Source organism: Salvia miltiorrhiza, chromosome 5 (genome assembly GCF_028751815.1).
Source record: "Salvia miltiorrhiza cultivar Shanhuang (shh) chromosome 5, IMPLAD_Smil_shh, whole genome shotgun sequence".
Lineage (NCBI taxonomy): Eukaryota > Viridiplantae > Streptophyta > Magnoliopsida > Lamiales > Lamiaceae > Salvia > Salvia miltiorrhiza.
Window position 1 is genome coordinate 54,414,289 of NC_080391.1, and position 121,896 is coordinate 54,536,184.

The 121,896-nt window shown below is 35.6% G+C and overlaps 13 protein-coding genes and 1 pseudogene across 21 annotated transcripts; 6 read left to right on the plus strand and 8 right to left on the minus strand.

The window, feature by feature from the left end:
- Positions 1 to 9,455: 9,455 nt before the first annotated feature.
- Positions 9,456 to 10,889, minus strand: LOC131025106 (E3 ubiquitin-protein ligase RHA2A-like). The gene has a single exon (XM_057954715.1). The coding sequence runs from the start codon at positions 10,278 to 10,280 to the stop codon at positions 9,768 to 9,770; it is 513 nt and encodes a 170-aa protein (XP_057810698.1). The 5' UTR covers positions 10,281 to 10,889; the 3' UTR covers positions 9,456 to 9,767.
- Positions 10,890 to 19,295: 8,406 nt separating this feature from the next.
- Positions 19,296 to 25,887, minus strand: LOC131025107 (nuclear poly(A) polymerase 1). 3 transcript variants are annotated; one of them, XM_057954718.1, is made up of 13 exons: positions 25,631 to 25,756; positions 24,901 to 25,509; positions 24,475 to 24,552; positions 24,285 to 24,392; positions 23,703 to 23,765; positions 23,470 to 23,631; positions 22,761 to 22,874; positions 22,611 to 22,673; positions 22,158 to 22,487; positions 21,073 to 21,237; positions 20,101 to 20,964; positions 19,686 to 19,759; positions 19,296 to 19,582 (listed from the first exon to the last, which is right to left on the minus strand). In XM_057954718.1, the coding sequence occupies exons 2-13, from the start codon at positions 25,015 to 25,017 to the stop codon at positions 19,537 to 19,539; spliced, it is 2,184 nt and encodes a 727-aa protein (XP_057810701.1). In that variant the 5' UTR covers positions 25,018 to 25,509; positions 25,631 to 25,756; the 3' UTR covers positions 19,296 to 19,536. The 3 variants fall into 3 exon arrangements, with proteins under 3 accessions (XP_057810701.1, XP_057810700.1, XP_057810699.1); XM_057954717.1 differs by having other exon boundaries at positions 24,901 to 25,887; XM_057954716.1 differs by lacking the exons at positions 19,296 to 19,582; positions 19,686 to 19,759 and having other exon boundaries at positions 19,869 to 20,964.
- Positions 25,888 to 28,122: 2,235 nt separating this feature from the next.
- On the minus strand, positions 28,123 to 32,095 carry LOC131025108 (fructose-bisphosphate aldolase 3, chloroplastic-like). The gene is made up of 6 exons (XM_057954719.1): positions 30,899 to 32,095; positions 29,623 to 29,892; positions 29,349 to 29,458; positions 29,174 to 29,264; positions 28,730 to 28,999; positions 28,123 to 28,621 (listed from the first exon to the last, which is right to left on the minus strand). The coding sequence occupies exons 1-6, from the start codon at positions 31,058 to 31,060 to the stop codon at positions 28,343 to 28,345; spliced, it is 1,182 nt and encodes a 393-aa protein (XP_057810702.1). The 5' UTR covers positions 31,061 to 32,095; the 3' UTR covers positions 28,123 to 28,342.
- Positions 32,096 to 32,811: 716 nt separating this feature from the next.
- Positions 32,812 to 35,442, minus strand: LOC131025110 (uncharacterized). The gene is made up of 7 exons (XM_057954720.1): positions 35,148 to 35,442; positions 34,946 to 35,054; positions 34,800 to 34,871; positions 34,567 to 34,667; positions 34,230 to 34,328; positions 33,458 to 33,597; positions 32,812 to 33,319 (listed from the first exon to the last, which is right to left on the minus strand). The coding sequence occupies exons 2-7, from the start codon at positions 34,988 to 34,990 to the stop codon at positions 33,213 to 33,215; spliced, it is 564 nt and encodes a 187-aa protein (XP_057810703.1). The 5' UTR covers positions 34,991 to 35,054; positions 35,148 to 35,442; the 3' UTR covers positions 32,812 to 33,212.
- A 958-nt stretch (positions 35,443 to 36,400) lies between these two features.
- LOC131026131 (fructose-bisphosphate aldolase 3, chloroplastic-like) lies at positions 36,401 to 42,689 on the plus strand (annotated as a pseudogene).
- Positions 42,690 to 67,192: 24,503 nt separating this feature from the next.
- Positions 67,193 to 72,132, plus strand: LOC131025112 (CDP-diacylglycerol--serine O-phosphatidyltransferase 1). The gene is given in 14 exon segments (XM_057954722.1): positions 67,193 to 67,212; positions 67,777 to 67,965; positions 68,231 to 68,285; positions 68,287 to 68,297; positions 68,410 to 68,469; positions 68,825 to 68,915; positions 69,436 to 69,490; positions 69,623 to 69,702; positions 69,802 to 69,918; positions 70,026 to 70,110; positions 70,563 to 70,654; positions 71,197 to 71,450; positions 71,535 to 71,623; positions 71,787 to 72,132. Coding segments are annotated over 13 exon segments (1,281 nt in total). The 5' UTR covers positions 67,193 to 67,212; positions 67,777 to 67,801; the 3' UTR covers positions 71,915 to 72,132.
- A 268-nt stretch (positions 72,133 to 72,400) lies between these two features.
- On the minus strand, positions 72,401 to 74,830 carry LOC131025111 (pentatricopeptide repeat-containing protein At1g22960, mitochondrial-like). The gene is made up of 2 exons (XM_057954721.1): positions 74,722 to 74,830; positions 72,401 to 74,581 (listed from the first exon to the last, which is right to left on the minus strand). The coding sequence occupies exons 1-2, from the start codon at positions 74,789 to 74,791 to the stop codon at positions 72,924 to 72,926; spliced, it is 1,728 nt and encodes a 575-aa protein (XP_057810704.1). The 5' UTR covers positions 74,792 to 74,830; the 3' UTR covers positions 72,401 to 72,923.
- On the minus strand, positions 72,401 to 80,083 carry LOC131025113 (origin of replication complex subunit 4). 5 transcript variants are annotated; one of them, XM_057954726.1, is made up of 18 exons: positions 79,836 to 80,083; positions 79,420 to 79,510; positions 79,269 to 79,325; positions 79,103 to 79,150; positions 78,485 to 78,535; positions 78,359 to 78,402; positions 78,186 to 78,249; positions 78,002 to 78,088; positions 77,709 to 77,800; positions 77,542 to 77,623; positions 77,128 to 77,213; positions 76,941 to 77,050; positions 76,072 to 76,164; positions 75,936 to 76,000; positions 75,679 to 75,822; positions 74,472 to 75,400; positions 72,786 to 73,725; positions 72,401 to 72,709 (listed from the first exon to the last, which is right to left on the minus strand). In XM_057954726.1, the coding sequence occupies exons 1-16, from the start codon at positions 79,943 to 79,945 to the stop codon at positions 75,365 to 75,367; spliced, it is 1,260 nt and encodes a 419-aa protein (XP_057810709.1). In that variant the 5' UTR covers positions 79,946 to 80,083; the 3' UTR covers positions 72,401 to 72,709; positions 72,786 to 73,725; positions 74,472 to 75,364. The 5 variants fall into 5 exon arrangements, with proteins under 5 accessions (XP_057810709.1, XP_057810710.1, XP_057810707.1 ...); XM_057954727.1 differs by having other exon boundaries at positions 73,817 to 75,400; XM_057954724.1 differs by having other exon boundaries at positions 72,401 to 73,725.
- Positions 80,084 to 80,629: 546 nt separating this feature from the next.
- Positions 80,630 to 84,168, plus strand: LOC131025115 (sec-independent protein translocase protein TATC, chloroplastic). Its single transcript, XM_057954730.1, has 4 exons — positions 80,630 to 81,084; positions 82,289 to 82,572; positions 83,127 to 83,417; positions 83,642 to 84,168. Exons 1-4 carry the CDS (start codon positions 80,829 to 80,831, stop codon positions 83,849 to 83,851), a joined length of 1,041 nt encoding a protein of 346 aa, XP_057810713.1. The 5' UTR covers positions 80,630 to 80,828; the 3' UTR covers positions 83,852 to 84,168.
- Positions 84,169 to 84,472: 304 nt separating this feature from the next.
- Positions 84,473 to 87,274, plus strand: LOC131025114 (protein DETOXIFICATION 16-like). Of its 3 annotated transcripts, none has more exons than XR_009102086.1 (8): positions 84,473 to 84,861; positions 84,946 to 85,493; positions 85,588 to 85,674; positions 85,749 to 85,805; positions 85,883 to 86,240; positions 86,331 to 86,417; positions 86,532 to 86,653; positions 86,805 to 87,274. XR_009102086.1 is itself a non-coding variant. In XM_057954729.1 (7 exons), the coding sequence occupies exons 1-7, from the start codon at positions 84,586 to 84,588 to the stop codon at positions 86,583 to 86,585; spliced, it is 1,467 nt and encodes a 488-aa protein (XP_057810712.1). In that variant the 5' UTR covers positions 84,473 to 84,585; the 3' UTR covers positions 86,586 to 86,666. The 3 variants fall into 3 exon arrangements, 1 of the variants encoding a protein (XP_057810712.1); XR_009102087.1 differs by having other exon boundaries at positions 86,931 to 87,274; XM_057954729.1 differs by lacking the exon at positions 86,805 to 87,274 and having other exon boundaries at positions 86,532 to 86,666.
- Positions 86,637 to 88,686, minus strand: LOC131025116 (probable histone chaperone ASF1A). Its single transcript, XM_057954731.1, has 3 exons — positions 88,292 to 88,686; positions 87,344 to 87,459; positions 86,637 to 87,268 (listed from the first exon to the last, which is right to left on the minus strand). The coding sequence occupies exons 1-3, from the start codon at positions 88,398 to 88,400 to the stop codon at positions 86,927 to 86,929; spliced, it is 567 nt and encodes a 188-aa protein (XP_057810714.1). The 5' UTR covers positions 88,401 to 88,686; the 3' UTR covers positions 86,637 to 86,926.
- A 4,274-nt stretch (positions 88,687 to 92,960) lies between these two features.
- LOC131025118 (fruit protein pKIWI502) lies at positions 92,961 to 95,903 on the plus strand. Its single transcript, XM_057954732.1, has 5 exons — positions 92,961 to 93,689; positions 94,683 to 94,782; positions 94,882 to 94,977; positions 95,054 to 95,134; positions 95,678 to 95,903. The coding sequence occupies exons 1-5, from the start codon at positions 93,160 to 93,162 to the stop codon at positions 95,738 to 95,740; spliced, it is 870 nt and encodes a 289-aa protein (XP_057810715.1). The 5' UTR covers positions 92,961 to 93,159; the 3' UTR covers positions 95,741 to 95,903.
- Positions 95,904 to 105,238: 9,335 nt separating this feature from the next.
- On the plus strand, positions 105,239 to 113,629 carry LOC131025119 (vacuolar-sorting protein BRO1). Its single transcript, XM_057954733.1, has 9 exons — positions 105,239 to 105,839; positions 106,307 to 106,614; positions 107,720 to 108,673; positions 109,107 to 109,196; positions 109,602 to 109,670; positions 110,442 to 110,582; positions 111,033 to 111,081; positions 112,005 to 112,108; positions 112,736 to 113,629. Exons 1-9 carry the CDS (start codon positions 105,470 to 105,472, stop codon positions 113,264 to 113,266), a joined length of 2,616 nt encoding a protein of 871 aa, XP_057810716.1. The 5' UTR covers positions 105,239 to 105,469; the 3' UTR covers positions 113,267 to 113,629.
- A 335-nt stretch (positions 113,630 to 113,964) lies between these two features.
- LOC131025120 (loganic acid O-methyltransferase) lies at positions 113,965 to 116,015 on the minus strand. Its single transcript, XM_057954734.1, has 3 exons — positions 115,603 to 116,015; positions 114,791 to 115,459; positions 113,965 to 114,460 (listed from the first exon to the last, which is right to left on the minus strand). The coding sequence occupies exons 1-3, from the start codon at positions 115,801 to 115,803 to the stop codon at positions 114,119 to 114,121; spliced, it is 1,212 nt and encodes a 403-aa protein (XP_057810717.1). The 5' UTR covers positions 115,804 to 116,015; the 3' UTR covers positions 113,965 to 114,118.
- Between the last annotated feature and the right edge of the window lie 5,881 nt (positions 116,016 to 121,896).

Here is a 121,896-nt window from a genome sequence, read left to right on the forward strand (position 1 = left end):
GTTGTTGCCAATGTCAATCTTTGTGCAGGTGTGGACGACGGATGGAAATGGACTGCAGATAAAGAGGGAGTTTTTACCACGAGGACAGCTTATAAAATAATTAAGGAAATGAGATTGGAGGAGACAACAACATCAAGCCTCAAGGAGAGATATGCGAAAGCATGGAAGATTCGTGCTCCCCAAAAGGTGAAAGTCACAATGTGGAGAATCATGAGAAACCGACTGCCTACCTGTGATAACTTGGTGAAACGGAGGATCCCACTTGGAGAAGAGGAAGCTTTTTGTAATGCATGTTGCCAGAAGGAAGAATCAGCTCAACATATTTTCCTACGATGCCCGAAGACAGAAATGGTGTGGAACGAAATACAAAAATGGGTGGGAGTTGACTCAGTTCGAATCGACAATGTCGAAGCACACTTTGAAGCCTTCTCAAACCTTGGGACAAGGAAGATCAGTTCGAAGTTTCTCTCGGTACTTTGGGCGTGCACTACCTGGCTTATATGGAAAGGGAGGAATGAAAGCAGATTCGAGAGCAAGAATTGGGAGATGGATAAGATGTTAGGTGGTATTAAAGCTAGAATGTGGAGTTGGAGTAAAATCTTCGACCTGTTGGAGGGCGAAGCGAGTTTTCAGGATTGGATGACAAACTGTATTTCTCATCTCATTTTGTAACTTCTGGTACCTCTGGTACCTTCACTTTTACTAATAATATTATCTTTTTCTGACCAAAAAAAAAATAACTTCATCATTACTAGATATGTGAAAGAAAGTTGTTAAAAAAAATTAAATGTGAATGTTATTATATGCTGTAAAAAAGTTTTAATTATACGTATTATATACTCTTTTAGGTAAAGATCATGAGAATCTGATCGCTGACTTGTGGAATGATTTCAACTTTTCAAATTGCTTTTTTCATGTAATGGACAAATCTAACATAAAGTGATTTAAAACATCACATTTTAGTGTCAATTATTTTCTTTCTTTTCGCCCAACATATGGGCCATATTTATCAACTCTTTCTACATGCACACCAACTTAGGGATGGGATGGCAACGGGCCGGATCTGGATCGGGTCTGGCCAATATCAGATTCAGATCCATTTTCATATACTAGATCCAGATTCAGATCCGTGGATTTGAAAATTTTGGATCCAGATCCAAATCCGTCAGATCCGCGGGTCCACGGGTCCAAATCCATAGATCTACTATTTTAAAATTAAATTAAAAAAAATTCACAAAATCAACAACATCTAATTTCCATCATGAAAAATATAACACAAAGTACTTTTATCTAATTACTTTTAGTTTTTATTCTTTTGAATATAATTTATTTATTATTTTTAATTTAGTTAATATTATTAGTAAACTAAATATAAAATATAAAAAATATATATAAAATAAAGCGGATCCACGGGTTGGATCTGGGCCGGATCCTGATCTAAAATTTCAAGATCCAGATCCAGATCCGTTTTCAAAACTGAGATCCAGATCCAGATCAGTCGGATCCAAAAAATTGAGATCCAAATCCGTAAAAACGGATCTGGACCGGGTCCAAGATCCACTGCCATCCCTACACCAACTATTATTCTCCTTTGACAAATCCTAATTCTGTGTCACTTTAACTTTTTTTTTTAATATTAAATTAATTTGGTCGTTACAATATAAAACTTTTGCATGTATACGTACTATCCACTCTTTCAAAATCAGGTAGACCAATTTCATTTCATATTTCATTCTATTTGGGGACTTTGTCAAAAAATTAAGCATAAATTTGATGATATTTAAAGTTTTCCACAAACATAAAATACTCGAAATAAACATTATAGCTATCGTTAATTATCAACAAAACTCTACGGCTTTTATCTATATATAGCGTCGAATATATATTTTTATTTTATATTGCATATATATGAGGAATGGATTATAACCCAATAATGTATTCCTTGATGTAAAATTATTTTGTATATATTATTTGATAAGTAAGATAGAAAGATAAGCCCAAAATCACAAAAGATAGTAAAGAATATATACAATAATAATGCATGTGCACGGAAGGGGGAAATTAAAATTTATAAAAAGATTAATTTCAATAACATAAGATGCAAGACATACATTTGAAGATAGAGGCTCTATATATGTTAATTATTTCGCTCCACCTTACAAGTTGAATAATTTAGCTCGATTTATTTTAATATATATAGCTTTAATTATCGAAAATCAAAATGAAGAAAGAAGAAGAAGAAGGCGTCCTACCAATGATTCCTACGTCATTGTTACTAATCATGACCTATAAAATTATATGATATATAAAATAATAATATTATATGAGAGATTATTAGCAATAAAAAATTTCCTCTAACTCTCTCTCTCTCTCGATCAAAATAAAAGTCCTCGCTAGCTAACCTTTTCACTTTCATTGCCTTATAATTCTGCGTGTGTGTGTGTGTGAGAGAGAGAGAGAGAGGCAAGAAACGTGCAGGAAAGTAAGTGTTCACATTGATTGAGAAACCATGAAACTCCCACTTTTGTTACCTTCCATTACAGAATATTACTAGAATCAAATTATTTATTAAACTGAAATCACAACTCATGTGCACACTTATACGAAAACTATCATTTCAATACATGAATCGGAAGCTCTATATTCGAATAATTATCATTTCAACATGAATCGGAAGCTCTATACACTATGTACTCATACATATATATCTATAATAATATAGTAAGATCAAGTCACGAGAAAAATTAAATCTCACACATCAATTTAGACGTATATACATGTATGTATTTGTACATAATAGTCTAGCTAGTAGCTAGTATCCTAAGTCCCACGTTGAGCCAAAACAAAAAAGCTCACATAACATTTCTTGCCTTTATATATGACTAATATATATCCCCTCTCCTCACATATATACTTTCTTAACATATCCCACATTTCTTATCACATTATTTATTTTTGCTTCCTTCATATCTTCGTACCCTTTCTAGCTAACAAGATGGGTGGCACTTCACCCGGCGGAGGCGCCTTACGGCGGCGGCAGACGTCAACCGCCGTGTAGGCTTATTACGGCGGCGGCCACGGCAACGCGGGGAATTTGAGGGTAGCGGTCCGATTTCTGCCTCTTTTTTTTCTTTTTTTTTGTATTTTAATTTGATGAGATGAAATATGTGATGTAAGAGATGCATACAGGGCAAGCTATTTTGATGGGTGTTTTGGGTCTAGGGGTGTTTTGGTAATTCCGGTGAAAGTTGGGGTGTTGTTTGTAAAATGGTTTGATATATATGCTGCTGGGCATGCATCTCTTACACCTATCTTATTGTATTGGATTTCGAAACTATATTACTTCTTTTTCTTAAGAGGATCAATAATTACATTACTTCTTCTTGTTATTTGCTTTAATTGTTTGATTTGCGATTTTTAAATTATGTGAAATGATTTTAATATTTTAAGCCGGGTGTCGGGAGTGAGATTGAAGTTCTTTGGAAATATATGGGTTTATTTGAAGATAGTTCATACAAAAAGATTATTCACGTAAAAAAGAAATTTTGGATTTAATATAAAATAATATATACACATATATTATTGTTTCACCAGCTCTCTTATTGATTATTTTATCCAACTAATGCATAATATACTGTCACCATTATATATATGCAGGGAGTAATGACTAGTGACAAAATAAATATAATACTGTAAAATAGAATCTTGATAATGAAATTTTTATATTTATACTACTTTCCACTTATTCGCTGTAATAACATGAAACTTAATTATCGACAATCATATATATACAAATAGAGAGAAGAGTTTATTCTCTTGACTAGTGTATGAGTTATGTCCGACTATTGCAAAATCTGTAAAAATTAGTTTCCTCATTACGTAGATCATAAAAAATATATTAAGATCAATGAATCGAACATTTATTTAACACTGCATATATATACCATAATGTAATTAAGGTTCACCGATATTATAGTGAACATTATTTATTAACTAGTAGTATTATCTAGAGGTTCTTGATTTCAAGTTTTCAACCACACTTTTATTCGGCATACAATCAAATTATGAATGTGGAAAATTGATGTTAATAATAATAATAGTACTAAAATTATTACTACTTGCTAAGAATTATTACAGCTGATATATAGTAATTTTAATAAAAAAAAGAGAATATATTGGTTCGAATTAAGAACATCCAAAACTAGTATCAAGACGTTTAACTTTGTAAAATAAAATAATTTTCGTTTGCAATGTACATATAGCATGATAGCATAAAACGAAGCCCTATTATTAGATTTCATATATATATTATCTAACAATATATATATCAGCAGCCCAAGACCCAAGTCATTCATTCCTTAAAAATATTGTTTTATTGCCATAGATCTAGCATAAAACAAGCTGTATTAACACTTACTATTAGTTTTATATTGCCGCGTATCGAAATTAAATTAAAATTCACGATTTCGGAAGTCTAAATGTTCAGATAGGTAGGAGATATACAAAAGTAATTTTCTTGATGTGCGTGAATAAATTAATAATTGTGGAATTATTGTCCCTTTATTGTATGGTCTAATCACAAATGGTATAATTGGGACATAAGTCAAAAAGGTCACTAAATTTGAAAATCAGACAGTGGAAGACAACTTAGACTTTGTCAACCATGCCTTCACACGTTAAATCGTCAATTTCAAAAAAAAAAAAAAAAAAAAAAAAAAAACATCTGAAAGACTAAAATAATTCCAATTCCTAATCGTCTAACCTAATTAATTAGAGAGGTTAATTAGAATGAAAACGTGTTTACCAATTGTTGCGCTTCATCGCATAACTTCTTCTTCTTTCTATTTTCTCCTTTTCTTTTTTATACAAAAAAAGAAAATGATAGATTTAATTGCGTTAGTCATAATTTATGATAAGAACGTCAGTATTTTTTTTTTTTAATAATTTTAACTTTTGATCATGCGTATTATATATAGTGAAAAGAATGAATGAAAAATGTTGAACTTCTCTTTTGTGAAAAATAGGAGAAAAAAAGAGGTATTTAAAGCGATAAATTTTTTATTATCTCTTTTCTTTTATAATAAATTTATCCATCAAAGAGAACACACTTCAAGTAGTTATTAAGTTAATAAAATTTTGGGTGTATTCTCACTAAGTCTTTGGGTGACAATTTTGCTTGCCATTGTCTACGCACAATTGCAAAGCCAATTTAATTTCCACGTCACTATTTATTTAAATTCCACAAAAAATCAGTGAGCTGATAAATTTCCCTCATCAAATTCTTTGTTCCTAGTCAAAATTGAAACTTTTTACAAAGTTCGAAGTAAAATAAATGAATTAATAAAAGAAAAACCATAACATTTTTGAAAAAAATAGTTCAAACACAGACCATAAACTATGCTAAACCCTAAATCAATATACTTTTTTTTGTTTTTGAGGTAATTAAATCAATATACTTAGAAATTATATTTAACAGACAATTTCCTATCATATGCTCTTATTCATGAAAATTGAAACAGAAGACTCACATATGCTCTTGTTTGGGCTTTTATAATAATCCGTTCCGGCCCACCAAGACCCACGATGGGCCGTTCAAGCCCACTGCTGTACGTCTACACATTTTACTTATATGTGTATGCAATATTTCAACAAAATGAACTGAGAGAAATTATAATTCGTTAATTTGAATTCCGGTTTACAAAATTGAAGTAGTTAAGATTTAAGTCGGCTATTAATTAACATCAGCTAATTCAAAATTTGTTTAAGCATGAACCACATGTTTGAGTCCATGAAATCTTGGTAAAATTGACCTAGGCCAAGCTGACTATTTAGGTATAGTTTGGTATTAAATGAGGAATATTAATTGCATGAATCCAATTAAATTAATTTTGAATAACCACGTAACTGGTTGTGCATAGATTTACGTCTCAAGAAAGGAATATTTAGTGGATCAAATTTATACCCTAAGATATGAAGCAAGTAACGCCAACCACAGATTTTTAGTTTCATTTTGAATTTTCTGATTAAAAAAAAAATGTAATTTGTCAAGTTTCGATAGAAATTCACTTTATGTTAGTAATTTATAAATAGAAAATTAAAAATAAGTTTATAATTTGAGTAGTGTTCACCCATTTGGAATCATTGGGCTCCATTGGGCGTGATGGAGGATGACCACCAAAATGATGAGGCCAATACGATTTAGCCACTTAAGCAAAAGTAATTTTATTACTTATTTTAATCTTAAACGCGTATATCAATACTCGCTAATCATTCGAATTCATTTTAATTTATAAATATAATTTGCTACAATAGTTTCACATTCGACGCAATAATAACACGAACATCATAAAGTAAATATTAATAATTATCAGTAGAATAAATATTAACACAAGATTATAAATCAAAGAAAAGTTCACGTGGGCATGTCGATTGATTTGCAGGCATGTTTTAAGAAATTATTTTAGTACCCATTCTCATCTGAAATTCGTATATGAATACCTGAATATCTAAAAAAATGATACACGGCATCTATTATTTTACGAGATTTCACCAATTTAATAAATAAAATGATAAAATTTGCACCGACTGCCAACTTACTTCAATTTGGAAAAAAATTAAAATTATGTATAAAATAAAATAAATAAATAAATTAGATGTCATATATTTTTGTCCAGAAAAAAAGGTATTGTGCAAGTTAAAAAAATATTTGAAATTCGTGTATTTACATGCAAATATTCCTACTTCCTTCAACCACGGAAATATTTTTCTCTGTGGAGTATGTGTATTTGGTGGGTGAAAAATGAGTCTTATAAAAAAAATTAAGACAATATTGCATGAGCCGACGCGAATGAAAAATTAAAAAATATTTCGTTGAGTTAGGAAGAATAATATAAAGTGTGATAAAGCGAAGCACTCCTATTTCCTTCCACCAATCAATGGTGGCTGAATACTGAAAATGACACAACACAACAATGTCACAATCAAAAAAAAGTTGTGACAACTTGCATGTACCAAAATATGAAGAAAAATATCTAAACAGAAAAAACAGACAGGTTTATAAGAAAAAAAATGAAAACTTGTAATTTTTCCTCTTAATTTGTTTTATCTTTCATGACAAACTGAATCACCAAACCTCTGTTCGAGAATATATGTTTTGGACAATTCAATATTTACTAATGTACGTACTTGCCCTCAATCGAGAAAAAATCTTGTATAAACTATTGGACCTAAAAATAAGAATTGCTCTCATTTATAATCTATTTATCTTAATTTCGGATTAATCTCTTCAAGCATTGATGCATCTTGCGCGACTCATGTCATTCATTGACCAATCAATTAGTCAATGGATACATGTATAAGACGTGACGAGATTCAGTGTCCCATAATTTTATGTGTGTCATTATATCTCACTTTTATAATTATTATTTGAAAAAAAATCAAAATTTTAAAAAATTATACTATGCCATAACCCGTTAAATAATAAAAAAATAATTATATATGAAATAAACCCTAGTTAATAATCATAAAATTAAACTAAAGAATACAAAGTTAAAATTAAAGAAAAAATATATGTATAAAAAATAAACATAATTAAAAATGAAACACAAAGTGAGACATCAAATGTGATATGATACACTGAATCTCGATCCATGTAAGGCTCATGCTAAGATTCATATAGCACATGTTTATATTGAACAATCTAACATCTCGAATCTATATATATTGGACAAAGAATTGGGAGGTGTCCAATCTTGTTAATGAGGTCAAAGGGAGGCTTTGGAGCTGGAACAAAATCTTCCATGTGGTCGATTCCAATGTTCCTTTTACCTTGTGGTGCTCTAACGAGTACGCACCACTTGTATGATGTTTTTGGTACTCCTGGTACCGCCCCAGTTTTTTAATAGATTTTTAATTGATAAAAAAAATATATATATATTGGACAATAGTTTAAATTTCGAATGTAGTTTTTATTTATACTAAATTGAAAAAATAATTTGGCACAAATCTCTTGTAAGTAAGAGTAGCTTGATTGATGCCCTAGCAAAGAGGGTCAAATAATTCACCACACACAGCTTACAAAGTGGTCCACCAATAGCACCTTTCACAATCACCAAAAACACTAACTATCTATTGGCTTTCACTTGCAACTTGCCATCTCCTTTTTCCTATTCGTCTATTACAATTTAGAGTGTTTCATTAATTACATTATTGAGGTCAACTAGGCGTTGAGAAAGAATTAATTTTTTTTAACATTTCAATAAAATTTCATTTTAGAATTCAACAATTTCAGCTCAAGAACAAGTAGCGAGCATAGCATAATTTATATATCAAATAATAGTATAATGTTTGGATGGTAAAATATACTATAAAAAATCATTAATTTTGGAATTCAATGTTGCTAAAGTTGTAATATACTATGAAGGAGGACCCTTGGAATTGGATAAAGTTTTTTCATGTTTTCAGCCTTCAACTATTAGTCCAATTTACCTGAAATACGTCCCCACCAATATTTGTCATTCACCAACAATCGAATTGGAATCCAGTGCATAAATTAAGCCCTATAAATGATAGTGGCTTCCAAGAGAAATTACGAAATATTGTAAAATATCAATAAACTAATATTGGATGAATTAATAAATTGTACTATAAATTAATAAATTTCTTCAGTCTCAATTTTGATCAGTTTAAAAATTCATCAATTTCAATAAATAATTGTTTTTAAATCCTTTATATATAACCCGTTAATATTATATACAATATATTTTTTAAATATAGTAAAAATTATGAATACTATGATAGCTTGTTAAAAATATTTAAGTAATTACATGAAATTATTTAATTAAGCATGCAATAATTTTTTAAATTTAAATAGATTAAGACATTATCTCTCATTTATTCTTACATATTAGTATAACATGGTCTAAAATTAAGATAATAATCTATAAGTTAATAAATTATTAATTTATTGATAAAATAATAAATTACTAATTTATCAATATATAATTTGAAATTTGAATATAGGACTTGATCTAGCAGATATTATTTTAAAATTTTAAATAATACCGAAATTTACAGTGAATTTATTACTTAATTTACAATGAACTAATTACTTAATTAAATGAATTTATAATTTGAAATTTACAGTGAATTCCTTATTTAAATGAATGAATTTATAGTTCGAGATTCAAATTTTATAAATAGCAAAAATATTATTTAGTTGAATGAATTTATAATTCGAGATTCAAATTTTTCATAATTAGCAAAAAGTTGAATTCGTAATTTTTTTACGGCGAATCCAAAACGTTTGATGAATTATCTGAACGACTCCCTTAAGAAAGTTACCAAATAAAAATTCCTTAAAAAGTTTAACAATTAAAAAGCAGCAATAAAACACCATATATATTACATTCGAGCTATGTAATTTCTCAAATATTGTAATCACGTAACACTTTAAATTAATTCAAACAACCATGATTTAATTATTTTATGTCGTGAACTGGCGTTAACAACTAACAGCAGTTATTCATTACAATATAAGTAGTAAAAAAGGGTAAAACATACTCCAAAGTCGAAAAAAAAAAAAAAAACAGTTGCAAAACCCAATTCGAAGTGGAAAAAAAAGGAAGAGGAAAGAAATGCAACTAAAAAAAGAGGTAAGAAGTCAAAATTGCCCCCACCTTATAACAGAGAAAAAGAATAAAGAAAGAAGAGCTCCAAAAAGTTAGGGTTAAAAAAAAAAGAAAAAAAAGGGGGGCGAAATTCGCGATTCACGCGCCGTGAGGCGGGAACCAGTCGTGCAGATAGCCGGCGACGCGCCGCCGCGTGGACTCGACGAAGTCGTCGGAGACGACCCGCGCGCGGCAGAGGGGGCAGTTGAAGTTGAGGTGCTCGAGCCAGCCGTCGAAGCAGTCCTTGTGGAACACGTGGCGGCAGTCGAGCCTGCGCACGTGGTCGCCGCGTGCGAGCCGGTTCAGGCACACGACGCAGTCGGCGTCGTCCTGATCCTCGGGCCGGTTCGGGTAGGATCGGCCCCGGTTTATGCTGAGCTGGTCGCAGAGGACGAGGAGGCTGGCCAGGCCGGAGCCGACGACGTCGTTGATCGCGGAGACGAAGTCGCGGCCCTCGGCGTCGAACGGCGACGGCGGCGAGAGGAGGCCGAGGTTGTAGAGGAAGGTGAGGATTAGGGAGTGGAGGTAGCTCACCCCCTTGGCGACGAGCATCACCATGAGGATGAGGAATGATTCCGACGAGAAGTCGGAGAGCTGGGTCTGGAGCCCCATTGATGGATTTGATTTGGTGAATTGGATTGGAGATGGGTGGTTATGTGATTTCTGCGGGTATATATATGTGTGTGTGAGGCTACGTGGGGGAGGGAGGGAAAGCCAGGCAATCGAGGGGCGTTGCCTTCTTTGAGAGATGAGTCGACCAAGACTGCCAGAGGTGAGAGAGAAGACTGTTCTACAGTGCCCAAAGTGTTGGAGATTTGCACCTGGTCATATCACTTTACAAAAATTTATTTCATCCTTCTCCCGAAATTTGATCAATTTCCTTTCAGCACGAATATTGAAAATTTAGTACTTTCGTCCAAAAAAGAATTTCTTATCTTTCCTTTTTGGAACGTCCATAAAAGAACTTTCTACCTATTTTTGGACTATACCCCACCACTTATAATCCTCTTACTTTTCACTTTTCACAACTCTCAATATTAATTACTATAACACATTTTCACCACTCTCAATACACTCAACTACCTTTTATCCACTCTCAATACACTCAACAATATTTTTTCTTAAAACTCATGCCACTCCCTCCTAGAAAGTTCTTTCATGGACGGAGGAAGTATTTTATTTGTAAGTGTGGCAGGTGAAAAAATGAAAAGGTGAATAAAGAAAAAACTTTTATCATACAAGAAAAAGTGCTCAAGCTTCGCGAAACAATCCGAGAAGAACTATTGTTCAAACTTCGCGTGACGGAGAGAATATTTCACTAATCTGTATTTCAATTTGTTGAAATTGAAGTATGGGTGCAAAATGAGAAAGTGGGTAAAGTTTAAGAATTTACGGACCATTACCCCTAAATTAAAGCATGAAGATAACTAACTCTATGTTTGGGGTAATAATTACTAATATATTTATAATGAGTATATATTCGGGCTAAAATGTTTCAATGGGATCAAAGTTGGATTAAGCCAAAATAAAGCATAAAATTCGACGTGACGATGGCACAAAGACAGAATGGATCTCATTAGTAAATAGTGTAAAATATTAATACTGATATCAACTAGTAGCTTTTATTTCACTACATGCATGTATGTCTAACTTGTATTAAAGAAATCATGCATACTATAAAATATAAAATGAATGTAGCTACTAGTAGAATTTCTCTAATTTCATCATTTTCATAATCAAAATCAAGTAAAACTAGCTAAAATGATCAAAATAATCAAGACCTTAAAATATCTCAAATTTTCAATTTATTAAATAAACAAGAAATTAATTTTACTATTTTTATCTATTAAAATTAATCTTCTAAATAAATGCTCCTATTTGAACAAAAAGTTCGAACCAAATTAAGTAGATGCCGACCTTAATTTACAAAAATTGCTCGAAATTCTATTCAAAATTCTCGAAATCAATATAGGTCACTCAATTAAAAGATTATAGTTCTACTATAATTAATTAATTATGGCTAGATAATTTGAGGACTTAGAAATTAAAATTGAAACCTACATCATTGTCACACACACACGCACATATATATATTAATTTGTATATGTTTTTTTTAGGCGTATATTTGTATGTTGAACAATATATTTACACGTATAACAAAAATGTATGCCATTCGTAACTCTAATAAAGATCCACCACATCTATATATGGAAGGCCTAAAACAGAATCGTCTATATATAGAATCACAAGAAAGTATGATGTAAACCACCGACCTACGAAATTTAGTAATAATATAAGCGTTTATTGTGACATGTAATTTAATTCAATTAAATATTTAATTTACATGATTTGATTCATGATGAATAATTAGATGTACACTCTAATTATATATATATAATTAATTGATCACTTTAAAATTAAATTAATTATTTAATCATCTACTAATTCTATCAATTTTATTTATTTCCTCCATCGAACCAAACTTCCTCTAAATGAATTGGGTTAAGCAATTAAATTAATTAAATTCTACAATTTAAACAATCACACAATAACGACGACTCCATCAACACCAATATTAATTAAATCATATTGGGAAGTGTTATATAATGAATTTAGGTTGAAAATATCTGATTCTATAATTAATACCACGCACTGTTAGATATTTTATAAACTGGTGATATTTATATATGTCATGTTCATCTTTTGTCGTCGTTAATTAGTTCATGGATATAATAATATACTACAAAAGTAATTGATTATATGTTGAAATGATGACGACGTTTACTTTAATTCATAACGTTTATACGATTTTTAAAATATTGTAATGATAATATATCACTTATTAGTTTAAAATTAGGGTTATCTATGATTTAATATCCAATCTTAGGAGTTATATATTTGTAATTTAAAACTTCTGAAACGTAGCAATAAAGATTCAATTTAAACATTTGTTGCAACTTGGATATATTCATTTTCTTTGTGCGAGATTGAATTAAGTTGTGATTTAGACATTTGTGTGATGTTGAACTCAAAATTAATTGTGGCTTTTAAAAGGCTCATTATCCGGACGCTCTTCTCGTGTCTTCAATTTTATTGACAGATGTTCGATGATTGAGTAATTGAGTAACAGAGTAATCTTGTGTCTTTAATTTCATTGACAGGTGTTCGATGATTGAGTAATTGACTCATCTTGTGTCTTCCATTTAATTGACAGATGTCCGATGATTGAGTAATTGAGTCAGTACGTAGTTTTTTTTGTTTTTTTTAAGAGGACCAATAATTGAGTCTGTAGTTGGCGTGACGAAGTTAAAATTTTATGATCGTATTCGTATTATATATTCGATGATAAAATTGGTAATACAATATTAATCCAACAATGGAGTTGAAAACCTCTCAATCAATTTTGAGTTTTGACACCAGATGAAGTCTATATATTGCACAAAAAATTGTCATAAAATTAATTGCATTAAAAAAAATGAATTTTTTCTTTCTTTCTTATTTTCCCCCTTCATGGATTCGAGCTCATGATGCTACAATTCACCATTAAATCTTAGCGATTGAAGGATTCAAAATAGTTCACACGTTCATACTTTAAGTAAGGTTCTCATTTGACCTCCTCATATACATATATACTATTATATATATATATATATATATATATATATATATATATATATGTGTGTGTGTGTGTGAAAAACTAATTATTTTGAGTAAATAGATAAAAATGAAACAATAGAAATTAATGAAGCCAACAAAACTATTACTTTTAAGAATAATTTAGACCTTAATTATATCTCAACCTGCAACTTTTTATGTTACCTGATGGGAATGAGATTAATGTACCACACTTTATGTCCCACTTTGTGTTCTATTTTCAATTTTATTTATTTTTTTTATACATTTTTTTCTTCAATTTCAACTTTATATGCTTTATTTTAATTTTGTGATTATAAACTAGGCTTTATTCCATCAATCTAGGGTATATAATTATTTTTTATCATTTATTTTCACTTTTATTAGCTAATAATAGGTTGATAAATTCAAAGTCATGGTATATACTTTTAAAAAAATCTAATTTTTTAAAATAAAAATTAAATATAATTCATAGTATCATAATAAATTTTATTTTTATAAAAAATATTTTAAAAATAATAGATATAAGCATGAGACACAGTGGCACACATAAAATTGTAGGACACTGGATCTCATCCCTACCTACCTGATGACCCTTGCAGTTACGTGATGTAAGAAATCAGTTTTTATTAGTCTAATTTTAACATGCTTACTCTATAAGCTCAAATAGTACTTTTATTTAAAGTGTCAATTTTTTACTAAAAATCTTGTTTTTATCTCTTTTATTACACAATTACTGAAGTGGCCAGTGGCGATGCAACGAACTTTGACATCAATACTAAAAAAATTAAACAAGAGGTTATTAAAAAAATAAATTAAACAAGAGAAATGGAAGCATTTTTCGAAAATCTTGTGTCTTTAATTTCATTGACAAATGTTCGATGATTGAGTAACTGAGTCATCTTGTGTCGTTCATTTAATTGATAGATGTCCGATGATTGAGTAATTGAGTTAGTACGTAGTTTTTTTTATTTCTTTTTAAGAGGACCAATAATTGAGTCTGTAGTTGGCGTGACAAAGCTAAAATTTTATGGTCGTATTATATATTCAATGATAAAATTGGTAATACAATATTAATCCAACAATGGACTTGAAAACCTCTCAATCAATTTTGAGTTTTGACACCAGGCGAAGTCTATATATTGCACAAAAAATTGTCATAAAATTAATTGCATTCAGAAAAAATGGATTTTTTTTCTTATTTTCCCCCTTCATGGATTCGAGCGAGCTCATGAAGCTACAATTCACCATTAAATCTTAGCGATTGAAGGATTCAAAATAGTTCACACATTCATACTTTAAGTAAGGTTCTCATTTGACCTCCTCATATACATATTATATATATATATATATATATATATATATATATGTATAGGGAGAGGTTCAAGAAAGAACCATAAATAAAAGAAGACCGGAGAACCATTTTCAGCCATTCGATCATCAAGATCTACGGTGGATGCATCTTCTTGTTGGATGAATGCAGATCCTGGGTTCGAATCCTGAAGGGAGCATTTTTTTTTAATTTTTTTAGTGCATTAATTTTAACAGCGAATGCATTAATTTTTACAGTGGATGCATTAAATTTGATGGTTCTCCCGTTCTCACAAATAATGTAGTTCTCTCTAGAACCACACCCTATATGTATATATATATATATGTATGAAAAACTAATTATTTTGAGTAAATAGATCAAATGAAACAATAGAAATTAATGAAGCCAATAAAACTATTACTTTTAAGAATAATTTAGACCTTAATTATATCTCAACCTGCAATTTCTTATGTTACGTGATGTAAGAAATCAGTTTTTATTAGTCTAATTGTAAAATGCTTACTCTATAAGCTCAAATAGCACTTTTATTTAAAGTATCAATTTTTTGTTTACTAAAAATCTTGTTTTTATCTCTTTTACATAATTACTGAAGTGGCCAGTGGCGATGCAACGAACTTTGACATCAATACCAAAAAAAATTAAACAAGAGGTTATTAAAAAAAATAAATTAAACAAGAGAAATGGGAAAATTATTCGAAAATCTTGTGTCTTTAATTTCATTGACAGATGTTCGATGATTGAGTAACTGAGTCATCTTGTGTCTTCCATTTAATTGACAGATGTCTGATGATTGAGTAATTGAGTCAGTACGTAGTTTTTTTTATTTCTTTTTAAGAGAACCAATAATTGAGTCTGTTGTTGGCGTGACGAAATTAAAATTTTATAGTCGTATTATATATTCAATGATAAAATTGGTAATACGATATTAATCCAACAATGGACTTGAAAACCTCTCAATCAATTTTGAGTTTTGACACTAGGTGAAGTCTATATATTGCACAAAAAATTGTCATAAAATTAATTGCATTAAAAAAATGGATTTTTCTTTCTTATTTTGCCCCTTCATTGATTCGAGCTCATGATGCTACAATTCACCATTAAATCTTAGCGATTGAAGGATTCAAAATAGTTCACACATTCATACTTTAAGTAAGGTTCTCATTTGACCTTCTCATATACATATTATATATATATATATATATATATATATATATATATATATATGAAAAACTAATTATTTTGAGTAAATAGATAAAATGAAACAATTGAAATTAATGAAGCCAATAAAACTTACTTTTAAGAATAATTTAGACCTTAATTATATCTCAACCTGCAATTTTTTATGTTACGTGATGTAATAAATAAGTTTTTATTAGTCTAATTTTAACATGCTTACTCTATAAGCTCAAATAGTACTTTTATTTAAAGTATCAATTTTTTTTTTACTAAAAATCTTGTTTTTATCTCTTTTACATAATTACTGAAGTGGCAAGTGGCGATGCAACGCACTTTGACATCAATACCAAAAAAATTAAACAAGAGGTTATTATAAAAAATAAATTAAACAAGAGAAATGGGAACATTATTCGAAAATCTTGTGTCTTTAATTTCATTGACAAATGTTCGATGATTGAGTAACTGAGTCATCTTGTGTCTTCCATTTAATTGACAGATGTCCGATGATTGAGTAATTGAGTCAGTACGTAGTTTTTTTTATTTCTTTTTAAGAAAACCAATAATTGAGTTTGTAGTTGGCGTGACGAAGTTAATATTTTATGGTCGTATTATATATTCGATGATAAAATTGGTAATATATACAATATTAATCCAACAATGGACTTGAAAACCTCTCAATCAATTTTGAGTTTTGACACCAAATGAAGTCTATATATTGCCCAAAAAATTGTCATAAAATTAATTGCATTAAAAAAATGGATTTTTTTTTTCTTATTTTCCCCATTCATGGATTCGAGCTCATGATGCTACAATTCACCATTAAATCTTAGCGATTAAAGGATTCACAATAGTTCACACGTTCATACTTTAAGTAAGGTTCTCATTTGACCTCCTCATATACATATATATATATATATATATATATATATATATATATATGTATATATATATATATGAAAAATTAATTATTTTGAGTAAATAGATAAAATGAAACAATAGAAATTAATGAAGCCAATAAAACTATTACTTTTAAGAATAATTTAGACCTTAATTATATCTCAACCTGCAACTTTTTATGTTACCTGATTTTTTTTTTTTGATCGAACAAAGTCATGTTAGATGTTAGTAATTCGTTCCTCATCCACTCCAAAAACCACCTTATCTCCACCTGATGACCATTGCAGTTACGTGATGTAAGAAATCAGTTTTTATTAGTCTAATTTTAACATGCTTACTCTATAAGCTCAAATAGTGCTTTTATTTAAAGTATCAATTTTTTTTACTAAAAATCTTGTTTTTATCTCTTTTACATAATTACTGAAGTGGCCAGTGGCGATGCAACGAACTTTGACATCAATACCAAAAAAATTAAACAAGAGGTTATTAAAAAAAAATTAAACAAGAGAAATGGGAACATTATTCGAAAATCTTGTGTCTTCCATTTAATTGACAAATGTCCGATGTCGATGATTGAGTAGCTGAGTCATCTTGTGTCTTCCATTTAATTGACAGATGTCCGATGTCGATGATTGAGTAACTGAGTCATCTTGTGTCTTCCATTTAATTGACAGATGTCTGATGTCGATGATTGAGTAACTGAGTCATCTTGTGTCTTTCATTTAATTGACAGATGTCGATGATTGAGTAACTGAGTCATCTTGTGTCTTTCATTTAATTGACAGATGTCCGATGATTGAGTAATTGAGTCAGTACATAGTTTTTTTTTTATTTCTTTTTAAGAGAACCAATAATTGAGTCTGTAGTTGACGTGACGAAGTTAAAATTTTATGGTCGTATTATATATTCGATGAAATTGGTAGTACAATATTAATCCAACAATGGACTTGAAAACCTCTCAATCAATTTTGAGTTTTGACACTATGTGAAGTCTATATATTGCACAAAAAATTGTCATAAAATTAATTGCATTAAAAAAAATATTTGCAATATTTCAAAAGTTAGAAATTTGGGTCAACATTATATATATGTTATATTCCCAACAATTAACTCATTAAATAGATGCATGGAGGTGTTGCTTCTAATCAAGATCGATGATTGCTTATTAGATTAGTAGTGAATCATATAAAATTGTGATTATATATCATTGGAAAGTAGTAGAATAGTAGTGAATCATATAATTGAGACAAGAAAGCAATTATTATATAGTGTAAAGTGCTGCAAAAGTGGGAAGCAAAAGGATAGGATATCACACGTATTCACTATTCATGATAACTGATCTCTTGAAATATATTAATATGCACCTAAATTTTTACCAACTTTTTCGAGTTAATCAAACACCGCATATATTAATCATTTAATCTGCACCTAATTTTCTACTAAAGTTTAAAAAATATATTAAAAAAAATGAGATGTCGTATTAATTTTCAAAATTTCGCTAGTAACGAAGAGAATGCTGTTGGCGCAGTACATACATTTAAGCCTATAAATATTAATATTAACACTCATTTACATTTAATGCTTGACGAAAGCCTGTGTCTGTTTGTTTGGTTTCAAACTTTCCAACATTTTTCATTAAACTAATTTGATTGGAGTTTTTGCATATTAATTACTCCCTTCGTCCCATTTGTATTGGGCTCCTTGCCATTTTAGACTATCCCAATTATATTGGCCCATTTTTTTAAAATAGTAAAAAGAAGAACTCCTAAGTGGACAAAAGTAAAATACTCCACCTACTTAACTCATAAATAAAGGCTTTCTTAATCTCCGTACCAAAAAATAAGAGGCCAATACAAATAGAACGAAGGGAGTATTTGTTATGCTTATTCTTCACTTGGAATTTTTAAAATACAGTCATCGTATTCATATTAGTCAAGTAAACAATTAAAATCACTAAAATATCCTTTTGATTATTCTAAATTTGTAATCTATAATATATAAGGAGTTTTTTGTTTTTTTAACTCTTTTTTCCTACTAATTTTCTCAATCTTCTCTTTTTTATTTTATTTTAATTATTTTCTAAACATTGTCAAATTTGATTCACAAAGAAATATTCAATGTGTATCTTAAATTTAAATTCGTGACAAGATCTTTAATATGATGTTAAAAATCGTAATAATAACAATAGTATAATGCTAATTTTCGTTATTAAATAATTTAAATTTATTTAATAATTATAATTATCATTACACTTTATACAAAGTTGAAAATTTACATTTTTTTCAAAATCAAAATTTTATTTAATTTTTAAAATATATTTTACATTTACTTATATTTTAATATCTGTATTTATTTATTCAAATAAAGTATTACTTAATTTCGATGTTCGCCGTGCATCGTACGAATGAAGGTATTAGTGCTACACTAAAAATGAGTTGCACTTCCAAGTTCCATGCATGACCAAAAATCCTAACTTGGAACTCAAAAATAGAAAACACAATTTTGAAAATTTATATTCCCTAAACCTTAATTCCGTCGAGAAATGAGCGGTACAGTGAATTAAAGACAGTAATCAATTACACAGAAAATAAAGAATAGTCAATTTTGAAAATTATTCGATTTCATCTTAGCATTTATAAGGTAGCATATTCCGCAACACAGTTGAAACTGTATAATTTACAACATCATACCGCCATCACCAAGCTCAAAAAAAAAAGGAAGAAGTTGTCGATATTTTATTATATAAGACGAAGACCTCCGTCGTAGCACTCTCCCTCTCTCTCGTCGTCCCAAAATCCCTTCCTCGCGCTCAATCATGATTGCACGGACTCATGCGCTGTTGCCGGTTGCCTTAGGCAAAGAGGTGAAACTGAACCTGCAACATAAGCGGTGATATTGGCTTTGCTAACCAGTAAAGTGCATAATAGATCATGATTTGAGGTAGAAATACGACATAATCGAGTTCCATAGATGGATACCTGATGAGCGGCTTCTGAGCTGGCACTTTTGCGGATGCAGACGCGATTGCAGTTGCAACGGGCAGTTCCAGAGGCTACATAAAAGCAAAAAGCGAGACGAAAATGTCAGAGACCAAAACCTACAGTTCCCTAATTCATGAAGAATACATGACCTTAATGCAAATGATGCAAAAAACAGAGCAATAATTCTTAATTGTTATACAATTTTTCTGGAATATAATCCATGATGACTAAGAAGCGTGCTTCAATGAAAGAATCAAGAAAAGTTCTTGCCAAATGCCAGCTTAAAAGCCAAAACATGAATGTTTTGGAAAATGTGAGTTAAAGAAGCAACCAGAGCTCGACATTGTAGAATACAAGATAGAACGAAGAAACATGAAATGCGTAAGAGCATAAAAAGGTGAGTTGGCAAGACCTCTAGCTCCTCTAAGTCAGCCTTGGGTTGAATAATGGAGGTGGCGCCATTCCCTGCACTTGCTACTTCTACAACTTGCTCGTCAGGGAAGAACTCTGATTGTTTTACTCCTTCTGGCTCAGCAATGTTCTGGGTCTCGCTCTTCAACAAACCTTCGAGCCCATCGAATACTTCAGAAGAATCCTGGTGAGTGAGAGGAATCTGTGCAGAAGGCTGCTCAGTGACGTGTTTCTCTATTGCCAATGGAGCAGGGAAAGCACCAGCAGAAGCTGAAGGTCCAGCAGCACGTTCGCTTTGATCAAGTCCTGGAATTCCCTGGGCATGTAGAGATAGGTTCTCAGCAACTCCCTCTTCACTTTTGGGAGCACTATAATCGGGTTCGATCTGTGTCTCTAAAATTCTTTGATCAAACGAAGTTGCATCACTGATGCATGCACCAGTGCTTGAAGTCTCTGTCAAGCTAGTTCCTCTGTTGGCTTCATCTAGTCTCCTCCTCTTCCTGCTCACAGCAGCATCAGGTTGAACAGGGTAGGATGCAAGTGATTTCAGAATTGTACGACTCTCAGAGCTTCTTGTGGGGGGAGATGGCCGGATTCCACCGGGAAAGACAAAGATGGGCAGGTCCTTCCGTTTAACATGGCACACATGAATACACATTGCCGGCTTCCAGAATGAGTATGCATATACATCGCGCTTAAAGTCCTCGACCGTCATCCTTATATCAAACTGTTGAGCTTCTTGAGGGTTAGCACCTTGCTTCCTCCGCAACCCCATGAAATAACTATGGTGAAATGGCTTAGATTTATCTGAAAATTCCCCAGGGTGAGGATGGCACTGAAGTACCCCATTCGTGTCCCTTTCAATCTGAATTAATTGACAGCAAAATTAGTCAACAGATGGAAAACACTGATTAATCGAAATTACTGATTTAACATCAAACAACTATAAGAATAGAATGGTAGACAACGGTACCTTCAAGGTAAGCAAACGTTTCCTGGACTCAACCCAACCTTTCCAATTCATCAAGTCATCATCGGTCTCTGCTGCTATGTCTATCTGCAGATAATTTTTGTACGCTTCAAAGAAAGCAAAAGGCTCAAAGAGATTCTCCCAGCTGAGCTTGTTTGCTTCTATTTCCTGCCATACATATTACAAAAAATTTAAGTGACCTTATAAAACAGAAGAATACATCCTGAAATCACAAAGCAGAGGCCACAGAGATGAGGGAAATGTTCAGACGCAGAGCATAATCATCTGCCTAATATTCCATCGAGACAGGAATCTACATAGCTGGTTTTAACAAAAGCCAAAATGACTCTTAACAAATGGAACTAAATTTATTTCCAAAAACATGTACAATAGTCAAGAGTGTATTCGCCAAAACAAAACTTTGTTAGGTGGAAACCACCATTAAATATCTCGAGTAAAACATATGTAATCAAGAAAAGATAGCAATCAACATATCCTGAAACCAAACACCAGGTGGCAGGCACCCAGCATATAACCAGAAGCATGAATTAAAACTAAGGCATCCAATTATCATGAATGATTTAGTAGACTAGATTGGACAACTATCTTCTTACTCCTTATATACTTCGAACTAAACTAGGTAGGGTTAATTTTCCAAACTCTTAACTATATAGGCTATAACAATGTATTTGCTAATTCCAGACAAAGTACTATATTACAGATATGTGTGCCCTTTTCGCTAAACTGAGAACTACCATGTGCAAGAATGTGATTTCAGATTTGTACTTTCTGTAAGATCAGTATTCAGCTTTTATCAAATCGGACAAATGTGGCATTCCGAGTAATCTAATCAGCCTAGAGGAATGAATAGCAGATAAAAGATGAAGTAGGCCAACTATTTATTAAATAGAATTTAACAACAATCCTGAAAGCCATGATACATAAGTCATATCTGCAGGCCTACATTTGTAGTTACTAATTGCTGAGTCAAGAAAAGCAACTATAAGCATTAGGAAAACAAAGCCAAGCTACAAAGCTAATAGCAAACATCCAAATATAACTGGAGGGAAAAAAACAAATTATAATACCTCGCATATTTCATTTCCCCTATGAAATTCTTCCATCATGACTCGCAATGTGCTTGTTGAGACATTGTAGCTAGAGTTCATGCAGGGATATGCAGGAGTTATTATGGGCATCAGGTGTGATCTGTCCTTATAATTTCTTCTAGGATCCCAGAAGGAAAGTCCTAAAGATCCTTCTTGAATTGGACACAGCATCACAGGATTTGGCCACCGCCACAAATTGTATACTCTAAAAAAGCGGGATACCAACATGCTTGGCAGAGCATTTGGGTACAGCTGGCAGATGCGGGCAACAAGCAATGCCCAATTGATACCACCAAGGAAACCAGTAACCTGGCTAACGGAAAAGCAGTTTAAGAGTAAGAGAAAGATTCTACACATTAACCCAAATGCTTGCATAAACTATATAAACACAAGAGAATAAGCAAAAAGGCAAGAATAATTTAATTTCCTCACATTTGAATAAACCCCACGCCGCTTCGCCCACAGCCTCATACATCGCAGCGTAGTACGAAAACTCTATGGATGAAATAACAATCAAAATTAAAAAACTATTTTCAAGGAAATTATTTCAACAAAAAATTCAAAACTGTACTATTCACACACCTGAATATTTGGGACCAGGCGCAATATTTGATCCGTCACTCTACAACCATTGAGACTACGAACAGTCTGGTCATCCACATTTTGTAGAATAGATTCTTGTGAAATATCCAAATCCTGACAGCATTAGCATGAGATAGAAAATGATCAGACTAATTGAGAAAGGAACTTCAATAGTCTTTCATGAACGAAACTTCAATAGTCTTTCATGAACGATAGCAATATCAAATTTTTTAGGTATCAACCAAATGCTGTTCACAACAGGCATCACATCAGCAGAACAAACACAAGGCATAGAAAAACTTGATTGCAAGCACAGATGGCATGGGCAAAGAATAAAACAAAAGACAAAGGGTCTTATGGGAAATAAAAAAAAATTAGTTCATACTGTTAAAACCAGAGTTGCTTCAAAATGCATCAGGCCAACAAATATACCAATTACAAGGCACCGTATGACTACATGCCTTGGCCAATTTACAAAGGTTAGGTTCAAGAAAATCTCCACACAGGATTCCAACTATTAGCCATCATGGAAGATATCAACTGACAATACCACATTCTGGATCCAAATCCAACTATGTAATCACCTCAATGGACACTAAAAAGAAAAGGATAAGGAAATAAACATAAGATAAACACAGAGTCAAGCATATTGATATAACAAAATATTTATGCATACTACAAACTAGTTATGCAAAGAGAAGAATCATACCTCAGGAATAATCCACAGGGACACATTTGCATAAAGTAGATCTATAGAGACACCATTGAACTTGAACCTCATCACCGGTACGTGAGCATCTGGTACAGGATGCAGCTCTTGTACTTCATGCATCTCTGACAGCATTCTGTAAAGTTCACCAAAGAAGTCTTCCTGTATATGACAAAGGTATCATCTTCCTTTCAGACAGCATATGTTAACAAGATATCAACCAAGAAGCTTACGTTTCGAGTGGCATATTTTGGCCCAACGCACAAGGTATCAATATCAGCACCAGGGCCATGTACCTATAAGTAGAAGAAAGATGATAAATTCAATCCTCAAAGGCCTGTCTGGTAACCTCTTGAAAATTGCAACAACAATCTCAACGATAAGACTAGATAAAAAATTCATATAACTATATCCTTCTGAAAGTCAGTAATATAATTTGGCTTCTCCACGCTCATGCTTAAAAGCTTACCAACTTATCAAAGTCATGAAAAATGCAATTAAATCGACTTAGCCACAGAAAGATCAAATATAAACTCTGTTAACACTTTAATGAAAATATAGCTTCTATATAGAACTTAAGATAGTCTTGGTAACTAAACAACATCCGGACAGAAGATTACATTTTCTTTCACTTAACTACGAAAGTTTTCGGCGTGCCCAAACACTTAAAAGGCATTTTGGAAAGTCATCTCAGAGTAATCAGGTGTACTGTTTTCCACTTAGAATTATGCATGATGCAAAGGTAATTATTTAAGGAATTTTTTTAAAAAGAGAACAAGAATTAAAAAGGCATGTAAGAGTGATGGAATTCATACACCAAGCCGGTATGAACCAAATGTGAAAATCTTTGCATTCGCCTCTTGGATCACCGACCCATTATAACCTCTAACACGGCTAATATTCTTCACCCATGTCTTGACAATCTGTAAAAAAATCTGAATCAATACTCATACTTAACAGCTGGAAGTAAAACTAGTAAACCACTTTGAGTTTATAACAGGTGACCTGGTCTAATCTACCAAGAACTTCCTCTCTTTTGATAGCTTCTTCATGACTTTCATACAATCCCGCATCTACAAGAAACTGGCAACCCATACACAAGTGACAGCAGTTAGGTTACTTCTCCAAGTAAAATTATAGGCAAGAGGAGAGAATTCATTAGCAAATATCCTTTCATTGCTGTTTTTCCCTTCTTTGTCAGACACTTTGCAGTAAAACCAGGTTTCTGAGTTCCATATAATCTCCCCTCCCTCAGTTATCTTTTCTCCAGTTCATTCAGCAAAACAACCAAAATACTCTTATATAGCATTATTCTTTTCAATTTTCCCCTTATGTCCATCCTAGAACTCATGGCGTGTAAGGGAAAGAGCCTTTCAAACAAAGCACAGCTGAATAATGCATAACTAATGCAGAAGAATGTAAAGAACCAACCTTTTCTAACTCGCGAGTCTTAGAAACATCAGATTCTGAAGGGCCGCCAGTCGAGATGGGCTCGGATAATCCAACACGAGTTGCAGTAGCCAAAGCACTTGATCCAGGGCTACCCATTAACTATACCCTTCTCAACAATTCAACACAGTTCCTTCACTTTGCTTTTATGTTTGTTTCTCTTTTCTTTTTCTTTTTTCTCACTCTCAAAACATCAAAAGGAAAATAATAAAGAAAAATAACAACAGAAATCTCTCTTTCTTATTTCCAATAACAGTTAACATTCAACTCTCATCAAAACATAAACAACGATTAGTTTATCGAACAATCAATCAACTGAAAAAATAAAAATAAAAAACAGTATTCCTCAATCTTTTTATTGAATTCCAGATATGCTACAAGGGATTAGAAAGATACAAGCAAGTAATAGATAAACCTCTCCCTCTATTTTTCTCGCTCTACAATACAACTATGCTGTAACTAAAATTGAAAACCCAAAAGTACATCGAGCGATACCCCGGTATTCGATTTTTTTTTTCTTTTTTCTTTTTCTTTTTTTCTGGATTTCGTTCTCGATGAGGCCTTTGGGTCCTCTGGAAACAGTATAAATCCCTAAAATCAATCAAAACCCTGGAGTTATCCACAACTGGGAAACAATTGCACCAATATTTTAACTGCGCATGCTCATGTGTGTGTGCGGAGAGAGAGAAGGGATGAGAGAGAGAGCGCTTACAGGAGGAGAGTCGGCGAGTGCGGGAAGGCGGAGATAATAATCGGAGAAATATGCACAAATAATTGGTGACGAGCAAATAATAATAAATAAATAAATAATAAGTATAAATAAGTCAGAAAAGAAGGGACAAAACCGGGGTAATATTATAGGAAACGTCGGTAAAGACTTTTTAGGTGAAAATATTACGAAACTAGGTTAAAATTAAATTTATTAAACCACGCCTCTTATTATTATGCAGTTATATTCTAATTAAAATAAGTACTAATTAATAATATGCAAACTAGACTATATCTTATTCCACATTAATTGAAATTACAATTCACATGTAAGTAGGAATCAAAACAATAACCTCTTCGTTAAGAAAAGTTTTTTATATCTCGATTTTGCCACTTTAAATATAAGTTATCGGAGTATAATTTTATTTATTTAAACTAGTAACCAATTGTAAACGCTAGCTAATTGGTATAATTTTATTTATTTAAACTAGTATCCAATTTTAAACGCCCATAGATATACTATTGTTTGTTATCGGTATGATACTTTTTTTTGTTTTTCTTCCTTGGATGATGATATACTTTTTGTAAAAGATAATTGCCTATAAATATACTCAATATATTTAAATTTCGATTGTTAATTAATATTATTATAGTAAATAAAAATAACATATAAAATTTTAATTATTTGAAATTAAACCCAAATTATAATTATGGCCACACTTCATTCTTACGTGGGAGCAGTAAATTAATTAAGTGACAATTCAAAAGTCATAACTCTATGTGAGTATGCAATACATAATCTGTTTGTTTGATATAACTGGTTAATTTTCAACTTTAATATATGATTAAGAGGATGTTAGAGTCCAACAATTGGACTAAACTTATTTTAAAGAGCTTGAAAGAGCTCCGTGAACTATAAGATGTCTAAAAAATTTATAAGTTCTTAAAACATCCACAATGGGATGACTTGATAGGTGACTTAATAGAAGGGGAGACCATAATGGGTTAGGAGGCCACAGTGAGGTGACTTGAACTTGATTTTTTTAGTTTTGATTTTTGTATTTTTTATTTAAATTTAATTGCACAAATTTAAATAACACAATTTATTTCAAAATTGAATTGCATTAAATCTAAAATCCTAAAAATTACATTAAAGAAAACCTAAAAATATAATTTAAAATTACTTAATTTAAACCTAAAAACATAATTAAAACCTAAAGATCTCCTTGTTCTTTCAACCTAGCTACGATCTTCGCCATCGAGCCTTGTGGATTTGAAGAGTATATGGAGAAAAAAAAAAGGAAAAGGAAAAGATAACGGTGAAATGACCGTTTTTCATATTTTTTTTTAAATCTCTGCAACGACCGATTTTTTAAAAATTTGATATTTTTATATTATTATTATTATTTTAATATAATAGACGTGTGCTCAGCACGCGCCTTCCCCAAACACTGGCACACCCGATTAATCGTGACACCCTCGAGTCACTCAAACCTGCAGTGGGGGACCCGATACCAGTGGGTGACTCGAGTCAGCCGATCAAGTCACCCGATCGAGTCATTCACTGTAGGTGCTCTTAGAATGTTTTGGTAATTGAGTTTATAAATTGGAGTGAATTGTGAAGTAGAGAGAAAAAAAATCCTAATTAGAGAGAAAATTTTGTAGATAGAGAAATTTGGAGGTATATATAAAAATTTGTAGAGTATATTACCCCTAAATACAGTAAGTTTCATTATTTTTTGAAATTGCACATCATTTTTAAAATCCGCCTCACTGTTTTGTGTGTGCGTGTGTATAAGAAATAATTATAGAATGCTTTCAACAGTCATCACCAATGCTTAAAGTGCTCGTTTGATTTATATAAAACTCGAACTTGAAGGTTGAAATTACAGAGATTTGAAGTGGGCTTTTGATGTGTTCCTTACTGGGCTATTTCAATTTTTAATTCACAGCCCATTTGTTGTCCCTAAAGTATAATCTATATCCCCATATGAAACTAAACTAAATTTACTAATTTAGGCTTTGAAATATACGTTTGATATGATGATATCTATTCAGATTTCAAAGATTAAAATTATCAATTGAGCGTGTCATTATCAACAGTAGAGTCAGAAATATAGCTCGCATAAAGCTAACGTTGAAATTATGCGAAAAAAATAAATATAAAATACGAAGTTAAAAATGATAAAAGCAAAATTGTCTTGAGCAAGTTAATTATTTTTCAACGAACTTGTATGGAGAAGGAGGAATGTATTTTCTTGTTAAGGAGGCGTTTGATTTGAGACGAGTATTCAATTTGCATGATTCGACCCGTGAAAGATAATTCGACCGACACTTTAATTGTCACCAATCATATCAATTGTATCAATCACAACCACCAAACCAAACGCTTCTTAAAAACATTGGACAAAGAAATAAAGAACAATTTGCCCTTTTCGTCCATAATTTTGTGTGTGTGTATTTTCTAATTTCAGAGAGCGAGAGAGAGGCAAAAAATAAAGTCACGAAAGTATCCAGATGTTTATATATGATGCATGCATCACTTAAAAATACAGTATTCCCTCATTTTCAGTAACTCAACCTCCTAAAGAGCCAAGATTTGGGCACCATTCCCACTTATTACCACTGATTGATATTTAAAAAAAAAAACTCCATAATTTTGAGGAAATGAGGGGGAAAAAACAAAATTGAGAAAAGTCACGCACAGCGCTTGGACTTAGTAGGTGTAGCCCTTAACAAACATACCTTTCTTAGCATCCTCGCTCTCGCCCTGAGCCGAGTACTTTCCTAACTGGGCCAACGAGTTGGCCTTTGCACGTACGAGAAGCGCCTTCTGTGCGGCTTCAAAGTTCTCGGGGCGACCCTGCCATGTCTTGAGCACCGTGTTCTGCAACGCTCTTGCGTAGGAGAAGGAGACGTGCCACGGGTTTGGACTCTGATTCATCGCGTTCAGGTTCAGAGTCGCCTCCACCTCAGACTGTCCTCCTGACAAGAACTAAAACCGCGACAAAAAGGAAAAACATAAGGTTTCTTTTTCACCAAATAAAAGCAGTGGAGAAACAACGTGCAACGTAATGGAGAATAGATCCATATGTATTATTACCATGATTCCTGGAACTGCAGGAGGCACTCTCCTCTTAAGCATGGTGAGGGTGTACTTGGCAACGGTTTCTGGGTTGGCCTTCTCTTTGTGCTCCGCTCCCGGGGTCACCATGCTAGGTTTGAGCAGAATTCCTTCAAAGACAACATTGTTCTCCGCCAAGTAGTAGAAAACCTCAGCCCAGACTCGCTCTGCTACTTCGAGTGTCCTGTCGATGGAGTGGTCCCCATCAAGAAGAATCTCGGGTTCCACAATGGGCACGAGACCGTTGTCCTGCACACGTGCCAGATATTTATCCTCTCTTTTCACCACATATTTCATGAAAAACAAGAACTAGTCACTTGTTTCCCTAGAATCTCAGCATGGATTTGAAGATAATTAAACAACTAGAACAAAATGAGCATATCCGGAAACAAGGGACTCATGGAGAAGAAAAATTGTTCGAACCTGGGATATAGCAGCGTAGCGTGCAAGCCCCCAAGCGGCTTCTTTAACAGCCAAAGCAGAAGGACCACAGGGTATGCTAACGACAGTTCTCCTAATTAATTGAATATGAAGATAAGTCAACTGTGTAAGGCTAAAATACATGAAGTTGATAAGTGCACTTTATATTACAAAATACCATTTTGCAAAACGAGCCCCTTGTTTATAGTATTCAGCAGATCGAGAGGCTAATCCATCTAGTCCCTGGCACCAGGATTCATTGTTTGATCCAGGAAGAGGCACCAAACCCTGACAAAGGGGGGGGGGAAATAAAAATGGTTAAGAATTGGAAGTTATAAGTGAAGACATAAAAGCCCAATATATCCAGGCCATGAGGTAACTATAAACGAAGTAAGAAAAAGTTATCTGCCATACTGCGAAAAATTGGCACTACTGAAAAACCTAAACTTCACCTTGTCAACTTTGATACCGGGTACAATATTCTCAGCATGCAAACAGTCAACAAACTTCTTTCCATCTGTAGTTGACTGGTAAAGTGTCTCCTCAAACATAATAGCACCAGAAATATAATCACCCAGGCCAGGAGTGGTCAGCAGAAGTTGTCTATAAGCCTGTCGGTTTGTTTCTGTGTTGTCAAGTCCAATGGAGGCCAACCTCTTTCCGCACGTTGCATTGGATTCATCAATTGCAAGGATTCCCCGACCAGGAGATGCAATCGATTTCTAATGCAAGAAAACCAACAATACAACATTAGATAGAACCCTCAAGAGGACGTCACAGAAGGCAAGTACATTTTGGCCATTCGAATGCATCTAAAATCTGTTTGCAGGATGCATTTCACTATATCTCCATTAAGAAAATATGGGAAGTTAAGGAACGAGAGGATGATCAACTAATCACAACCATCACGTCATTGCAGTTAGATGTGTTATCAAACAACCAAATAGAGGGCAGAAGACCAAAAGTATGGTTCCTTCCCAGTTCCCACATGTAGGTAAACAAGTGAATAGACTCACTAAGTCATTGTGATAGTGATAGAGTACTTATTACATATTTCTCGTGCCAAGAATCACCAACCAAAAGAAGAGATATGAAACTAAACACTAATCAACCCATTTCACAAATTAAAAGACCAAGATGGAATTTTAGTGAAACATTATATAATATTCATCAACATCTGTAGCACAACAAAGTGAAAACCAGAACACACAGGACAACATGAAATATTTACAAAATCACCTTACAAGTATACATAAAATAATTACAACACATGAAAACCTGCTAATCAATAACTCATTCAGCTTTCCGAAATTCAGAAAAATTCACATAATCATCAGAAAACGTTGACTGCCAACATCTAAATCCAAACTAAAAAGAAATGCAAACTACCGCAAGTGATCATCGCACGATATATTCAGCTTCGGAAGGAAACACGTGTGAAACACAACAACAATTACAAATCTGACAGCAAAGCAAAAAAAATAAAAACTTACTTATCAAAAGAACTTACACACCATCACATAGCATATACACAATTATACAATAAGAAAGCACTACTTATCAAAAGAACTTACACACAATTACAGACCTAATGAAGAACATATCATACAAGTCTACTCATCCAAAAATAACATTCTATCACCAGCAACTTAATTTAAGATTCAAAACACGCATATTCAGATCATTTACACACAGAGAGAAGCCGATGAAGAATCGTGGAATACTTACAGCGGTCTTGAGGAGCTCGTCGGTGTAAGATCCGGCGCGGATGACGGAAACGCGGCGGTTGGGGAATCCCGCCGACGATCCGGTCGGCTTATTGAACGAATTCTGGCCTGCGATCCACGAGGAGGAGGCGGCGTTGAGTTTGACCACACTTGAGCAAGCCATCTCTTTGCTCAGCAAGTAGCTCCTGCAGCGAAAAGTAGAGCTGGAGAGAGAGACCTTTGGTGGAATGTAGTGAGAAAGTATAGTATTGGTTTTGGTTGGTTGTATCGGAGAAATTGATTTATATACGAAAAGGACAATGGCCGCGCGGATCTACCAAGCAACGACACTTACAACAACCCCTTGACCAAACTTGAGCAATTTTTTATCGATTTTAAAAAAATAATATTTTGTGGCCTGTCGATCCGTTCCGGTTTGGGTATCCGAACCAAAATTTTCGGTTACCCGAACCCGAAAATCGCCCATTTTCAATACCCATTACCGAACCGAAATAGGTGTTACCGACTCGGTTTTGGATAACCAAATACCCGAAAGAAAAAAAGAAATTAAATTTCAGAAAATTTTGGAAAATAAAGAAATCGAACTATTTGGTCTTTCTTACTGTCGAGTTTTCCAATTCAATTAGTTTGGAATGAAATTATGCAAAAGTGCAGTGTGAAATTAAATATTGCCTCTCGACAAAATCCTCAATTCCTAATAATAATCGAGAGTTCCGCTTTAACAAATGAGAGATATGCATTAAACAAAAATGAATGGCACCCATGAAAAAGGAAAAAAAGTCGATTCAGCTACTTCTACATTTGCTTCAGAAGCAAATGAGAGAATGAATTTGGGGAAAATAGTAACCTTTCGATCTTAATTTGCTTTTCCTGGAAATCTAAAATGTGCAGAGGTGCTGCGGCGATGGCTGCTACTTGCTGGAAGGCGGTGATGCGGCTGGAGGGCGGTGGCGCCGGCGGACGGGAACGGCTGTTGGGTGATGGGCGGCGGCGCTGGACAGGGTTTTGTGGTAAAAGAATTGAGAGTGTGCTTGTGCGTGCGTAGCTTTTGCAGCTAGATTAGGAATTTAGAATTAGAATTGGGTGCATGTGCATCTGTTTTCATTGGTTAAATTATGTTCGTGTAATTTTATTTTGTGTCTTAGAATTAGAATTAGTGTCATTGAAGATATAGCAAAAATAAAGAGCCAATTTTAACATAAATGAATATACAATGCAAAAAACAAAGGACTAGTGTAGGGGATTAATGGATAAAGAAAATAATACAATTAACAGTCTATTTCATGAGTTGAGTGTTTCGTTGTGAGTTGTTGTCAGTCAAGCCGAAAATAAACTTTTATAACCTTAAATATAAAAAAAAAAAAAAAACTATTAATTGTAAAAATATATCGTGTGTGGGAGAAAAAAGTGCTTCTATATATTTATAATCACTTTGACAAAACTTTATTTATTTATTTTATTTTTTTGAGTAATTTTTTTTTTCTAACAAGTATATTGTACTCCTATGTATGGATATGTGAGTTATAGGAATTGAATATAAACCTTTTTAGGGTACATCATCACGTATAATCCTTATTACTCCCAAAGATTTATATACACCATACCTCTAATCACTTTTGCAATACTTTATGTTGTGTTCAAATATATAAAAACTATTTAAAAATAATACTCCATATACATATATCTTATAATTATAAACACTAGATGTTTATAGATATATAAAACTAAATTTTCAGGTTGGCCTATCATATCGATGCTCGGATTTGGGCTGGATGGATTGGATCAAATATAATAAGCCACGGTACTGACCAAAAACGTGATCGAACCATTTTTGATAGCTGTAAAATCTTGTGTAACACTATGTAATAACAGAGGTGGAAATAAAAGAATCCCAATATAGGAGAACTCGAGAAGTATAGCTCACATAGAAAAGAATATATAGCGAAACTGCAGTAATTTCACATATTCGTGCAAGGTGCAATCTTAGAATTCAAAGCAGAATCTGAATTGTTCTATAAGTTGCTGCAAATTGATGTTTGCTCGAGGGGAAAAAAGAAAAGAAAAAATCATCACAATCAATTGACAGAAGTAAGAAATTTAGTAAGCAGACAGAGCATATCTGAGTCAACTGATCCACTCAGCATTATCTGGCTTCTTGGTTGCCTTTACAACAATTCTCTGCAGACATAACATGGTACCATTTGTAAGGGCGATGACAGTAGGCTCTCGATGCACACTGAAAACCCCGCATGGCTGGTTTTGATGGAGACCGTGGATGCATGAGAAAGAGGGTGAATTCCATCTACAACCAGCATCTAAGTCGGCTTCCTCTTCCTCCCAAGTACAGGAGCTACTTGAAATCTAGGTCCACCCATCCGCCACTTCTTGAATGCAGCTATTGAGGATTGACCGGCTTCATACACTTCAAAAATAAGTGGACAGCATGATTCATTAGGAACAGATATTTTAAGTAGAGAACGGAAATGAGAAAATGAGAAAAGGAACTTTCAATTGTGGCGTAGATTTGTGTACAAACTGTTCACAAATTTTGCAGACTCACATTTGGTTTCTTCATTAGTTAGAAGTGTCAAGTATTTCGGGGTCATTGTCAGTGTCAGAGTATGAGCCTTAACTAACACGTCCCTGTATCTGGTCCGGAATGCCACAAGAAGAAATGGGCCAATGGTTCTGTCACTGATTCTGTCATTTTAAATGACAAGAAAGTGAGCCACGCAATAACTTTATTACCTATTATAATGCATGGTATGAAACCGGACTTCTGTAGCTAACATGCATATACAACTCAAATCAAGAACTTACACAACAGTCAACAGCTACAACGAAAGAGAACGCATCTCTATGGTGTACAAGTGACATAATTAACATTGCAATGACAGTAGCCTGAAACTAGACACGAGCATCTATCATTCTATTCTTCAACACTATATTTGAAGACCCCAGTTGTAGGAAATGTAAAGCATTCTTACATAGAAACTGTATCTTAAGGTGAAGGGAGAGCAAACTTGATTCAGGTAAAACTGATGCTAGGAATTAACACAATGGCCATTCAGGAAAATGTAACAAGCTAACTGTCTTCGCTTACTTTGAACATAGCACATCCATGGACTTTATTTTATCTATGAAAAGACACGAAGTAAACATTTTTTAGTAAGTTACAAAATTCAATTGCAATATGAGGTTTTGACAGAATTGACAACTTGTCCAGACATTACATGCCAAATGCACACAACAATATTTGAAAGTAGTTTTATTTCTCATTTCCAGCAAAATGAGAATTTTCAGACACTACATAAACCTTTGGAAGGACTTACAGCAGCGCGATCTTACACCCCAACTCATAAAAGTATGGAGACCGGCTTCTTAAATCCACATGGGCAGCATCAGCTGCTATTTCTTCTCTTGTTTTAGATCTGGCAAGGAACAAATCATGAAAATAAGAAATAAACTAGATGTTTACAATCACTTCAAATTGGCACCAGGTTCATTTTTCATCATCTAGGCATGAAAAGTGCATAAGAACTAGAGCAATATATTGATTCATTTTTTCTGGAGAGCATTAACAAACAATCTTTCAAAAGCTCTTATTTCAACATTTCATGGAAAGGTAAACTTATAACAGCCGAAATTAGGATTAGTATGAGATATTACTCTCTATCAAAACACGGAGGAACCCTTATAGATATAAGCTGTCTCAAATACAATTCACGAACCAGCCAGAATGGCAGCTCGGCTCTCGAACCAGCTTCCACCTGAAATCAAGGAAATAGTCAGCTACAGAGTTATACAGTTAGCACAATTTGAAGAACAAATCAACAGGATTTCTGCAAATCGAGGCTAACTTAAACTGCTATACATGCTACCAGCATCACCAGCCACAATACCTTATCTGCATCGTCGCTTGAATCAAAGAGCCCAACCCCATTGGCAGCATGTTGGAACACGGTTGGGACAAGCTAAGCAAAATAACATACAATTAAATCATCAAGTTTCCACTCAAAATATGCAGGACAATAATTCAAGCACACACCTCTTCCTCAGCTAATATATCATCGATGTCATAATAATTAGCCATGAAATCTGTGCTAATGTGCACGCGAAATCCACCTTCAGAAGATGATTATAACGCGAATCTGTATCTGCAAGAATATAGAAATGCAAACATAAGGATTTAGACTAAGTTTCTTTAACAATCTAGTAAACAAACAACGTTTAAATTCACAAATTTCAACCTGTCAGCGAATTAATGAGGAAGGCAGATCTAGAAAGACGAAATAAATTGAAATTGCCCTATAAAGAGACCTAAACGACTGAGGATTTAAGTGACTCGAATCCTTATACAAATTGATAAGTGAACGAGGCGAACACATTCACAAATTGCGTGTGTTGAGAGAGTGAGAGAGAGATAGTAACAGTAGCAGCCAGCAAAAGTGTTGAATCTGGTAGTCTGAATTTTCCCTTTTGCCGCCAAGGACTTCAGATTTGGAAGAAACATGATACAAATTCTATTTTTTTTTATTATTATTAATCTATATATGGAGTACGAAATTACGGTTTTTTTGTTTTGTTTTGTTCTGTTTTGTTTTTGTTTTTGTTTTTTTTTTTTTTTGGCTTTTTTTCTGATAAAACGAAATTACAGCTTCCAAACGTTAAAAGAGAGAGAATGGATTGGGTTTCATTTGATGGGCCTATTTTAAAAAGGGTTAATGGTCGAAAAAATCATATACTTTTTTGATTTTTGGTTTTTTCCCATGACAAAAAAAATCTGAACAGAAATCCATGAATTGGAAAATTAATTGCAATTTTTCCCCGCGTCCATTTTTTCCACAAATTGAATTCGAGGTGGCAATCGGATTTCCAGCATGTCATCGCCGGAATTGAACGAGACGACGCCGTTTTAATTTTAATTAAACAACGCCGTTTTATGGTTTTTTGACAATTGAATTACAAAATCTGAAGCTTAGGGTTCGTCGATTTAGGGTTCGTCTAAGCATAGGGTTTGTCGATTAGGGTTCGTCGAGCAAAATGTCCCAAAACCTAACTGGATGCTTGAATTCGTCGAGCAAAATGTCCCAAAATGTTGGTTTATAGATTTTAACGGCTCAAAATCTGGAAATGGAATGCCCTAAAAAATCTGCTCGAAATGTAGTTCTTAATGCAGAGCAAAAATGTAACACCCCGATTTTTTCATAGAAAAATATTAAATTATTTTCTAGAATATTTGATAGAATTTATTTAGGATTTATTTGGGCCTAGAATAAATTAAATCTTAACATAATGTGTCGATTACTAATTTCTCATAAAAAATTTGGAAATGGAATGCTCAAAAAATGGTAGCCAGAGCTTACCAAAGCAGCCCTCTTCTCCTTTGAGTCCTCTTGTTTCAGGATATGCTCATTTTGTTCTAGTTGTTTAATTATCTTCAAATCCATGCAGAGATTCTAGGGAAACAAGTGGCTAGTTCTTGTTTTTCATGAAATATGAGATGAAAATAGAGGATAAATATCTGGCACGTGTGCAGGACAACGGTCTCGTGCCCATTGTGGAACACGAGATTCTTCTTGATGGGGACCACTCCATTGACAGGACACTCGAAGTAGCGGAGCGAGTCTGGGCTGAGGTTTTCTTCTACTTAGCGGAGAACAATGTTGTCTTTGAAGGAATTCTGCTCAAACCTAGCATGGTGACCCCGGGAGCCGAGCACAAAGAGTAGGCCAACCCTGAAACCGTTGCCAAGTACACCCTCACCATGCTTAAGAGGAGAGTGCCTCCTGCAGTTTCAGGAATCATGGTAATAATACATATGGATCTATTCTCCATTACGTTGCACGTTGTTTCTCCACTGCTTTTATTTGGTGAAAAAGAAACCTTATGTTTTTCCTTTTTGTCGCGGTTTTAGTTCTTGTCAGGAGGACAGTCTGAGGTGGAGGCGACTCTGAACCTGAACGCGATGAATCAGAGTCCCAACCCGTGGCACGTCTCCTTCTCCTACGCAAGAGCATTGCAGAACACGGTGCTCAAGACATGGCAGGGTCGTGTTCGCTATTATTTTCACCACGCCGCAAGTATACGGTGTAGTTGCAATAAGTGGAAGCAAGGTCGTATCCCACAAGGATTGGTGAATTCAAACTTCTAAATACTATTAATGAGTTGTTTTCAATCTATTTAGACAACCAAAGATGAAGAGGTGTTGATAACTAAAACAAAGCTAAATTAAAGCAAGCAAAGTAAAATAACAACAAGATAAACTTAGTTAATAAATTGGGGAATGACTTGAAGGAAAGTTATCCTAGGGACTAGATTTCGATGGATCGTAATGAACTTCAATCTAAAGCAATATTAATCTTGATATGGCCTACTTATCTAGGGCGATCTCCCCACTAGTTTTAGCCCCCTCCCGGACGACATAAAACAGTAGATTACGGGTCATAATTGCCGTCCCCGGTCAATTTCTAACCTATAACTCCCAAGAGCACAAAAGATCAACAAGCCCTCACCCAACTCTCAACCTCCCGGTTTATTGAGATGATATGTATCAAACTCCTAATCTATTGTAATTATCCTCTCCCGATTCAAATCACAAATTAGAAATGCACAAAAGGTGGCCAACCAATCATACAAGAGATAAATCTAGGACTTGAAAAGATAACAATAAGCACAATCAAGATATATATAGAACAAAGAAATCAATCCATTACAAATCCATCTAATCTAATCCCTAAGATAAGAGATTTTAGCCAAGCATATTCATAATAAAAGCAAATCTCAAGTCATAAGAAAACATAAATAAAGATATAGAGAGATAGAGATTCATAGACAAATCCTATAATCTTGATCTTCAATCATGTAGTCTTGATGAGCTCCTTTCCAAGTCTTCCCCTTCTTTATTTGATTTTGGTGTTGTTTTTGTGTGTGGAAGAGAGAAAAAATGGTAGAGAATGGAGGCTAGGGTTTGGGATTGGAGAGTTGGGGAAGATGAAGTGGGTGTGTGTGGTGAATGATTAGGGAAAAGAAGAGAAAAATGGAGTTTTGAGGCTAAAATCGCGTTTGGGGGAGCCCCGCCCTTTTCCCGCGGTCACGGCCCGCGTCCGCGGCCTTCAAACGTGGGGGATGCTCAGGGGACCCGCGGTCCCGCCCCGCGGCCGCGGGTGGTGACCGCGGGTGTCTCCTGAGTCGGGAACAGCTGACCCGCGGTCTTACCCCGCGGCCGCGGGTGGTGACCGCGGGCTACTGGGCGTTATGCGCAGTCCGCTCGTTTTGCTCCGTTCTCCCTCGTCCGGACTCGGATTTGATCGCCGTTTGCGCTCACGGATTCCTCTCGAGACGTACTTCAATATAATATCTTCAAAATCCTCCAATTAATCCTTGATTTTTCCTGAAATTACTCCAAAACTACACCAAGACATCAAATCTTCATAAAACTCAATATTATGGTACAAACACGCATTGGCAAGCAAAATATGAAGGGAAATGACAACAAATCATGTGGAATTGAGGTACGAAAACCATGTTTGTCAACCCCCCCAAACTTAAAGCGTTGTTTGTCCCTAAACAACAAAGAGAAGAGAAATAAAAGATAACAAACATGTGAGAATGAATTGGTGTCATTTCAAGGGCTTCAATTTTTTCAAAATATTTCACTAGTGTATCACAAGTAGATATGCATTTCAAGAAGTCACAAGTGATAGTAAGTTCAACATTATAGCCTCCAAGCTTGAATCCTCACAAGGTGAATGTTTCAATGATGCACTCGACTCTCAAGTGTTTAGAATGGACGTGTTTACACTCAATTCGAAACAATGCATGCAATCTACCATAGGCTTGCCATTTGTCCTAACTCTCTATGCTTCAATGTGTTATAAATAGAGATCAAAAAGGGCTTTCATTGGGTTGTAATGAGGGCTCTTTGGTAAGGTGAGTAGTTTTTTTAGGCAAAGTGACTCATCCCACAATCCATCAATCACAATGAACAAATCAACTTCACCATTTCTCTTATCAATCAAAAACCAAAATCCCTACATTTCATCTTTTCATCCTTAGTGATATCTATCATGGCTATGATTCGAAAGGCAAATCACTCCCCTTTATGCTCTTTTATTCACATTCATTTTCATTTCTTTTTCTTTTTGAGCTCATAGGGGATTAGTGATTTTCACACAATCAAAGCTTGATAAGCAATTTCAATCATTTCCCAAACTTTTTTCTTCATCAAAGCAACCACTAACACTCTAAGTTCTACCCCTTTATCATTGGTTCATTCAAAGAAAGGCTACAAGGCACAAAAGGGGTAAACTAGGATCATATGAGAATTTGGCACAATTGGGGTCAAGTGGCTAACAAAGATGGCCTTAAATCACTTCAATATTAACAACACATCTACTTTTATTTTCAAGAGAGGACTCATGGCAAGTTCTAGAGACCAACATACATGCTCAATCGATTTACACTCAAGAACAAAATGAGATTGTGATAATATGACAATCAATGGCTCAAATCTTACAAGCTCATTATCAAGTTCTTGGAGGCAAAACATTTAACTCACTTGTCACAAGTTCAAACTTTTCATGCATAATCCACAAGTGATACACACAATTTCTTTTCAAAAGCAACATTCATATCATAAGCCCAACACACATTTCATCCAACTCATGTTTTTCAACAATCAAGCTAAAAAACAAAAGACAAGGAAAAGCTAAAAAAACATAGACAAAACTAATTATTGTAACATAACTAAACTAACTAAATAAATAAACAACGGATAAATGAGATAAGTAACCCATCTTCACCCTCCCCCCAAACTTATTTCACACAAAGGAGAAATAAGTTTGGATGAAGGAGAAAATGGTTACTTGTCTCGTACTCACAAACGAGGTGGAGGCTTAGGCGGTGGCCATTTCTCATCAAATTTGCATGCTCCATCCACCGCGACCCAAAAATATGGTGGCTTTGCAATTCTTGAGACATCACGGGCGTCATGATAATCTCGTTCACCATCTAGAGTACCACCACACTCAAACAATTCCTTATTAGACAAATCAAAGTGAAAATCAAAAGATGAAGATAAATAAAAGTGAAAGAAGCAAGCCTTCATAGAATCGCCCATGTCGAGGTAAGGATCGACAAAATTTTTGACTTTGCATTCTTTAAAGCTTGTGACATCTTCATCTTTTTGGAATTGTAGAGGTTGCGTTGGAAAAGTTGGGCTCTCGACTTCAAGGGGTTTGGAGAATTGATCCTTATCTTCTTCATACTCTTCTTGAGGCTCTTCACTTAGCATCGGCATTGGTTCCTCATACAAGGTTCCATTTTGTAGGCTAATGGCTATGCACAAATCATCAATTCGCTTTTGATTTTCCATAGTGGTAGCCAAAGACCTCCTTTGCTCATCTAGCATAACCTCCGATTTTGCTAGACTTTTTTCTATCCAAGCTTGTGTAGCTATGAAGCATTGAAGGAGATCGTCTTTTGAATTTGATTTCTCCTCTTGATAGTATCGATTTCCCCCTTGGAAGCCTTCTTGAGTGGAATAAGAAATTTCATAATTCCAACTATTGAAATGGTCCTCATACTCCAATGGTGATTGCCACTCCATGGCATTGCACCCCATGTCATAAAAGTCACCATAGGAAGGTGTTGGTTGGAAGGCTTTTTGGATCATTAGTTGCCTACAATTTCTTTTGGCTTCCAAAACATGCAACTTAAGTTGCATCAACGCCAATTGTAGTTGGAGTTGCTCAACCAACTCATTCCTTCCATCATCCATTTTTGGTGCCGCTTTTACGGTTGTGGAGCAATTTTCTCTAACAAAAACAAATAAACATATAAATAAACAAACATAAAAACAATATCTAAATTAGATAAAAACAACTTTTCACAATATCAAAAGTAAAAACTCAACCAATCCCCGGCAACGGCGCCAAAAACTTGTTCGCTATTATTTTCACCACGCCGCAAGTATACGGTGTAGTTGCAATAAGTGGAAGCAAGGTCGTATCCCACAAGGATTGGTGAATTCAAACTTCTAAATACTATTAATGAGTTGTTTTCAATCTATTTAGACAACCAAAGATGAAGAGGTGTTGATAACTAAAACAAAGCTAAATTAAAGCAAGCAAAGTAAAATAACAACAAGATAAACTTAGTTAATAAATTGGGGAATGACTTGAAGGAAAGTTATCCTAGGGACTAGATTTCGATGGATCGTAATGAACTTCAATCTAAAGCAATATTAATCTTGATATGGCCTACTTATCTAGGGCGATCTCCCCACTAGTTTTAGCCCCCTCCCGGACGACATAAAACAGTAGATTACGGGTCATAATTGCCGTCCCCGGTCAATTTCTAACCTATAACTCCCAAGAGCACAAAAGATCAACAAGCCCTCACCCAACTCTCAACCTCCCGGTTTATTGAGATGATATGTATCAAACTCCTAATCTATTGTAATTATCCTCTCCCGATTCAAATCACAAATTAGAAATGCACAAAAGGTGGCCAACCAATCATACAAGAGATAAATCTAGGACTTGAAAAGATAACAATAAGCACAATCAAGATATATATAGAACAAAGAAATCAATCCATTACAAATCCATCTAATCTAATCCCTAAGATAAGAGATTTTAGCCAAGCATATTCATAATAAAAGCAAATCTCAAGTCATAAGAAAACATAAATAAAGATATAGAGAGATAGAGATTCATAGACAAATCCTATAATCTTGATCTTCAATCATGTAGTCTTGATGAGCTCCTTTCCAAGTCTTCCCCTTCTTTATTTGATTTTGGTGTTGTTTTTGTGTGTGGAAGAGAGAAAAAATGGTAGAGAATGGAGGCTAGGGTTTGGGATTGGAGAGTTGGGGAAGATGAAGTGGGTGTGTGTGGTGAATGATTAGGGAAAAGAAGAGAAAAATGGAGTTTTGAGGCTAAAATCGCGTTTGGGGGAGCCCCGCCCTTTTCCCGCGGTCACGGCCCGCGTCCGCGGCCTTCAAACGTGGGGGATGCTCAGGGGACCCGCGGTCCCGCCCCGCGGCCGCGGGTGGTGACCGCGGGTGTCTCCTGAGTCGGGAACAGCTGACCCGCGGTCTTACCCCGCGGCCGCGGGTGGTGACCGCGGGCTACTGGGCGTTATGCGCAGTCCGCTCGTTTTGCTCCGTTCTCCCTCGTCCGGACTCGGATTTGATCGCCGTTTGCGCTCACGGATTCCTCTCGAGACGTACTTCAATATAATATCTTCAAAATCCTCCAATTAATCCTTGATTTTTCCTGAAATTACTCCAAAACTACACCAAGACATCAAATCTTCATAAAACTCAATATTATGGTACAAACACGCATTGGCAAGCAAAATATGAAGGGAAATGACAACAAATCATGTGGAATTGAGGTACGAAAACCATGTTTGTCAGGTCGCCCCGAGAACTTTGAAGCTGCACAGAAGGCGCTTCTCGTACGTGCAAAGGCCAACTCGTTGGCCCAGTTAGGAAAGTACTCGGCTCAGGGCGAGAGCGAGGATGCTAAGAAAGGTATGTTTGTTAAGGGCTACACCTACTAAGTCCAAGTGTTGTGCGTGACTTTTCTCAATTTTGTTTTTTCCCCCTCATTTCCTCAAAATTATGGAGTTTTTTTTTTTTTTTTTTAATATCAATCAATGGTAATAAGTGGGAATGGTGCCCAAATCTTGGCTCTTTAGGGGGTTGAGTTACTGAAAATGAGGGAATACTGTATTATTAAGTGATGCATGCATCTTATATAAACATTTGGTTACTTTCGTGACTTTATTTTAATTTGCATCTCTCTCTCTCTCTCGGAAAATTAGAAAATACATACTCGCACACAATATTTTTAGGGAGTGTTTGGTTTGATGAATGAGATTGATAAGATTGATATGATTAAAGTGTTGGGCTGAATTATCTATCACAGGTCGAATCATGCAAATCGAATATTTGACTCAAATCAAACGCGTCTTTAACTAGGAAATTCATTCTTCCTTCTCCATACAAGTATGCAATATATGAATTGTTGAGCTTTTCCACTTTCATGTGGATGGTCCCCACAAGCCCACACCTTTTGACATTGAGGATCAACTTTTGACAGTGGAGGGGGAGAAAAAATAGCTGCAGCCCACGTTTTCTCCCATCAACAATTGCGGCAGTTATCTTCAACAATTGCTGCTCATTTTTCAACAAACATCAGCTCAGATCTCCTATAAATTGAGCTCATTCTGCAGAAGGAAAGGTGTGCAGAGTGAAGAGAAAAGTGAGGCAACAAGAGAGAGTTTGGTGAGTGCTTTTTGAGAGAAGAAAATTGTGAGGAAAAATCATAGGATTTTTCATCTCTCTTAAAATAGTAGCTCAGTCCTCTTGTGTTTTCCAAGTTATTAAACTTGAGATTTGTGTTTCCCCTATTTTGTGTAGGGAGAATTTTGTAAGCCTACTATATACATAGTGGAAGATTTCTAGACTACGGTCTCGTGGTTTTTCCCAATTTGGGTTTTCCACGTAAAAATTCTTGTCTCATATTTTCTTATATTTTGCACCAAATATTTTTCTTGGTTTGGATCCCATTTTGTAATCCAGCAAGAGGGAAAAGAATTATCCTGGTTCCGCTGTGCAAGTGTCATTTATTTGGACACTCGTGAATATTTATTCACCACTTTTCCCAACAAGTGGTATCAGAGCCACCTTGGTTCTGAGGCGGATTAAAAATGGAGGAATCGTCGTCGCTTGGTGGTATGTTCAAATTGAACGGATCAAATTACTCAATTTGGAAGCCAAGCATGTTGGATCTTCTCTATTGTAAGGATCTCTATTTGCCCTTACATGGAGATGATGCCAAACCAAAGGATATGAGTGATGATGAATGGGTCATCATGCACAGAAAAACAGTTGGTTACGTCCGGCGCTTCATTGAACACAGTATTTTTCATCATTTTGCTAATAAGGAAAAAGCTGACGTTCTTTGGAAGAAAATAGAAGCTATGTTTGAAAGGAAAAATGCTTTAAACAAAGCTTCCATCATCAGAAAAATCGTTCGCTTGCGATATGCGGAGGGTGCCAACATGACGGAGCACCTCAATGCATACCAGGGTCTTATCAACCAATCCACCAACATGAAGATTTCTCTTGATGATGAAGTCGTAGCTTTATTGCTACTCAGTTCGTTGCCGGACAGTTGGGACACTCTTGTAGTGTCAATCAGCAACTCGGCTCCAGGTGGAGCACTGACCTTGCAGATGGTCAAAGATTGTCTTCTTAATGAAGAATCCAGAAGAAAAGATCAAGAACGTTCTTCTGAGACAAAGGCGATGATTGCTGAAAACGGAGATCGAGGGAGAAGTAAAAGTAAAGGCTCTCAATACTCGAGAGATAAATCCAGGGGGAAGTCTAAACCCATAAAAGACTTCAAATGCCATTATTGCGGTGGTCCAAACCACTATGAGAGAGACTGCAGAAAGAAGAAAAGAGATCAAGCGCGTGGAAATAATGAAAATGCTGAGAAAGACACAACAGCAGTTGCAACTGATGGCGATGTTGTCGTAGTTTGCGATGATGCTTTTGTGAGTTCGTCATGCCAACAAACAGACTGGATCGTTGATTCGGGTGCATCATATCACATTTCACCACATCGTGATATGTTTGCATCCTACACCGGTGGCAGCTTTGGCAAAGTCAAAATGGCCAATCATGGTGTGACAGAAGTTGCTGGTATAGGAGACATTGTCCTGCTTACTAACACTGGATGTAAGCTTATCTTAAAAGATGTCCGACATGTTCCTGATATCAGACTCAATATTATTTCCACTGGCAAGCTCGACGATGATGGTTACATCAACCATTTCGGCGGAGGAAAGTGGAAGCTAATCAAAGGCTCTCTAATTGCAGCAAAGGGTAGAAAGCAAAATTCTCTCTACATGATGCATGCAACGTTGTCCAATGGAGAGGTGAATGCAGTCGTCAAAAATTCCTCCATTGAGATATGGCATAAGAGGCTTGGGCATCTGAGCCAGAAAGGTCTGGAGATCTTGGCTAGAAGAAGCCTCATCCCTGAGGTTAAAGGAATGCACTTGGAAACCTGTGTTGATTGTTTGGCCGGAAAACAACACAGAGTTGCATTCAAGAGCTTCTCTCCCTCAAGAAGAGCTCAACCTCTTGATTTGGTGCACACAGATTTGTGCTACATGAAAGACAGAACTCTTGGTGGCGCACTATATTTCATCACTTTCATTGACGATTTTTCGAGAAAAGTCTGGTGTTTTGCTTTGAAAACCAAAGACCAAACGTTGGAGGTCTTTAAGAATTTTCAAGCAAAAGTCGAGAGACAAACGGGAAGGAAACTGAAGTGTGTTCGTGCAGACAACGGCGGTGAGTACCAAGGCCCGTTTGAGCAACACTGCAGGAACCATGGTATCAAGCTTGAGAAAAGCGTCCCAAAGACCCCTCAACACAATGGCGTGGCAGAAAGGATGAACAGAACAATTTGTGAAAGAATCAAATGCATGCTGTCGCACTCCAAACTGCCAAAATCCTTTTGGGGTGAAGCTATGAGGACCGCAGTTGACTTGATCAACCTTTCTCCATCAACTCCTCTGGGTGGTGACATTCCAGATAGAGTTTGGTCCGGGAAAGACGTGTCTTACAAACACTTGAGAGTGTTTGGCTGCAGGGCTTTTGTTCACATTCCAAAAGATGAGAGATCCAAGCTTGATGATAAAACCAAACCATGTATCTTCTTGGGATACGCTCATGAAGAGTTTGGTTATAGATTATGGGACCCAGTTAACAGGAAAGTCATCAGAAGCAGGGATGTTGTATTCCTTGAAGATCAAGTTCCTGATGATGCGAAGGAAAAGCCTGAATCTAATTCATAAGTTCCTGTCAACTTAGATCCAGTTCCTTCACCGACACTCCAGAATTACGGGGGAGATACCCAATCGGAGCATGGTGATCCGGTTGATGACGAAGCAGGTGACGATCAGACTCCACCTGTACAAGATGATGTCCCTCCAGTCAGAAGGTCTACCAGAGAAAGACAACCTTCTACCAGATATAGCCCACATGAGTATGTAATGCTCACTGATGGAGGAGAACTACAGAGTTTTGTAGAAGCCATGGCGCATGACCAAAAGGAGAAGTGGTTAGAAGCCATGAAGGAGGAGATGAACTCCTTAGTTGAAAATCACACCTATGACTTAGTGAAGTTGCCAGCCGGCAAGAGATCGCTGAAAAACAAGTGGGTCTACCGATTAAAGGCTGAGGAGAATAGCTCACAACCAAGGTACAAGGCGAGACTGGTTGTGAAGGGTTTCAGTCAGAAAAAGGGTGTTGATTTTGAAGAGATTTTCTCACCAGTGGTGAAGATGTCTTCAATCAGAGTGGTGCTCGCGATTGCTGCCAGTTTGGACCTGGAGATCGAGCAACTTGATGTGAAGACTGCATTTCTACATGGAGATTTAGACAAAGAAATCTACATGGACCAACCTGAAGGTTTCAAAGTCAAAGGAAAAGAGAACCTTGTATGCAGGTTGAAGAAGAGCTTGTACGGCCTGAAACAAGCTCCCAGACTATGGTACATGAAGTTTGAGTCCTTCATGTCAACCCATGGCTACAACAAGACCACCTCAGATCACTGTGTTTTCTTCAAGAAGTTCACAGGAGGTGATTTTATCATATTGTCAGTCTACGTTGACGATATGTTAATTGTAGGCCATGATGCCAGCAAGATTGATAAGCTGAAGAAAGAGCTAAGCAAGTCTTTTGCGATGAAAGACTTAGGCGCAGCTAAGCAGATCCTTGGAATGAAGATCTTCAGGGACAGGAAGAGCAAAAAGCTCTGGTTATCTCAAGAACAATATATTGAGAAAGTTCTTGAAAGATTTAGAATGAGCAAGTCGAAGTCAGTCGCCACTCCACTTGCGGGTCATATGAAGCTAAGCTCAGCACAACGCCCGACAAGTGAGACAGAAAAGAAAGAACTGCAAAAGATTCCATATGCTTCTGCGGTGGGGAGTCTAATGTATGCTATGATATGCACTAGACCTGACGTCGCTCACGCAGTTGGTGTGGTAAGTCGATTTCTCTCAAACCCAGGAAAAGAGCATTGGACAGCAGTGAAATGGATATTTCGGTATCTGAGAGGTACTTCTAAACTTTGTCTGAAGTTTGGTGATAACCATATTCTACTTGAAGGATATGTGGATGCAGACATGGCTGGTGACATAGATTCCAGGAAATCCACATCGGGATACCTGATGAGACTTGCAGGGGGAGCTATCTCGTGGCAATCGAAACTTCAAAAATGCGTGGCATTATCCACAACGGAAGCTGAGTACATTGCTGTGACGGAAGCTTGCAAAGAGGTGTTGTGGTTGAAGAAGTTTCTACAAGAGTTGGGCTTGAAGCAAGAGAAGTATGTGCTTTACTGCGACAGTCAAAGCGCAATTCACTTGAGTAAGAATTCGAGTTTTCACTCAAGATCGAAACATATTGATGTGAGATATCACTGGATTCGAGATGCACTTGAAAGAAAACTAATGCAGCTCGAGAAGATCCACACCGATGAGAATGGTGCATATATGTTTACCAAGTCCTTACCCCGAGATAAGTTTGAGATCTGCAAACGTGAAGCAGGTCTAGTTGAATCTCCACATGACGTGGAGGGGGAGAATTGTTGAGCTTTTCCACTTTCATGTGGATGGTCCCCACAAGCCCACACCTTTTGACATTGAGGATCAACTTTTGACAGTGGAGGGGGAGAAAAAATAGCTGCAGCCCACGTTTTCTCCCATCAACAATTGCGGCAGTTATCTTCAACAATTGCTGCTCATTTTTCAACAAACATCAGCTCAGATCTCCTATAAATTGTGCTCATTCTGCAGAAGGAAAGGTGTGCAGAGTGAAGAGAAAAGTGAGGCAACAAGAGAGAGTTTGGTGAGTGCTTTTTGAGAGAAGAAAATTGTGAGGAAAAATCATAGGATTTTTCATCTCTCTTAAAATAGTAGCTCAGTCCTCTTGTGTTTTCCAAGTTATTAAACTTGAGATTTGTGTTTCCCCTATTTTGTGTAGGGAGAATTTTGTAAGCCTACTATATACATAGTGGAAGATTTCTAGACTACGGTCTCGTGGTTTTTCCCAATTTGGGTTTTCCACGTAAAAATTATTGTCTCATATTTTCTTATATTTTGCACCAAATATTTTTCTTGGTTTGGATCCCATTTTGTAATCCAGCAAGAGGGAAAAGAATTATCCTGGTTCCGCTGTGCAAGTGTCATTTATTTGGACACTCGTGAATATTTATTCACCACTTTTCCCAACACAATTATTTCCCAATTTGTAGTATTATCGAAAAAACATTAGGGACTTCGCAGTTAGTATAGGTTAGTTATTAATCTGGGACTTAAATAGTTAAAATATGTCAATCTATTGTTTTTTGACCCATTTTATTTCTAATTACTTTTGACAATTCTCCATGCATTTAATAGATAATAAACAAAGAAAAGTTCGTTGAAAAATAATTAACATGCGCAAGGGCAGAGCTGGGGTGAGCTCAAACACCGTCAAGACAATTTTATTTTTATTCTTTTTTACTAGTACTCCCTCCGTCCACAAAATACTAATTTTTTAGTATTTTTTTCTTTTCGAGATATTCATAAAAAAACTTTCTACCACTTATAAATTTACTAATTATTATTACTTTTTATCTTTTCACTACTCTCATACTAATTAATACACATTTTCATCATTTTTAATACACTCAACAATTTTTGTTACTCTTAATACACTCAACAACATTTTTCTTAAAACCCGTATCACTTCCTTCTAGAAAATTCTTCCAAGGATAGAGAGCATTTTTTCCGCATAATTTCGACGTTAGTTTTCTTCAAGCTATATTTCCGACTCTACCACTATTGACACGCTCAATTGATCAATTTTAATTTTATTTTTTTAAATAAATTTATAATTTAAATAAATAAATTAAAAGGGCGCACAAGAAATCCGAGCAGATATCATCATATCAAACGCATATTTCAGAGCCTAAATTAATAAAATTAGATTAGTTTCTTATGGGGGTGATATAGATTATATTTTAGGGACAATAAATGGGATGTCAATTATAAATTGACCAAAGGCCCAAGATTTAACTTTCTAAAATTGAAATAGCCCAGTAAGGAACACATCAGAAGCCCACTTAAAATCTCTGTAATTTCAACCTTCAAGTTCGAGTTTTATTTAAATCAAACTGGCACTTTAAGCATCGGCGCTGACTGCTACAATTATTTCAAACACAAAAAAGAAAAGGAAAAAAAAAAGGAAGATAATTGTTGTTAAGAAGTCATTCAGATTTGATGCACCAACTTTTAGTGGTAGTGAAACACTTTATTTTCTTACAGAATATGAGAAAACAAAGGCAATAAAAAAAGAATAAACAGACCTCGTAGTGCGTGATTGATCTGGCTGTCGGAATCATGCAAATTGATTAGGTAAATAATGCTGAGAGAAACCGAATCTGACCATATGACTTCCAGACAGCTCGGGGACCTTTGCTTCATCCTGTCCTCAATCCTCATTTCAAAACAAACATAAAAAAATCATGATCTCCGTCCCATAAAAACATGCATACTATGGAACGATACGAATTTTAACAAATTTTGTAGAGTATATAAGGTGTGAGATTGTGAGTGGAGAAAGGATCACACATTGATAGTAATGTTTAGCGGAAGAATTATTACTATAAAATGAACTATGCATATTTTATGAGACGAACGAAAAATGAAAACTATGCATAGTTTTATGGAACGAATGGAGTATGTCAATTGTCAAACGCTCTCACGAAACAATCCATGAAACCAAACTTATATTTGAATCCAAATTCATACTTCCTTCGTTCCATTTATGACACAATAAAAATATACATAAAAATTAAAGATAAAGTATTAAAAGTGTGAAATGGGTAAGGACCATTTATTTGATGCATGTAGAATGAGTAGAGATCACATACTACTTTTAGAAAGTATCATTATAAACGAGACGGTACTTTTATAAATGGGACGAAGCAAGTATATGGTTACGTCTTTATAATTTTATTTACTGTATTATATTAATGATATTTCACTACAAGAAAAGTTGCCGTATTCCGACGGATTTAACGACAGACAACTTTCCGTCACAAATCAATAACGGAATTACCGACGCCGTGATGGAATTACCGACGAACAAATTCTGAGATTAATACGATACAAAGTCTTCCACGAACAAGTATTTTTTTTATTTATTTATTTTTTTGAAAAAAAGACAACGATTGTATAAATGATAGTGACAATTTTCATCTAACATGTGCAAAAAATCATTTAAGGGTAGTGATGATAAAGACTGAGAGATTATCTAAAGAAACACAAACTCTTAGATGGTTTAGGACTAATTTTGAGAAGTTGAGCAATTTGATTTAAGGTTGGTTTAATTTGCACATAGAGGCTAGCGATTCCACGAGATATTAATCCTTTAAATCACAATTTCCCTTTGAATAAAATATAATAATAAAAAATAGATAAATATAATTTGATGATTGAAATAATTGAACATTAGACCTCACTCCTTTATGCATGCGAGTCTTACTATTTAGATGTTATTACTTATTACTCCTTTTGTCATCATTTGAAAGAAAAAAACAATCACAATGGATCTTGGAGAAAAGAAACAACATAAATTAACCTATTAGGAGAAATAATTTTATATTACCACTGAAATCATTCTTTAAATAATCACTTAGCAATTGAAATCCCATTTGCAAAGATGATCACACACACAAACACACACACATGGCTTACGTTATCATCAGCGATAGAACAACTAGGGCACACCATTTGACCTAACCCAACACAAATTTGTCATTTCACTATGTGTTTTGCTCTGGTCTTGCCCACCATAATCTCAACACACACACAAAAACAAATAAAAGCTAGAAGTTAGTGTTCACATTCTTCAATTAAATTGACACTAAAGTTTAGGGGACATTTGTCTAGATGAAATCTTTTGGTCTATAATTAGTGTACTTAATTTGAGGATAAATTATACTCCATCTGTCACACTAATAACACAGCTCATTACTGTTCGACACAACACAGTTATTAAGAAAAAGAGAGTGATTAAAGGATAAAACTTATAGAAAGTGATGAAGCTCTCAAATTTTAGTGATAAAAAGTGATCTCCTTTTCTGGACTGAACCATTATTAATGGGATAAATGAAAAAAGACAAGTTAATCATTATTAATGGGATGAATGGACGTAATTAATTAGAAGCTTATAGACAAAATTTTGTGGTGTGTAAAAATTAAAAGTTGGTTAAATGTCAATAATTTACATACTATTATTTCTATTCAAGATAAAGATATTATTTTTATTGTATTTTAAAAGAATTTTACCATTGTGGACCAGAATATTCCATCTCCTTTACAACATCCTCTCTCTCTTTCTTTCTTTCTTTTTTTTTTCTTTTGTTTTTTCCCCTTTTGTCAATAATTAAAGTAAGTTGAAAAAAAATGTAGATCAATGGATGGGAGCATAAGAAGGCCTACTTGATGACGCCTCAATACTATTTAGTGCATAGTAAAAGTTGGTGTTGGATCTTACGATTGTGATTTGAATATATATTAATATGATTAGACAAGTAGTTTGGTCAAAATCTCAAGAACCATGTGCGGTTGGTCTTAATTGCATCAAATAATATAATTCTTAATATTCGAATTTCGTTTTATTAGTTATAAAATAATATGAGTACACTTTTTGTATTTCACCAATATATTGATCAAATAAATATGAAATTATAGTACAATAAATAATACTCCATTCGTTCTTAACAAGACTTCCCATTTTTCCTTTTTAAAACGTTCATACAAAAAATTAAAAAATTCTATTTATTTTTTGACTACACCCACTACTTATAAATTTGGGGTATAATTATACTCCCTCAATACTCCTTCCATGGTGGCTGAAGTAATGACAGTCGTACGTGGTATAGTGATGAGTATGGAATTTGGGCCGGCTCTGATTGTAATTTTTACCGACTCTATATTAGTTGCTCGTGCTATGGCTAGGCCGGAGAAGGATCTAGTGTTCTTGCCAAATGACGGAGAATTTGGTCATTGGTGTTTTTTGTATGTATCGTATGACGAATAAAGTCGCACATTATTCAGCTCAATTTGTGCATCACATTGAACAACCTATATAGTGGTCTCGAGATTTTTCTAATTGATTTAGGGATGTTGTACGAATCAATCTTGAATAATATATTTCACATTCCGCCTCCAAAAAAAATGCGCATAAATCATTTCTTCCATATCTAATTATCTGCAAACCACGATTCGACCCTCTATGCTAAATTAGGCTAAACACACCGTATTCTTATATGTCCATTAATTGCTGTTACAAATAAATAGTAATAGTAAAAGAGCATAACATATTATATGAAATTGAAGTTTGTCAAAACTAAAAATATTAATTTTGTTTGGTCTTTTCGTATGGGGGTGACGTAATACCCACCTTCTGTTTGTTACACATTTATGAATTTTAGTACAATAAATTGGTACTTTTGTTATGAGAGATTAGAGCCACCTAATTATAGTCAATCACTCATTGCAAAATACATATATGTAGTCAATCACATCATCATACTTAAAGAGTCACTTCTAACATTATCTAATCGTAAAATCGTAATCCCTCATACACTAAAAGAATACATTTTTTATATGTACTTTTAGAATTCGAATCCAAAATCTCTCGATCGTGAATATTAACCACACTACCGCAAGATCGACACACGTGTTTTTGGCCCTAACTCTAATTTAGACACTCAATAACACCATTTGTGGGATCAAGTTTTTACTTTTTAACTTATTAACCCAAATTTTTACACTTTGAAATGTAGTTCACACAATATTTTGACATATCGCAATCGAGTACAACACTTATCATTGAATTAGTAAACACTATTTGTAGTTATCACCGATGACATGTAGTTTACATTAGTAGTATTTTCTTTTTCATTTCTTATTTCATTTTTGTTTTGTATATCTCTTGAATTATATTGGGATCATCAAATTTACAAATTACTTTAAAAAATTTAAACCTAATTTTTTTTATTTGATTCTTCTATTCAATCACATGAGGCATTGATTTTATGTAATTTGTAAATCTTGTGAAATTAAATGCAATTTATGAGACATACAAGTAATAACAAAGGAAAGAGTGGTCAATAAGGTCTAACTAAAGTGACAAAGCTAAGGCACCCAAAAATTCTCATTTGTCAAAGGCTTTGGGTTCAATCTCGTCTGCGTGCGATGAAGTTTTTCCACCTTCGTATGGGTTACGGTCCCGCTTGCGTGTGATTATTTTTCCACCTTTGTGTAGTGTAAAGGTCTCATCTGCATATGGATGATTTATTTAATTATATAATAGATAATGTGAGCTACATATAGTGCTCACAAATGATGTGAAACCACATCATAAATTAGGCTTTAATTTTTTATCGATAATTTGTAAAGTTAATGATCTTGATATAACTTATGATATATACAAAGAAAACCTAATTTATTGATTTTATTATTATTATTATTATTATTATTATTATTATTATTATTATTATTATTATTATTATTATTATTATTATTCGTTGTACCATCTGGGATATCAGAGTTTTAGTACCTTAAAAGAGTTGAGATTAATCAACTGACCCAAAATAGTGATTTTTTTTTTGTCCATTTAATTTAACATGAGTTCTAGCTTAGTAGCAAAACTGTCGCCTACTGCAGTTTAGATACTATCTATTTAGCTAACCTAATTTTATTTTGGCATTATCCCATTTTACACTAATCAATGGGCAACACTATTATTTTACTGACTTATGCTTAGTACCTTTATTTAGTCAACTAATATCACATGGGATTTAAATCATTTTCAAGATTATAATCATAATGGCACTTCCAATTATTTGGTCAAAAATCCTTATCTTGAACGCAGGGATCTCATAATGAAAAAGTTTACAAGATTAGTACAAGATATTAGCAATCATAATTTTTGCAATTAAATTATCAAAATGCAGAGAGCTGTCAGCATCTTGTTAACGGATAATGGTTTTATTCTTTTAAATTATTAGGAAAAGTTTTTTAATGTCTTAATCAATTTTACGCATGCAAGCACTCTGCCAACCCACAAAAATTTCTTTTAAATAAATAATTAGATTGTGTGGTTTCAGTCAAAACCAAGATAGTTTTAATTATTAACCCTCATCTAGAAAATCATACATTTAGTCGATTTGCCACGTAAAATGTTTTTTTATAGGGGTTTTTTGTCATTTTTTTGCAAAAGAGTAATGCTAAACAGTCACATTGTGGCCACCCACAATTTACCTAAATAAAAAATAATTTAATTTATTTAATTTATTTTTTAAAATAAAAATAAGATTTAGTTATTTTATCATATTCTCTATTTTTTAATTATTTTTTTGAAATTTTTTGGTAACTTTTTTATTTTTATTAAAAAATAAATTAAAATAAAAAATGCAAAAAAATTAAAAAAAAACTAAGTACAATGTAGAGAATATAGTAAAATAATTAAATCCTATTTTTTTAAAAAAAATAAATTAAATAAATCAAGATTTTTCTTATTATACTAGTGTGGGTGACCACAATGTGGCTGCATAGATTTATTGTTTGCAAAAAATAGGAAGAAAGAATCCTTGTAAGAGTAAATTAGTGTCTAATCCGTCGAATTTGTTACATCTTTGTCTAACAATATATCATACTTGCAACTACTATTATTTCTTTTATGAACTTTAAAACAATTTAAATTTATTTTAAATGTTGATTGTGTGATTATTAACCTCAATTCTATTTATATCCCGATATGTGACTAAGCAAGCTCAAAGGCAAAAGGTGATATTAATGACAAATATGAATTGACACAACAATAAGGTGGTAATATTTCAATTTATAATATCTATAGATGTTAGATTTTAGAATATGTTTTTATTGTGGAAGAATTTTTTTTTTTTTGATCAGTAAAGTAAAACTTTTATTGAAAGAAAATGTATCAAGGCATCAGGAATGCCAATCAAAACAACAAAACAAGTTTGAAGTCTTTGGAACACCAAGAAGTAAAAGGAATTCCTAACTCCACGATTTTGTAGGCCTCGTTCCAACTCCAAAGTCTCCCCTTAATCTGTAATACAAGTCTATCAATATCCTAAGCCTTGTCCTGAAAACGACTACCATTCCTGCTTTCCCAGAGCAACCACACTGTTCCAGCCCACAAAGCTTTAAGCAATCTTCTTTCTCTCTTCTTTTTTCCAGCCGCAATGAAAGAAATGAAGTGTTGAAATATACCTCTCGGATTTGCCGTTTTGATGTCAAGCCATTGAAAGATCTGTTCCCACACCGCCGCTGCTTTCGGGCAATGGAGGAACAGGTGTTCTTTATTGTGGAAGAATTAAAACGAAAAAAAAATGTTATCAAGCCATTATATATATGCTCGCCCACGATTTGGTGTCCCACAATTATGTGTGTGTGTGTCATCGTGTCCCACTATTATATCTATTATTTTAATAACTTATAAAAATAAAATTTATTATAATATTATGAATTATATTTAGCAATTACTTTTAAAAAATGAAATTTGAAAAATTGTACACCCTAACTTTAAATGTATCAACTCTAATAATGAATTATTACTGAATAAAAACAAAATAAAATAATAATAAATAATTATGTATTCAAATCGAAAGGAATAAACTCTAATTAATAATTATAAAATTAAAATTGAAGAAAAATATTAAAACAAAATAAAATTGAATTCGAAATGAAACACCTAGATTTCAACTGCACCAAAACACATTTCCAGATTTAGCAAGATTGGGGACTCTAGCTAGCTCTCTTTTTCTCTACCCACACGTATAGACTATATATGTATATATAGATATTTTATAACTCCTCGTTTTAAAGAATAAAGAAGCATTAAAGGAAATGTTTCGAGACCAATGCGATCTAATTCAAGTGGCAAAGTTGAAGTACCCAAAGAACTCTTTTGTAAGATGTCTTGAATTTAATCTCGTTTGCATGCAGTGTAGTTTTTCCACTTTTATGTGGATAGTGATTCCGGCTACGCGCGATTATTTTCCCACCTTTGTGTAGTTTAGAGGTCCTGCCTGCGTACGAATTACTTATTTGATTATATTTAGACACCTTTTGTAATTCTAATTCAAAAAAAAAAATCACAATAAATATTCACGCATTTGTATTAAATGAGTAGAATAATACTCTCTACGTCCCACTATAAGTGAGACTCTTTCTATTTTGAGTGTCCCACCATAAGTGAGACTCTTTCCTTTTTGGGTAAAAGTTTTATCCTTTAAACATCTTTTCATTTTTTATCTACATACAAAATACACCATTCTTAATTTCTGTGCCCAAAAAAAGGGTCTCACTTATAATGGGACGGATGGAGTATTATTATATCTTTTTTTTTTCCTTTTTTAATTACACAATCTATATATACATCATCTAATAAGTTATTACATTGCACACATGTGATATTTCTACACTATTTGAGCTAGGTCTTATTAACACCATGTTTTTTTTTCTTTTGATGAAATAATATTACTATATATGATTAAGCAGCATGAGTTGTGAAAGTTTGGTAAATAAATAGTCCATTGAAATAGGTTAGAGAGTAATGAGGAGAATATTTAGAAATATAATTGGAAAAAGGGTAGCTAGCGCTATAATAGCTAGCAAAATTAATTGTACGAGGCAGGCATATATCCTTGTCATTAAAGTGATATATACTTATAAATAAAAGTTGTCTTATGCTGTGTAGAATCTCTATGATGAATTTGGGTCCTTCGCTTTAATTCTATTACCATTTCACATGGCTTTTCTATACTTTCTTAAATACTTTTTGGGCCCATTTTGCATTCAATATTTCAAACTACATCTATTTTCCATTATCTCTCTTCTTTTTTCTTCTTTTTCCCCTTTTTCTGTGGGGATATACCCTTTTCATTTCATCGTATATTCCCACATATACAATACTCATTCGATTCGTGTGATGGATGTTTATTTTAGTTCTTAAAATAAATTAGAAAGTGGACTTTAGAAGGAAAATACAAAATATGTATGTATAACTAGCGGTTAGAAATAACTACATATACTAATTAATCAACTTATTATTTTATACTCCATCCGTCCACAAAAAATAGTTTACTTTTATCATTTTGGGATGTCCATAAAAATTATTCTCTTTCTATTTTTTGAATGCTTATCTCACATGGTGAGCCCATTTTCCCCACTCACATTACAATTAATTATTGTTATTAATATTCATTTTCAAGTGGGACCCTTCCTCCACTTACAATATCTTAACAATTTTTATTAAAACTCGTGTCGTCCTCTTTTAGGACTATTTTTAGTGGACGGAGAGAGTATTATTTTGTACGACTTTCATGGAGAATTGCTTGAGAACTTCAATTTCTTTTATTCTAAGTCCTACTTCATGCTTGTTTGAGAATTTAGAGTCTTAAAAATATTTAGGCAAGCAAAGAGACAAGATATACATGATTTTGAGTTTACAATCCAATTTTTCCCATTTTTTTACAACAAAAAGTAATTTTATTCGTAAAGATATATTTCAATAAATTAGTGATAAATTAACATAAGTGTTAATGATGAGAAATATTCATTGAGAATAGTGAAAATTAATACTTTCTACCTAAATTAATAGTGTTAATAGTGCGAAATATTCAAATTTTGGAACAAATAGTACGAAGTGAGAAATAGCCTACTTGTATCAACACTAGCACAAATATTTGACACGAATGATGCAAATAATAAATTCATACCAAAAACACTTGGCGCAAAAAGAGAAAGAGAAATAACAGTAGTGGAGGCGCGATGATGAACTAGGGTTTTAGAAGAGAGGGAATACGAAAGTAATTGAAAGAAAGAGTTGATTTTTTTTGTATGTACAATAAATAAAATGTGATGGTAATATCATTGAAAATACTTAATTATAATTATAATTTGTTGGAACTATATTTAAAGTACAAGTATTAATTAATTTCTATTATTCTATTATATATGACCACTCTACAATTAATTTAGACTCGTGGAAGATGGCATGTTCGGAATTTTTTATTCAAAATATTTCTGAGCTCAGGCCGATGTAAAATTTTAATTTGTCTCGAATAGTTTTTTCAGACCCATTTCAATTCGATTTTTTTTGTAAAATTATTATTTTTGATTAAAGTCGGGCTCGCATAATTAGGGCTCAGAATCAAATATTCCATGTTTTTTTTTTTGGACTGACTTTACCCCTTTGGCAACTCTATTTTTTTTTAACGTGGATACTTGTGCGTAATCCGTCGAAATTCGATGGGTACTTATTCTAATTATATTTATAATTATAATAAATAAAATAATATTTATACTAAAATAATGAATTTGCTATGTAAATAACGATTTTACTATTTGTTCTCATCACAAAAATGCATAGTAATTTGTGTTAAATATCCACACATATTTACATTTACAAATATAACTTATCACAATAATTGGTTATCCGTCTCATCAGAGACTCGAATATTGAAGAATAAACATCCATATACAAAATTAAGAGATAATTAGAAGAAAAAAAAAACATGTAAACATGTTGATAAAATATTTGTACCCGTAAAAAATGCTTGTTACTCATACCCATATAATTTGAATAACAAAACAATTAAAATTGGAGAAAATTCCACGAAGGCATGTTGATAAATGTTCTTACCCGTCTAAAATGTATATACTTGTACTCGTTCCAATTTTGATTAGTTACACGAACTCATTAAATTTTATAAATATAAACTGTTACAAATTTAATTATATATTTATTCCTGTTTATAATTTATATACTCATATTAATCTCAAGTTCAATTATATATATTTTTGTACCCATTCATGTTTCAATCTCATATAGTAATATCCGCCACTTAAATAATATAATCCATTCGTCTCCCAAATAACTTTCTATCTTTCTTTTTTGGATAGTCCCTCAAGTAACTTCCTATCCATTTTGGGACACTACTACAACACTAATAATACCCCAATTATTCTTATTTTTCATATTTTCACCACTTTCAATACTAATTATAAGACTATCTTTATCAACAACCCATCTTAACCTGACCTTTTAATAAAAAATTATTTTCTATTATCTTTGATCAATAACCTAATTAAACCTAAAATATATTTTATTATAGTATTATTTATTATTATATATACTTTATAATTAACATGTCATGATAATAAGCGAGAGAATTGATAAGGTTGGTCTGTGCACTATGCACATGACAGATTATTCATTATTATTATTTTTTTTGTCTGTTTATTTTTACAAACTTTTTGGCTTTTTGTTTCAACTTTTGACAACCGATTGTGAATAATTGTAGTATAACAAATTTGCACCACTTTCAATACACTCAACAATTTTGCCTTAAAACCCGTTCCTCTCCCTTTTAGGAAGTTATTTGGGGGACAAATGGAGTATTAATAATCTCAACATTTACTACCACAATATTGAAAATGTACTATAATATTATACGAAGTATTAAAACAATATCGACTTAACAGTATTATTATATTAATACACCGCATATAATATGTATTAATAACATTCAATTATCTAAAATATTTTTATATCCATGTTCAAGCTCAACAGTAATATCTGGTATTTAAATAATATCTTAATAATCTAAACATTTACAACCACCAAAATCGGAAAGGTATTACAGTGTTATATTAATACGAAATAGTTCATTTAATTTTATGTTTATATTAAGTAATATTTTAACAATTCTAAACATTTACTATCACCAAAATTGAAAAGAGGTACCACCAAAAATTATTTATTTTGAAAACCTTATTTATCAAAATACATGTGATATTCAAAATTATTTATGATTTACAATTAGAATTAAAAGGCTATAGTTCAACTACTCAAAACCCGTCTAGATTATATATATAAATACATGTACTCGTCATAAACCACTTAAAAGTGATTTTACTTTTAATTCTAATCTCAAACATGTGTATTATACTCACTATTTACTTGAGCCTATTTGAGTTTATAAAAATATATTGTTACACTAATTGATTATCTGTCACAGTAACAAATGACATTACAAAGTAAATATTAATATAAATAAATAAAATAACAAAATTAAGATTAAAATTTTTTTAAAAAAAATTATGTAGTCATATTGATTAATGTTTGAACCAATTTATAATTATAAACTCACCCCAATCTCAAATATAATTTTAAAAAAATGATTTTACAATATAATAATACCCACTTATTAACCAAGCTCATTTATAACCGTTTTTCTAATTTAGATTCAAAGTTAAGATTGTGAATATTATTGAAACATAAAAATTGTAACATATGTTTAAAGAAAATTATAATATTAAAAGCCATATACTTTTTGAATAGTTATATTGATTTTATGATCACCAAGTCTTAGAATTCCATGAATCAAATAATACATGTATATATAATAGTTTCAAATAAAATAAAAATTATATTGTGTAAAAAATGAGAGAGATAAGAGAAAAATATTTTATTTTAAAACTTCTAGCTTGTATGAATTTCATAGTTTAAATCTAATATTTACATATTATATATCAAATTTAAAGCTCTTGCCACAATATTTAATTTGATATGTATATTGAATATTTTTTTATTAATTAAAAAATATTTTTTTAGGAAAAAAGCAAGATAAAAATGAGAATAAAAAGAAAAAAAGTAAAAAGAAATAATGAAATTTCTATGTTTAATTTGAGATTTTCATACTGAAGAGATTTCCATGTTTAAATTTATGCTAAGAGCATCACCAACGCTGGGTGCGAAGGCCGGATCGAACCCGGCCTATCGCACCCAGCGCCGTTGCTGCACCCGGGTGTGAAGGGGGGGGGGGCGATGGAACGCACTCGGCGGCTGTGGGAGCGAAGGAGGGGGCGTGTTTACACGCGCCCCTTTTCAAACCAAAAAAAAAAAGGAAAATTGAAAAAAAAAATTAAATCGGCAGTAGCCGTTTTCTATCCGTTTTTTTTTTTCCGTTGGCTTTTTTTCCTTTTTTTTTTTTTAATTCTTAACCTCTATATATATATCAACAAATACCTCAAACATTCATCATTCTCCTCATTTTCTTCTTCATCTTCTACTTATATTACTTCAACAAATAGTAATGGAAGGCGATTGGAGCAACTATTGGCATGAACACCCTCAAAATCCATCCCCCGACGAATCAAATGCTTTCAGGCAAGGATTCTCACCATTCACGCAAGAATCGAATGTCTTTCAAGCGGCGGTCACCAATTTGAACCCCCGCTTTGCCGCCGTTGCCGACCCCGAGCCCGACGTGAAGGAGATTGCTTCTATGCCGGCGGCCAAACGTAGCAACTATTATCCGCCAGAAATGGTGCTAACTTGCCGTTTGTATTGCGAGCACACCCACGACTCTGTGGTGGGTGTCGACCAAAAAGGGGCAAAGTTTTGGGGCTCCCTCTGCACCCAATACAACGCTGAAAAGCCCCGATGATCTATTTCACGCGACGTCACGCAAATTAAATCTTACTTTCAACGGGTGGCGAAGGATTCGAAGAGGTTTGAGGCCATGCACAAAAAATGTCACGATCAATGGAAATCAGGCATGAGTGATGGTCAAATCCTGGAGCAAGCAGAGGCAATGTGGCTAGCCGAGTACCGTGTTCCGTTCCGGTATCCGCATGCATGGAAGATCTTGCGCGAGTCCAAGAAATTTGCAAGTCTCGGCGAGGATGTTCACTCCGATGTCCATTCGAACAAACGATCAAAGGGGTCCGACGGTCTTCCCACAACGACTTCTAGCGACGCGAGTATCTCCACCCGGCCCTAAGGGCAAAAGGCGGCCAAGAGAGACAAACGGAAAGGCAAGAAAAAGGCCGAAGAGACGTCAGAGGATAACCAAAAAGCTCTCGGGTACATGGCGAATACGGTGACTGCAATGGAAACGTTCTCCCAAGTTCAACGTGACCTCGCCGATAGCATGTTGATGAGCCGGGACACCTCTCAAATGAATCCCGACGAATTGGCGTTTCACATGTGCAAGGTGGCAGAGATCAAGCAACGAAACAACATCCCCTAGATTTTTAGGATTTTTAATTTTATGTTTGTTTTAATTTAAGTAATTTAGGATTTTAATTTCTTGTATTGCAACTTTATTTCAATCAATGTAGGATTTGAATTTTAATTCAATGAAATTTTAATTTATCAATCATTGTAAATTTAAAATGGAAACTAGAATAAAACTAATTCAAAAATAAAATAAAATCTATTGCACTCAAGTGAGTGCAATACCATTGTTGGAGTGGGTGCAATAGAAGTGGGACCACTTCTATTGCACCCACTATGGGTGCAAGTGTTGGTGATGCGAAAGGCTCTAGAATTGCAGGGATTTGAAATAAAGCTCTCTCATAATTCCACGTAAGACCTAGGATAAAGGAGAAGCCAAGAATCCCAAACCGTATTATATAATAAATAATAGTAATAATAATAATAATAATAATAATAATAATGATCTACGATATTGAAATTTAACAACTCAAAATTTTTAACAAATACCTCAAACATTCATCATTCTCCTCATTTTCTTCTTCATCTTCTACTTATATTACTTCAACAAATAGTAATGGAAGGCGATTGGAGCAACTATTGGCGTGAACACCCTCAAAATCCATCCCCCGGCGAATCAAATGCTTTCAGGCAAGGATTCTCACCATTCACGCAAGAATCGAATGTCTTTCAAGCGGCGGTCACCAATTTGAACCCCCGTTTTGCCGCCGTTGCCGACCCCGAGCCCGACGTGAAGGAGATTGCTTCTATGCCGGCGGCCAAACGTAGCAACTATTATCCGCCAGAAATGGTGCTAACTTGCCGTTTGTATTGCGAGCACACCCACGACTCTGTGGTGGGTGTCGACCAAAAAGGGGCGAAGTTTTGGGGCTCCCTCTGCACCCAATACAACGCTGAAAAGCCCCGATGATCTATTTCACGCGACGTCACGCAAATTAAATCTTACTTTCAACGGGTGGCGAAGGATTCGAAGAGGTTTGAGGCCATGCACAAAAAATGTCACGATCAATGGAAATCAGGCATGAGTGATGGTCAAATCCTGGAGCAAGCAGAGGCAATGTGGCTAGCCGAGTACCGTGTTCCGTTCCGGTATCCGCATGCGGCATGCATGGAAGATCTTGCGCGAGTCCAAGAAATTTGCAAGTCTCGGCGAGGATGTTCACTCCGATGTCCATTCGAACAAACGATCAAAGGGGTCCGACGGTCTTCCCACAACGACTTCTAGCGACGCGAGTATCTCCACCCGGCCCTAAGGGCAAAAGGCGGCCAAGAGAGACAAACGGAAAGGCAAGAAAAAGGCCGAAGAGACGTCGGAGGATAACCAAAAAGCTCTCGGGTACATGGCGAATATGGTGACTGCAATGGAAACGTTCTCCCAAGTTCAACGTGACCTCGCCGATAGCATGTTGATGAGCCGGGACACCTCTCAAATGAATCCCGACGAATTGGCGTTTCACATGTGCAAGGTGGCAGAGATCAAGCAACGAAACAACATCCCCTAGATTTTTAGGATTTTTAATTTTATGTTTGTTTTAATTTAAGTAATTTAGGATTTTAATTTCTTGTATTGCAACTTTATTTCAATCAATGTAGGATTTGAATTTTAATTCAATGAAATTTTAATTTATCAATCATTGTAAATTTAAAATGGAAACTAGAATAAAACTAATTCAAAAATAAAATAAAATCTATTGCACTCAAGTGAGTGCAATACCATTGTTGGAGTGGGTGCAATAGAAGTGGGACCACTTCTATTGCACCCACTATGGGTGCAAGTGTTGGTGATGCGAAAGGCTCTAGAATTGCAGGGATTTGAAATAAAGCTCTCTCATAATTCCACGTAAGACCTAGGATAAAGGAGAAGCCAAGAATCCCAAACCGTATTATATAATAAATAATAGTAATAATAATAATAATAATAATAATAATAATAATAATGATCTACGATATTGAAATTTAACAACTCAAAATTTTTAATGCATGATTATAGGTGTCCTACCGTTTCTTTTAATTATTAGTATATATCTACGTGGACGATTAGTAATCGAAAAAATTCAAAGTAAACAGCTCAAAGCTTGCTAATATATGATTGAATTGCTCGTACAATATGAATGATTTATCCTTATGAAAACTCTTTAATGATCACAATTATGCTTTGATTTTATAAGCTTACAATCATGTCTTCATAAGCTATAGTATTAATTAGGTACGACATGAAACCATATTAAAATAGCAAATAAAGGTTTGATTTCTCCTAATTCGTTAACCACCTAATAATTAATATGGCCATGCCGCCAAATCAAATTGTTGTAACCCAATAACCTTACCAAACACGTGGTATCTTCCTTTGATTAGATCATATGCCTACCATCATATAATTATTTTAATCTCATAGTTTAAACTAATTCTTTCCCTATTTTCCATCAAATATTATTGTAACACCAAACACGACTTAACTCAACATGGAAAATGAGTACTTCATCTATTTTTATTTTTCATAGTTCACAGTCACATATAATATTTCCATATTTTGGAAAAATTCGCCTTAGCAACTTTCTTTGTGACAGCGTTGCCTTATGCCAAGATTGGATATTTCATGTGGGTGTGTTGGTCGAACGGTAGGTTGTTAATGCCCAAAACTTAAGATACTTGGTTCGAATTCAACCGTTGTTTATTTTTTCTATTTTTTATTTTTATTTTATAAATTTCATATATAAATAAAAAAAATTTAAAAATCGCAAGGCAGTGGACTCGAACCCAGGACCTCAAACATTGAGTATTAACCACCCATCGTTAGACCAAGTCTAGCACACACATTTGTTTATTCTTTAACGCTCTTCGTATTGATTTTATACTTGCATCTATCAGCAGCGCCAATGGCAATGATCCCTCAAAATAACTATTTTGTGTATTTCCTCAAAAAAATGATTTTGGTTAAAAATTTGAATTTGAATATATTTCTTTGTATTGTAGGCAATTAAATCAAATTAATGAATCCCTAAGGAGATATCGAAATGAAACATACTTTGATTTATAAATATCACTAAGATTTAGATTTCAAATCTCATTATTCCTCCACCCTAGATAAAAAAAACGTTATCCATTTTCGACATGACATACACTAGCAATTTCAATAATCAGATCCTTAGAGCATTCGTAATGGACTTACTTGATAGTGGGTTGTGTTATTGAGTAAGTAGTGCTGTATTGGGGTTACTTGATAGCCTACTTGATTTTTTTAGTTTTTAAAGAGGAGAAGAGAATTTTTTTTTAAAAAAAAAGAAAATTACTCGTGCATACTCGAAGACTCGAGTAGCCACTGCCTGCAACGCCTTACTGGAGTGCACCTCTCTACTGTAAGGGGGTTGCCAATGCTCTTAGTGCTCGTTTGGTTCAAGTAGAGAAATTGAAAGGGAATGGAATCAAATAAAGGAGTGGAATTGTAACAATAACCATTACTTTTATTGAGTGTTTGGTTTAACAATGGAAAGGAATCATTAGTAAGGGATTCCCTTTCTTTTGTTTCCCCTCTATTTTAAGGGGTAATAAATTGGGTGATTGGAATACCCTCAAGTAAGGGTAATGATTATCCCATTACTCAAACCAAACAACAAGTAATGGATTCAATTACTTGATTCCCTTTCCAACCTCTAAAAACACCCAACCAAACGTGGCGTTAGTAGTAATCTCTATTTCAAACATTAGAAAGAAAACACGTAAAAGGAAAAAATCCTAAGATTAGCAAAAAGGGCAAATTAGTCAAATCAAGCGCACATGCATCACAAGATTGTACCTTTGGGTGTGACAATTAAGACGAATATATATAAGAACATTAATGTGTTCCTCTGAAAAATTATCGAATATCCCCACACTAGTCCATTTCAAACGGTGACACCCAAGCACCCTGTGCTACTTGTACTACCCACCCACCCCCCCCTAACACCACCCACCCAACCACCCCAGGGGGATTTAATTGAATGCCCCTGCACAGAAACCCTTTTATTATTAGAGATTTAAACACACCCAGATTTTGAAAATCTCTCTCTCCCTTTCTCTCTCTAAAATTGTTTGCCCCTTTGACCGCCGTACCATTTTAAAAACGTCACCGCCTTTTCGCCGCCTGTTGCCAAAGATCTTTCTCTTTTCTCTCTCTCTATCTCCACCTTCCTTTTCATCTGCAGAGAGATTTTATCGGTATTCAGGCGCACATTTGTACGTGTATGTGTATGTGTGTGTGTGTGTGTGTGTTAGTTTCGCGCTCGCACGCAGAGTTATTGGTTGGGGAGTGTGAGTTCTCTTTTAGTGCTACTCATTGTATCCTCTTTTTCCCCCCTTTCTTCCTCTCAAATCTCGATGAGCTAATTTGATCTGAAGGCTGAGATCGCTTCCTCGCCCCAATCTCGCGGCTGGGGTTCGCCTATCGCTTTGCTCTATCTAATTGAGTAAGGAAATTATTTGATTCACTTTGCTTCCTGCTGTTTTCCTCTCATTGCGCTAGCTAGCTGTCAACCCTTTCTTCTTCTGCTTTTTTTTTTTTTATTCAATTTTTTGTTTTGTGTGGGGAATGAAATCGACATTACTTGAATGTGTGTATTGATTGGGTTTTGTGTGTCTGGAGTTTGCTCTCACGTGCAAGCTTTGTGTGTTGACTGTTCGCACATATGTTAATCTTGCGGGGAAATGCCGTATCGGATTCTTAACATGCACTGAACGTAGTCTTAGGTATGCTGGAATTGATGGGTCCTACTTTTTGGTGACGAATTAATCGACTTTGTTAGTTGAAAACGACACTCAAAGTCTAAAATTTTGATTCTGCTGCCTCTTCCATTGCATGCGATGATTGACTCTTTGGAATCTTTTTCTAGCTTTTATCTGGTTCCGAGTCTTAGTGCTCTCCAGATTGTATTTTCTTCGACTTCTTCTTTTTTGTTTAATCGTATTTGACCCAAGTCTACGCAGGATAGGTACTGTTTAATAAGAATGTTTTTACTGTTTATGAATTAGAGAGGCGTGTGATTAGGGTTTATAAAGCCGCCAGGTTTTTGTGAAGGAATCCGAGTGTAATCTTCTTTTATTGTATTTTTTAGTAAAAGTTTGAATAAAATTTGGTAGGTGTGTTGAAACTTATCTTGTTTTAGGCTTGTAGCTACCTTTGTTTTGGTTGACTATTTCTTTTTGGCTCAAAGGTTCTGTAGCTTGGTATATCCATCTTTTACCCGGAGAACTTTGGAGGGTGTTTTTTTCGAAAAAAATTACTAGTACTATATCTATATAAGCTTTAGGTCTGCCATTAACTTCAGCTTTCTAGAGGTCTACTTTGTCTCTCTACTTGTATCGAAGTCCAAGGTTAAGTGTTAATTAACTGTATGAAAATCTGAGCTTAAAAAGTCTTAGGTCTTATAGTGTATTGTTTTAATTACATGGTAGTATGTTTGGAAAAGGCTTGCACATATATAGGACAATAGTATTATCTTTGCTATATGTTTTTCACTTGTTGAAGCACCTTGGAATTTATCTGTTGGATCACATTTTATGATGTTAAATTAGTTAGTTTATTTTATGGGGTGGTTGGCAATTTTTTCTTTTTAACAATTGATAAGTTTAATATCCTCTATCTAGAAATGGTACCTCTTGGAAGTCATGAAGCTCATTGTTTAAAGTTGTTCTTGCAGTGAAAAGTATTTTATATCATAGAATATGGAACTTAATGGCCATCGGAGAGCTAGACGGAAGGTTCACGTGGCTTATCAAAATGGTGATTTGAGCACATCAAGTAGTGAAGACGAGCATGATCCATGGACTGCCTGGGCTTACAAGCCTCGCACAATTACATTATTACTAATTGGTGCATGCTTTCTTGTGTAAGTTGGTTTATTTTTTGATATTGCATTTATTTGTTGCTTTCATGAGTTTTTGGATTGCAAAAAGACTAATGGATGTATTAATAATTTTTCTATCTAAGATTTTATTTCTTTACATTTTTCTAATTATAAGTTTATTATCCTCAAGTTTCACTTGGAGATGCTAGGTAGCGTAATAGTGAAACAGAAGAGAAGCATGTTTCATGATATGTGCAATTATTTTTCAATAGTCCTAAAATTCCTTCGATTTGAAATTTTTCCTCAGATGGGCAAGTGGAGCACTTGATCCAGAACGTGGTTCAGAAACTGAGCTTGTTACCCTCTGTGAAAAGGTGACTGCTAAAGCCTTTAAATACCATATATCAAAATTGTATTGTCTTTTCAAATATCCTTTATGGGATTTTTGAAGGCTTCAATAAAGAGTTGCATTATGCCTTCTGATAGGGGTGTATGGGCGATGATCGCGGTGTTCCTTGCTTACTGCTTATTGCAGGCTCCTTCAACGTAAGTTGTTCCTTTTCTTTCTCTTCCTTTCCCTACATAACTAGTGAAGTCTGCTTGTTTTTTCATGAGCCAATTGATTTTGTAAAGGTTCTTCTCTTATTGTGTAATGACCAATTTTCTTAAATTTTCAGTTTGTCTTCGCTAGTATTCAGAATTGTTATGATTGATTCCCTACCCAGTTTCAATTAGATGTTTCTAGTATTTCAGAAAGGCACTAACAAATATAGTATTGCTTCATGATGTTCTTGGAATAACTCATGAATATGGCAACACATGAAGCTCTTCTTTGACATGGCTGTGTGTGCACATAAATTATCATTGCTTATTTTTTATGTGGTCCGACGTTCTTTTTCAGGATACTTATCCGGCCGCATCCTGCAATATGGCGACTTGTTCATGGAATGGCTGTAATATACCTCGTTGCGTTAACATTTTTGCTGTTCCAGGTAGCTCTTTATGCTTTTGGGAACAGCTGTATTTTTCTTGGCCTATTTTGGATTGGATTTATAGTTTATCTAGATGGCAAGTGTCTCCATGGTAATTTAGTACTTGATGAAATCAGATAATTATTACATTAATTTTTAGTCTTCATCAATTCAGCATAATGAGTTTTGATGAGTGACAGGCTAGAGATCATATGCATAAGAGTTCCTTGTCTTCCGTGACTTGACATTATTTTCCATGTTGGAGGCATTTTCGTAAGTGGCCGAATATGCATTGCAAAAACAGAGACTGCAACAGTATTATTCTTTATATTTGGTGTATTATTTGCTAGGTTAAATCTCATCTAACACAATTTTAAAAATTGAATATCTTTAAAGCCCTACTTATTTTGATATACTACATTGTAGTAGCTCTTTTGTGAGTTCTTGTTGACTGCATCATAGCTTGGATTTATCAGTTATGCTTTATGAATTTGTTCAATAATATTTTCTGATGTCACTTCCCTAATTTTTGTTTTTGAAGAAACGTGATGATGCACGACAATTTATGCGATTCCTGCATCCAGATCTTGGTGTTGGTAAGGTGTTTGAATTTTTATTCCACCATTGAACACAGTCTATATGTTTCACTGTGGCAGTGCATGTACTATAAATTATACTCGTTAGTCGACATGACTGATTACCAGTATATTCTGTTGTGGTAAATGCAGAACTTCCAGAGAGATCATATGGTGCTGATTGCCGAATTTATGTACCTGAAAATCCTACAAGCAGGTTTAAGAATGTTTATGTATGTTATCTTTATTTTTCTTGGCGTTTATTTTATGTACTCGTTAAATAAACACTCCTATGCAGCTAGCACTGAAACCTCGATTGTTTCTGTTTACAGGAGACACTTTTTGATGAGTTTGTTTTGGCACATATCCTGGGGTGGTGGGGTAAAGCTATAATGATTCGTAATCAGCCACTTTTGTGGGTACTTTCTATCGGATTTGAGTTAATGGAGGTCAGTTATTATTCTTTGCCTGCTAATTTTACCTGTTCAATTTCAAGCAAGGACTGAGGATAGATTTCTTTGTTCATTAAAGGTGGTTTTGTATCTGGTGTTTTCAGCTGACTTTTCGCCACATGTTGCCGAATTTCAATGAATGTTGGTGGGACAGTATCATTCTTGATATATTCATCTGCAATTGGTTCGGTAGGGCTTTTGTTGAATTTAACTCTACTCATCATTCTTGGATTATTCATTTCATCAATAAATTATTTCTTCCTATATTGTCACTGGCTGATTGTCCATATGAATGCATTAATTTTGTAATAGATCCTATATTCGCACCTTTCTTTTTGTCTTTTATATATATGGGCTGATTTTGTACTTGCAAATATTTTTCAAGCACTTTTTCTTCTAGACAAGGTAGCAACACACCCTTTAGCTTAAATATGATTTTCTACTATGCCTATCCTACAACTCTCGTCTACCATGACAAATAGTTTGTTTAATACCTCCGGATCTTGAAAAAAGCTTTAACCCTCGAATACCTGATTTTCTTCTGTCCTTGTATTTTCCTGATGGCTTATTTTGATTTCCTTAGATTTTCATTTTACTTATGGAAGGAAGGTTGTCACTATGTTAAATTTTTTGTTTCACAGGTATCTGGGCTGGTATGCGCACAGTTCGGTACTTTGATGGAAGAACTTATGAGTGGGTTGGCATAAGCCAGCAGCCTAACATCATGGGGAAAGTATGTTGGTTTGCAAGACTTTCAAATGATTTCTAGTAATTTCTTTAAATTTGTTATAGTTACTGCAAATTCGCATGTGTTCTGGTTGATTATCTAAAGTGGGTCGAACGTGTTGGATGGAGTAATTATATACATATTTTTGTGTCCTGGTATTTAGCTGGCCGATTGTTCTATCACGTTGCTCATGATATGCTTTCATAGAATTCTCTGGGATACAGAACTTCAGTTTATTTAGTGAAGATATGTAAAACATGCACTGATTGAGATGACCCACGTATGAGATTCCAGCAGGGCATAGTTCTCTTCCTCCATTTCTAGAGCGTTTTGTTTTCCTAATATAAAGTCAAAGGTGTTTCGTTCATTTTGATGGAATGTGTTGTATTTGGCAACTTCACATATAAGTTGCGTATGCCATAGCTACACCGAGGTTTGGTTAGGATATCGTTTCTGTATAGAGTCCATTATGTTGTTGCACCATCACTGGGTTACCTGTTGAGTTTCATCTGAAAACAGAAACTTATGGCCTCCTTTTTGGTATTCAGGTAAAACGAACTCTGGGTCAGTTTACACCTGCCAGATGGGATAAAGACGAATGGCACCCATTTCTTGGCCCGTTCCGATTTATTCAAGTTCTGAGCCTTTGCATTGTTTTCTTGACTGTGGAACTCAACACTTTCTTTCTGAAGTTTTGCCTTTGGGTTCCTCCTCGAAATCCTATAATTGTATATAGGTTGGTTTTGTGGTGGCTTATCGCGATACCAACAATTCGTGAATACAATTCTTACTTGCAAGACAGGTAATTCACTTTTTTCCCGGTTTCTAGGATCCAAAGTAGGAAGGTTCGATGTTTCCAAGGGACTGATCTTTGCTTTGTTAACAGAAAACTAGTGAAAAAAGTAGGAACGTTTTGCTGGCTCTCACTTGCCATCTGCATCGTGGAGCTCCTCATTTGTATCAAGTTTGGACATGGTGAGTATCCGATTCTGTTGGCATCCATGCTTTCTTTCTAGGATTTTTCGCTCCTTAAATCATCTCGTTTCTACTTCATGATTTGGCTTGATGTTTGTTTTAGTTTGAACCTCATGTTTCCTTTTGCTATAGATTTATTAAATGATATATTATGGTCAATCAGGACTGTTCCCTAATATCATGCCGAGGTGGGTGGTTATATTTTGGACGAATGTCGGAATTGGACTCGTCGTATTCTTGGCTGCATGGTCGTATCAGCTACACAGATCAATGAAGAGAAAATGGCAATAGGTTCATTTTTTGGGGGGATTCTACATTTTTCTTTGAGATCTCCATGTTTTCTTTGGGTAATTTGACGTGATGTAAATACCCACTGCATTTTTAATTGTAAATGTTTTTCTTTTAGCTTAGATCTTACTCTTATTGAATTTATAAATCTCAATTCTTTGGTATTGTTTGTGGGCAAATCTTGCCAATGCAGTTGGAAGAAGCTTTTGTTTTTGTGGCAAGTTTCGCACCTTTTCTCCTTACATATTTTAATATTTAAAGAGTTTTGCCATGTGTTATTAGTTGCAACAAATTTCTTGTCCTATTATTAGTTGCAATAATTTTTATCTGTGCAGCTCGAAATTTTGTCAGCTGATAACTAACTATTTTTAGGCATAAGTGGCGCAGCATGTTATATTAATTTTAGGGTTGGAATTTGCTTATAATCCCAATTTATTTAAAGATTCTAGAATCATAAAATTTCCGACCAAAATATCATGAACAATCATGTGGAGAAATCAAACAAAAATGGTTTTATCATAATTCAAGAGGAATATCATTTCAATTTATACATTCAACTTCTTGCATCTCAAATGCTTCAGTAAGATTAGCACTTCTTTTTCTGCACAACTAAAATAAAACCTCCCAAACACCAAAGATTACACCCTCATTCATCATTATAGGTGAGGTTTCTGGCAATATCCCTTCAATTTGCATATCATAGAACAACCCGAAAGCCCCATCCGCGTCTCAGAATTCGCAGAGGAGGCCGTTCATCACAGCATTAGACGCGACCAAATCAGGCGAAAACACCAGCATCTGCATGAATACAACAATGTCACAACAGTTGGTGACAAGCAATTCATGAAACAAGTTTTGGGCTTCCCTAAGTTACCCCCTCTTCCAACGGAGCATGCACGAACGATGCATCTGCACGTATCATGATCAGGCTCGACTAACAGATACTCTTCTGCAACATTTCACAATCTTCTTCTACACCATCCAACTTGGACAAAGCTCATCTCAAGCTAAATCATGCCCAGGGCCCTTTCGCTAGCATCTCCTCCTGCAGTCTCACCACAACATCCACCTGCCCGAGCTTCACCTCGCCTGCCATGAACGTAGCATATGCAACATGATCAGGCTGCAAACCTTCCTGCACCATCTCATCATAAAACTTCTTTGCCATTGCTACATTCCCAATCTTGTTACAACCGTTTACAAGAATCGTGTACGTGAAGATATCAGGAGATACTCCATGCCTCATCATTTCATCTTTCATCTTCCTAGCACCCTCCAAATCCCCAAGCTTAGAAAGGCCATCTATCACTATATTAAATGTGACTGCAGTCGCGTTGAGACCCCTTTCCCTAACCTCAGATAACAACAAGAGAGCCTCACTCACATCCCCTACTAGACAATAGCCATACATCAAAGTATTGTATGATATCACATCCAACTTGATACTCTTCTTAAGCATGACGGCAATCCACTGCAGGGCACAGCCAATTCTCCCTTGCTTGCAGTAGCCGTACATCAGAGCATTATACGTAGACACATTAGGCAACGCCCCTCGCGTCTTCATCTCTTCCTCGAGGCCTACAGCCTCACCTATCATCCCCTTGTGACTATACCCACTTATCAAAGAGTTGTACGAGTAGACAGAAAGCTTCAGCCCTCTACTCACCATCTCAGAAGCTAACTCCTTCGCCTTCTCCACCTCGCCTTTCTTTGACAACCCGGCAACCAACACATTGTAGGTAGCATCACTCGGGCTACACCCCACGCTCTGCATCTCCTGCAAAAGGCTGAGCGCCTGCTGCACATCCTCGCGTCTGCAAAACACATCCAACATTGTATTGTAAGTAACTACAGTTGGCTCAATCTTAAACTCAACCATTGAATCATACACTTCTCTAACTTTACCATCTAAACCTCTATCTCTTAAAACCCTAAGAATCCTATTGCAGTTCTTGACATCTGGTGAAAACCCATTCTTCACCATCTTTTCAAACAACCACAAACACCTCTCAACATCTGATTTCTTAGTGAGAACCCACAATATGAAATCAAGAACCCTAACAGAAACTGCGTGATTCGAGTAACCATCAATCAAAGCATCAACAACAGCACCCTCCATGTTGGCATCAATAACTCTCTCAACCACCCAATACGCAGGGCTCATCAAATCATTCTCCAGCAAAACCTCAAGAACACTGCAAAACACAAATTCAGAATGCTTAAACCCCTTCCGCCGCTCGGCCCACCGGAATATCTTCAAAACCGTCGTCGGCCGGCGGCGAATCGAATTAATCACACTCAATAGCAAATCGGAATCGACTACCAAAGCACTGCAGTAATCAGGAACAACCCAGTCGTCATCTCTGAACGCCTTCGGATTCTCTCTCATAGTTTTCAAAATCAGATTTTGATAGAGCCCTCGTGACGATTTAACGTTGACGTTGCCGCCAGAGCTCCCTCTCACTTCACCATTAAAACTCTCTTTTCCCACTTCACCATTAAAGCTATCTTTTCCCAAATCCGAATTGCGATGAAACTGTGAAACGAAGTGAAACCGTACCTTGAAACCGAAGTCGTAATTGAAAGAAGACAGACAGCATAAGGAATCGAGAATTTTTCTGGGAGCTAACGATTTTGAAGCTGGCGACCAAAGGGTCATCCTATGATGCTCTGCAGTTTATCATCAAACAAAGTAAAAAAATGGTGAGTGGAAAAAAAGATGGAAAAAAGTGGATTTATAGGAGGGAAAGGGTTGCTGAAGAGAGGTTTAAAAATGGAGGCGGGAGGTTTAGGGTGGCTTGGCCCATTACCGTGGCGGCGAAAGAATGAAGGGAAGAAACAGAACATCGAAACTTTTGGTGCTTCTTTTTTCTTCTTCATTTTGTTTTCCTTTTTCACTATTTTTTACCTTTTTCTATTTAAAAATTAAATAAGAGTGAGCCAAATAGATTTGACAGTAGTTGTTTATACTTTGGAACGTTTTCGATTTTGCACATAAATTGTAAAATCTATTTCAAATTTTCAATTTTCAACATATGCAAAATTTATCGTTTTGGAGTTTGTATTTGAAGACAAATTTTAAAGTAGGTTTGCGAATTAAAAATGGTCCAAATTAATGTATTTTAAAATAATTAATCAATATCAAAAGTAATGCTTTTCTACATTAAAAATAATACTACTATATTTCTTTTTATCGATATAATCACAGAATTATCACCACTTTTTTGGTGCCGAATCAGTGTATTAAAATTTATCTGACGGATCTTAACTCTTCAAGTGGTTTAATACAAATTTTTATATAAATTTTTCAAGGACAAATTACAAAAGGATTCACGATGAAAAAAGGGAAGAAAAAGAAAATGGAAAGCCCCATTAAAAAAAGAAAAAAAGAAAAAAAAAAGAAGCATGACTAAAAGTCTAAGATTTCATAGAAAATTGTCCTCGTTGAACTGCTTAGCCTTCACGATCCATCAGTTTATTTAAGATTGCCTGTCAACACAAAATTGAAAGTTAAATAATATTTCAAATTCTATGACATGCTGCATGAATCAAGAAATGAGCTAACTTGCATAGTTTGTGTACTTGATGCCAATTTTTCTTTTCTTTTTGAGACAGAATTAGATGCCAATGTTAATGCTACAAGAGCAATGGATTGCATTTGGAGTTTCAGATTTGGCACCATCAAGATATATACGCACACATGAATAGGCGAAGAGAAGATATTAGCATTTTAGATTTTTTTCAATGAGATGCTAAGAGAGACACACCGGGCAAGAGCGATGGGATTTCAACCCCTGCTGTAGTTCATGCCACGATATCAAAAGCTTCACTGGACGGAACTCAGCAGATTGGCCCTGCCCTCTGTTATCCTGGAACGAGATCAGTCCACGCTGCAGAAGATGCTCAAATGCCTAAAGAAGTGAATCAATGTCACGGGTGTGCATAGATGATGGCTATAGATAACAAACAAATATTCTGTTTGAGATGCATGCGCAGTTTAAACAGGAAGTGTTGTCATACACACCCGTAAGCAGACATTCCTTGCATAATAGTCCGATGTTTTGAAGCTGTCGTGTATGCTTTTGTACTCTGCAATGAGAATGAGCGATCAGGGAGGAATTGTTAGAAGGAGGTGAGAGAGGAAAAGAAAATCTACGTACCTTTCATTATAGAATTGAAGTTGCATGATTCCAGCTCTTTGACTTCCAACCTCTTCATGCAAACTAGAAGATAAAGTTCTAAAACAGAGCAATCTGCACACACGAGTCGGATTTTCAATTAACATAGAGAGCAAGAAAGAGTTTAGGTTGGAAACATATTTTTCCTTTTTTTCTTCTGAAGAATAATTTTAGTTGGAGTAAGTTTTCACTGTAACATTACAGAGGAAAGATACTAGAATTGCTTCAGAAGTCATGTCTGCTCATATGACAGTTTTATAAGATACGTCAAATTTATATGCAACTACGATAAAATTTAAGGTTTCATTACAACTATATCTCAAACAGGAAAAAGTAAGGTCCAATCACTAGTCATCTGAGAGAGCACTGCTTACAAGGCAGTAATAAGTTTCTTTTTTAAGATCGTTAGTGGTTCCTTTTCACTTCTTGTCAGTTAGAAAGTTCAGCAAGTCATTTTATCGCATTTCATTTTCCTTCTCTCAATACATTTTATATTCCCTTATAAGTTGTGTTTTATCTGTGTTAAATCTTGAGGTCCATATTAAAGAGTCTCGAGAATCCAGATGATTGAAGATCTCGTATAACAAAATCATAAGTTGACAAAATAAGATGGATAGTAAAGAGTAAGGCATAAGTAGCTTTAATCCAACTGGAAAATTCTGCTAAAGCTGCGTTTCTATTGGCACAAGACATGATGGACAAAATGATGGAACATGTATTAAGTAATAAAATTCAGGTAGCCGTAGCTATAAAAACAGAAGTTCCTTCAGAAACAAGAAACATCTCAATTTTATGACAGTAAGTGCCTCAGAAAAAGATAAAACCTAGACAATGGCCAAGTATGCACATACCTTTTAGAGCCTCCAGCTTTGGTTGTCTTTGTATGCTTGGAAGTGCTGATTTAAAATTTTCAATCGACAGGGAGCCAGAACTCAAGTCCATATGACAAACAGCACAGAACCTAGTAACAATGGGGGTACAAAGTTATTGAAGAGTAACTAAAAATACTACTAAAAAACATGTTGATTTTACACTTACAAAAATCTCAATAGCTGGCTGACAGTTGAATCAGAATAACATAATTGATCAATGACCCCTTTGAACTCTTCATCTGCCAAAATGTTCTGACATGTCAAGGAACTCTAACCATATTTACTTAAGATTCATGAATCAATCAAGGAGACATTGTTTCATGCGCTGAGATTTTTGTATCAGAACGGACTTATTCTCATATTCTCTTGAGAGGGAAACTTTAAAATGTAGTAGTAAAAGATATAAAAGAACAAGAGGGAAAATAGAGAAATAGAGGAAGAAAAAGCAGGCTAATTAACATTGCGTCATCGCTGTTAGGCCATTCAGCATATTTCGCAGTTAATTAAATGAAACTTCCATTTCCTTTTTAAGAAAATAACTTAAGAGAAACTCATGAGAATTACTCCAGGGAGAGGATACAAGTAGTTTTTCATTAAAAGCAGCTCTGAAATCGTTTGGAAGCCTTGAATCCATTGGTAATAGTAGAATGTGCTCTACAAGTCTGCATGTTAACACTGAAGTCATCATAATAGAATATTGTAAGAAAGTTGGCATAGTGTAATTGAAACAAAAAATAAATAATTCACCTTTGAAAATCTTCAGAGGAGGAGGGAAGAAACAACAGCTTCCTATGTGAAAAACGAGATCTAACTCTTTTCTCCAACAACTGGTCAGCATCCTACAAACCACAAAGCAGGTTTAAGTTTTTTCAAAAAGACTGGAGTGAGCTTCAAATGAATAATGTTTCTTATCTGGTCATAATATCAATGGCTGCATCAATAGATAACAAGACAGAAAGCACAAGTAAGAGAAGGGAAGATGTAAAAGGAAAATAATCTATGTATATATGTATATAGAGAGAGAGAGAGGAGCAGCTTACCAGTCGGCAACTCACTCCTACTACAACAGCTTGTGATGAGACAGATTGCAGTGCATCAAGTAAACTATAAAGTAGTCGTTGTTTTCCCTGCATATGTAATTAAGTGACATTAGTGATTGGTACAGAAATGAAGCTGCAACTCAACATACATTGGGATATTTTCTTCGTCACTTGATGGTATTACCTCTGTAAAAAGGTCAAACTCTTCTAGAACAAAAACAATTGTTTTATGTGCTAACCCACATTCCCTGGTTGAAATAAATGAATGAATCAATACCCTCTTACAAGAATCGAAAATCAAGAACAAGCTGTTCGTTATATTCCAGAAAACAATGACAGAAACCATAATTTACTTACCGCAATATGGACAGCAAGAATTGAGTGTTTTCATCAAATGAGGCCTGCCAAGTTATTATAAGAAGAGGCAGCAAACTGGTGAGACCAGATGGTATATCGAAACTTAGACTAGTATACTAATTTTACCATTTTAGAGAACTGCAACTGATGCTCCAGACACACTTGCCTAGCTATCTCCTGCATGAAAAGTTTAGTAGGAAATAAGGTAAGGGGAAAGCACAGATTATAAACACACAACAAAATGACATAATGACTTAATCACCAGATAATCTAATTCCATCAAATGATACAAACCATAATGTACCAGTTAATAGCATTTTTTATACTTACGAAAAAAACTGAGGCAGTAAAACATTTATAACCCCTTACATTTTGATATTACACATACGTATCTTTTTTATTTGTATTCCCTTCACCAGAATTTCAAGTTAAGTATCTTGAGTAGAGATTTGGCTCGCATGATTGAATAAATTCCACTTGGATGCATCTGCAAGGCTTGATAATTATAAGCTAATTTGGTTTTCTAAAATATCTTTGCATACTAAAGAAGTCAAAGAAGCTAAATCTAGCATATCTTGAGATTATGCTCTCAGAAATTTTATACAGTGTAATTTCTTAATTGACCATTGCAGTCGATCAAATTGCAACATCTCTATTTCATAGGCCTTCATCTTTAAACTTATGTACTAAAAAGATATGCACATAAACACTATAATAGCAAGTATGAAATAATGGTAATTTGACCTTCAATGCGCAATTGTTGTCGCTGTGCAGTAGCCCATTGAGCTTAACCTGAAACATTAGAACAATGCTAATCATGACAAAATCCAGATAGACGTAGAAGAGTCTTTACTGGTCTTCTTCAATGATAACAAACAGCCATTTAACATTTATGACTACAAATTCATACCACAGAAATCATGTCTGGATGCTCTTTAAGTAGGTCTTCAAGAACTAGCTCCAACACCTAACCAAAAAAAAAGGCACAAAAAAGCATATGAACCCCGACCATCGGCTTCCAAATACTCCAATTAATCAAGATAAATGGAGATATTACGCACCGCTGTTTTTCCACAGCCTCGAGGACCCAAAAGTAGAACTGAATTGTTACATGCCTCAGTTACTGAACTTGATATTATATACTTCAACTTACTGAAAAATAATCGTGAAAAGAAATTAACTTTATGCATCCTATCTTCTCCACCAGTATAAAAACGTCAACATATTTTTCAATTAACCCCAACTGTATCAAAATCGAAGCAATTTAGTAACTCAAATAACGTAAACAACTGATTCGACAAAAAAGCTCCGCACCGACTCTGGGAAACGATAGTTCTCGCTAAATAAACTTCATCATTCGCACAAATTGAATGCGAATTTTCTACCTCCGCTCAGAACAAATTAATTACGCACTAGATTTCCCGCTTTCTTCATACATGATAGAAAATTGCCAGAGAGAGATAGAGAGGGAGCGAACCTGTAGTTGGAGTCGGGTAATTGGGAAAAAAAGGAGAAGACAAAAGAAGGATCGGCGATTCTGCTTCTGATGATAAGTTTGGCTAACTCTGCTAGATTTTCCACACCCATTGCTTCTGATGCGGCTTCCTCCTCTTCTTCGTCGTTGTCTCAGAATGTGCAGAAACGCAGAGATTTGAGAATGGCGGGAAAGTTGAGTCGGCGTGATGCTACGGTACGCCACGGTGCACTGCTCTATATCTCATCGTCGAATAATTATGAGGCATTTACATTTTTTTCGTTAAAAAAATAGACTTTTATATGGAGACTCCTAAGTCTTACCTTGGTTCAAATATACATTAGTCCTATAACTTTAATTTTAACATAAATTATATTATGAAATTTTTGATGGGCACAGATTCTAATAAAATGAATGGTGATTTTTATATAGTAAAAAAAGAGACTCACTATTATATATTTATATGAAATGAATGGTTAAAATTAAATTAAAAATAAACTTTTTTATAATTAAAAAATATTTGTAAGTATATATGGGATCATATTCTAAAAAAATGTCATATTTTAAACACCAAATAGCAAAATATCAGTATTTTTTATAGAATAAGGGAGTAACATTTTTCATATACTTAGAAAAATAAGTATATATACCCATTAACACTTGCTAATATTATGACTTTAGTTTATCGACTATAGTGACTTGCACCTCCTTATCAATACATCAAAAATTATTTCTAAAATATTTCATTTACACTAACACTCAATTTAATCACACCAATATACGTAATTAATTAATTAATATTATTCATTTAATTCCCCACGCTACCGGCGGCGCACGATAGAACATCCCGTAGCCATTCTCCACTACAATGCGCCGGGCTTCGCTCCCAAAATATCGCCCATCACGCTCAATTCCTCAACAAAAACCATCAATAAATTGAGTTGCTAAGCACAGCAAAGTCGGCGAGATCTTCACACACTAACAGCAAAACCAGCAATGGGAGCTACAGGAGCTGCCGTCTACGGCGCGCACCTCAAGAGTAACACCCTATGTTTCAATTGCTCGAGTTCAAATCCCCCACCGAGAGCGCTCCATCGCATTGATCAGAGGAAGCCCATGTTGCTAGCCTTCTCGAATAGGAAAAGTTTGAAGAAATTTAGCAGAATCGCTTGCTCAGCTATCGAAGATGTCACGAAGAAGCAGCTGGAAGTCGGCGGCGGCAGCTTGAATGTCGCTGCTGAAGATAGACCCGGTAAAGTTGACTGCTTTTGTTGATATTGTTAGGGTCAAATTGTTGACAAGCAATATCTACGAATTTAGGTTTCGATTGCTTGTGTGTGTTTTTGTAGAGTTCTTGATTTGGCGATTTTTATTTTTGGTTATGTGAAATGAGTTAGGTTCAAATTGGTAATAGTGATTAGCGAAATGAGCTCTATTTGATCATGGCGCTTTATAGTATTTTGAAGGTATTTTGTCTTGGCTTATGTAGGCATAGTTGACATGTAAAATTATCTGAAAAAAAATTGAAGTACAAGCATTGCTTGGGGTGCTGATTTTGAAGCATGGTAATGTTTCTAGTTGCAATTAGAGCTACGAAAACTAGATACTCAATGTAAATATTGGAAGGATGTCGTATTTTGGGAAACCGGGAAACCATTCACCGTGACTTGGTTGCGTAGCTCTAATCTATTCCACATCTAGCATTTAGATTATCCCAAATTCATGAATTTGGTGTATGCAAACACCATGGCATGTATTAGCGATTTGGAAAAGCTGGATGCAATTGAAAGAAAAGAAAATACTTCAAGTTATGGCACTTAATTTTCCTAAGTTGCCTTATGTGAATGACTAGAAAGAGGGGTAAAAGATTCAAACTTCGTTTTGAAACCAACTCAGTCGGTTCAATGGGAGGATCACCCTCCCAATTCGAAGTTTTTGGAAGATATGGGCTGATGTCGGACTATGGGTCAATTGCTTGTATCAATTATCTAAATATCTAAATATTTCTGTTTCCATTGGTTAATTATATCTGTCTATGCACATTGTCGTTTGCATATGCTGTTCTACATCTCAACTTGGTCTGAATGTCTTTTTTAAGATGGCAAACAGGGTTGTGTTAGATGAGAGATAAAATTGTGTTATTTGATTATGACATCAACATTACAAGTATTGGAGCTTATAAGCTCAACATCTTAAAAGAGATTCAAGCTTATAAGCTCCTGTAAATAGGCTTAGCCAAACACCTCTTTGATAAAAAATTGACCTCAAACTTCTCGTATTCACTCAATAATCTTTGATCCTTTAGATGTCTACCCATATCACTTATAATCTTCATAAGTGTGTTCTTGTAGGATATTTCCAATTTTAAATGCTTTTTTTTTTCAACTGCCCTAGTTCAATTTCTGTACTTTTCCTAGGTGTACTTCAGATTCTAAAATATGTTTCTTGTGCTACAGAGTCTAGTGTGAACAATGAGTCGGAAGATGGAGGAAATTTTATTTACAATTTCCTTTACCCTAGTAAAGAGCTTCTCCCAGATGATAAGGAGATGAGTATATATGACCATCTAGAGGAGTTGAGAACGAGACTCTTTGTGTCAGTTGTGGCTGTTGGAGCCGCTATGGTTGGTTGTTTTGCATTTTCTAAGGAACTCATTATGTTTCTTGAAAAGCCGGTGAGCGAGCAAGGAGTTCGCTTTCTACAATTAGCTCCTGGAGAATTTTTCTTTACATCCCTGAAGGTTTGAGATCATTCTACGCTTTTTCTTCAGTTAATTGAATCACTATGTCTTTTTCTTCATTTAATTGAGCCACTATGTCATAATTTTACTTTCCTAAGCACTAAAACTAGAAAATACTACTCTTCAAATCTTTCATTCACTTGGTGAATTTACAGGATTCTGATTTGCTGAAAGTGCAACTTTTATTACACAAGTCACACCTCATTTATTGTATGATTCTTTTAACCTTAATAGAAGTTGTTATTTTTCTTTTATCATTCCTTTGTAATGTTTAATCATCTTCAGTTTTGAAGTTCAAACTATTTATTCCCTTGAAATGTTTTGTTTTGGTGTTATGGTTGATCAAAGTGGAAAAAAGATTATACGGAAATATTTTTGGTGATCTCCATTGTGGTGGTCTTGAGTAAACTTAGAAGTTAGAACCAAAGTCTCCAATTTGCGATTGTTTGAGCCGTTGTGACCTACTGCCAGTCCAAGAAAAGTTACTCGTGTTAAAAAGATTTTGCAGCCCTCAACAGCTTTTGTGCACTAAGACAATATCACCTTCCATGCAGGTATCGGGATACTGCAGCCTTCTGGTGGGCAGTCCCATAATCCTCTATGAGATCATAGCCTTTATTCTCCCAGGGTTGACAAAGGATGAGAGAAGATTTCTGGGGCCCATCGTCCTAGGGTCCTCGATTCTTTTCTACATAGGCATCGCCTTCTCTTACTACGTCCTCACCCCAGCAGCCTTGACGTTCTTTGTTAGCTATGCGGAAGGGGTTGTCGAGTCATTATGGTCTATTGACCAATACTTCGAGTTTATCCTCGTGCTCATGTTTAGTACCGGATTGTCTTTCCAGGTAACACCTTTTATTTAACGTGCATCACTTCTCCTTGGCAGTAGGGACTACATAGAGATTATAAGCTTTACGTTGTTTCTTTATCATGTTTGTGTTAATAATGTGCTTGCCATGTTCTGACATCCACCCCGTCTACTTTGTTCTCGTCGGCCCGAGTCCTCAAATCGAGCATAGTTCACAGTTTTACTCGTAAAAAAGGTGACACTTGAGTTCCCATGTTTCAGGTTCCAGTCATACAGTTGCTTCTTGGGCAAGTTGGGTTGGTTTCATCGGAGCAAATGTTTTCGATATGGAGATACGTCGTGGTGGGCTCAGTAATCGCAGCAGCTATACTCACGCCATCGACGGATCCTCTTACTCAAATGCTCTTGGCCTTCCCCCTTATGGGCCTTTATTTAGGCGGCGCGTGGACGGTTAAGCTTCTTGGCCGATGAGTTTAAGGTCACACAACTACACCCTAGCAAGACATCAGTATGAAATCCCCAGAATTACCCTATGCCTTTAGTTTCCTGTGGAATTCCAGTTTGTTGTATTGTGTTGTTGTTGTTGTCCCTTTGCTTTTGCTTCATTACTATAGTGATATTATGAGTTTAGAATTGCAGTTGATCTTATTCAAGAAATTGCCTTGTAGTTCAAATAATTTGCCTCCAAATATTGTATCTTTGGAGCCTGTTCTTTTCTACCTATTTTTATTGTATCAACGTTTTATTTCTGGTTAATTGTCAAAAAATGACAGCTACGAATTGTAAAAGATACCACATTGTCTTTAAAGAAAAAACACTATAATATTTTCTTTTTAGTAAAATTTACATGTATTTGAATAATTTACGTCGCTTTCATCCCAATTGTTGATAACGCAGCAAACGTACTAGCTTTTTCATCCTAATTTTGATTGGAAAATAGTCACTGATGATGGTGATGGTATTACCTATATGAATAACTTCAGAAAATAAAAGATACTCTCCCAACATGAAAAAAAAAAAGATTAAATAAAAGATTGCAAATGACAACGACGAGCAAGATTTATATACTATAAAGCAATCATATTATTTGATTTTACAAACTACACCTAACCACTCCCATGTGGGAACCCACTCTCATCAAGATAATTAGATTTATCAAATGATCTCTGCATATTGCAAGCTTTGAGAGTTGAGAGAGAGAGCTAATGAAGATGAGAGAGAAAGGATCACAACCTCTAATTACAAACCAAGAAACCAGAAGCCATGATGGAGATGAAGATAAATGCAGGTTTGGAAGTAAAGAATTTATGGAGGAAGGAAAGCAGCAGCTGGGATTGGCTATACCCCTCATAGCAGTAAACATGCTTCTCTACTGTTTACAAGTCATCTCTTTGATGTTTGTTGGCCACCTTGGTGAGCTGCAGCTCTCCAGCGCTTCCATGGCCACTTCTTTTGCTGCAGTCACCGGCTTCAGCGTGTTGGTAAGCGCTCTTTCCCTCTCGTCTCATTCGCTTGAGATTTCATGTAAGTGAGAAATCTCTGCCTCTGTGCCTCAAAACTTGAAGCTAGGAATGGGAAGTGCACTAGAAACTCTGTGTGGGCAGGCCTATGGCGCGAAGCAGTACCAAATGCTTGGTGTTTATACTCAACGAGGTGCTGTGGTCGTTCTAGCTTTGAGCATCGGCCTTGCAGTTGTGTGGTACAACACCTGCTTCATTCTGGTTGGTCTAGGTCAAGATCACGATATCGCTGCTGGAGCTGGTGAGTTCAACCGTTGGATGATACCCGGTCTCTTCGCCTATGGCATCCTCCAATGTCTCATTAGGTTTCTTCAGGCACAGAACATAGTACTTCCCATGATGATAACCTCTGGGGTGACTGGTGTGCTCCATGTGTTTCTGTGTTGGTTGCTCGTGTTCAAACTCGAGTTTGGAAGCCGAGGGGCTGCAATGGCGAATGCTGCCTCGTACTGGATCAATGTGGTGTTGCTGGCATTGTATGTCAGCTGCTTCTCCTCAGCCTGTGCAGAAAGTTTCACTGGTTTCTCAAGAGAAGCTTTTGATGATGTAATTGGGTTTCTGAGGCTTGCAGTTCCTTCAGCTCTGATGATATGGTATGTCCAGAAAGTTCTTCAACACTTACATCATAACTAGACCTATACAAAACATGGTTAGAAACACTAATTCTGTTGATTCTGTGAGTTGCAGCTTGGAATACTGGTCATTTGAAATGGTCGTTATTCTATCCGGTCTTCTCCCAAACCCAAAGCTAGAGACATCAGTACTGTCAATAAGGTTAGGTCTGTCTCTGTGCATCCATTTTTAAGACTAAACTCAGAATTTCATTTGGTTGAGTTGTTTTTGGACAGCCTTAACACTTGCTGGATGGTGTATATGATTTCTGTTGGTCTTGGTGGTGCAGTAAGGTCAGTTTCACCACTATTACTTATGTTTTCCCCATTTTCAGCTTTTGAATAAGTGAATACCTGTAATGAACTCCCAGCACAAGAGTGTCGAACGAACTGGGAGCTGGCAATGCAGCACGCGCTCGTCTTGCTGTAATTGTAGCAGCAGCAATTGCAGCCTCGGAAGGAGTGATCATCGGAGCAATCACAGTTTTGGCCCGGAATGTCTGGGGAAAGCTGTACAGCAACGAAGGGGAAGTGATCGTATACGTAGCTAGAATCCTGCCCCTGCTGGCGCTGTCAGACTTCTTGGATGGTTTCCAGTGTGTGCTATCAGGAGCTGCTAGAGGGTGTGGATGGCAAACTCTGTGTGCAGCCATCAATCTTGGGGCTTACTATGTGGTAGCCATTCCTTCTGCTGTGCTCCTCGCCTTCGTCTTTCGCGTTGGGGGCATGGTGGGTGTGCTCTTCTTCGCCTTCGTCTAAGTAGACACTATTTGCAAGCAAGAAAAGCTAGCTAATTTCTGACTGAAGCTTTGGTTGCAGGGGCTTTGGATGGGGATCATATGTGGCCTTTCTGTTCAAGCTGTGGTGTTGATCATCATAAATCTGCGCACTAATTGGAATGATGAGGTCAGTCACAACACAATAACATTCATCTATTTCACTCACTGACTGTTTCAATCTTGGAATGAGATCTCAATCTGCTCTGTTTTGAGAGTGATGTTTGGATCTGATGAGTTTCAGGTGACGAGGGCTGTAAATCGAGTTCGAGCAACTCGGGAAATGGGTTCGGATTGAAACTTTAATTTCCCAAGTCAAACACTATATTCATTGCAACACATGTAGAACTTGCGGGAATAACAAAGGTATTCATTAGTATTTCTCCATAACAATTAACAACACCAAAAAAAGTTACAGGTAGCGCTTGTTCTTCACTATAGACAAGCTGTTTCAAAACAGATTCAATCTACCTCACTTCTTCTACAGAATAAAACATGTTTCTTGTGATTTGCACAGTAGAGGCATGTAAAACAGGCGCTCCTATGGCAGAAACTTCGATTTCTGAATGCTCATACGACACAGTTTCATTGCAAGCATTCAAGAGATGAGAACTGTGACCTTGATGTGTCTGACTGGCTTCAGGAACACTCAATTGAAGACTGGTTGGATAGCGGCTCGTCTCCCTGCTTGCTGGCCTCTGGTGAAGCACAAGGCTGCTGTTCTTCATTTTCGTTCTTCTCTGGACAGAAATTAATTGGGAACTTTGTAACTCGAGGTTTATCAGCCAAGATGTTTCTTTGGACCTTATCGATAAGAACCTTCTGAGGAGGCTCTGCTTTTAGCTGCTCATCCTCGTAGTCATTGTTGACATAATATCCTACTCGAACAAATTCTTGGCCCTGATACGAGCAAGTCAGGAGTAGCACGGTGACTCCAATAATATCTTCCTCTTGAATTTTTGATGGGTCTGGTGGATCAGCCTGGAATTAATCGAGAAAGAGCTAACGTGTGATTGAATTCACAGAATCAAGAACTTAAAACATACGACTCAATACCTGAAAAACAAAACGGTAGTTGCCAACATTAACAGGCCCGACAAGCACGCTTTCTAGTACTTGGTCGTATGTTTCATCCTCAGCTGATCCAACATAGATGAGTTTCCACTCCAGATCTGAAACAGATATAGAAAAAATTAGGTGTTTGAACATGCAAGGGATATCAAGTTTGTTGCAACAGCTGAAGAAGAAAACACGGGATATGAATCTCTAAAACATAAAACAAAAAATTCATCTATAGCAATGCAATGTCAATCTTTAATGGAGAGAAGAGGTGAGGGGGAGAAGGAACACAACAATTGCATCACCACTGGGTGAATTTTCAGATCTTGTGAGCTACACCGATGTATTACACATTACGCGAAACGATTGGTGCAGTTCAATCATAAACAAGGATTGTAGTAGGTATAAATACTGATGATTAAACTTGAATGCAAACTCTGCATAATGAAAGAATAAACAATCCATCTCCTTTAGTTAATGAAAAGCAAAACAAAATTTTTATCTGCAACATAACTCTACCAGATTAGTATTCATAGAAAAAAAAAATGGTTGAAATATTTTAAACTTATGTAATGGTTAAAAATTTCGTCATAATTAGCTAAAATTCCAAGGAAATAGAAGGGGAGAAGGGATAACCCTTTACAGTAATAATAATTATTTTACTATCATCAAATACCATATAAATGCTTCTAGATTCAACTCAAATCCTTGGGGGGTTTTCTCTCTATTCAGATTCCAAGGGAAATTCATGCAATGACGCAAACATATTAAAGCTTAAATGTGTTTCCAACCGAATTCAACAACAATCATAAGGATCGACTTATTAATTTTGTGAAGAAAATCATTTCCGATGGCTTTACCAAAGGAGAAAGGTTGAAACCAAAAAAACAAAAACAAAAATTCAGCGCCCAAAAAGAAATAGAGAAAACTCGAAAATTGATTTACCGTCTTCGAGGGGAGTTAAACATTCGTACGAAATCTCGAATTGGAAGGGATCGACGAATGGAGCCGGATTGCCCAAAACGGTGACATCTTTCAAGTTGACGGCGCTCATGGTTTCCTAAACAGGGAGTTCAGCTTCAAACCTCGCGAATTGGGGGAGAAACGCTGATACAGAACCCTAGAAATTGAAAACTGAACGAAATCTAAGCGGCAGAGATAGTGAGCAGAATTCAACACTTTATACACAAAAGGCAGAGAATTCGTGGTTTGGCGGGAAAATTTTTAAGCGACAAAATGGGCAACCGCGAAAATCAAATCGAGCAATAATTTTTTTACTTCATCTGCCAACGGATCCAAAAAAAAATAAAGAAAAACGAAAAAAATAAATAAATTTGGCAGCTTCTGACCAGAATGCCCTTGCATAACTTTGCACTCGAGTTTGGCATTTTAATACTAGTAGTAAGTATTTCTGAATTGGATTTTGATCTATTGTTGTAGAAATAAGATAGTATCTCTTAAAACTTTGTTGTTTGATAAATTTTGCACAAATTTTCATTATTTTATTGTGATTATAACTTAGCAATTGAGGCTCTCATGTCACATGTCTTAAGAAAATCGAGGCCGTCAATTTACATTCAATTATCTTTTAATAATTTTATATGTGTATATTACAAAACAAACAATAGGGCCGGATGGCCCTATTGAGTTAACAAACACAAATTATGGCCCTCACTTGAAATAAATTAAAATTTGACCATTTTTTATACTGTACGTCTATTATACCCTTTAACCCTCTCTCTCTTTCTCTCGCTGCAGAAAAAAGAAGAAGAAAAACTCTCCTGCTCTCATCTTCAAATTGGCGCCGGATAAGCTGCCTCTGATGGTTGTGGCCAATTAATTCCCTCGACTGGTCACTCGCCCATGGTGACGCGGACGGAGGGCTCTCGCATCGAGCGGCCGCGGCTGCTCGCGCGGCGGAGAAAGCGAGCGGCGCCGCGGAGGCCGAGGAAGCGGAAGCGATTGTTGGGGCTCTGATCGCCAATCAAAGGTGTAGTGTCGACGCGGTTGCCGCCGTGGGCGACGACAGGCTGTCGTTGTTCGACGACATCGTTTCGGTCGGGAAAATTTCGAGTTTCTGGTTTTTTCTAATTTTTGGGTATGTCAGTGATGATTGTTGTTGTTGTTGTTTCTGTATTTTGTGCTGCACGTATGGCACTATTAGTGCCATAAGTGCCAAAAGGACCATTTTAAACACTTCCCCCTAAGGTTTAGATTATTCATTTAGGATTTAAATGTTTCATTTAGGGTTTAGATGTTCCATTTATCCATTTAGGATTTAGATGATGTTGTTGTTTCTGTATTTGTGCTGCACGTATAGCACTTATGGCACTATTAGTGCCATAAGTGCCAAAATGATCATTTTACTTAATTTTATTTTGAATTTTCGTTGGCACTTATGACACTAATAGTGTCATAAGTGCCAACAGGACCATTTTACTTAGTTTTATTTTGGATTTTCGTTGGCACTTATATGACACTAATAGTGCCAAAAGTGCTAACGAAAATCCAAAATAAAACAAAGTAAAATCTTGGCACTTATGACACTAATAGTGCCATAAGTGCCTAACCCGACCCGGCACACGACCCGCGTGCCTAATCCTACCCAGTCCGCTTCATTAAAGGTAAAAACGTCCAAAATCAATAAAAATGGCCAAATTTTATATTTTTAAAATGAGTGGCCATAAATTGTGTTTTATATTTCATTTTGGCTACTTCAAAATTTTACTCACAAAACAATATATAATCTTAATTTTTTCCTCCCAAAAAAATAATAATCTAAACAATAATCTTAATTTTTTCCTCCTACAAAAATAATAATCTTAATTTTACAATTTAATAGTTATAACTGTTCATTTTGGCCTTGCGATTATCATTTTTTGTTTTCCTACATCACAATATTTCTTCACTAGACATTACTATTTCTTCAACTTTCTAATCTTCACTAGACTTTACTATTTCTTCAACTTTCTAATCATGCTTGATGAGAGTGTATACTAGACATCCTAAATTCATTAAATGTGTGTGATTTTATCAAACTGATAATTACGATCATTATCGGATATTTTATGTGATAACCCGAGATAAAATAATTCTAAGTTATTACTTAGGTTATAAATTTCATTTCTCGAACTTTCTTTTAAAATATTGACGTATGGAATTTGCATTCCTAAAACAATATTATTGTATACATGGTGCTTAAATATTTTATGTATATATAGTTTCAAGTGTCATATGTGATCTTTGACATCCATGATACACGTGTAAGCAAACTCAGAGGAATATCTGACGCCGCGCTGAGGAAAGGAAATAACTCAAACAACAAGAAGGAAACAAGTAAAGTAGATTGGTACTTCCTTATTCCATTCCGTTGACGACGGAATTGTCGGGACATTAGGATACTTAATCTAAAAAATAAGCTACCGATTGACTCACCAAAGCTATAAACTACTGTGTATATATAGGCACCTTCGCCTTGAGCTTACAGAATACCTACCCCACAATTAGAATCACAAACTTGTGAAGAGCTGGTTTTATGTACAATTAAATGTATTAATAAAGTCATTCGACATCTGCACACTCCAAGCTCCAGGTAAATGTGTCTTCTATTTTATGTCATTTTTCTTTTTGAATAATATATTTTTTAAAACGTGACTTTCGAATTTGATTATTTCTTAAAATAAATATGTGATGTTCTTTTATTATAATTAGGATGAATGCTTGAAAAAAAATTCTAGATGAAAAGTATTGGGAGTACTTGACTCAGATGCAAGGATACCTGTCTCTGAAAACCTATATAAACGATTTGATCTTTTGAGGGAATGACTTATGGGCTATGATTATCTTATAACAGACAGATAGGCGTGTGAAAGGATAGTAAACTCTGTTAGGACCCGACTGAAGCCCCTAGCATAAAAGATATACAATGACATGGTGGAAATATCTTCGTACAGGGATCCAAATATCGATTATCAAATTTTTTTTGGAAGATACCTCGAAGCATGCTTTCATAAAATTCTGATAATCGATACTTGGACCCTATGCGAAAAAATTTCCACCATGTCATTGCATATCTTTTCTCCTAGAAGTTTCAGTCGGGTGGTCCTAACAGAGTTTACTACCCTTTCACACGCATCTCTATATGTTATAAGATAATCATAGCCCATAAGTTCATTCCCTCAAAAGATCAAATCGTTTATATAAATTTCCAGAGACAGGTATCCTTGCATCTGAGTCAAGTACTCCCAATATTTTTCATCTAGAAAATTTTTTCAAGCATCGATCCATCCTAATTATAAGAAATAAATATCGTCACATATTTATTTTAATAAATAATCAAATTCGAAAGTTACGTTTCAGAAAATGCAATTTTCATATGATTCGGAAAAAAAATGATATAAAATAGAAGACACAGTTACCTCGAGGTTGGAGTGCGTTGGAGAGTCGAATGGACATGTCAAGAATAAATTTTTTGCATCTAGTTTAATGTTGGATATGCATAATGTTGAATATAAATATGCATGAGATAATGTCAATATGCAAACCCTCTGTTGCCCCTCGTTGTCGAATAATGTTATGCATATTTATGTTTTCCTTTATGCATATTCGTGTTGAACATGCATAGTACTATTCGACACTGTCAAATAGCTCTTGGTGCTGGTCACTTGACGGATCATACCGATACTTTCTCATACATATTTATATCAAGCGTCATGCATATTTGTATTTATCATTATGCATAGGTGTTCAATTATATGCATAATTTTAACGACGACCGCATGAAAAAAACGAATTTTCGGTAAAATATATATATATATATATATATATATATATATTTTAAATTTTCAAAATTTTTATTCTTATTTTACTCCGTGTGTATTTTGCCTTGGAAGCCTTTGAAATGCATTTGTCATGTGTCATTTTTTTAGTGCGCCCCATACACACCTTATGTGATCCTTATTTAAGATATATATTCTATTATAAGAGGGTGAATCTACATGATCCACTCTCAATAGAGAGAGAGAGAGAGAGAAAGAGAGAGATGGAGTTTCATGGCATTGGTGTTGTCTTATTTTTGCTTGTGTACTCTCACTCGGTAACAATTACTCAATCCGTCCACAAAAAGTATGATACTTTTGCTATTTTGGGTGTCTATTAAAGTATGACACTTTTTTTTAACATGAACCCACATATTTTCTTTATCTTTTATTCGTAAAAATATTCTTTATTTACAAAAAATCACCATCAATTCATTATCAATCATTTATTTTAAAAAATAGTGAGATCCTTTTTTCACTACATAAAGATCAACACTAATTTTATTATAACTTATGCTCACTAAAAGTGTTATACTTTGGCGGACAGAGGGAGTAACTAACAACAAGCAAACAGAGTGAGTGACTAACGACAAGTATTTCACAAAAGTTGCATATATTAAATCACACTCCCTCCGTCCCACTAAAAGTGACCCGTATTTCATTTTAGGCCGTCCTATTATAAGTGACATATTTTCATAAATGATAAGTTTAATCATTTAAAAAAAAATATGAATCTTACCACTTTTAACACATTTATACATTCTTCTTAATTTTTGTGCCCAAAAGTTTGAGCCAATTAGTATTTCTAAATTGTAACTTAAATAATACTATCACAAGAAAAATGTAATCTCAAAAACCTATCAACGTTCGCCACGTCAAACCTACCGCTGCTCGAGTACACCCACACGCACCGTAGAAGCCCCCACCCCCATCTCCACCCTGTGTCCGCGGCGGCGCATTCTAGCCTCCTCCACCATCACCCCACACTCGCCAAAAATGGCGGTTATGACTCACACGCCCGCTCTGAGCTCCCATGTCCCACCCATGACCCTCTCCAAACTCCGCCCCCTTCGCCACCTCTCCCACCACCTCCGCCGCCGCAGCCTCGCCGTATCCGCCGCCGGCGTCCGCCAGGATACGACTCTCTGGACCCCGACGCCGCTGCTGAAAATCTCTCCTGCCGCCGAATCGCTCTTCAGCGTCACCATCGACGTCTCGGAATCCCCCGAACTCGCCGCCTCTTACACGAAGGCCGGACAGTATTTACAGCTCCGCCTTCCGGATCCTGAATCCAAGCCCTCGTTCCTCGCAATTGCATCACCGCCGTCGGCCGCCGCGTCCGACGGCGTGTTCGAGTTTTTGGTGAAATCAGTCGCCGGATCAACGGCCGAGCTCCTCTGCGGGCTCCAGAAAGGTGATCTCGTGGAGCTGAGTTCGGCCATGGGAAAAGGATTCGATATCGACCAAATCTCTCCACCTGAATACTATCAGACCGTGCTAATTTTCGCCACCGGATCGGGAATTAGGTATAACTAATCATACAAATTGGATTAGCATTTCATATTATTATGTACGGTGATAGGAACTAGGGTTAAGATTGAACAAATTTGGTTGCTTAAACACTTTCTCTGTTCTTGTTTAATTAAGTACAAACTTAACACACAACCATAATCGGACCCGACCCTCGTGTATTGTACGTCAATCTGCAGTAGATACTGCATTGCTGTACGTTGCTCCACATTTAGGAACCAGAAATATGAACTTTTAGCAACTGGTTCAGTTTATTGCTTCAATCTTCATATTTGGGGTCATAACTTGAATGAAATTTCATGTTGCGAATCAATGTTTATGATAATGCATGATATAGTAACTGTATTTCAGTAGGCTGGGAAATAGATGCACCGAGCAGAATTTAGTAGGCATACAATGCTCATAACGAATGCCCTTACGCCTGAGGTGTCATTCTTCATTTTATTGTCTGCTTATTCGGGGATCATAAATCACATGAAATTTTATGTTATGGGCCAATGTTTATGAGAATGGTTCCTATGATAAACTGTATTTCTGTAGGCCGGGAAAGAGATGCACTGGGGAGAATTTAGTAGGCATAGCATACTCGAAAGGAATTCCCTTAGGTGTCAATAATAATTTTGTACGTCTCTCTGTTTGTTTTTGTTTTTGGCATTGGATCACTTTTGAACTAATTATCTGGAAATGTTCATATCAGTTTTTAGGTTAGTAATGGGGCTTGCATATTTTGTTGTTGATACACCTTTTATGTTGCTTAGTTACATTTGGTCTATATACTTGTTCAGAATATTTATCATGTTCTTGGTTCTGGAGTTTTAATACAGTGGAGTGCTTTCCTTTTGATTTGTCTCTGGTTGCATGATGGTAGTTTTGTCTATTCAGGAATTACGTCTTAAATAAAAGAAATTACTCTGGTTCTACCTTTTAGTATTATAGTGTGATCCTTTTTCCTTTACTTCTGTTCACATTTTCTTCTTTTTAATGTATAGCCCCATTCGGTCATTAATTGAGGCAGGCTTTGGTGCTGAAAAGAGATCTGATGTGAGACTCTATTACGGAGCTAGAAACCTTAACTGGATGGCATATCAGGTATGGTGTCGTCCTTTAACATTTTAGAGCAAAGGGGTGAAATATGCGTTCTTGATATGAAGTGGAGAACCTCTTGCCCTAAAATGAATACTGATGCAGGAGAGGTTTAAAGTCTGGGAATCTTCGGGAGTCAACATTGTACCCGTGCTGTCTCAACCTGGTGATAGTTGGACAGGGGAGAGAGGCTATGTACAGGTTGTTAACACATTCGACACTAGTGATACATCTTGTGTGTGTGTGTGTGTGAATCCTAATACTACTGATTTTGCAGGATGCTTTAGCTAGAAACAAAAAGATCATCAACCCTCAGTCTACTGGTGTGGTGCTCTGTGGCCAAAAGCAGATGGCTGAGGTTAGTAGTTCTTATCGAGAAATTTAAACAGGATCATCACTTGCCCACCCTTATGAGAGTGATTTTGAGTAGTTTGATATTCTACCCTTTCTGTTAGATCAATTCATTCCTTAAACAGTAACTGTTGCTGTATTAGGCAATCATATTATAGCGTCAATCTGGCTTTGCTCGTCCCTTTGGATCTTCCGACCTCCTTTTGTATCTCTTAATATGTATGTGGGAAAACAAGAACCTTAAAGCTGAAGAACTAATAAGCACTTCTAAGCATTGGTTGCTGTGAGTTCCATTACCACCTAAATTTATTCCTTCATGCTAATCATCAACCCCCTAAGGGTTAAGAGATTTTTTCATTTCAGTTTTTTCTATGTCAAGTAAGATGTGTTGCATATATTTGTGATTTTTGCAAATATAAGGAAAGATTTTACTCCTATCGCTGGAGTTGATTTGAATATGATGTTTTTGGTCAATTTTGAATATGAACAGAAAAAAATTCCCAAGTTTATGATTATCTGGGTGGTGACAAATGAGATCTGGTTGTTGCAGGAGGTGACCTCTATTGTTGTGGGTGATGGAGTGTCGAGTGAAAAGATTTTGAAGAATTTTTGAGGTTTGAGGTGCCTTGTTGTATTAATTTTGGGTTACTGTAAAATCACCATTCATCTTCAGCATCAATGGATCTGCTGAAAACAGAAGTAGGGGTTAATTATGATCATCGTGTATTTAAAATAAAATCAGTTAATGATCATCCCAATATCGTCTTTTGTTTCAACAGATTCATGCAGCTTGGTGGCATCATCTTGATTGATATTAGTAAAAAAAGACAATAATGAAAGTTAGCATTGTTGTTACTATAATGCAGAAGGTTATTGCAATGTAAATGACTTGAGGTTTCCGAGTTTAAGACAATTAATTTAATTTTATAACCAGGGGGCTTAGCCCACTGGCCACCGGGTCCTCACTTAAGTGAAGTGATCCGGGTTCGATCCCTCTTGGGAGCGAATTGGAGATTGGAGATATAAGGTGGATTTGGTGAATGGAGAGATAAGGTGGTCTTGGAGTGGATGGGAACTAATTACTAACATCTAACATGACTTTGCCCGATCAAAAAAAAAAAAAAATTAATTTAATTTTATTATTTGTTCATTTCCAGATGCAATATCCGCAGAGAAAGGGAACAATGAAAGAAATGAATATTTGGAGATAAAAAAAAATAAAAAAAATGGAGATGTAGGATACGGGCGTCTCTCAATTTTCCAAGCCGACATGAAATTGGAGATAATAAATCTAGGGTATTGGCCAATAAATACATAATCTTTCCCAATTTTCTAGAATATAACATCACCTTTAGTTTTTGCTCCATAATATACCACTTTTATGATTCTTCTAGTTTCTCCCATGACCATTTTCTGAAAATTCTGAAACTACCCCCAAAATAATCAAAAGTGCAGAATAACCCCAACATATTACAAAACCAAGATAAAATATCCATATTATGATTTTTAAAACAGTTTAACAAGTAATCAGGCCCAACATGCTTCCGTAACACTTCGAAATAAATCTCAAATTTAAACCAACATTATACCTTTGTCAACTGGTCTTCTTCAGGAGTCAGTTTTGTTGCGTTTTACGGCTCGTTTGCCCACCTGGCACGCACCAACCACGCACTCGCAAGAGATGGTTGCAACCTTTCTCCTTCACTAAGTGTTGACTTAATACTTTGTTGGAAAAATAAAAGATAAATTTTTACTCAACCGGAATAGTTGGACAAAAACTAAGTGTTTATAGAGGAATTATATAATAATTAATTTATTTCATAAAATTCTCCCCAAGAGAGGAGACTAACTTGTTTAGCTACTCATAGTAGCTAATACTTGTGTACATAAAATAAAAGGAAACTAAAACTAAAAACGAAAAAGCTTTTAAAACTAGAATTTAAAAATACAAAGATAATTTTTCTAGAGAGAATGTGGTGTGTGAAAATGTGTTGTGATTTTCGGATGCCTTCTTCTCTCCAGCACTTGGGTTTATATAGAGGTTTGATCCCCTCTATTATTGCTTGGTGGCCTCGGATTCTTTACTCGTGGCCAGCTCTCTTGATTGTGACCTCCATCTTCTTTTGTCGGCCATAATTGCCGACAATAGTTAATGTCATCACATGGTGCTGGACCCTTGCTTTATCGCTTTGTGATAATGCTGGTAGGGGCCAGCTGCTTTCCCTTCCACTCACGTTTGTCCTGGAGCGTTTGGTGAGTGGTCCTCCTGTCATTCCACCCACTTTTGTCGTTTCTTTTGTGGGTGCGATCCTTGCTGTGAATCACATGATTCACTTTGCTTTGTTGGCCACCTTACTTTTTTGGTGCCCGAGGGGTTCTTCCTTTTGGAGTCTGATGCTCGTCATGTTCATCAGATCGGAACCTCCTTCTGTCAGGCTTCGGGAAGAAACCTTTGCCGAATTCTGGCTCCTTCTGCGTTGAACATTGATCGCAGACCTTCTCAATCCAATGGCCCAGATGAGCCATGTTGCAAAATTTGCGACGAGTCTCCTTGCTCCCCGCTATCTTGTTTTCCCACAACATTTGCCGTTTATTCTCGAAAGATTTTTCGGCAAAAGGGGTCGTAGTTCCTGTCATTGTGTTTACCAGGAACGTTCCCAGATCTGAACTTTGGTAGAACTTGAATCTGGACTTCATTTTATCCATCTCTGTGAGACAGACCCATAGACCCCATGCTCGTCTAGTGGAGATTTGATCCTCCTTATATGTTGAGACGATTGCGGCCTGAAAATCGGGAACTTTGATCCGGTTCAGGGCTCCCGTGTCAGGTCTCCGAAGCTTGATGAAGTGGAAAGCTTCACGGATTCCTTTTCCAACTGGCTCTGGCGCTGCACTGAAAAAGTACAATTCCAAAACATCTCCCCGTTTGAGGGACTCGTTGTTCTCCCATGCATCAAACACCGTTTTCTGGATCCATTTGGGTAGACCCTTGATCTCGGTGAAGGCTGGAGAGGTGGTATAAACTGAGGCTAACGCCCCGAACTCATACCATTCCTTGACGTCGTTTGGATTGACTCCTGGGGTTGTCCAAACTCGAGGATATTTTCCTGCAACATCAACCCGGCAATTTCCCGGATTAATGCCCTTTCTTGTGAGAAGTTTCTCCCACCTGTCTTGATACATCTGCCAAGAAGGAGAAATATCAATAAAATCAGTATCAACCTTAACTTGGCCTGTCATAGGCCTAAGATTGATCTCTTCCTCTTTTACCCCAGAGGTGGAGGGTTGACATGTTGATTCAGGGTGTGACCCCTTAACAACATCTTTTCCTCGAGGGTCCGGCTGTGAAACCATCGCCTCAGGACTTGGGCTAGGGGTACTTGAATCCCCTACTACAGGTAATCCGCCCTGTACGAAAAGCATTGCTTTAATCCGATTATCTCGGATAACGCGCAAGAGCGGCTTGTTGATTACTTGTTGAAGATTGAACATCTTCATGAAGCATGCATCAATTTGGTTAGATACTTGAGCTTCATCAGCTGCTTGTATCTTCCCTGCTTGTTTGGTGTGTAGAACACATTTTTGCCATTCCTGTTGTAGCAACTCTAAGCTTTCAAAGAGCTGCGCCTGTTTTGCCTCGATGGCCTCCACCTCAGGGAGCTCCATCCCTTGTTAGGAAATCTGCAAGAATATTTTGATCAGATTTCACAATGACAATATCATAATCATAATATTAGCATTCTGCTTGCCATCTAAGTAATCTAGCCTTTTCAGGTTTAGATTCTATCTTTTTTGTTAGGAAAGCTTTAACATTAGTGTTATCAACTTTCAAAACGAATTTTTTAGCAAGTAAGAAAAGCGGCCATTTTTTAAACGCCTTTCGCACTGCAAAGAATTCCTTTTCGTTGATGTGCCATCGCACAGCTTCGTTGTCGGAGAAAAGACCGCTACAATATCTGCAAGGTTCTTCTCCATAAGGGGTGATCTTTGCGAGCACTGCTGCCCACCAGAAATCACTTGCATCTGTATAGAGGACCAGATCATCCTCATCTTGTGGTATTGAAAGTTTTGGGAGATTTTTGCAAATCTCTTTCAACTTCTTCATACCCTCCCGATGCTCCTCTTTCCATATGAATGGAACATCTTTCTTCAGTAACGGACTGAAGACTTTCCGGTATTCTGCAAGATTTTTGATAAACATTCCTGCAAAGTTAACAACTCCAAGAAAACTTTGGAGCTGCTTCTTTTCAATGAGATCCTCCGGGAAATTCTGGACTTTTTCCACAATATGATCTTGTAGAATAATTCCAGATTCATCGATCTCGATTCCCAGAAACTCCATCTTCTGGGTGGCTATGACTGCCTTCTTTTCAGACAGCACTAGTCCTTCTTGTTGGCAAACATCCGCAAAGATCTCCAGATGCCTGACATGTTCATGAATGTTTTTTGATGTAATGAGAATATCATCAATATAAACAAACATAAACGCGGAATAATCTTTGAAGAGATTATCCATCTTTCTTTGGAATATCTGAGGCGCGTTGGCAAGCCCCATTGGCATGACATTCCAGACATAATGTCCCTGTGGAGTTGAGAAGGCCGTAAACTTCTTACTCCCTTCCTCCATGCGAATCTGGTAGAAACCTGATTTGCAATCGAACTTGGAGAATACCCTTGCACTTCTGATGCAGTTGATGAGGTGTTCTCTACTTGGGATAAAGTATCCGTCAAACTCAAGAATGTCATTAATCCCTTTATAATTAATGACTAATCTTGGTTTTCCTCGCTTGATCTCCCCATGATTTCTTACCAGAAATCCTGGACTGCTGTAGGGTGATCTTCTTTCTTCGATTAGTTTTAAATCAAGGTGTTCCTTGATTATACTCATCATATCCTGCTGATCTCGAGGGTTCATCAGGATAGGTCTGAATCTTACGAACTCATGCTCCTTTCCAGTTTTAACTTTCAAGGTTGCTCTGAGCTGGTTCTTGTCCCACCATGCCAAAGGATCCTCGTGGTAACACTTCTGGATTCTTCTTTTGACATCGGCAATGGACACCTGTTCTTCTTCCTTGATATATTTGTGTGATATCAGGGATACTTTGAGGATTTGAGTTTCTTCTTCGGAGAGATCTGGGAATCCCTCAGTTCTGCATTTGAGCAAAACTTCTCCGAATCTCCTTTGATCCTTCATTTGAGGTCTCCGGAGTCTGCCATCATCACCACGCTTGCTGCGGAATTTGATTGGCATTGAGCGATGAAAAGCTCAATTGAGTCTTTGCACAATGATTTTGTGATCACAATTGGTTGTGAACACTAGCCTCCTGGCTTCATTGTCTTGTATGTACCTCTTGAAGCTTTGCAGAAAATTATTTCCGAATAATATATCTGCTCCGGTATCATGGAAATAAATTGGTGGAGTCTTGACCTTGTACCAAGGTGTCTGACCTGCTCCGCCGATCAATATTTCCGTTTGTTTTACTCCCTTTGATAGAAGCAAGATCTTTTTGGAGAAATCCCTTTCTGCAATTCGAGGCAGTTCTTCTTCAACTTCTGCTGGAAAGACTCCTCGTTTTGCTGTACAGATCCCTGCTCCTGAATCCACATAAGCAGCAAAATATTCTGCTTTGTATTTCTCGTATAACATCCATACAGAGATGTATATCGAGAATGGACTTGTCATTGGATCATCACTCTTTGGCGTCCAATTGTAATCTCCATTCCTCCTGATTTCCATGACCATGGTTTATATTTGTCAAGGAAATCTCGTCCTAAGATCAGGACATCTGCTTCTTGTCCGGCTTGGCCTTCGATTTGGATTTCAAAACCTCCAACCTCCAGAGTTCCGATATATCGGTTGTCTCCTGGATTGGCTAAATAATACAACGAACTACAAGGAAACTTGTTCTCCCTGCTTGTTGTATCAAATCTTGTGGAGACTTGTCTTCATCCTTCGGGACATTTGAGCTTGATTCTTATGTCCGGAACTGGTGTTTCCTGGATCGCCCTTCTTTCATACGAATGAGAGAAACTTCTTGTTATAGGCCCTGAAGATAGCCTATTTCCTTGGAATGATAACCTTGGTGCTCCCAATCTGAGATTTTGGGTATGATTGAGCACCTGCTTGTCTCCAATATCGATGTCGATTTCTCCGATCTGAGGAATCTCCACTCGGTTTGGATTGACTGCCTTGGCTACCTCCTTGAATATTTCTGGAATTTCAATAAATTCTTTTCCCAGAAATAACTCTGTGTGATGGGAATTTGATAAGGCATACGAGACTTGATAAGTCAGTGAGTATGGCCTATTTCCTCCCGTCATAAGTTCCTTCTTCTTGTAGTCCTGATAGAGAGTCAGGGCTCGGCTGAAGGATGAATCCTGCAGATTATAAGCGATTTGTGGGTAGAATTCGGTTATAATCCTTTTGGCATAGAGATTGCCCGAAAAAGCTCCAAGAACTGATTTTCTAGCATCTCTGATCCTTTTGTCGCAAAGTGCGACATCAATGGGTTGATCTGTCCCTGGGGAGAGGGAGGATTTGATTACCAATTGAATTGCTCCAATATGAATCCATTTCATCGTGCTTGCGACTTCTGGCTTCATTTTCTTAAGATCCTGCATAATATCCTCGGCTGGAACCAGCTTGATTTCCACTTGATTGCTTGTAATCTCAATTGGAAGCGCCATTTCTTGGTTTGTAACCCCAAAATAGACATGATGCTTCATTTTGGATGGAATCAAGCTATTTAGAACTCGATTCAATCTTCCATTGGAAAACCCTTGGTATATCTGTACCTCTCCAGTTTCCCTATTGAGTTTCTTCACGAGTTTTTTCACCACCTCTTCTTGTGGAATCAGAAAATGACTAGAAAACCCATTCTGATCCTCTTTCTGGGTGTGGTGGACCTCGTGTTCCTCTTTAGTCTGACTCGTCTCCGGTTGATCCTTCCGTCATCTCCGAATCCTCAGAACTAAAGACTTCTTCTTGCTCATATATGCTCTCATCAGAGGATATATTTTCAAATTGATACACGGGTATCAAATTCTGATAAAAGATAGCATCTTCGATATCCTGTGTGGATTCGAATCTTTTTATCCCTTTCTTCTCGTTGTCGGGGCAATTGGTAGAGATATGCCCCTTTGCACCGCACGACCAGCAGTTGCAATCCTTGAAACTTTCATTTGCTTTGGCCTGAGTACGCCTGAAAGTTTTTCTCGCCGGGATTCTCTTTTGATTTGAGAATCGGTTTCTTGATGGACCGCTCCGTTGGCCTGATTTGTAGGAGCGTGCCTTCTGTCTGGTCCACATAGTTCTTGGCTTCCAAGAACTTCTTCTAGACTTTCCTTCATAGGGTTGGTACCTATGTTTCTTTCGGCTCTTCCTTTGATATAGCAATTCAGCACCAATCTCTGTTGGAAGATCAATGTTGTTGCACATCAATGGGGATTTCTTATTGAGTCTCCTCAATCTCTTGAGATTCCTCTGGTCCGCTGCCTTCTGGCACCATTCGGACAGCTTCTTGTGGACATAAGACATCCTTCTTGAAGCGCTGTCAAGTGGATATCCTCCTGGTGAAACATACTCATTGATGAGCATCTCCCTCCATGGACTTGGAAACTTTGGGAAAAAGAGGTCCATGGCCTTCTGATCTTCAACCATTCCCATATGGACATATAGGGTGTACAGGCGCAGAAATTCATCGAGAGCTTTTGGCTCTAGCACTATCAATCTTAGATTGTAAAGTGCCTGTTGATATTTCTTGCGCTTCTCCTCTGCGGATCCTTCGAAAAAACCCATTCCCAAGAAATGGATTTTAATTTGTTTAGTAGTCACCTCAATGATTTCATAAATTGACGTGCTACTAAACATCTCCTCCCTTGCTGAGACCTCAATTTTATCCCAGTATTGTTTTGCCATTCCTGCCAAGTTGGCTTCGAAGATTCTGGCAAATTCTTTTTTGTCGTAATCTATTGTGGCAATCACGACTTTTAATGATGAAGCCCATTCGTCGATGAGACCCTCTCATTCTTTGAAACTGGCTTCGTCGATGTTGAGAATCAATCCATATGGATGGATGGGTTCTAAGGTGACCTTTCCTACAGGAGTATCCTGCATCCGAGGCCTCCGTCGTCTGGTTCGTTGGAACTGGCTTGTATCTTCTTGAGCTGGTCCCTTCTTTGACGGTTCTCCTTCTTGAGGCTCGGTTTTGGGCACCTCATCTCCTTGGTTCATCTTTAGATCAACCATATTGAGGTTAGCAAAAGATTCTGCTAACTCCTGTAGATCTTCTAATCCGATTCTGTCAAGGCTATTCATGATATTTGCCTTTCATGATTCGGATTATGTCCTTCGGCTGCAACTCCTTAGGTGTTGCATCAAATAGAGATGGATACGTTGGGTCTTTGGACCATTGATTCCGAATTTTTCCGGAACATGGTTTTCGCCTTTCGATCTCCTCCATTCTTTTCTGGATATCACGCAAGAGGGTTAGTATTTCCTCTTGTTTGAGTGATATTTTGCTCATCTCCATTGGTAGCTCATACAGCTTGTTGCCGTAATACTCCACCGTCTTTTGAATCTCCCGCAGGTTGACATTTTCGGAAGAGTCTGGCTCGATTTTGTGGTAGCTTGGATAAGCTACTCCCGCCTTGTTTTTTGGTTCCATCAATCGTGTGACTGATGGGCCTCGTCTCTGGCTCGTTCAATCGCCGTTCTGGTTGCAGCGAATCTCATGAGGTTCTCGTGGTAGAATTGGATACTCGCAATAATTTCGCGAATAAACTCGATATCTCCTCCTCGTCTCAAGTTGGTAACGAGGACTCGATTGTTCCAGTTGAGGTCGCCTAATAGACGACTGGTTTCTTTCTCCAGATGTTGGAGAGAATTCCTGTATCGTACACATCTCGGACACTCGTCCGGATCCATAATTTTAAAGTGGAGTCTCCTCCCACATAGGTTAATCATAAAATAAATTAAAAATAATATAATTCCTCTATAAAAACCCGCTCTGATACCATTCTGAACAAGGATCTTTAAACTGTTTTTTTGCTTAATAGTACGTGGCATTGTCTCACAGTCCAGCCGATATACCATTTAAGCCCAATTTTATACATGTTTTAGGTATAAATTGTCTTTTAGTCAAAAACCAAAAGTTTTAGGGGTCAAAGTACAAAGAATTTTATAATGGGGTTATTTTTTAATATTCCAAACTTTGGACATGGGAGATTCTAGAAAAAATTGAAAGGTGATGTATTATGGGGCAAAATCTAAAGGTGGTGTTATAAACTAGAATTTGGTCATAGTTCATGTATTTAGGGGCAATAACCCCATAAATCTATCATAAAACATTAGACAATAGTTAATCATTAAAGAAGAAACAATAAAAGTATAAAACTTTATTGTTGCTCTCCATTTTATAACAGTATTCATATATGGATCAAATCTATATAATCTATACTAATATTAAAAGAGTTTTTTTCCTCCATTTTTTCTCTTTTATTCTCTCTCTTCTTCCGCTAATTTTTTCACAATTTTTTATATAATTTAATTACTTTTTAAATATCATCAAATCTGATTAATAAAGAAAAATTTAGCATGCATCTTAAATTTTAGTTTGTGATAAAATATTTAATATGACATAAAAATTATTAAAAGTGAATTTAAAACGAATAAGTTATGAAAACTTTAAAATATTTTATTTTCTCTTTCTTCATTAAATTTTTACAACTTTTAATTTATATTTGTGTATAAAAATATTTATTTATTTATTATGCCACGTAATACTTTATAATAATACGTAATGCTAATTTTCAGTATCAAATAATTTAAAAATAACTTTATCATTACTCTTTGTACAAAGTTGAAAATTTTATATTTTTAAATTCGAGATTTTATTGAGTAATTGATATGGATTATTTTATTTTATTTTTAAAACATAATTTGTCTTTATTTATAATTTAATTTTATTTAATATTTATATTTATTTATTTAAATATGTCGTTTAATTTTAAAGTACGCAATGCATAGCATGAGTGGGCGTACTAGTGGAAAATAAAAATAAAAAATATTCTTATAAATCTCACATTAACTCTCATATAGACACCCCGGTCTCTTGCTTTCCAACTAAGCAACGATGCATCGATATAAAATTATTAAAAGAAACGCTAAATAAAATTTAGATAAAATCCTTTTTTCTCAGGCGAAATTTAGAGAAAAACCTTACCGATTCACAAATTTTATCAAATCCACAACGATCATCATCATCAGCTCATCACAGAGCTTTTCTGTCCAAATAAGTTTCATTATCGTCTACAGCTGTTATCCGATCAATCGCCGCCGGTAATGGCATCGGCGTCGTCGACCACTCTCACCAACGTCATGCTGGCGATCCTCGAGAAGAAGACCAACTCTCTCGACCTCTACCGGCCGCTGCGCAACTTCATCGTGATCAATTACTCGGAGCGCGAGGCGCAGAATCTGGAGGATGATCTCGAGACTCTGAAGCAGCTCCGCTCCGACGTCGAGCGCGGCGGGGGATCCGACTCGCTCTCAGCTCGCCGCGACCTCCTGCAGAATTACTATAAAGCCCTGTGCGCGGTGGAGTCTAGGTTTCCGATTTCGCCGGACAAGGATCATGTCAATACGGTGTCGTTCACTTGGTTTGACGCTTTTAAGAACAGGCAGAAGGCTTCTCAGCAGAACATACATCTTGGTTGGTGCTCGTGTTTTACTGATTGATTATGGAGTTGGTGCTCTCATCATGCTGTGAGAGTTTTATATGTCTTATTGTTGTTGTGAGGAAAACGTTCATATGCCTATGCGTCATTCTAGGAATTGCAATTCTATCACGGGATGATGTTCATAGCTGAAATTAAGTGGCTACTGGTGAATATGTTTGGTAGATGTAATCTAGCTTTTGAATTTCCTTTTATATGTTTATCGAATGACTCTTCACGACTGAGTATCTTCGTTGTGGAGAAGCAACCTAGCTCAAGGAAAGGAAACGTCATCAATTTAGGAGGTTTTGTTTAGTTTTAAGTGTTTTGTTGATTAGTAGTAATTCAAGCATAAATATCTTGATTAACTCAATTGCACGGAATATGAAAACCTTTTTCTCGCTCAAATTCACTATATGCTGCTTGCGAATTGATTTTTCAATGTCCTGATTTGTTTGTGTAGAAAAAGCTGCTGTGTTGTTTAATTTGGGGGCGGTGCACAGTCAAATGGGACTAAGTTTTGATCGGTCTTCTGTGGAGGGAAGGAGGCAGGCTTCACATTCATTTATAGCGGCGGCTGGGGCGTTTGCATTTTTGAGGGATAATGTGGCAATGAAAGCATCAGTTGGTAGCTCAACCACTCTGGATATATCTGTTGAGTGCGTGGGGATGTTGGAGAGGCTGATGTTAGCTCAGGCGCAGGAATGTGTGTATGAGAATACCATAGCTAAGGGAAGCAGTGCTGGAGTCTGTGCAAAGATTTCTAGACAGGTGTGTGTATCAACTAAAGATTTTCCTGATAATCCTTTATAATTTATCGGCTTTATGATTGTCTGCGGACATTTTGCTTTAGAAGTGCTTGGCCAAAGAGACAAAGAAAACAAACGAATCATCATATATATGATTAGGCGTGGAAACTTCTAAGTTATATACATAATTAAGATGTCACGTGACACCCAGTGGTAAGATTATCAACTAAATTGTTAGGTAAAAGTATGTTCTGGGGGCAGTGGCTGGTTTATGGACAAACTATCATCCAGATCTATGAATTTAGTAATGATAAGTACATTATGTGTATGTTTCCCTTCACACTAATTGAATAAAATTGTGAATGAGTGAAAAATATACCAGTAGGCTTATAGCACAGATGATCATGGCCTTCCGCAGATATGTGAGGCGTCATGAGAAACAAAACCTGAAAACACAACTCCTTTGGTTCAAAAGTTGGAAAATTAAATAGTTGCCTCTGCCTTCGGCTACTACAGAGTGGAGTTCTTATCTGCTCCCAAAGAGAGAGAGGGAGAGAGAGGAAAATTGTGTTTCTTCGAATTGCTATATGTTTCCTTTGGAGGTCTAGTTATCCTGGAAATATGCCATAGTTCAGGTTGCACCTACTTGTTTGGTGGGTTCCTGATGTATCTAGTTATCAGTGTCTCCTTGCAGTCTCTTCATGCTCCTGCAATATATCTTTTGTCTTATGAAAAATCAGAAAATATATTCTTGTGGAATTGATCTACCTGTAGTCAATATCTAGTATTTGTTCGATGACTTGGTTGTGTCAGTTAATTTCATTCAGTGATACATTGTTTATTTGAAGAGTATCATAGCTGATTTCAGAGGAACAACTTGCTTTTTGTTGTCTTATTAACATTATGTTTCTGTTAGAAAAAGTCTACAATAAAATAATTATCTAATCTATAGAATTTTAAAAGCAAACTTGAGTACTTGATACCCATTTGATTGTACACTACCGTATGGCTGAAAGGATCTTGATAAGTTTTAACTTAAAATCAAACTCCACTCAATTGAATAGATGAGTTTTTAAGTCTTACAGTTTAACTTCATTTGACAATAATTTAAATGACCTTGATTACAGGCTGGGCTATTTTATGAGGAAGCTTTGGCAGCAGTGAATGTCACCCCTTTAAACCAGCACGTTGACAAGGCCTGGATTGCCCACGTTCATCTAAAAGCAGCTTTGTTTTATGCAGAGGCTTGCTACAGGTATAGTTTAGAGCTACATGATAAAGAAGAGATTGCTGAGGAAATTGCACGGTTGAAAAGTGGGGTTAATGCTATATCTGAGGCCAAAAAAACAGCTCCTAGAGGGGCAGCCCAGCAGCTCTTGGATGCAATTAACAAATTAGAGACTAATATGAACCGCAATCTGGAAAGGGCTATGAAGGAGAATGACAGAGTGTACCTAATGAGGGTTCCTCCTGCTAGTTCATTATCACCACTTCCCACTTTTTCTATGGTGAAGCCTATGCCAATGGGTGAGGTGTTGGATGCAAGCAGGGAGAGGATGTTTGCAAGTCTTGTTCCTGATAGTAGTGCCAAAGCCCTTTCTAGGTACACAGAAATGCTTGACGACATTACTAGGACCCAGGCTGAGAAGTTGCAGCAGGGAAGTGAATTAGCTAGAGTGAGACTAAAGGAAATGGATTTACCCGATTCTATTCTTGCTCTAGAAGGCAATTTCACTCTACCAACTGCATTAAAAGAAGAGGTGGAGGCAGTGCAGATATGTGGTGGCCCAGCTGGTCTGGAAGCTGAGCTTCAACAACTGAAAGATTTAAGGAGGGTAAACCATGAGATGTTGGTACAGGTAGAGGAACAGTTGCAGAAGGAGGCAACAGAGGATTCACAGTTTAGAAACCAATTTGGAACTCGGTGGACACGACCTCAATCGAGTACCCTAACAAAGAATTTGCAGGACAGGTTAAATAGGTTTGCAGCTAATCTGAAGCAAGCTGCAGAAAGTGATGCTCGAATTGAGAGATCTGTTAGAGAAAATGCAGCACTTCTGTCAATCCTTGACTGCCATCCAGTAAGCCACTGAACTTCATTTGGTAGTCTAGTTTTGCAGTCCTTGATATTTGAAGTCAAAGTTTTTAGTAATGCCTTGGGCCTTGTGCAAAGGACATTTTGAAATTTTGACTGTCTATGAACATTGGCTACTCATCTGTATCTAAATGCATTATGGTCTACTTGCTTCAGAGATGTGATAGCCTCATAGGACTTGATTTCCTTTATTTTCAAATTTTCTTTAATTTAGAGCGTGGCTGTTTTTCTCCCCACCGATACATCTCCAAATTTCCATGAGAGTTGTGTTGTATTAAAATCAAGTGCTTCAAAAGTGTAAAAGTGAACAATATAATTTGTCTCTATTGTTTTCAAATATTAACCTGTGACCCTTTTTGGTGGGGCATCTTATGGCCAAAGCATGATACTAATGTTTGCTCATTTTTGGCTTGTGATAGATTGAATCAGCTCTGCCAACTCTTGCTAGGCCAATAATGTCTCTCGATGCAAATGAAGATGCTGTGGTTGGAGCCTTGAAGCAGAATTTGGTACCTAATTTTTCTGACCCCTTTTCTTAATTTTTAAAATCGAAGATCAAATAGATGAACTTCTTAAGGAGCTGGAAATTGTCAATTTTTTCCTGATATGAGGTTTGGATATACATGAATAAACTTTACCCTTGTTTTAATAAACATAAATATTGGGGGTTAGCAATTACTGTGTACAATATACTGCTACTTTATTTGTTGATTCATTTATGATGATTTTCAACTGAGAAAAGTTATGGCCATGTATTTATTCTCGAGAATGATGGTGAAAAAGTTTTGACTGTTGCCAACCGACATTGATTATTGATATGCAAAATAAGAGATGTGAATTTTGAAGTTTCTCAAAGACCTTTTCTGGGAAGTGGTTTATCAAGAATCTTTTAATTGTTTTGTGTATGTTTGCAGAGGCAATTGGAGACTCTTGGTGCTCACAGAGCAGGGCTTGAGGACATGCTGAAAGATATGAAGAGGAAGGTAATATGTTCAGCAATTCATTGAGGTTTCTTTTTAGTTCATCTCAAGCTTAGCACATTCCAATTTAGTATGTGGCCATGTTTCTTATCTGACTCGTCCAGTTTACAACTACTTAAAACTGTAGTTCTCTGCATATGATCTTAGCCATCTGATATATTTTGTGTTGCATTATGATATAACTTTTAGAATGGGAACAATGAGTTACGGATTTACTCTTTTACTCCAAACTATTAATTCTTAATGTTAATGAATAGTCTGATTGCCAGTAGGAAGGAGCTACATTTCTGTTTTCCATGGATATGATCTGATTCAGTTTGTCGAAAATTATAAATTATAAGGGACCATTTCAACTGAACTTGTGAACTTGGTTTTATTATTTATGCACTTCTGCTCTCAGTAAATTCAAAGTTAATTTGCAACCCCCCTCCCCCTCAAATTTAATGACTAGTATTCCATTCTTTTAGATAACTATAGTCGTGTAGAAAATGGTACTGAAGATCTATATACTTCAATTGCTGATGATCAAAATAAGTTATAGGTTTAATGAAACTGGGATGTTAGATGATCAGGAGTTTCGAAGAAATAAAATTTATAAGACTGGCATTGAGGTGCTCTCACTATTCATGTCTACTTAATAACTCCTGCAAATCAGTTCAGTTTAACAGAACTGAAACTGATGTAAATATAGTTAAATTATGTTGCTTGGCCATATCCATCTTGCATTAACTGGATTATTTTCACATTTATTTGACTTACTGTGCTATGGCTCAGGATGACATTCTGCCTAAGTTGATGACGTCTACTGGCTCTCAAGAGGATCTTTTCAGGAAGGAGTTATCGAAGTATGACACTATTTGTCAAGAAATTGCTGAGAACCTTGATTCTCAAGAACACTTGTTAACGCAAATCCAGGTCTGTTAGGACTGGATTCTGATTGTATCTCATCATCACGTGCACCCACATTCAATTTGCATAAATGTTGTGCATGTACATGTACTTATTTGGCATTAATTTATGATTAAAAAACTTGGGACAACGTTAGTCTGAATGTCGCATCAGCAGTTAAATTTGGTATAATCTTCTCTTAAGAGTCTTAACCCTCATTTGCATTCAAAACGAGATGTTGAACCATTATATACACTTCATACTGCTGCCTCTTAAAAAGCTGATGTAAATGTTATTCATTTAATTTTTTTTTTTGAGCTGCCTCTCTGCTATCAGTCTCTTTTCTGCACTGTCTTCTTGCCCGACCTAGTCCGTTTATATTTCATGTTTCTTGAAATAGATTGCATTGAGGATGTGATTACAAGCTATGTTAACCATTTATGAAATTATTGTTTAACTAAGCGTAATCTTGTACAGGCTCACAATGATGAGTTCGCTGCTATCTTTAACCTGGAAGATTATAAAGGTATGCTATCCAGTTCGTGATGTTCTGAGGTCATACTTAGAGTATGTCATGAATGGACATTTGTAATCAATTTTGCTGACATATCCAATCAAAACTGGTGATTGTGATGCATGTTTCTTGAATAGAGTTAACTCATCTTGAATCTTGTCTCTGTCTATTGATTTACAAATTCATAAACATTCCCATTGACTAACAAGTTAATAAAGGATATTCTGAGTTATTGCAGTATGACTTGTACTTCTCACGTGGTAATGTAGTTCTATTTGCTAATGCTTCTCAAGTATGTCATCAGATTCTTGCAAATGTCTTTTAGATTTTCCGACCGACTTGGCTTCTAAACTGGCAGCCTGGAGAATATTAAGTCATAATGTTAAACATTATGGCATAATCTGCAAATCATTATTTTCCTTCCCCAACCAGTTTGCTTTAATATTTCTGATAAGAGTGAAGGGTGGAAAATCAGAGATAATTCTGCTGAAAGTCCTCGGGCATAAACTCGCCTGCCCAACACTCTAATCCAAAGCATGACTCAGACGGCTGGACAAGACTTACTAAACACTAGCTCTAACCAGGCCATGTAGGCCCGTGGGTTAGGGCTCGAAAATAACAGAGTAACTGAAATACGTAAATAAACTCCATCGCGCTGTGCCCGCCATAAGCACGCTTAGCTTAGGAACCTTTGTGTTTTGAGTTTTGCTGATAATTCTTGATATTGCTATAAATTTATTTTCTTCTTTGCATCCTTTTCCTGCAGTTAGTGATGATATATGACGAATTCATGCTGAACTTAGTTTGTGAGAAGATAATTAATTACTTTTCTGAATTTAATTTGCTTAAAATATTTAAACCAATAATGATGCTATGGCATGCAGTAAATTATTGGGATTACTATATATTGATTTTCTCTTGCTTTTAATCCACAGCATCCCGTGAAAACGGATACAAACAGATTGAAGCTGCCATAGCGAAATTCCGGGAAATTAAGGATAACATCAATGAAGGACTGAAGTTTTATGTTACTCTTCAGGTACAAATATCATGTTTGTAATTAAGAAATAAGCGTGATTTTTCTGTGTAGCAAGTATAGAAGTTGTACTTGAAAGTTGCAAATAATGGGCCTGGACCATACTGCTACTGAATCCCTTAGTGATATGTATTCAGGTGCTCTTAAGTCTGCCTATGAAACCTGTCAAAGTGATTGTAAATATAGGAAGAGATAAAAATTTTAATGTGAGCAATGCCAGATGTGGGGGACTTAACTCATGTTACAAGCATAAACTAATAATAGGATGTTAGAACTCATTTTTAAGTATGAGTTGTGGAATTCTTGGATAATTGCTCTTTAAGATGATACAATTCAAGGGTCTTCCCAAAATAGGATTTTTTTATTTTTTTTCCAAAGAGGGATGGTGGCGGGGGATGACTGTTTGAACTCATAAGCTCCTACTATCTTACTTTTGGAGAAAATGATAATATTTTGTTTAATATGGTTCCTGGCCACTTCGAAGGCGCTTATGTACGAATACCTTCTTAGTTATTGTCTTATTTTCCTTTGGTAGACTATTCAACAGTGTTCTTCTCTAGTTTCTGTATCAACCTTGAACACTCATTTATATCTTAGCCTTCTTTATCTGGGTTTTATTTTGTGAAACAGGATGCTATTACAATTGTAAAGCAGCAGTGCAGTGATTTTGTGATGACTAGAAATATCCAGTGTCGTGAGATGATTGAAGATGTTCAGAGGCAGATGTCTGGTCTTAGTTTCCAGGAAGGCAAAAACACTGCTAGTTACTCATTTCCTTCTGCTGGGCAGCCTCATCAGACTCAAAGAATCAATTCTCAACAGCAGCAGGACCCAGGGAACATGCCAAACTCATCTCATCCTCCAACCTCCACTTACCAACCACCACAGCAGCCAACCACGCCTGTATATTCTCAAACTCCTCCATATGGAAGCCAGCAACAAGCGACACCTCCCTATCATGCACCCGTTTCAAGTTCATACCAGCCTCCCCAACACCAACAGCCTCAAGCGAGCCATGAATATGGGCAACCTGCATATCCTGGTTGGCGGGGTCCATACTACAATGCCCCTCCTCAGCAACCTGGGTCAATGCCGCGCCCTCCTTACACTATTACACCTCCATATCCACCTTCCAACCAGAGTGGCTACTACAGACAGTGATAATTTTGCTCGCTATCTGCATCCATTTGTTGCATATTCTTCTCTGTCTTATTGGTACAGCTAAAGTCTAGACCTAGATTTCAATTGGTTTTAGTTATTGTATACTACTTGAGGCTCATGTTATCTGAGTATGTACAAGCTTCTGTTACCTCCCATTATCCCAGCCTCTCCAACATTGTCATTCTTTTTTGTATGCCTCTTTCTTCAGATACATGAACATAGCTGTTGATATTCTTGCAATATGGCTGTGCCGATGACTTCATATGGATTTCCTGCTATATCATTGTTCGGCTGCTTCTGTATCAAACTGTAATTGATCTAAGCAAATGTATCGTGTGAATAGAGTTTGTGGTTTTTGCATTATTTTGTATATCATTATAGAGGTTTAGCACCTCACTTATATATGATAATAATTGTGTGCCCGTGTGCTTTTTTTTTTTTTTTTTTTTTTTTTATAAATACCTAAAATGTAAATCTTTTATATGTTGGAGCTTCTTTTGTTTATCACTGGAATTAGAACTTGCAAGATCCTTGAGTTTTTAAATTTTTCTTTAGTTGTTTGAGTTTGATACTCATATAATGTTATAGTATTGTAACATGCTCTATCAGGGTAAAGGTTTTTTTACCATGCAATGTATGTGATTGATGCATCAATAGATTCTTCAGATACACTCTGAAGATCCATCTGGAGTTTCAGTAGTCACCATAAATATTGCTTCAGTACATAACTTTATTCTGTAGAATATCTAGCAAACCTAGATAGGCAGCAGGGTACAAGCTGGTAACAGTTTTAGATAGTATTTGCTTTGATATGGGATGCGGTTGTATCGTATAAGGAAAATATTACGGTTATCATTCAGCTTTGCGCTTGAGGAGTACAAATATTATTATTGATTTCTCATTGTCAGGGTCCAGGAAATGTGGTGAAGCTGCAAGTTTCTTCTCGTAGCGGTCAAATAATCCATCCATGACTTCACTTCCAAAGTAATTTGTCAGCATACCCTCAAAGACTGCCCTGAGGTATGTGGCTCGTGCTTTGGCACTGCACAAGGTGCGCTTTCCTGGATTGTTAAGTATTTCCATCCTTTCGATTGTGAAACTGCTACTACTCTCAATTATCGCCTTCAGTTCTTGTGGGATGGTAAAATACAACGGAAAGTTGAATGAATCTACCTTTTCTTCGCTAATTATTCCCTGCAAAAATGTTGAATTAGGACTTTATAACTATTTCTTTTGTATCATTACAGAATTATAGCTTAGGAATTACTGTTTCTCTGTCTTTCTCTCTTTTCAAATCTGTATGGATGGCTTAGTTGGAAGATTATGCCTTTATTTGCTGCTTGCTAGAGGTTTCTCTATATCGAGTTTCTTTTTGCAGCAATGTGTTTGAAGGAGATATATGGTTGGTTAGGCAGAATGTTAGGGTGTATTTGAATCTTCTAGAACTAGAACAATGCCCCATTAACGAAAACAAAAAACGTAGGCGGAATGTTATCTTTTAACAAAATGAATATTGAACTTCACCTGCTTGGCCATGTCCAGTAGGCAAGAACCTAGAAGATCAATTTCTGTTGGGGTAGTGTAGGATGTGGCGGAGCTCTTAAAAGCAGGGTCTGCAGGAACTAGAAGAGCCATCAGTCCTCCGGCCACCAGCTCCTCTGCCCTAGCTTCTAAGAATGACTTGATATCACGAGCATAATGATACGAATAGGCCTCAACCACTTCCTGTTTGGCTCCTGTATAGTGAACCTTGCCTTTGTTCCATGCCGGAGACATATGGTCTGCCACTGGCTCTGGCACTTGAGAAAGCCAGTTAAGGGCACAAGAGCAGTAAGCAAAATCAAGGGATGCCTTCGGGAAAAGGCGGCCATGAAAAGGACCAGGCACTCCTGCAGCATGAAATTTTCTTTGGGGTGGTAGTGAATGAAAAAGGGTGTTGAAATCGTTCATTAGTTGATCGTTAAAGAACACGTGAAACTCGGGGATTCGGGTAGTTAGCCCTCCTTCTGTTAGTAGCTTTTTCTCAATGGCTTGAGTGATTATCTGAATGGCAGGAAATGAGTTATTCCCTGTTGAACAGCCAAAATCTGCAATCCGGAAAGGCGTGGTTTGGGTTGATGAGAGGTGGCTAATATCAAGTTTGGCTGCTATTCCTTCTTCGATTACTGGTTTTGCAACATCTATTACTCCTCTCTGCAGCAAAGAAGAAAACAGGTTAGAAACTAACAAAGTATTTTCTTGATTTTCTGTTTTTTTTTTACTGTCATAAATAAGTTAGTACTTCTTGTGCAAGTACCAAAATATACGTCGATAACTGAAATCTAGAAATACTTTACCTGGTAAGAAGAGTTCTGTGCATAGCTATGCTGCCCCCCTCCACCGTTCATGGCGTAGAGGCCTAACAATGAGCTTTCCTTAGTTGTGCTGCCCAGATTGAGCTCTGTTCTGCGGTTTGTATCCGAGAGCAAGCTCGATGCGACTTTCAAACAAGTCCGCGGGTATCGAGAGCAATTCACAGTAGCATAACATTGAGCCATGTTTGTGTTAGCTTCTGTTGCATGGGGTTGTGTTGTGGAGTAGTAATTATTTATAGGCTTCCCATCTACATGTTTTTCTCATTTGTGCTTCAATTATAATTGAGCATCACAACGTAGTACAATATTATCTAGCTTGATTTCTGATTGTATTAGGTCTGCTTGTCTGCTGCACTGTAGAGAGCGAGAAGTCTGACTGCAGCTCATAATGAAATCTTCATAATACACTTATACACACGGGAAACGTTTGATTTGAGTGATAAGATACTATTGATAAAATAGTTCAATTTAATTAAGCGTTTGGCTTTGCATGATTAGGTCCGTGATGGATAATTCGACTCGCACTCTAATCATTCAATTGAATGATCATTTATCACTCCACGTAATCATTTATTAAATACTAATGAATTAATTAGTGCTGATTTGAATGGTTCTCATTGTGCGCTTGCGCGTACCGAAGATAATCTTTTTTTTTAATACTAGGTGAAAGTGTACTCCATTCATTTCTGAGTAAATGCTTTTAATCGTGAAAATTTATGCAATTTTATTTTTATATATTATCCTTAATTATTGCATTGGAAATTTTGAAAAGATAAAGAATTTACATTGAAGAGAAATATAATATAAAAAGTTTGACAACTATTTATCATGAGATTTTGATTCGGAATGCTTATTTTGGATAAAATTACTAGATGATCATTTTTGAAATAAAATTACTAGGTCATCGCAATTCGCAATGATACTCATCTTAAGTATTACGATAGTTCTCTAAAGGGGATTTTATTTTAAAGGGTTAATTAAGTTGGATAGATAAAAAAAAATATAGTATATATTAATTCATTGTTTACTTTGTTCGGAATTATATCTAAAATATGTTTGATGTGGCTTTGTAACTGTTAGTAACCAATAAGATAAGCCCCTCCCAAATAAAAAAAATACGATAAGCTAAACTAAAATATATGTTTACCCTGAACAGCTAACATACAACATACAAATTCCTAGAAGCAAAATAAAATAAAATAAAAATTAAAAAAATTAATCGGAGCATACCAATTTCTCTCTTTTAATTTGATGTATATATGAGTATTTAATTATTTATTATATTTACTTTTTGTCTTTCAAGTTCCAACATAGTTTGGTAAATTTAAAATTGAATCTCTATTTAATCCATTGTACTAGTAAATGGTAAGTCATTTCTATCAAAATTTTAATCTTCAAAATAAACAAAAAAGCGATAGATATCGTCAATACTAAAAAGTCAAGCCCCTAATATTATAGAATCTATAAACATACAAATAGATGTTTGAACTTCGAAATGGTGCCGCCGCCGAAGGCCGCCAGAGCTTGTTACCCCACGTTTTACAAATGTGTAAAATTTTGCACAAGCAAATAATTAATATAGTATAAAATTAGTAAAATATGTAACACCCAAACCTAACTAAAATTTTATTGACAATTCAAGTTGTATATAAATAAATATTTAATGAGAAAATCATGAAATAAATCTTTGTTCAAAATAACATCTTTAAATAAAGCTAAATTTCAAATATTTGATTCGTCATTCGACCTTCCACGCGCCTCCGATTTTTAAAACCTGAAAATATTAAATATGGGATGAGCATACAGAGTACACCTAGTGTGGGAACTTGCAATAATTGTCCACGTTAATAAAACGGTAACACATACGGTCACTTCATATATATCCTCAATAGTGTGAAATTAAAGCCCTACGTGGACAATATATATATATATATATATATATGTATGTATGTATAAATTTACCTAGGCTTCATGAGTCATTTTGTAGACTTGGTTATTAGGCTAACTTACTATTTGTAATAACATTACACGTATCATAGCTTTTAGATATTTTATTAACTTAGATCATTATCTTATGTAATTATATAAAATATTGGGGTGTTATATATGCATCTTACGTATATCTATAACACATGTAATCATATTAAAATGGGTTAAGTACCAAATCCCCCCAACGTTGGGGCCCCTATCGCAAATAGGACCCTATACTCAGGGTAAGCGCTGTTTACTACCTCAACGTGGCTAATTTTAAACAAATCCCCCCTGCGTTTTAACGGCCCCAAACGCCGTCTGTGATTTAATTTTTTTTTTAATTTTAATGCAGGTGGGCTCCATTTTCTCTCTCTAGCAAATCCCCAACCTCCGCCAATCCTAAGCAAATCCCCAACCTCCGCTGCCGCTTCCCCCGCCACCACCAGCTCAGCCCTTCTCTCTCTCCAGCACATATCAGTCGATGAGCGGCCATGGAGGACCGCCGCCGCTGCCATTTTCGCCCTCTTTCGCGACCGGCGGCGTCTAAACTTCGGCCGCGCCGTCCCGTTCGGCGGTGTCTCCATCTCTCTCTTCTCCTCACAGTCTCGGCAACAGCAGTCAAGGAGAGGCTGCTGCCCTCGCTCCTCGAACGCCTGCACCGCTTCTCGACGGCCTCTGTCGCCTACCCACAGCAATCCATTCTCCTCCTTCGCCGCTCTCCCCCACCAGGCTATGCGCCTCCGCCGCACGAATTGGGGGTTCGATTTCTCCAAAAATTGGGGTTTGATTCTCAATTTCTCGACCTCCCTCTGAATTGGGGTTCGCCCCGCCGTTCGTCTCTTCAATTTCCGGTGGCATAAACGAGGGCGGCGGGGGCACGGTGGCGATTGTGGTTAGAATCCTGTGCAGGCACATTTGGGAAGTGGATCCGCGGCGGCGCGTGGTGGAGAGATGCGGAGGGAGAGAATCCATGGGAGGATTTCGATCGGAGAAGGAATCGTATAGTATTTAAGAGGGCCCACCTGCATTAAAATTAAAAAAAAAAAATCACAGACGACGTTTGGGGCCGTTAAAACGCAGGGGGGGGGGGGGATTTGTTTAAAATTAGCCACGTTGAGGTAGTAAACAGCGCTTACCCTGAGTATAGGGTCCTATTTGCGATAGGGGCCCCAACGTTGGGGGGGGGGATTTGGTACTTAACCCTATTAAAATTATTATCCTTCAATTATAAATATAAATATCTACAAAACATAGATTTAGTATACGTATATATTATGTGTATATATATATATCTATCTATTATTCTACATAGGGATCTAAAATTAACACTCTAAGAAAAAATAAATAAATAAATATTTTTTTATAAGGCTCAAAAGTAATTTTTTTAAAAAATACAATTTGATTAGTCAAAAAGTTCGATAAACAAAATATCATTGAAAATTTTATAACTTGAATATTTAATAATTTACAAATAAAATTATAAAGGAAATAAATGATTTTGGGCTGTGACAAAATACTCCCTCCATTCCATTATAAGTGATTCAAAACTTTTCGACACTGAAATTAAGGAGAATGTGTAAATTGGTTAAAAGTAGTAGGACTTACACTTTTTTAAGGATTAAAATTTTCCATTTATGAAAATATGCCATTTATAGTGGGACAACTCAAAATGGAATGCATGCCACTTTCAATGGGACGGAGGGAGTAACATATTAAGAATGTGACAGTTCGGAATCAATTACTTTGTTCAAAATTATTTATTATTTTAAAATTCAATCGTTGTGAAGCATTCAAATAGTAAATTACATGTCGAGATTATGAATTATCTAAACGCGCCCCTAATTAAATGAATAAGTTTGAAGATCGTATTTTTAGAAATAGAAATTTATGTTCTCAAATATTTAATCAATTTTTTGGTGATAAATAAATATTTTAAACCTATTATAGTGGGCCTTATATTTATTTTGGACTATAAATAAAGCATTTTCATAATTCTTATTTAATGGAGTATTATTTATGTCATTGTTGGGCCAAATTTATGATAGGTTTAATGTACCTGTTTAAATTTGAGTATTTATAGAAGATCACCTATTATTAAATTTATTACAAAAGTTTCAGAATACTTTTCTACTTCAATATGTTAAATCTTCATTTCCGTATGAACCCACGCATCAGAATATTAAATTTTCGATTTCGTATCATCCATGCATGCTATATACTTTCTCCTTTCCAATCACAGGTATATTTATCAGATTTAATTCACCTCTTTATATTTCATCTTATTCCCTATTCTACATATGTAAGTTGCAAACACAAATTTTTTCAACACAACAAATTATTTTCCTCGTCTTCCTTCTCTGCAGAATCACAACAGCTAGCACCTCACAATAATTTCTTGTCCTTAAACCTCAAAATAAATATTATGTTGTATGTGCTACGACGGAGGATTCGAACTCAAAACCTCAAGTCTTAAATATTAACCTTCTATATTAGGTCAACACATGCACACCGCTACATGCGTGCTTATTTGTTTGTGTGCGTTGATTTGTGTATGTTTCCGTGTTTACTTTTATTTTAGTTTTACTACCAGGAGACATTATTTTATAAAAAAATTCAATAAAATAATATTTATATTTAAAAGTCAATTAATTATTAATAATATATGAGCATCGAAAATTTTAAGGTATACTCCCTCCATCCCAACTTTTAGTATCCATTTGAAAGTGACACGAGTTATAATAAAGTGATTAGGTGTGTTATAAGTGAAACAAAGGTTCCACCTTTTTTTTGTGAGTGTTAAATAATTAAAGTGGAGCAAGGGTCTCATCTAATTTACTCAAAATAAAAATGGATACCAAAATGTGGGACGACCAAAAAAAGAAAGATAGATACTAAAAGTTGGGGCGGAGGGAGTACAATATATGGGTTGGAGACTTGGAGTAACTATTGCTCATCCTTGAAATAATAATTATCGTGAATGTTATTGGAGTAGGATACTTGAAACAATATCACTTATTAGATCTTCAATTAATTTAAGCAATGCATCCTCAAAAAGATCGATAGATATATAACCATTATTATCTCATAATTCACTATGAAAATTCTTTCAACACAAGAGGCTCATATTTTGAAGTTTCATGTTCTTAGACAACCATAGCACTGTGCAACTAAGCCATAAATATGCTGAATAAATATTCAAGAATAAATAAATAAATATGTTATAAGTCCGTGTATAATTATAAATTTTATCAATATCAATATTTTAGTAACTTAACTTACGTTTCATAATATTTTATTTATATTTACTAAACATATCATTTTAGACAAAAATATGTTATCATATATTTCATTCAAAAAGAAATTATTAATGAGGTCATATACATATATATATATATATATATGTATATACCTATATATATATATATAAGAGTTCAATGGAGACCACTAAATATTCAAAGAACAGAGACCAAATCTCAGTCGTTGATTTTATCTAATCTAACGGTCAGCATTTATTCACGCACATGTTCAACGGATTTTTTTGTTGAACATATACAGGATCGAATCCCACAACCCCCAAAAAATCAGCATTTATTCACGCCATGTTCAACGGATTTGATGAACGTTCATCAAATCCGTTGAACATATCAGTAATTTCGTTGAACGTTTATCAAATCCGTTGAACATGGCGTGAATAAATGTTGATTTTTTGGGGGTTGTGGGATTCGACACTGTATATGTTCAACAAAAAAATCCGTTGAACATGCGCGTGAATAAATGTTGACCGTTAGATTAGATAAGATCAACGGCTGAGATTTGGTCTCTATTCTTTGAATATTTTAGTGATCTCCATTGAACGCTATCATATATATATATATATATATATATATATATATATATATATATATATATAGGGTTAGGTTCAATGAAAAAGGCCTAAATGTAAGAAAGAAGAGAGAAGTAATCTCATCCGTTGATCTTATCTAATCTAACGGACATGATTTATTCACGCCATGTTCAACGGATTTTTTCGTTGAACATTCGTGAACATATACAATATTTTTGGAGGTTCTGGGTTTCGACCCCCCATATGTTCAATGAAAAAATCCGTTGAACATGGCGTGAATAAATCATGTCCGTTAGATTAGATAAGATCAACAGATTAGATTACTTCTTTCTTCTTTCTTACATTTAGGCCTTTTTCATTGAACTTTAGCCTATATATATATATATATGTGTGTGTGTGTGTGTGTTTGTGTGTGTGTGGAGGGGGGGAGGAGGGGCTCAAAGTTTTGGGCCAACCTTTGG

Excerpts from the sequence above, each read along its gene's own strand:
- LOC131025106 (XM_057954715.1), bottom strand. The coding sequence starts at position 10,280 with ATGGGGCTCCAGACCCAGCTCTCCGACTTCTCGTCGGAATCATTCCTC.
- LOC131025107 (XM_057954716.1), bottom strand. The coding sequence starts at position 25,017 with ATGGGTAGCCCTGGATCAAGTGCTTTGGCTACTGCAACTCGTGTTGGA. Across the intron at positions 22,674-22,760 it reads GCCTGGTCCCAAATATTCAG|AGTTTTCGTACTACGCTGCG; the intron begins GTGTGTGAATAG and ends TTTCATCCATAG. Across the intron at positions 21,238-22,157 it reads GGGGAAATGAAATATGCGAG|GAAATAGAAGCAAACAAGCT; the intron begins GTATTATAATTT and ends TATGTATGGCAG.
- LOC131025108 (XM_057954719.1), bottom strand. The coding sequence starts at position 31,060 with ATGGCTTGCTCAAGTGTGGTCAAACTCAACGCCGCCTCCTCCTCGTGG. Across the intron at positions 29,459-29,622 it reads CCGGTATCAAAGTTGACAAG|GGTTTGGTGCCTCTTCCTGG; the intron begins GTGAAGTTTAGG and ends CCCCTTTGTCAG. Across the intron at positions 29,000-29,173 it reads GCTACGCTGCTATATCCCAG|GACAACGGTCTCGTGCCCAT; the intron begins GTTCGAACAATT and ends GCACGTGTGCAG.
- LOC131025110 (XM_057954720.1), bottom strand. The coding sequence starts at position 34,990 with ATGGCTAATTATTATGACATCGATGATATATTAGCTGAGGAAGAG. Across the intron at positions 34,668-34,799 it reads CAAGCGACGATGCAGATAAG|GTGGAAGCTGGTTCGAGAGC; the intron begins GTATTGTGGCTG and ends CCTTGATTTCAG. Across the intron at positions 34,329-34,566 it reads CCTCCGTGTTTTGATAGAGA|ATCTAAAACAAGAGAAGAAA; the intron begins GTAATATCTCAT and ends GTTCCTTGCCAG.
- LOC131025111 (XM_057954721.1), bottom strand. The coding sequence starts at position 74,791 with ATGAAGAAGAAAAAAGAAGCACCAAAAGTTTCGATGTTCTGTTTCTTC. Across the intron at positions 74,582-74,721 it reads TTCATTCTTTCGCCGCCACG|AGCATCATAGGATGACCCTT; the intron begins GTAATGGGCCAA and ends GATAAACTGCAG.
- LOC131025113 (XM_057954726.1), bottom strand. The coding sequence starts at position 79,945 with ATGGGTGTGGAAAATCTAGCAGAGTTAGCCAAACTTATCATCAGAAGC. Across the intron at positions 75,823-75,935 it reads CAAGGAATGTCTGCTTACGG|GCATTTGAGCATCTTCTGCA; the intron begins GTGTGTATGACA and ends TCACTTCTTTAG. Across the intron at positions 75,401-75,678 it reads AATCCCATCGCTCTTGCCCG|GCAATCTTAAATAAACTGAT; the intron begins GTGTGTCTCTCT and ends TTGTGTTGACAG.
- LOC131025115 (XM_057954730.1), top strand. The coding sequence starts at position 80,829 with ATGGGAGCTACAGGAGCTGCCGTCTACGGCGCGCACCTCAAGAGTAAC. Across the intron at positions 81,085-82,288 it reads CGCTGCTGAAGATAGACCCG|AGTCTAGTGTGAACAATGAG; the intron begins GTAAAGTTGACT and ends CTTGTGCTACAG. Across the intron at positions 82,573-83,126 it reads TTTTCTTTACATCCCTGAAG|GTATCGGGATACTGCAGCCT; the intron begins GTTTGAGATCAT and ends CCTTCCATGCAG.
- LOC131025114 (XM_057954729.1), top strand. The coding sequence starts at position 84,586 with ATGAAGATGAGAGAGAAAGGATCACAACCTCTAATTACAAACCAAGAA. Across the intron at positions 85,675-85,748 it reads ACATCAGTACTGTCAATAAG|CCTTAACACTTGCTGGATGG; the intron begins GTTAGGTCTGTC and ends GTTTTTGGACAG. Across the intron at positions 86,418-86,531 it reads GCACTAATTGGAATGATGAG|GTGACGAGGGCTGTAAATCG; the intron begins GTCAGTCACAAC and ends GATGAGTTTCAG.
- LOC131025116 (XM_057954731.1), bottom strand. The coding sequence starts at position 88,400 with ATGAGCGCCGTCAACTTGAAAGATGTCACCGTTTTGGGCAATCCGGCT. Across the intron at positions 87,460-88,291 it reads TTTAACTCCCCTCGAAGACG|ATCTGGAGTGGAAACTCATC; the intron begins GTAAATCAATTT and ends TATCTGTTTCAG. Across the intron at positions 87,269-87,343 it reads ACTACCGTTTTGTTTTTCAG|GCTGATCCACCAGACCCATC; the intron begins GTATTGAGTCGT and ends GATTAATTCCAG.
- LOC131025118 (XM_057954732.1), top strand. The coding sequence starts at position 93,160 with ATGGCGGTTATGACTCACACGCCCGCTCTGAGCTCCCATGTCCCACCC. Across the intron at positions 94,978-95,053 it reads GGGAGAGAGGCTATGTACAG|GATGCTTTAGCTAGAAACAA; the intron begins GTTGTTAACACA and ends CTGATTTTGCAG. Across the intron at positions 95,135-95,677 it reads GCCAAAAGCAGATGGCTGAG|GAGGTGACCTCTATTGTTGT; the intron begins GTTAGTAGTTCT and ends TGGTTGTTGCAG.
- LOC131025119 (XM_057954733.1), top strand. The coding sequence starts at position 105,470 with ATGGCATCGGCGTCGTCGACCACTCTCACCAACGTCATGCTGGCGATC. Across the intron at positions 106,615-107,719 it reads GTGCAAAGATTTCTAGACAG|GCTGGGCTATTTTATGAGGA; the intron begins GTGTGTGTATCA and ends CCTTGATTACAG. Across the intron at positions 110,583-111,032 it reads ACTTGTTAACGCAAATCCAG|GCTCACAATGATGAGTTCGC; the intron begins GTCTGTTAGGAC and ends AATCTTGTACAG.
- LOC131025120 (XM_057954734.1), bottom strand. The coding sequence starts at position 115,803 with ATGGCTCAATGTTATGCTACTGTGAATTGCTCTCGATACCCGCGGACT. Across the intron at positions 115,460-115,602 it reads CACAGAACTCTTCTTACCAG|AGAGGAGTAATAGATGTTGC; the intron begins GTAAAGTATTTC and ends TCTTTGCTGCAG. Across the intron at positions 114,461-114,790 it reads TACTGGACATGGCCAAGCAG|GGAATAATTAGCGAAGAAAA; the intron begins GTGAAGTTCAAT and ends ACATTTTTGCAG.